Raw genomic sequence first — 142,403 nt, forward strand, 5'->3', positions numbered from 1 at the left:
GGTCAGCATATAAAATTTCAAAGCATAAGTATGTTACACAAAAAACAACATTTTGTGATCGCAAAATTTCTGCAAACAAGCAGCTGTTGAGAAGAAACATCTAAACAGGGGTGAGATTTGAAATTCCATCACCAGGTCTAGCAACTTCTCTATATGTGCTGGGATTAGTGAGGTGTAACTCAGATTATAATTTGATTGGATCAGATGGATCTTATTTACGTTGGTGTAGGTTTGGGCTGGATGTCAAACAGCTGGAACACAGACTCAATTGAACTTTCAACTGATTTGCACAAGACTTACACTTGATTTTCACAAAAGATCAACTGAAATTCAGACAGGTTTGACCAAAACAGGTCCAAAGTTATGCATGACTTACAACCACCATGTCCCGGGGCTCAAACAAAATGTGTTGTCAAGTTACCAGAAAGCACTTGCATGCAAGTGCCATGGAAACATCCCTGGTGATGGCTGACGTAGGAATTCCAAAGATTATCATTAGTGACAGAGATCCTAAATTCACTTCAGAATTTTGGAGGAACCTTCACGACATGCTAGGCACTAAACTGGCATTCTCTACAGCTTATCACCCCCAGACGGATGGATTAGCAGAGAGAATGATCCAGACTATAGAGGACATGTTGCGCAGATTCTGCTCCTTTGGTTTTGAATTTAAAAATCATGATGGATACACTCACGATTGGGTAAGCCTATTACCAGCCCTTGAAATTGCATACAATAGTAGCAAACAATCCTCTACTAAAGTATCTCCATATGTACTAGAAAGAGGATGGATCCCACGTATGCCCAAAGACAATCTTAATGACAAATTACCTCATCTGCACCCTACCGCTCTTGACTTCAAAAAGATGCTGGACTCAACTCACCAACATGCCAGGAAATGTGTAGATGATGCTGTTGAATATAACAAAGGAAGATGGGATAAAAGCCATAAAGAAACAGAGTTCAAAATTGGAGAAAAAGTTCTATTATCCACGGTGAATTTTAATAATTTAGGTGGTAGCAGAAAACTTAAGCCTCCATTCATAGGACCATTCACCATTAAGCAATTGCATGGTAAAAACGCAGTGGAAGTCATTCTTAGTGAAGAACTATCTGGGAAACATCCTGTCTTTCCTGTAAGCCTGATCAAACCTTACAAAGTCAGGCCGGAAGAAGAATTAGCCCCCCCGCAACCTGTCCCCATAGAAGAGACTCCACCCTCAGGACAGTTAAGAGTACATAAAATCTTGAGGGACAAGAAAGAAAGAATACAAGGTAAAGACACCAGACTCTACTTGGTCGGATATAAAAACTTATCCGCAGATAGAGATGAATGGCTACCAGAAAGTAATATACCAGATGGACCCATTCACCTAAGAAACTACAGAGCAAGTAAGAGATCAACCTGAGATGGCCAAAATTTTTTCTAGACCTTTCCTTTTTCTGAGCAGAGACTCATCTTAGGGGTAGGGAATGTTAGCTGGCTACTATGGCAGAGCCACCGTGACAAATAAAAATATAAAAAATAGTTTTACATATGAAAGAGATATTATTACTCTTACACATGTAAAACTACGCAAAAACATTAAATACTGTTGATATAAACTGAGACAGCAGACACGATATGTGAGGAGTGTTTGGAAAGGATGAAGTTTATTTCAATGAGGAAAAAGAAAACACAAAGAAAAAGACATACCTGAGACAGCAGACACGATATGTGAGGAGTGTTCGGAAAGGATGAAGAAAAGCCTTTCCGAGTGCTGCTGGCTCAGGTTATATAGAGTGAGGAATGATGAGCAAGAGATGTCACAACATGTGATATGTGAGAGAAATGAAGATTGAAGCGGGAAACAAAAGAGTGAACATGACTACGGTATAGTTAACTCAACACCCCCCCTCGCTGAGATCTGACTAGAGACATAGTAGAGAGCAGTGAAATAAAATTGGGGAAAAAAAATTAACAAGAGAAACTACACGATGCCAAACATGGTCCTATGTTTTTCCAGGAGAACTCGAGGTAAAGGCTTCGTCAGCATGTCGGCCAGCATGTCATGCGTTGACACGTGAAAGATTTTTACTTTGGAGTCCTTAACCGCCTCCCGTACAAAGTGGTAGCGAGCGTCAATATGTTTCGTCCGGGAATGGTGCTCAGGATTGTTTGCAAGAGCTTCGGCTCCCTCATTGTCGACATGGAGGGGAATAGCCTGTTGAGGTCGGAGCCGGAGTTCAATGAGGAGATTTCGCAGCCAGAGACCTTCTTTGCATGAATCGGAAAGAGATTTGTACTCAGCCTCAGTACTCGATAGAGATACGGTGGGCTGTTTTCGACACTTCCAGGAGATTGCACCATCCCCCACGCGGTAGGTGTAGCCGGATGTTGAGCGCCGGTCCTCACGATCTTCAGCCCAATCAGAATCCGAATAACCACTGAGGGAAAGAGATCCACCCAGCCGAAGGCGGAGATGCTTCGTAGAGATAAGGTAGTGTAGAACCCGGACGGCGGCCGACCAGTGAGAGACAGATGGATCCTTTAGGTATTGCGAAAGCTTGTTGATGGCGAAGGACACATCAGGACGAGTGCATTGTGATACCCAGAGCAGCGCACCGATGAGCTGATTGTACGGACCCGGTGAAGCAGGTTCATCAGGTCTGCGCTTGCGTAGGTCCTTGAAGCCAGAGTCTGTGGGAGTGGATACCGAGACCGGGGGTGATGAGAGAAAACGAGGGATAAAGTGAGTCTGGGACATATACAGGAGACGGTTTTCGATATCGCGAGTGATTTTTATTGATAAGAAATGATGAAGTTCATCATTAGCACCAATTTTGAAGCGAGAGCCTAACGATGTGATGAGGCTGTCCACGCATGAGGGTTCACCAACCACCGTCAAATCATCAACATGAACCGTTACCGCACACGAGAGTTTACCATTAGTTAACTGGAAGTACAGTGTCGGGTCGTATTGCGACTGTTGGAGACCCAGATCAAGGAAAGCAGCATGCAACTCCTGATTCCATTGCCGCGGGGATTGCTTTAAACCGTAAAGCGAGCGGGTGACTTCACACACGTAGTCGGGGTGAACTGGATCTTCAAAACCAACGGGCTGCTCCATGTAGATTGGTTCATCGAGATGGCCGTTGAGGAAAGCCGTGGTGAAATTGACCTGGCGCCCCTTCCATTTCTGCGCTGCCAGCAGTGTACAGATCAGACGAAGGGTCTCCATACGCAGAGTCGGGGAGAAAACTTTGTGGTAGTCTTGGCCGTGAACCTGAGAATAACCAAGGGCGACAAGACGTGCCTTGAGCTTTTGAATGGAGCGGTCAGGTCGACGCTTGACCTTAAAAACCCATTTCGAACGGATGATTTTCCATTTGGCAGGTCGGGGAACCAGTCGCCAGGTTTCCATCCCTAAAAGCGAGGAGAACTCTTCATTTGCTGCGCGGAGCCATTTTTGTTTGTTCGGTGATTTCTGCAGTTGGCGCCAGGTCTTGGGCGTGTGGAGGTCATCTGCGGAAGCCGTCTTGGACCAGTGCCCCAGTCGATCGGGAGCTTTGTGGGCACGGTTGGAGCGACGAACGGGCGGAGGCGAGTTGGGAGGAGGGGGAGAAGGCGGTAGTGGAACCGATGCGGGAATTGGAGAGTTTGGCCTGTTTGCCGGAGATGGTAAGCGACTGCCCGAGACATCAGGGGAGGGACATGGAGCAGGTGGAAGAGTAGGAGAAGGAAATGGAGATGGGAGGAGAGAAGGAGTCGCCGGGCGTATAAAAGTCGAAGGAAGAGATCCTGGTGACACAGGAGACTTACTGCCGGAGCTTTACAAATCGTTCGGGGATGACGGCCCAGACGAGACGGGGTTAGCACCTCGGTGACGGTTCAGAGGTGCGTGAATGGATGCTGTAAGACGCCTATCGAAACGGGGTGAGAGAGGGATATTGAGGTGAGGCAAGTCCAGAATGGAGGGGCGAAGATCGGGGGAAGGGACCGGTGGGGATGGCTGAGTGGTTGGAATTGAGGGAGAGTGAGAAGGCCAGGGTACTTCGACCATAACTTCAGGGGTAGGTTTAACCAAGGGGCAGGTATATGGAAAGACGGAATGATCAAACATGACATCACAAGACTTTACCACCTGACGATTTTGGAGATCCCATACACGAAAGCCATTTCCGTCCTTGAGGTAGGAGAGAAACAGTGCCGAACGGCCCTTCGGATCCAGTTTTCTTCGGTTGGCTTCTGGTACCTTGTACCAGACGAGACAACCAAATGGGTGAAGGTTGTCAAGAGGCACCGATGCTTCGCCTAGAAGGGAGTTAGGGGAATGAAAACCAGAAGGAGTGCGGAGCGGAATGGAGTTAAAGGAGTAGAGGATGTGGCAGAGCGCATCCACCCAGAACGACTTTGGGAGAGTGGAACCCAGGAGAAGACATCGGATAAGATTGCCCAGCGTCCGGTTTGCTCGCTCGGCGACACCATTGAGCTCGGGGGAGTGTGGAGGACCTGGTTTGTGTTTGATACCCGACTCGAGAAGATATGAGTCAAATGCTTTGGACACATACTCGCCTCCGTTGTCGGAGCGGAGGGACATGATTTTTCGGGAACCGGTTTTCTCAAACAACGCTTTGAATATTTTGAAACAGCGAAAAACTTCGCTTTTGCATTTCATGGGCATAACAGAAATAAATTTAGAGAAATCATCTATAAAAGTAACGAAGTATTTATACCCTTCGCAAGATAAGACTTCGAAAGAACCGACGTCCGAGTGGATGAGATCACCGGATACAGAGGAGCAATAAGGATTTCTAGAGGTGAAAGAGGAGCGATGCATTTTCGACTGGATGCACGTTTCGCATTGTTGAACATCCATTTCGTTCATGTGAGACGGTTTGATGTTGTTAAGCCTGAGGAGTCGTTTGAGAGACTTTAGACCTATATGTGAGAGGCGAATGTGGAAACCCAAAGGAGAGTTATCAGTCTGGTGTGCCGGGACCAGAGAAGCAGATCGGGAAGTCACCTCGGCGGAGGGGAGATAGAAAAGGTTTCCTTTTCGGTAACCACGACCGACAATGGAACCGTTTGCCTCGAAATCTTTAGCTTTGTAGATGTCACACGAGGAAGGAGTGAAAACCACACGAAGGGAAGCATCACATAAACCCGCGACGGAGAGGAGAGGTTCGTGGAGATCCGGTACGACCAAGGTTTTGATGGACTTGGTGATGGAGAGTGGGAGGGAGGAGAGACCCTTGTGAGTAGCGAGTACCACGGAGTGGTCGGCAAGACGGACCGGAGTGGAAATGGTTTTGATGTGAGTAACCAGGTCAGCGTCGGGAGTCATGCTGATAGAGCACCCTGAGTCAATGTTGGCGTCGACGTGAACGGCGGACGCTTGGTGATGACAGTCGATGACAGATGCGTTTCCGGCATATTCGGAACTCGATTCACCTGAGGAAGAGTTAGTGTCACTCCCGAGCTCGACGACTGTGGTGAGACCCGCTTTGGCGGCAGGTCGGGGGGATTGGCGGCTGTGAGTGGAGGATGAACGGCTTGTTCCCTCTCGACGGTTTGAATCCTTGTCCGAGCCAGAACAACGTTTTTGATCGTTGTTGCTTCGCCTGGACTGATGACCCTTCAGAATACAAGCGGCAGATGTACAGTCGGACAGCTCATGACCTTTAATTCAACAGAAAGAGCAATACAAAGAGTCGTTGAAAGGAGGACGGATCTTTCCGCCGGAGGAAGTTCTTGCTTTGGACACCGAAACCGAGACATCGCCTTCCACTCGAGATTTTCGACGAAGAGACTCCGCTTTAAGCGCTGCCACTATGCGAGCCGAAGTAACGTTTTCCTCGTTCATCATGGCGGACACACAATGAAGCCAGTCCGCAGGGAGAGATCCTAGAAGAGATGCCGCGTGGATATTGTCGATAGTGAGTGGTTTCTGCGCGGTGATAAGGGAGTTGAGCCGTTCAGCGCATACTGCCATCTCCTTGATGTGAGATTCAATATCGTCCCCAGTGAGACGAAGTAGTACTAGTTTGCGGAGCCAGTAGATTCGGCCCCCGGCAGTAGAGTCCAGATGAGCTGCCTTGAGTGCATCCCACATTGCTTTGGCATCCTCTGGGAAAGCCTGGATAAGACGGAGATTGTCTTGATGGATGGTTCGGACGATAAAAGAACACACGTCGGCGTTATCTTTGGTCCATTTGATGTTGCGGTCTTCGGGTTTGACCTCCTTGAGGAGGTAGCCGAGGTTGATTGAATTCAGGTGGACAGTGACGACGAAACTCCACTTGAGATAGTTGGAGTCGGCCTCCGGAGCCTGAAGTTGGGGGATTCCGGTGACTCTGAGAGACGAGGTGTCTGAAGAGTCGGAAATAATGGGTTGAGGGTGTTCTGCCATGGTGACAGAGTTCGTTTCAGTTGATGGAACGAGTGATCCTGGTTGATTTGAACACGTTGATTTTGCTGATCGTTTATTAGTTTTTCGAGAAGTTGCGCTGGTTAAGTGCAGCTGGGACTCATAACCTGTTGATATAAACTGAGACAGCAGACACGATATGTGAGGAGTGTTCGGAAAGGATGAAGTTTATTTCAATGAGGAAAAAGAAAACACAAAGAAAAAGACATACCTGAGACAGCAGACACGATATGTGAGGAGTGTTCGGAAAGGATGAAGAAAAGCCTTTCCGAGTGCTGCTGGCTCAGGTTATATAGAGTGAGGAATGATGAGCGAGAGATGTCACAACATGTGATATGTGAGAGAAATGAAGATTGAAGCGGGAAACAAAAGAGTGAACATGACTACGGTATAGTTAACTCAACAAATACATATATAATTAATTAATTACTCAGCTTTATGTAATTAATATGTGAAATATTATAGAAGATTCTTATTCTACGGTTAAAATAACCTAGGGTACCTCACTTACAAGTACCCTTAATTATTATCCCTTCCTTGTGTAAACTGACTTCAAAGTTTGCGCAAGTGCATCACGCCCCGTGTAGATGCACTTGTATGCACATATATATATAAGTACATATATTTACACCCATTTTTAGTGACGTAACTGAGGTGTTGTGTATAGTTTAAAAGATGGCTTTATTTGTTGCGTGGCGCACCCAAGCCCGCGTGCTCTGTTGCCTAGAGCTCAAGCCCGCGCTCCAAGTGTACATATATGCATAATGCATAAACTAGCCTGCAACCAAAGCGCTCAGATTACCAGTAAGTAAGAATGGGCCAGAATACGCCCCAATAGCAATATTACATGTGTTATATGTCTTGTACACATGTAATTAATCACCAAACAAGATGTAATTACCACGTCATCCAATATCAAAACATTCTAGATGGAAAAAGGCTCTTGCAACGTGCACAGGAGACACTAGAAAGCGCCCCAGCTTCTCCCAAGCCTCACTACGTGTAAATTACAACTGTAGTAAATATGTAGAAAGGACCAAATGAACTGGAGCACTTAATAAGCGCCTCCAGAACATGTATGTAGCACTGCTTGCACGTGTACAATTGCACAGAAGCCAGTTCTAGTACCTTCTGTGGCACATTTCCACGGAAATGAGCGTCACAGAACCCCCAAACCAGCCCCCATGACGTGTAAGGCATGTGTAAAAACACGCAGAACCTCTGTAAAAGGCTCTTGGCAACCCTTGTATCCAAGCCCCAAGGTTCCACGACCCACAGCGCCTTCTAGCGCAACCAAATTGCCTCAGAATGCGCCCACAAGTGTCCCCATGTCCCCTGGGCGCCCCTGGAGGCCTGCCTAGGCTATATAAAGGGCCCTTTCTCCGCCCAAAAGGAGATTCCCCAGCTTTACATTACCTATTAGAATTTTACCCGCCTTCAACAGCCTCATTAGCCTGTGATTTGCCAGGTAAAATACCTACTTTCGTGATTTTTAGCCCCAATTTCCGCCCTGAAGCTGTCCAGTAACCACCCTGCCCTCAAGATTACCACTTCTGAGCGCCTCCAACTGCCCAACTTCACGCCTGAAGAACCTCAAGTGCCCCTAGGGTCTTATACTAGTAAGTTTAAGCCCCTTCTCTTGAGATTCTCCGCTATTTCTTTCTGGGATTTGAAACACCCCTGTTTACAGGCCCCAGTTCTTCATTCTAGAGGGATTAAACACCCCTGATTTATCAGGCCCCTCTTTAAAATTAATTATATTACGTCAAATTGGCCCAAATTGGCCCAAATTGCCTTATTCTTACGCCATAATTCCCAACAATTACGTTGGAATTAACCCTTATAACCTTGTCTTAGAGTTTTATAACTCTAATCTTTTGCTTTGCACCACGCGTAGCTAGAAGGATAATATCCTTGGCATCACGTAGGCTGACAAGTTGAGATATAGTTGTAGAAACACAACAAAACCAACCAATTAGGCAATATTTCACACTGATCAGACTGTAACTGCAACATTTTGGGACTTTCATAGACCAAAAATTTCTCAAATTATTGTTCAGATATTGCTGATCCTCATGGTACCAATATCATGAAATAAATCTTAGCCCTGGTTGAGACACAATGGCAGAAGCACAAAAAACACTGCCTGATAATTTTAGGGGATAGTTTCAAGCCAACCAGACTCAATCAATCTCTTTACATTCAAAAAATGTTGAACCTCAGATTCTGAGATAACATCAGTTGACCCATTTAGTATATTAGGGGGGTTCACAATAGGATAAAAATAAAACTTGAGAGTCAATTTTAAGGCCTTTATCAATAACTTTTCAAAAATATGGAAGGATGTACAGGATTAGGTTTCCCCTGGCAATCAGAGGAACTTCTTCATTTTTTAAAAAATTGTCTGTAAAGGCCTTAACATTGGCTCTAAAGTTTTCTTTTTATCCTATTGTGAACCCCCCTATTGGGGAAACACCCCCCATTTGTCTTTGATTGAACAAAAGACGCAAAAGACACCTTACTCAAATCTTGTACAAATGTTAAATCAATCTCAGGCTTAGTAGAAATTTAGGATATTGGATATGATGAGTGATATATACAAGCCATTAAATTTGAATAAAGTTGATGCAGCATGATAAATTGAGACTGATTGTTTTTTTTTTTTTTTTTTTTTTTTTTTTTGGAAAGTAGATCTCAACACTTGGATCTGCAAGTTCCAAGAGACAATAATTCATGCCTCCCCATTCCTCCTCACCCCTCCCCCTCCCTGCCTGACTTAACAGACTATTTTTTCTCAGGAATAATTCATATGAGTTTGTAAAAATGACCTATTCGATCTGGCAACAAAATGAAGCTTTTACTATGGTCAAAAACTAAGACAGGGGGAAATCAAGAGGAATAGGGATGATATAAGGGTTATGAATTGCAGGAAGGAAAAAATTAAAGAGAAATTTCAAAAAAAAAAAAAAAGATCAATATATGCCATATTGATCAATATATGCCTTCCCAAATTCATCCATGTTTGTAGTGGAAACGCCACGGCTGGTAGGGCACAACCGGTTGGGGTGGGGTCTTTGTCCATGCTTTCATTGTCTGTACAAGACGGTAGGCAAGGGTTTCAGTTTTGGCTGTTGCTTGTCTTCAGAACCGGTTCAGGCATTGGTCTGGTTGGGTTGGGAAATATGTAGGAACTTACTGGTCATGGTGTGGCTGGTGGTTGCTTCAGGATTGTCGGTCATGGCTGGAATGGTCAGAGGGGTTGTCACCGGGTCAAGGCTTTTGTTTGGGGAACCTGATCCCGAACTCTGACACAATGGAATATAACATGTCTTGATTTTCTGTTGGCCACCTCCCACACGCGCACCAGGTCATTGTAACTCGTGCTCAGGATCTTGTCCCCCGTCGGACTGCAGTACGCCAAGAAACAAGCCACTCCAGGCGCGTGACTCGCTAGACAGCTCTCCTGCTCTACATCGCCGATCTCGCTGCTCGGCAGGAGACCCAATAGGGCCCGTAGGAACGACAAACTATCAGTAATAACAAAAACCGTACTGGAAGTTTTACAATCTGCGAGCACATCTCGGGGTTTAGGTAGAAGAGAGCAAGCATAAAAAGAACCTACTGTATCTCTTGGTTCAGTCCGGCAGTCACTGCCAGTCTGTCTCCAGAGTTGGGACAGATACTGAGGCAGCCGATCTTCTTCTTAGAGGCCGTCCAAAGACGGGCGGAAGACTTGGGTTGGCGGAGGTCGCGATGGACAAGCCTGCCGGCGGTGTCGGAGGCCCAAAGATCGCGGCCGTGGTTTGCGAAGTCAAAGGCGGAGAAGAGGATGGCGTTGGCGGGAGAGAGGGCCTGGCAATTGACGATCTCCATGCTCTGTTAATGCTTGAAATTCAACTCCTGGATCGTGCAGTCGTACGATCTTGTGATGAGCAGATGCGGGTTGCTTAGATGGGCTTGGATGGGCAAGACGGGCAAGTTGGGGGCATGGGTCTGGATGAAGTAGGACAACAGAGGACACCCCTTCCACATACTCCGGCCAATCTTCCTTGTCTTCTTCTTCCAATTCATTCACTTCTTTTTTGACCCGCCTGGCTGGCAAAAAAACGGATGCACCTTGGCCGTGTTTGTCGACAACGTCCAGCGATTTACATTGGTCTGGATGGAAGGACACCGAGTAGACGCGGTTGGGACAGCCTTTACAGAGTGCTCGCAGCTGCAGGCCGTTCAATTCTTTGGCCAAGCAGTCGTAGTCCTTGTTGTTCCTGGGCAAGTAGTCAAAATTGACCTCTTCCTGCTTCATAGCTTGGGGGAGGGTGTCAGCAAGGGGCCGGTTCTGTAGAGCAAGAGTGACGGGGTGTGTGCGCTGGATGTGGTTGTGTAAATTAGCAAGCAGGGTGTCGTGACAGCAACATGTGCAATCGGGTGGCTGGTACAAGTCATGCAGTGGGTGAGGAGAGCAGAAAGTCAATGGTCTTTGACAGTTGAAGGGGAATATGCATGTCTAACCGCCTCACTAAAAAATCAACGGTGTGGTAACCCTGTTTCTGTTCATACTATCACCCTCATATCACCTAAACCCTTCATAAATACCTCATTATTACTTCATATTCAGATTCTACACCCGATTTTACCCCTAGTCACCCACTCATTACACCTAGGATTTCCAAATGGATCAGCAGTTATTGGCATGTATAGTTTTGGCAGGTATTTTCTTCTTACATATCCTTAGCATTATTACATACATCATTCATTAGTATCATAGCTACATAGGACTGCAAATCTTACATAACTTCATTACTCATTTTACCCTTCATATGATATCAGCAGTACATTCCTTCATAGCTCTTGTAGTTATTATCAAATGCTCATCATCATTTCATCTTCTACATAGTTACCTTTCATGTACACTCCTTGGTCATTGCACCTTCATCATTACTGCTCATATTCAGATATTGTTACTATGTGCTCATCATGTATCACCCCCCTGTAGTACTTCTCACATATATAAACACCCCTCTAGATGTTGTATCCCCATCATGCACTTTCTACTACATCCCCTCTGTAGCACCTTTTACACCACCCTTACATGCACTTTCTACTACATCCCCTCTGTAGCACCCTTTTAACATCACCCTTGTATGCACTTTCTACTACATCCCCTCTGTAGCACCTTTTCATCACACTTAGATACACTTTCTTCACCAAAGAAATATATCCCCCAGCATATATCTCATTACCCATCTCAGAGTGACTCCCCAAGAGCTTCTGCTTTTCTCCCCTTCTCACTTCTCCTCTCTCACTCAGTAGGATTGATACACCTCAAACTCATAAAGTGTTAAATTCATCTAAGTCAAAGAGAATCATCAGCCACACCCTTTTCTTTTTCTTAGTGTAACCCTCTCTCCATCAGCATTAGTCAAGAGGGCAGCCTCACCAGCACCTGTAGCCTCTTCTACATTATTAGTAGTGTAGTTGAATATTTCCCCTCACAGCTCTTTCCTGATCTTTTAGGAGTTCCACAACGGCCAGGGTGTTTGTTGTGTTGAATTGCAAGCGTTGGAGAGCTTGCGGTGACCGTAGTGGTTTTGCCTGGTAAGTTGTAGGCGTGCATGGTGAGGTACACCCGGGGAGTCCTTTGACGAGGATATCTCAAGGAATCCTCGTGGATTCCCCGTAGTGCCCCTGCGCAAGCTTGGACCAGCGGCTGCTGGTCCACACGTTCACGTGTTCTCCACCAAATGGATCATGGGGGCTCCTCGTGATGATCATCCGAGGATACCGACTCCGCCCGCCGTGAAATCCACGTGGAACACGGTACCGAGCTGGTGAAAAAAGACTTGCACCAACAAAATGATGCTGGTGGGGTTCGAACCCAGCTGCGTACCAGGGCGAACCCAGCAGTGTTGCTTAGCAGCTACCACTACAGGCATGTAGCTCTCGCTGCGGGATCCAGCGTCACCCTGTCGTTGCAAGCCCGCGTGAATGCGCAAGTAGGCGCAGTCACTGCGGATGCAACCCCAAATGCAACGTCAGGTGACGCTGCGGGCCGCAACGACACCTATTTGCCCGTAGTGTACGCTATTCCAGATAGTGAGATACCCTGCCGTTCAAAAGTATTATACCCACTCAGGAAGCCGTTTGCGAGTCAATTTTCCATCAAAGTTTTTTTTCAACTTTTTTTTTTCTTCCTTTAAATTACTTATTTTCTTGAACTTTCAACACTTCAGGACCAGCCTGAGCTAGTCCTGGTTGAAGTGAAAAAAAAAGTTGTGGTGGTGGAACCGACGTGAGCAACAAGCCAACGTAGTCTCCACAAGTTACAGGAGTGTGCTTCGTGGAACCGATGGGGAAAAGTGACAAACCCGTTGGTTCCACGGGGAAAATGATGATCTGTGGAACCAACAAGCTTACCAAGCACTTACCGAGCTGATCCTTGTTGGTTCCACTGATCAACAGCTCCTTGTCGGATCCACGAACCTGCTTGCCAGGAAGTACCCCCGGCGTGTAGACTGGCCTAGCGTGGCAAGGATTACAATTGATGGTCAGGGGGAAAGCCGGTAGTGGTGGCGGACAAGTGTTTGCTTATTTAAAGAGGGTATCACCCATGAGGTTGTCCCCCCAGGGGCTCAGGTTTTGTCCTACCCCCTCCCTGGGAGCCCACTAATCACTTGATTAGGGCCTTCCTGGACTACTCTAACAACCGGCCCACTTTTTCTCGTTGCTGCGGCACAGCTGGAGGGTGATCCATAGGGTCTTTGGGCCTTTGGGGATTTCAACTTGTGCCTGTCTTTATTTGTTGTGTGAGCTATTTTTTGTTGTAAATTTGTATATAAAACACCCCAAAACTTGGATCCAGAAGTCTAGAACTCTGTGGATTTAAGAAAGTGGGATAAGAGATTCTTAAGAGAAAAAAAGTTTGACAGAAAAAAAATGAAAAAGTTGTATTAGTTTTTTTAAAAGTCAGTAATTGAGGTTGAACAGTTTAGTCTCATGCCCAGGAGATCATGCTCAATCAGAAGCATCCAAATCCTCTTTATCAGAAGAATTTAGACTTTCTTCATCTTGAGTGTTGAGCTCAGGATCTTGTTCATCATTAATAACCTGATCCAAAGGCTGTCCACAAGGGTAAAATTGTTTGATATGAGATGCCACATAATTTTGGTGGAGCTCTGTTCCATCTAACTCTTCCAGTAAGTAAGATCCTTGAGGTAGTTGTTTCTTGATTCTAAAGGGACCATTCCAGCGGTTCAAAAATAGTTTTCCTCACTGATATTCAAAAATTTTATTGTAGATGAGAATCAGTTTTCCAGAATCCAAAGGTTGTTGTAATTGTGCCGCCATTTTCCCATCCCAGTACCGGACAGAAGTCTCTCTGGCTTTCATCATTTTGCTGTGAGCTTCTTCCAGAATTTCTTCTCTCCGTTCGAGTTGCATTGCCCAAGCTTCCAAAAGTTGTTTTGTAGTTTTGATTGCTAACCAATCTATTCCTAAATAGGTGTCCATTTCCAAGTCCACTGGCAGAACCAGCAGTTTTCCAAATACAAGTTTGTAGGGAGTTTGTCTGGTGGTCTGTTTTGTTGAGATTCTGTCCAAAAATAAAACTAGTGGAAGGTACCCTTGCCATTTTCCGCCAGATTTGCCACACATTTTGACAAGAGCATCCTTGATGGGTCAATTTCAACGCTCAATCATTCCATTCGCTTCCGGATAGTAAGGTGTCGTAGGTTTTCAAGTTGCTCCAATACTTTTCACAGCTTCAATGAAGTCCTCTTTGAATTCCGCGCCGTTATCCACAGTGACTGTCTTGATTGAGCCATATCTGTAGACCCAGTTTTCCAAAAGAAACTTGGCCAAATTACTTGCAGTGAGTTTGACCAATGGGGCAGCCTCAACCCATCCAGATAAGTTGTCCTGTGCCACAATAAGATAGTTGTATTGACCAGCTTTGATGTGACATGTGTCTAGAGCTACTTGTCCAAAGATGTAGCTATCCCCAGTTGGATTTCAAATTTTCCTACACCATCTCTTGATTCTCAACTTTGAGTTGCGTTGGCGCGCCCGCGGGGTAAAGGGAATGTCATGTTTGACCTGCCTGCGGCAAATTTTACTGCGGAGGCAGGTCAACGCCGGGGATGGGTCAGACCCACATTGGTTTGACCCATCCGGCCCAGCTGTTATGCCAACGCGACCAGCCCATTCTGTTGGCATGACAGCAGGGTTAGAATAGTGCCATGGCATAACCCAGCCAACCATGTTCGGCCCTGCTGAGCAGGCCAACGGTACGGCTGGTTTGGGTCAACTTGTTGGCCCCGTTGGCTTGAATGTACGTCAAACAAGGGTCCAACACGGCAGAAAGCCAACGAAGGCTTGCCAGCAGCAACAAGCCAACGCCGTTGGCTGGTTGGGCCTGCGTCAAGCATTGCTCATGATTGGCTCGCCGTCCAGGTCGGCAAGCAATCATTGGATTGGTTTTTTTTTTTTTTTGGGGGGCAAGGGTCCTATATACACTTTTGCTTTAGGAGAAAGGTAATGAGAGTTCCATTTTTCAAAAAAAAAAAAAAGAGAACATGTCAAAAAAAGGCTGTCAGAAGGAATACTGAAAAAAAAACGTGGGGTTTAGTTTAGCACACTGGGTGATAGGCTAAAAGGTCTTTAGTCTAGCAGTGGAAGTGGGACCCTGGTTGCCAGAGCATATAGTGTCTGATAGCTCTGGGTTCAAGCCTGGGGTTGAGGCAATTTTTGCACCAGCCAAGCAAATGGAAATACTACACTGGCATTGCATACTGCAATTTGTGTTGCGCAGGCCCGGCACAATGCATTTTGTGTTGCGCTGGACTTGCGTCAAGGATGTGCCAATGCACTTTCATCACGCAGGCCTTGCATCAAGGATATGCCAATGGCGGACTTGGACGCAAGGCCTGCATCTGAAGAAATGCCGACTGCGGCGCCAACGGCCTCCTGCGTAGAGACATCAGGTTGGCCACCAAAGCAATTTGGTGGCGTCGGGGGGGGGGGGGGGGGGGGGGGGGGGGTTGCGCCAATGCAGTTCTTTTTGTTGTTGCTGTGTCGACTGCAAACCCTGGTGTAGGTACTGTTGGGTCACATTTTTGACAAGCTTCACAGCTTTGAACCCAGTTCTTGACCTTCTTCTTGAGGCTGGGCCACCAAAACCAAGTCACTAGTTGCTGATAAGTTTCTTCTATTCCACGGTGTCCTAGTTCCTTGTGAACCTGCTGGAGTAATTTTTCTTGATAGGTGTCCTTGTGTCCTTGGAGATTACTATCTGTGGAGAGGGTGAGTGTTTTTGCATGAGTTTTCCATCGCTACTGAAGAATTTAGCTGAGTTCTGCCATAATTTAGTAAAGTCCACTTTGTCCATTCCATCAGGTGGTTCCAAGGTTTCCAGGTAGTGTCAAAGGTTCCACCAATATCCTGGAGTCTCCCATTCCTTGAGCTCTAGAACTCTTGAATGAGTAAAAATCCTAAAGGTGTAGCAAGGTTTGATTAGGGGCTTATCCTCGTCAAATTCGTCCTGGTCCACATAGAATTCCTTGTTGTCGCTAGAAATGGGACGTCTTGAAAGCCCATCTGGTAATGTGAAGGTTTTCCTAGGTTTAGGAACTATGTTGTAAGAAAATAGCTGAATAAATGATACCCATTGAGTCATAGGTGTGTTGGGTAATGATGGAGAGTTTATCATTTGAATTAAAGACTTGGCATCCAATTGGAGTTCAAGGTGTTGGTCCCAAAGGTAGATCTATAACTGCTTTAAAACCCTAGCTACTCCACACAATTCTAACTCAGGCTAAGAGTATTGTGATTCCACTGGTGAAAATACTATTGATTCGTAAAGTATAGTTTGATTCAATCCAGTTTTGAGTTCTTGTTGCATCAATACCACACCTGCCACTATGAAACTCGAGTCAACCGCTGTCAGGGTGGGTCTATGAGGTGGCCGCACCCTGAATGAGTGGATACTGAGTATTGTCTAGACTAGCGCTGGCAAAGCGCGAAATAACAAACTGTAGACTAATGTCTATCTCTACTCAACCATCAACGCGGGAGGAGGAGCCACACCTCTTGGGTAAGAGGGGCCTAGCGGAGCAAAGGTCTTGCTGGGATCTAGAAGATCTGTGCGCCAGAAAAAGGAAAAAGAGGAAAGGAGGTGAGCCTCTCCAGCTTACCAAGTCGGAGACTTACTAGTGTCTGGGAGGTGAGGTCAAGGGCCAAGGAGAGTGGAGCGTAGAGGTTGGTGGAGAGTAGGGTTTCAATCCAAAGCCTTGGGCTCAGATCAAGGGTGTCCCAAGACCAAACCCGAGGATACTCGGATTGAGTCAGTTCAGGCCGGGTAATTGAGGTGAGAAAATTTGAAATAGAGTGCCAACTGAGTATTTCAAATTTTCATCACTGTTGAGGCCAGCCAACTCAACGAGTCAACCAGTTGAGGGCACTTTTTTTAACTATACTCTGTGTTCCATCATAGATTATGAGTCCAGCTATTCGCATTCCTGATTCCGATTCTGAAAGCTCTGTTGAGGTTCAGGAAGAAGGCTCAAACACAACTGCCGCAAAGGATTCAAACAAAAAATGTTGGGTTTGGCAATACTTCAAGTCGGAAACCCAGAAGGATGCGGTTTACAACATATGCCAGGCCAAGAAAATCCGAGGAGGGACAACAATCTGCCTTGCAAAGCTCAAAGCTTGCAGAACCGGTTCGACAAAAAGTATGGCAAATCACCTTTTGCGAGTACATGCAATAAGGAATACTTCCTCTTCTACCAATTTGAAGGGAATGATGGATAACTACATAATATTCAACAAGTTGCCGGGTACATATTTCTTTCTGCTCATCTAGAAAGAATTTACTTCATTGATTCATTTGTTCTGTTTTTTTAGATACTATAGTGGAGCTTGACCGCGACAGTTTAAAGGCCACTGTTGCTTGTTTGGTTGTCCGCTGCCATATCCCATATACTACGGTTGAACACAAAGATTTTGTGGCACTTCTACGCCTATGCAATCCAGCGACCAGCGACCTGTTGACAGGAGCCAATAATCTTGCCTTGTATATTCGGAATGTCTTTGAAGATGGTCGTATGGTCCTCCAAAAACATCTTAAGCAGCTTCAGTCAAAAATCAGCCTAACTTGCGATGTCTGGACTTTGACTGGCAATGTCTTGGTACTAGGAATTACAGCACACTGGATTGAAGAGAGCTTTGAGCTCAAAAACACGATTCTAGCGGCTAAAGTCCTCGAGGGCTCTCATTCCGGTCAAGTGATAGCGATGCACATGACAGATGAGTTGGAGAGATTGGAAATCAAAGACAATATTTTTGCGATTACTGCCAATAATGCATCCAACAATCGAACCATGGCTAGAAACCTCAGTAGCATGTCTTCCTTGAACCCTGAAAATCAAATGCTTGGTTGTATGGCACATACCATCAATCTTGCAGCACAATCTGCAATTAAATTGTTTGGCTTGGAGCCTAAGAATCAGATTGATCCTGCATTACCTCACAATAAAGTCTCCTGTCTGATTGGTCGCATAAGTGGCTTTACTTCATACCTCAAACGATCCCCTCAAAAGATGGCCTCATTCCTCTCAACAGTCAAAGGAATTTGCGGGAAAGAGCTTCAACTCATTTCCGATGTCAGCACACGTTGGAACTCTACCTATGCCATGCTAGAACAAGCGATAGAACTTCGTGATCCAATCAAATACTTCTGCAAGAAGAATGGCCTTGCTGAACAATACAGCCTGTCTGAGTACGAATGGTTCAAAGTCAAGCAGCTCTGCCAGTTTTTGAAATCGCTCGATACGGCAACAAATGCTGTAACTGGTGAGAAGCAAGCAACACTTATGCTTGCCGCACCAACTTACATATGGCTTATTGAGAGGATTCAACAGGTACATACATATGTTCTGTGAATCCCATGAAAATGTCCATGAATGCAAGCAAATTCTGATTCTGGTTTTGTTCCGCAGGTTGAGGAAGATTATCGTGCCTCTGAATTGATCCCAGCAGCTCAGGCAATGACCGAAAAACTCCAGGAGTATCTCAATATTGCTATTGAAAAGCCAATCTATATTTGTGCCATGTTACTCAACCCCAGAATCAAAACTAGTCATCTCACTGGATCCTTCCTTTGCTGAGTTCAAAAGACTAAGGAAGAAATTCTTCAGATGTTCAGAAGCGAAGCAGAAACGTTTACGGTCAATCACAACAAGAACTCAAATTATGAAGAAGAGAGCGACTTGCGAGCTGACCCAAACAACCTCCGATCATCACTGCAAACTTAAAGTACTTTGCTAGGGGGCATAGCGGTTTTGTGACATGGCATAGCGGTTCCGTGACATAGCAGTTTTTTTTTTTTCCAGTTTGAACTTTTTTTTCTGCATTCAGGAAAGTGTCCTTGTGTGATGTTCCAGCAAAATTAATGGGGAAACTAGCAAAAGTCCAGCACTTTGGGGTTTAATAGTCACTGTTATGTTTTATTGCAAATAAAATTTGAAGAATGGAATGTATCCTCATCCCTTGCTTACTGGTTAACTGATTTATTCAATTGCTTATTTTTTATGATTCAAATTCAATCATGATGGTCAAGCTATTATGGAAAGGAATTAATCCAACTACAAAACTTTGGAGATTAGACTAATATCAATCTATTCAAAACTTGATCAATAGGAATCCTTTCTTCTTCTGCAGTACACATATTCATTATTAACAAGAGATCAGCTGGTGATTGAGTGCTCAAAATATTACCAGCACCCAACACAAATTCACAAAACCCGCTATTGTTTCCGGTGGCTTCCGACCAAAATTTGTTTGCGTGGATGAGGTTGATGAGGAGTACCCCCAAAGACCAGACGTTGTTTGCAAATGTGTCGTAGTGTGCAACTGATCTTGTGAAACCTCCAAGACATTCTGCAAGTGGTTGAGTTACAGTCAGCAAAAACCACCTCGGGAAGACAAGAGATTGAAAACCTAATTACCAGGGGACATGTATGCCCAAGTGCCGCATCCAAATTGATCAGATTGTTGTGTAGTGGTTGGAAGACCAAAGTCGGCGAGATAAACATCATCATGGCTGCAAAGAATGTTGGCCGGTTTGATGTCGCGATGTGCAATGCCATGGTTATGGCAGTAAGAGACAGCAGAAACAATTTTGAAGAAGATCGGCGCAATTTGTGCCGGATATCTGATGAAGTACCGATGAAGATAAATTTGATCGGAAAGCGTGCCGTTGGGTATATAAGGTAGGACAAGAAATCCGCAGGTTGCCGTTTCGGTACTGTTGTTGAGAGTAAGAACGTCCGGATGGGGCGAAGCCGCGGAGTGGTGAAGTATTTCACGATGGACGGCCAAAGTTGTTGCCAAACAGGTTTTGGGAATAACCTTCACCGCACAAATTGTTCCCGTCGATGATGTAACTTCAATCGAAGGAAGCTTGGTTAATAAACAGGGAACAAGGGTTCATTTCTGATTGGTACTTACCAGATTCGCCTCGATACACAACCCCAAAAGCTCCTGAGGCAATGGGCAGATCGAGTCTTATCGTGTAACCTGGGATGTGGTAATGATTGGGGTTAGATGGTTCCATACCAAATGCAAACGGAGGGGGATTGCTTGATGGTTCCGTGACGGCTAATGTGGTGCCAGTAACAAAAATCGGATTAGAGTTGAGTTTTTTTGGGGGGGCTGTTGGTTTCAAAGTTTGATGGAGTTGGAAACAAGAAAAAAAGGGGGGGGCAAGATCTTTGTGATAGCAAATGTTGCGCGAGTTAGGGAATCAAGATCAGCTGTTTTTGTTGGGTGTTGACGTTGCGCGAGTTAGGGAATCGAGATCAGCTGTTTTTGTTGGGTGTTGATCAATGTTGCGAGGTGTGATGGAGGCAAGAATGGAGAAGGTTTGGGGGGGAGATCTTTAAAGTGAACGAGTCTTCCAATTTGTTCAATGCCTCTGTGACAGCGAACGCTCCGGAAGTCCGTAAAAGTAGGTTGGACTTAAGAATCTTTGAAAGGCTGGGACAGGAGATATTGGTCGTGAAAGAGTTGTCAAATGTTGATGAGACGACTAGGCTGAAACTACCGATCCAACAATACAAGAGCGATACAGTCCTTGTCCAATGAAGTGGAAATCTCCTCAGCACGGTAGATAATCCAAGCACAGTGGCTAATGACCTCACTTAAGTGGATAACTTGGGGTTCCTTGTTGGGCGCAAACAGACAGAGTGAAATCTGAGCTTCAAATTGGCTAAGCCTGGAAAATGGGTGATGGATGTTTGGCGGGATGGGTGGTAAGTGGTTGAGAACAAGCCAGGTATCGTGACGTGTACATTGGTTAGTTGTAACTCTGGAATGTTTGAAAACCTGTTCAATTCGACCAAATCGGGTTTCTCCTGACTCGAGCCAATAGCTGATAATAGAATTTTTTGGGGATGTCTGGTAGGTGGAATACGTGACATGGCCATTGGCTTGAAAAGAGTTAAGGGGTTCAAATTGTGCGGTAATAGGTGCAATACGTTGCAGTTTGTGCCTGCGCCTCCATTTGTGGGAAGGGACGTAGGTACAGCCGTCGTCCGAGCAGAACGAGTTGATTTTTTCAACGAGTTGAGAGAAAATTTTTGTTGGGAGAATTTGGCTCGTCCGATGAGGATCAAAAGAGCTTGATGAAACATTTTGAGGTTTATAGGAAGCTTGTAGTTCCGTCATAAATGGTTTGAGCTCGTTGGGTAATTGATCTGATGCCAGTAGGATCCGGAGATTGCCCAGTCGGCAAAACGATTTCAGAAAGGTGATCTCCAATTCACCTAGAAATAACCAATAAACCAACCATGAGTTATTGCAAGCACGTGTAGGGTATGATATGAGACTCGCCTAGGTGATTATTATGACAAGCTTGAAGAATTTTTCCCATGAGTCATTCAAAAGGAAACGTCCACCAGGATCTGACCGGACCTGTCAGCCTTAGAGATACATCAAGTATCCAAAAGACTGCAATAACTCAGTAAATAATAATAATTATTAAATTATTATTGTAGAATCAGATTCCTCATCATAAATTAAGGGGGGTTACCCACTTGAAGTACCCCCTTATTCCTATTCCTTCATGTACTAAATGTATAAATAAGAATTGGCCACAGAAAGCGCCCAAAAATAGTATTACATACAAAAAATTAGTAAAACAATTAAAGTACATAAAATTAAACTGTTGTACAATAATGAGTAATATTACTCGTGTAAAAATACCCCGTGAAAGTATTATGTAGACTTCTACTGAAGCTCTTTCATATGACAATTGGTTATAAACATGTCATGTGACAGAGTCAGGGAAATTAGTCTATTTTAATCCAAGTATATTAAAGTCTCATAATTGTACAAAAAAAATTCAAGGGTTCTCCCTACAAAATGAACAAATATCAAAAAAAAATCAAGGGTTTCCCCTCCAACAAAACAGACAGACTAAATCAGAGACCACCATCTTTCATCAAAATCATAATAAAAAAACAAGGCCACTAAACAAAACAATATGAAAAGCCCGCACCCTGCCACCAAACATCAGCAAGCTGACATACCGTGGCCCACCGCCCATCCCTGTCTAGCAGGGTCAAAAAGCGGTGAGAGGAAGACCCCCAGCCCGTAAGCACAGGGGGGTCCACGAGTAGCGCCCCGCCAAACTGCGCAAATGCAACAGCGGACGGGGGTGAGACGACCCCCGGCTGGAAGCCAGCCCGGGGAGTCGCCTGAGGAAATTGGAATGCCAGCGGTCATCTATTTATACCCGCATTTTCGTCTTTCACTCCGCCCACCCCCTCACTGACACTTTTCCATCCTTGCAACTTGTCCCATGGTAACCCCCGCCCCACTCAACGAAGCTCCTCAAACTAACGCCTGTCGTCTCCGCCTGGACGGCTCCCGGGCCCGCAAACCTTTTGGCACTTGCCTCACGGGCGCCACAGCCGTTGCAACCCCCAATCCGTCCCAGACCCCTACGGTACGCTCCATTATCTCCTAGGCAGCTTTGTACACACCAAGTTACAAACCTTTCCTGTCACTTGGCCCACGGCCGCCGCAGCTGTTGCCACCACAAGGCCCAAGCTGTCTCTCAATTTGATCCAGATCTCTAGGGTACGCTCTATTCTCCCGTAGGCGCTTTTGCACAGAACAATTTTGAAACCCAGACGTGGCCAACACCACCGTCATTCGCTGTTGTTCAATGTCGTGCACATTTTTTCTGAGCGTGGGTTGAGTGCTATCCCCATTGTTGATTCCAATGATGTGATGAAGTGCCCCCAAGATTAGGGTTTTGAGTTCTTTTTGTGACATAATCCTTGGCCAAGAAGCAATTGGCTGTCTTATTATTTTGGGCCGGGATAGAAGACTGTATATCCCTCGACTGGCGAAGCAATTGTTACTGCCAATACCCAAGCGTGCGGCAGTGCTCCAAAGCAATCTTCAGATCAGCACACTGGGGCCGAGCTCATGATCTCCGGCCATCAATTGCTGGATTGCAAATCCCAAGAGGAAACATAAATCCCACCTCGTCCTTGATCATGGTCTTGCTGTGCCCCTGCTTCCTCAAGCAAACAATAAAGATGTTTTGTTCATCCAGTCTTGTGTCCTGTTTTTATGCTGCCTCGCTCCTCACCACTCAGCTAGCCGCCAACCCGGTCGGCTCAGCTGCCTTAAGCTTCCAAGCCGAGCCCCTCAGCCAAGTCGCCTCCTTCAAGGGCTGGCCATCTGATGCAGATGAGCCATCCCCTGACACTTTCTTTGCCATCAGTTCATCCCTCCAGCCCAACGATGTGCAAAATAGTATCTTGCCCATCCCTTCCTTCTTCGTCGGCCTCTTCGAATGCTTCCTCAACTGGCTCTCCCTCTTCAGTCCTGTTGCTCATCCTGACCGCTATGAGCACCACTTTGGTAAACCAATTGAATGTACCAAATGCACCATAGGACATGTGTAAGTTGATCCACAAACGCCATGTGTAAGTTGAACCACAAACGTGCTTTCAAGATTTTGAAACGTCAAAGGAACAACCCCCAAAAAATTCACCTGAGCTTCAAATATGCTTTGAAAGATATTGAAAATTTCCATGACAGCCAGGGTCAGCGACGTCGAGCTGGAGTAACTTGGAATAACCTTCCAAGTGTTGCGTCGGGGCTGAACCTTTGCAATCTGATGCCTTTCTCATAATCATCGCTTGCTTCTTCTCCCCAGGCTCGACTAGGTGCTCCACCACCCTTCCAAGCCCGTCTGCCGCTCCACCATCTCAAGACAAGTGTGGGAGTGATGCCCATCCGACTCCCCTCCACCGCCTCGCATGGCTCATCAATGTCTCAAGCCCAGTCCAAGAGGCGGTCAACAATCCAGACGCGGATTTCACCCTCTTTGCGCCGGACAATGATGCGCTCATGCCTCCGTCCAAGAAGCGCCGCGACTTGATGGTAAACCCCTTCGATCCTGCATCTGTCAATCAAGCGACCCACAGCAACCATTCTATTCATTGTTTTGGCATGCAATTGAGGCCCTCAAATCAATGTCAGACTGCCCTAACATGAACTTATGGGCTGAGGGAGAAGATAACAAGAAGGAACCCAAGAAGAATTTCTTCCTTCATGCCGTTGAGATGGTCCTCAAGTACCATGTCTCACCTGGTAGCAAGAGAATCCACGAGATTCTTGACAACAGCACTCTCCCAACTGAAATCCTGATCTTGTGAGTAAACTCTCTCATCTAAATAAATGTGAGTAGCTGGCAATAACATTTCCTTCCTTGCCGCTTTTTTGAGTATAGGCCCACCCTGGATGCACCATGCCCAAGGAAATCATCCTACACCTTTTCACCAAATTAGAAGTGCTCATATACATACCGGGTGATTCTGATGAAAAACGTTGTGATCTACATCATACAGAAGGTCCAGTAGGAATACAGACCAAAAAAGACCTAGACCACCTAGACCTGTAGCAAAAGCTTGTGCAGTTAAATTCAGACCATCCAGACCCCCGGCAAAAGCCTGCGCGGTCAAATCCAGCTGTGATGAAAGCAGAAGCTTGCGTGGTTAAATCCAGACCACCCAGACCTGCGGCAAAAGCCTGCGCGGTTAAATCCAGCTGTGACAAAAGGTAAGCCCTTTCCACAGTCCAGACCCCCAGACCCAGACCTAAACCAAAGACCCCAGCTGACAAGTATAAAACTTGCTCAGTCCATGGCAAAAGCTTGCATAGTTAAATCCAGACCAGCTAGACCCACGGCAACAGCTTGCGCGGTTAAATCTAGCTGTGATGAAAGAAGCAAGAACCAATAAGGTCAACACGCTAGGTCTAGGAAGAACAAGAAACAAAAGACTAGGAGAAACCTTGCTGCACAATTCTGTCCCAAGATATTGTTGGAATTGCTCCAAGGCAGAATTAAAGGGAGCAAAACCAGCAGGTTTCTCTCCAGCCATACTGCCAGGTCAAAAATAAGCTGATACACTAATGCTTGTCTGGCATCAATATTCTAAAATATTGATCATCCTCTATCTCTCATTCTTTCTCACACTTCACATGATCTATAAGCTCAGAACCAGAATCTTTACTCCCAGTTATAGCACTTTCTCGGACTGCTCTCAGGTAAAGATTTGGATAGCGTTACAATTGTTGTTTGTTATCAATTGTAGTTACAAGAATCTAACTGGAATATAACTCTCAGTTGTTCCATTTCTTTTGATTCCCACTGCTGCACTGGTTTAGATGATCTGGTTATCCAACATCATGAAACAGATCATTGATATCAAACAGAAATCCTTCCAAGGAAAAAACATTGGCAGTCAAGGCGTCAACAAGAGCGAATCAACTACTGGATTGGCCAAGATTCTTTCTGGCAAACCTGAGTTTATCAAAGAAGTTGAAGGAGGAAGATCAGTGGGTTTTCATCAAGAATGAAGAGGGATTCCATGACAAGGATTGCCCTACTTAGAAAAATTGATATCACAATTCCCAATGAGGAAAACAAACCTGATATTTTATTATTATCATGATATTTAGTTTTGGAGGTTTTGTTGTCTTTTCTTCTTGAATGCACTTGATGTTTACTTGAAGCATGATTTTGTTTCTATTTGCAAGTCATACTTCCTGCTCATTATTCATATTTACTGATGTCCATGTAAGTGTGTACCTGTGTGTATAATATTATTACTTCTATGCAATGGTGTTTCACCAGAGAATGAAATTTAAGGGGTGTGCAAAGGGCTTAGTAGGAAAATGGCCGCAAACTGTATCACTTTTTGCATAAGAAACCAAACAAGATGGGGAATTTTTTTTGATCAATTTTGGAGATTCCAGGAGTAATTCTTGGTTTTCCGGAGTAAGACTCAAAAGTGGTTGTGAAACCCTTTTGCTGAATGGAGAAGGGGATGATGGAGGTGCAAAACTCTGCCCTTCTATACTATCAGATAACAAGACCCACCAAGCTAAGCTTGGCAAGTTTTAATCAAGTGATAGGTCTGGTCTAGTTCCAGATGAAGTTGTTCAATGACAGGTATGTGAGATTTGAGAGTGAGTTCAGTAGTTATTTGCAAATATAAGGGTTGTAGTGATGTGTGAAGGTGATGGTAAGTGTGAAGGGTGGTATGTAAATAACTGGGGAATACTGAGCTGCGGGAAAAACAACTGGGGGAGAGAGCTCCTTATATAGACAAATGTGAGGGATTTTAGCTACAAGGGGGACCCTGGATGAGGGATTTTAGCTGGTGGGCTGCATACAAGTGGTGTCAGAAGATATTAAATACAGGCAGAAAGTGGGGTGAGAAATGAAAGATGATGTCATACTAATGCAAGGAGCGCATAAACGAAGCGGAGAATGTCAAATACAGAGGTACTTCATGCAAGGGGTGCATGAGTGGTGTCAGACTAATGCAAGGAGTGCAGAAATGGGGTCAGAAGACTGCATGCAGATGTAAGGGGGTGCATAAATGAAGTGGGGACATGTCAAATACAGAAGAAATGGGCACTGCCAGCATAATTGGCTGGGTTGAGGTTATCCCAGTTAAACTGGGATGAACTCAACCAATTTAAACTTGGTTGATCTCAGCTGATGAAATATAAATCCAAGGTACCCCCCTTGGGTTTATATTTCATTGGATGAGATCAAACCATTTTAAATTGGTTGAGTGCATCCCAGTTAAACTGGGATGACTTCATCCCAGCCAAATATGTTGGCAGTGGGGGTTGGTCCCCTGCATATGCAGTGGAGATAAGAGGGATAGAAAAGAGTATGTGTTTGGCTGGGGCTGAGTATGCGTATACCTGGGAAAGGTGACTTGAGGGGTGTGACAGGTTGATGACTGGGGCTGGCCGTGTCCATGAGGGTCCAAGAGGGTGTAACTTCCAATCCAACGGGGTTCCAGTGACACTTCCAGTGGTGACTAGGGGTAAAATTGGCCGTAGAATCCATTTCTGAGGTCCATTTGGTGGTATCTTAAGGCCTAGGGTGCGTAAATACATAGTATAGAAAAAACTTTTGATTTTTCACTTTTCCGTCTACCACACCGGTGGTTTTTCCAATTGTATACCAGTGCAGCAAGACAACCATTTCTCTTGAGACCCTGCAGCGGCGCAGCCGCCTTGGCCTCTAGTACAATTAAAATACCCACAGCCAAGCCCTTTTCACGGCTACAGCCCTGGATACTCCCATAGGGAGAAAAGGACTCAGTGTTTACGCCCACTGAAGTCCCCTCCATAAATAGAGGCCTATTTGGCCCTCAGGAAAAGATCCCCCAGACCATTCACCGCCCATAAACTGTAAGTTTGCCGTGAATATTCTCCCCTGCTACTATGGTAGCCTCTTTTCCCTTTTAAACCATCCCCTGCACGTAAAATCCACTGGATTAAACCTTTAAAATATCAAAAATCCCTTATTAGCATATTTACAAGATTTATCCTTAAAAGTAGTTGCCGTAAGACCTCCGCCTCTGACAAGCAGCCAATCAGTTTAAGCGCTTACCACCTACTTTTCTACGCCAAATTTATTCCCTGTAATTAATAATTATATATTATTAATTACATAATAAATCTTCCTCTTTTTAAAGAGTGTTTAAAACCCTTGTAGTGGCCAAATTACCACGTAACAAGTTTAGTAATTTATATTACTAGTGTTTAAATCAGCACAGTTATAGTGCTAGGGCCCAAAACCCTTATTTTGACGGGTTTTTTGCCCTAAGCTTCATAAACAGAGCTGTCATTTGGGGGCCTCATCGTGTTTTTTTACCCAGAGTACCTGTCAAGGATAAAACTGACTTTTTGCTGAGTTTTTTCCTTATTTTTAACAATTATCCCCATCATTTTGCCGTCAGAACTCCAGTTTTTACATAAAAACCAATTAAATCCACTAAACAAGTACGATTTTTTCCTTGTTTTTTGACTTATTGCGCATTAGAGATAAAACCAGTAAAATATACATGAAAAGTACATAAACTAAACTACCAAAAAACATATTTCTGCCGTTTTATCCCTATATTTTGACTTTAGTGTCTGCTCCCGTGCCAGCCACTAAACTCGTCGATAACTACCCGGATACTACCAAATCCGCCGATCCGAAAACCGCGGCCGAGAAGAAACAAGCCAAGCGCACCGAGTCTCTCCCGCCCGGCTTCTTCCTTAGCCCATACCAGGAGCGACAACGACCTCACCCGGCAATGTTACCCGCTAGGATCATCAAAAACCAATTCGACCCGAAAACCGCGGCGCTCAAATTACTCAAAGGCAAAAACCTTTCACTTACCAAACCGAGACATAAAACTAAAACCAAACTAACTAAGTCCCCTCCCGATATGGTCAATACCAGATCAGGAAAGGACCACGCAGCAAACCCTCCCCCCACCAAAAGAGGTCAAGGAGGACGAGCTCGAGGTAGTCACCAAGGAACCCCCTCGAGGTCAGTCTACACACCTTCAAAAGATATAGATAGAGAGATAGACGATTCCATACTGACGTCGCTAGGCCCCAGTCCTAAACAAAGCTCAACAAGACGCTATAGCGATCTTCAAAGCGACAAAGGCCGCTTATCTGAACGCGAAGAACTACGACGAAATGGACCTACTCAAGTCGTACCTTGAGCAGGTGATCTCCTCGTTTCGAGTAGTTCAGAAATTCCTCCCGTGGAAGGAAATCTTGACGAAGCACTCGGACGGCTGGAATCCGTACACGGAGCGCAAGCACATAAAGGTGCTCGAGAACGGCAAGAAACCGGCAAAGGAAAGCAACGAGCGCGATCCGAAGAAACCGTACAAGATCCCGAAGATCGACCGATCCAAACCGGAAGCATCGGGATCAAAACCAAAACCGTACGAGAGAAAGCAGAAGAAAGGCGAAAACAAGTGGAAGGAAACGTTCCGCATGGCTCGCGTTCTGATGGAAGTGAAAGACACCATCGAGGAATAGACCGGAACGCTGACCCTATTGCATCGTCCGCTAAGTTGTTTCACATTACCGAGCCTGCCGCCTCTTCCGACCATGTCCTATTGCCTGAACCTGTTGTACCATCTGACCAAGCCCTGCCATGCAAGCCTGCAGTACCGACCGCTAAAGATCCTATTATTCCATCTGCTAAAGAACGTGTCATCTCCTATGCTAAAGAGCCTGTTATTTCATCGGCTACACATCCTGTTATCAAGTCCTATCCACACGAGATTGAACAACACAAGCATGATACCATTGTTAATAGTCAACCAAGTGTTAAAGACCGAGAAATCAACATTATTCCTAAACAAAAGACTAAAACAGTGCGCCAAGAAGTCCAACGCTTAAACAAGCAAGAGCAGCCTAACAAACAACCCAAAGAGGCGAAAGAAATCTATAAAAAAGATAAGACAGAAAAGATAGAAGAGCTTATTGATCCCAATGAGCCCCTAGCACGTGTGGAAGATTTTTTCAATCAAATTTTGATTAAAAACATCGAACACATTGATAGTAAAATCAATGCTATCCAACTCAATGTACATGATAGCGCTTTTAAAATCAAAAACTTAGCGGAAAATGCGGTAGAAAGCGCTAAAGATATTAAAAATATTGTACCAGAGGTCAAGAAAACTACAGGAATAATACAACAAATTAGCAATATTAAATTGGGACCTGTAGATTATAATAATAAACTACAAAAAGTTACCACAGAAATTCAGACAAATGCTAAAGAAACTACAGTAATTGCCAAATTAAATGCAATACATACTGATATTAACAGATTGGATATTACCAGTAAATTGGACCAATTGAAAATAGATAGTGAGCATGAGTCGGAAAACCGTGAAACTCAAGATGAAAATATACTTGAGATGATGGACAAAGTTGATAAACTAGAACAACTTATTATACACAACAGTGACAGTATGGCAGATGAAATCATCAAAATTAATAATAAGTTTGATGAAATGCAGAGTAAACTCATGGCCAGCATGGATAACATAGCACAAAAAATTGGCCACAATACACAACTACAAGCTCAAACTCAAACACCATACAAACAAGGAATGAAAGATGTACCACCACATCAATCTAGTAATCCTTTTAGAAGAATGGCAGAGGAAGAAACACCCTTGAGAAAGGAGTACACAGTCCCACCAACACCATTCTTCAAAGAACAATCATATAATCCTAGTATCCAAACTATGAGAGACAACTCTAAAGATGTACCTAGAATTAAAGATTGGCCATCATTTAGAGGTGAAGGAGAATATGATCACTTGGACTTTATCAAAACAATTGATTTGTATCAAGAAGATTTTGAATTAAGTGATTCCTCAATTACTGGAAGACTTAACAGCCTCTTCAAAGGTTGTGCCAAGCGCTGGTTTACAGACCTACGCTCAGCAAATGGCAAACAATCTTGGGAATGGTGGAAAGAACAGATCAATAGCAAATGGGGAAGCCCAGCATGGCGCTTCAAAATTGAAAATAAATTTGATGAGAGCACATTTGGTATTGAAAAAGACAATCCACTTAAATGGGTAATATCTCAGAAAGATAGGTTGAAAGCCATTTGGCCTAATTTAACAGACAATGAAGTCCACCTGAGAATCCTCAAAAAATGTGGAGGAGATCTAGAGCATGCCATTAAAAGTAGACTACCCTACAATGCAAGTACTGAAGATATTGTTAATACCTTAGAGGACATAACTACACGTACACGCATTGGCAGAAGATATAAGCCTAAATATCAAGGAGACAAAATTGAGAAAACAGAAGAGAAAAAACCATCCTCGTCAAGAGACCAGAGTTATCAGAAGGATAAGAAGTGCTACAACTGTGGTAAAATGGGCCACACTTCACCAAACTGCCCTCAACCAAAGAAAAACATTAATAATGTTGAAATAGAGGCAGAAGAGACAGCTGAAGAAAAGACCCAATCAGACACAGAGGAAACACATGATGATGGGTCATCAGTATCAGCAGGGTCCTGTAATATGATCAACATAGACATAGAAGTGGCAGAAGCGGAAACAGAGCACAATTTACCACAAGCATGGCATCCTGGACAACCTATAGGAAATATCCAGGAAGCCAGACTGATGAAAACCAAACCTACAAGAGGGAAAGGCTACACAGCTGGTAAAACCAACATTACACATATACTGTTTAATGGTAGAGAAGCAGAAATGTTACTAGACAGTGGTGCATATTGCTCAGTAGTACCTGAGACATACTTGAGAAAATTATGCCCAGACTACAAGGATATTCTTCTACCACTAGGAAAAGTAAGAATAAACAGTGCCAGTAGTACCATGAAGCCAATAGGAGTATTTGAATGCCCCATAATAATTCCTCACCCAACAGGATCAGTAAGAATGACGGTAGAATTCATTGTAATAGAGGATGCAGTAAGTAAACACTTCATCCTAGGAAATGACTACTTAAATATCTATGGCTTTGACATAACCAATAGCAGAGAAAGATACTTCACTATTGGGAATGACAATAAAAAGAAGAAATTCCTATTTAAATCCAAAGAGCCTTTACCTGTGGAACAAGTAGAAATACAGGATGAAGAAAAAGAAAGATTTGGAAGGGAACAACTAGGAGAAGCTAATTTTAATGATAAACTGAGTGTAGATCAACTATTACAGTTATGCAACATGCTGTATAGGAACAAGACAGCATTTGCATCAGATAAAGAACCACTAGGGGCAGTTATAGGCCACAAAGTGGACATTACATTAAACATTGAGCGCCCATACCCACCTTTGCTAAGGAGACCAGCCTACCCAGCAAGCCCCAGAGCAAGAGAAGAGCTTGCAAAACACTTGGATGAGCTGGTAAGGCTTAATGTCCTTAGAAAAGTAGGGCATAATGAAGAGGTGGAAATAACCACACCAGTAATTATAACCTACCACAATGGTAAATCACGTATGGTAGGAGATTTCCGTGCACTGAACACCTACACAGTCCCAGACAGATATCCTATACCAAGGATACAGGAGACTCTGACTAACCTAGCTAAAGCAAAATACATTGCAAGTATGGATGCTTTGAAAGGATTTCATCAGAATGTAGTAACAGAACGTGCAAGAAAGTACCTGAGAATCATAACACATAAAGGAGTATATGAGTACCTTAGAATGCCTTTTGGAATTAAAAATGCCCCATCACATTTCCAAAGAATGATGAATACCATCTTCTGTGAAGAACCTGGACTGGGATGGCTAATTATATACATAGATGACATAATTATATGCTCTGAGACTTGGGGAGACCACATGAGCAGAATAGAACTGGTTCTTACAAAGATAATTAATGTCAATATGAAAATCTCCCTGAAGAAATGTGCATTTGGATTTGCAGAAATTAAAGCACTAGGACACGTAGTTTCAGGACTAGCATTATGCATAGACCAGAATAAAGTAGCAGCAGTGTTACAAAAACCAGCACCTACAAACAAAAAAGAAATGCAAAGCTTTCTTGGGTTTGCCAGCTACTATAGACAACACCTAGAAGGCTATGCAGCCATGGCCAAAAGCTTGTATGAGATAGATTCTAATGATACTGCCTTTTAAATGACCACAGAAAGACATATGGCATTTAATAAAATAAGAGAACATCTGACTAGAGCACCTCTATTATTAATGCCAGATTTCAAGAAACCTTTTGTATTATATGTTGATGCCTCAATGGAAGGACTAGGAGCAGCACTCCATCAATTACAAATCATCAATGATAAACCAGTGGAAGGTCCCATTTGTTTCATATCCAGACAACTCAAGAAAACTGAAGCAAGATATGGAGCAAGCCAACTAGAATGCTTATGTGTTAAGATGATGTTATAATTTCTATGTGATAAATATGTAATTCTGTAAGACTGTTGAGCGAGGCTACCAGTCTTTGCTATATGATGATTTGTATATACAGTGATGATAATGTGATGATAAGATATTGTGTGATGAAAGAGATGATGAAATTACAACTGGGCCGAATGGGCCTATTTATACTAATGCCCACCACTGGTGGGTGTGAATTAACCCGGTGGGTCCTCCCCTCCTATCAAAGCATTTGAGCACGCTTGCTTTCTCAGTGCGTTTCACTTGCTTCACTCTGTACTTACCAAGAGTCACTCGCCTTCTCTTGACGATTGTGCGCTCAGCAATCAGTGCTTTTCTTTTCCTTGCATTCATTCTGAATGCTACTTTGACATTCTCGGCTAACACTTGCGCATTCGCATCTATGAGCGCAGCGAGCTCCTGACTTGACCATTTAGCCTGCTTGGCTGCTTTTTGTCTGCTGTGTTGCTCTCGACGGTACCTTAGTGCCATCCGCACATGCTGAGCATGTTCGGTGGCCTGTAGTTTGGGTAGACGGGGATCGTCTATCTCTAGTTCGGTAGATCGAATGCGTGACGGTTCCTGTGACATGTCGTGTGTGACACTTGCTGATGATTGGGTCGAAAGCACACACAAACTGGCTGAGGCCCGTTGTTCAACACACCCCCTTGCTTTCGGCGCAATCATCGACAACGGTAACAACCCCATCATCGATGAGAACTTGGTGTGTTTTTCGCGATCCAATGCTTTGGTAAAGATGTCGGCGACCATTTCGTCTGTTGGTACGTATTCTATTTGAATTTCCTTATTTATTACCAGATCTTTGGTGAAATTGTAGTGTACTCCAATATGTTTGGTCCTTGCGTGGTATACTGGGTTTTTGGCTAACTGAATTGCACCTTGGTTGTCCGACCAGATTTTTGTCTTTTCAGATACAGCACGATGTATGTCAAACGTCAGTTTCCGGAGCCATTGTGCCTCTTGCAATGCTGAAAGGTACGCTCTATATTCTGCTTCCGTTGATGAGGAACTTGGTCCTCCTAGCTTTTTGCTCCGCCACGACACGAGTCCTCGTCCACATTGGAAGTTGTATCCGCTTGTTGATAAACTATGGTCGTCTTCTGCCCAACTCGAATCAACATACCCTTCTATTTCATGACCGCTTCCGGCTTGATACAGTATTCCCCAGTCCTGCAATCCTTTCAAATATTGAACAACTCGTTTAAAAGCTGTCCAGTGAGTGTCATTTGGGTTTTCAAGAAACTGTGATAGCTTTCCGACCGCGTATGTTATGTCTGGCCTTGTACATTGGGATAGATAATTTAATGATCCTATGGCTGACCGGTAATCCAATCCTCTTTCTCTGAACTGTTCAGATTCTTCGGGTGTTGACTTAACGAGCTTGATATTTGATTGCATTGGGGTACCGGTGTGGAACTCCGTCCGTGCGTGGGCCGGCGGCAGTTCTGGGAGGGATTTGAGTGATGTAGTGATGAGTGCCCTCCTGTGAATAAGGTCGGATGAGCTGAAGATCAGGAAGCGAGGAAGTTGGATGATTGTTTTACAACGGCGTTGAGCGCGCGTCGGCGGTTTGAGTTATTCGAAAAAGAGGTGGGGGCTAATGGTGCCTAAGTCGCTTTGAGAGATCACGAAGCAAACGCCAAGAGTTGGGGAAACGAGGGGATCGACAGAAGAATTGAGAAGTTAGAGTTCTAACTCTGTCTTCGAGGGATCAAGAAGGTTTGAGATCGACGGATATTGCGAGAAAGGCCGCCGTACAGGCAACAGAAAAGGAAGCAGAGACTCGAATGAATATTCTAGGATCGATATAAGCTCAGCGAAAGCACTACGAAGCCACTCTCAGATCGGGATCAAAAAAGCTGATAGAATTCCTCCTTGGATCAGAAAGGGTTCTATGCCTCCCCTTCGGCTAAGCTCAGATGAACTTAGACTCCAGGGAAGCGCCGCGCACTGCGGACCCATCATCATGCCCCGCGCGCCCAAAACAAAAAAAGAAAAGCATAATAAAGGAAAAGGAACCAACCCGCCACCTTCAAAACCTCCAACGCGCGCACAGAGAGAAAAGGGAATAAGAATAATAAAAAAAAGAAAACAAGATAACCAGCACCAGGACATAAGGAAACAAAGAACAGAGGAGCAACAAAAAGGAAACTAGAGACGCCTCGCCGTACCCGCTGCGCGCCGAGCCGAACTGAGTTTTGACCGTGATTCCCTGACTGTACCGTGTTGCGCACCACATCTCCTCCACGCTTGCAGTCTGTCCCTAGACTGCTCGCGTCCGCCTCCGTTGATTGAGTGTTTGAATGGAAAAGACTGGAGAGACCGTTGTGGTGTTCCATATGCGTGACAATGCCAAAAGCCCATTGCAGAGGTATTATAGTAGAGGGAGTGTGTAATACAGTGCGGGGGAAGTAGGGAAGAAGGAGCAAGATGGGAGGAGAGGCCTTGACCCTCAACATTGGGAATGGAACAGGTTGGACAGTGGATGCAGAGTGTGTGGAAGAGGATGGAAGATGGCTTGGTTGCACAGCAACACATGACATCATGCAGCGCAGTACATGCATGAAAGTGCTGTGTAGCTCAAGCGCCTCATGCAGCATATATCCCTCATTGTTTGTACGCATAGTGAAGCATATGCAGGTAGATAAGCTGTACAGGAAGTGCCTCCCGCAGCATAAATCCCTCATTATTTGTACATGAAGCACATCATATGCAGGTAGATAAGATGTATAGGAGGTGTCTCCTGCAGCATAAATCCCTCATTGTTTGTAAGGCAGTGCAGCACACGCATGCAGATGCTGTGTAGTTGAGTGTCTCCTGCAGCATAAACCCCTTGTTGTTTGCACATGCAGCGCAGTACATGCATGAGAGGCTGTGTAGTTGAGATCCCCTGCAGCAATAATCCCTCATGAGGAGCTTCCCTGGAGCAAAAATCCCTCACCCTTCAATATATAAGGAGGCCCTTTCCCCCCTCACCAGACTTTTCCCCATCAGCCTACAGAGGTTTGGTCACAGTGGTTAGTTAGTTACGGTAGTTAGTTAGTGTTGCAATCAGCCTAGGAAGGTTTGGTCACATACGGTAGTTTAGTCAGCAGTGCGGTTATTAGCGGTATTAGTGGTTAGTAAAAGTAGCGTAGAAGTTTAGTAGTAGTATTAGTGTTTTTTTTTGGCAGTAGTAGAACCCAGCATAACACAACAACAAGTGCGAGTTAAACAGCATATTAGTAACGTGTAGTACGAGTATCACAAAGTAAGTATATTGCCTGCGAGCAAAGAAGTTATAGCAGATTTGCTAGCCTGTTGAATCAAGTGATCTAGGTCTGATAGAGATTACTATATGAAAGTAAGATCTATCTTGGAATCAGCCATATCTTTATAAATATTGATTACAAGACTCTTAGATATTTGCATAGTATTATTAGAGGGGCAGGTCTTTCAAACCACCCGTAAGTTGTAATAGCCTTTCAACCTATTAAGCAATTTATTTCCCCCTCAGCGGATATTTCACCAAATTATATTTAGTGTCCCACACGAGTCCTACACCGTTGAAAATGACCTGAGAGAAGAAAGAAACAACCAGGGCCACGGCGATGCTCACGAATGTGGCTGAAGCAGAGTTTTTACACGAAAGCGGTAGAATTACCCTGGAGGTGCACAATTGGGAGGACTTACTTTTGGTCTCCTGTGCCTCCGCGGGAATAATACCGTTTTACCTGATCCGCCGAGAACCTCCGCCCCAACTGAGTGCCGTCGAGTTCTTCAAGAATGTAGGAACCTCCATGCACCTGGCGCACAACCCGGAAGGGCCCATTCCAGCGGCCGGCAAATAACTTGCCCCACTGCGTTTCGAGAGCGCGGTTGTAGGCCAATACCATATCACCAGGCTGGAGAGGGGATCGCAGGCGACTCGCGTTCTTCTCTTCCCAGTACTTGACGGACCCTTCTCGTGACTTCATCAGCTTCTTGTGCGCTAACTCGCGCACCTCCTCGCTGCGCTCCAACTGTCGAGAACGCGCCACTAAAAGATCCGCAGTGTTGTGAACCTCGTCCCAGTCAATCCCTAAATACGACTCCATTTCCAAATCGATCGGCAACACCGCTCGCTGACCGAAAACCAGTTCGTAGGGTGAGTAACCCGTCGTGCGTTTTGTGGAGATCCGATCCGCAAACAGGACCAAAGGAAGGTACTTCCGGCAATTCTTAGCACTCTCACCAGCAAGCTTGACAAGGGCGGCCTTGAGGGGACCGTGACCGCGTTCTACCATACCCTGCCCCTCAGGATAATAAGGAGTAGAAACCCGATGCTGGCCCGGGAGCTCCCTCAGCATCTCTGCCAGTTTACCACCGAATTCCGAACCACCATCAGTCGAATATGAGCGCGCCAAGCCGTAGCGCATGGTCCACTGCTCGTAAAGGAAGGTGGCCACCGCTTCTGAACTGAGAGTGTTAAGAAACTTGGCCTCTACCCACCCAGAAAAATCGTCGCGGGCCACAATTAAGTACTGCGCGCCGGGTGCTTTAATGTGAACGACATCCATAGCCACACGCCCAAAGACCGAGGTTTCGCCTGTCGGGCCACGAATCTCCAAAGGCCGCCGTAAATCACGCTTTTGGCACGCGTCGCAGCTCTTGCACCACCGCGCAGCACTCTTCTTCAAAGAGGGCCACCAAAACCTTTCTGACACGCGCCGGTAAGTTTCAGTCTCCCCACGGTGCCCTAGCCCCTCGTGCAGTTGCGCCAGTATCTCTTCTTGCTTTGATGGAATCGTGACGACAATTCTCGGGCACGGGGAGCCTCTCTTCATGAGGCGGCCCGAATGAACAAAAAAACCAACAGACTTTCGTTTGAGCGCTCTAAAGTCTTCGACCGACATTCCATCAGGCGCCTGGAGATCAAGGAGATAGCGCTCCAACTGGCGCCAAAAGCCCTGTTGGAACCCAGTATATTCGCCATTGCCTGCTGTCAGGCAAAAACCCAAAGGCTTAATGATCGGCTCCTCCTCGTCGAACTCAGAATCCGGGGCCAGCTCGTTCTCTTCTGCTGGTCTTCGCGACAGCCCATCCGGCATCAAAAAGGTTTTTCCCGGACGGTGTCGGATGTCAAATGAGAACAACTGTATGAATGAAACCCATCGCGTCATGGGAGCGTTGGGTAGGCTCGGAGCGTTTATCATTTCGATGAGTGAATGCGCGTCGACCTGGAGTTCGAAGTGTTGTCCCCACAAAATCGTCTGAAGCTTCTTAAGGATTCGCGCGACGCCACAAAGCTCGAGTTTGGGCTGCGAGTACCGCGATTCGACATCAGAAAAGAGGAGAGATTTGTACAGGGCGGGGCGATCACAACCATTCGTGTCCTCCTGCATGAGCACCGCGCCAGTTGCATGAAAGCTTGAGTCTACAGCGAGCTTGATCTTCCCAGCGTCCGGCCCATACGTGATCTTGGCCAGAACGATGTCTCTCCCTACAATGACCTTGAGTCTCTGAAACGCGGCCTCACACTCCGCCGTCCAAATCCAATCAGCGTCCTTGCGAGTCAAGCGGCGTAGCGGCAAACAGATCTCAGACAGGTTTGGAATGAAGATCCGAACGTAAACGACTACGCCTAAAAAACCTCGAATCTTGGTGGGGTTGAGGGGCGTGGGCCAAGACAATATCTTATTCACTTTTGTTTTCGCCATACGCCTCCCCTCCTTGCACACTACATGTCCCACGATCTCAAGTGCCGGCACGCACGCTGCTAGTTTTGACGCGGAGACCGTGAGACCCGCCTCTTCAATTCGAAAAAGAATGCGCTCCAGGGTCGTCGCGTATTCCCAAACGAACCTTCGGATGCCCGGATGCCACGACAGAGCCTCGTTGTTGTAATCTGAAACGGGGCCCTTGATGCCTCCATCATCTATGAAGATGCCCGCATGCTCCGGTATTTCGTCTTGCAAAATCCAGACCATCTGGGCCTGGTAGACAGCTACCGAGTTCGTCGCCCCTTGCGGAAGGCGAGTGAGCTGAAACCTTCCCAGTGGCGTGTCAAAAGTAGTGAGCGGTTGGGAAATAGGGTCCAGGGCGCGTTCGTCGTATCCGCCCATAATATCACCCAAACCGTAACAGGCTCGACCAGCGAAAGACTCCACAAACTCGTCAGTAGCGGGTGGAACTCCAGCGTCTTTAATTGTAACCTTGTTCAAAGGCTGAAGGTCATGCACTACCCGTAATTTCCCGTTGCTTTTGAGGACACAGAAGACCGGTGAAGAATAACTCGAAGTGGACTGTTCGTACAGCCCATTCTTGGCGCGCTCGCGGACTAGTCGAATAAATTCATCGAGCTTGGCTGCAGGGATCGGAATCTTTTTCTTCTGCCAAGGATCGTGCTCCACCACCGGTATAATGTAAGGCAAACCGTAAGAGTCTTTGAGAAGGCCTCTCTCCTCTTCGGTGAACGCAATGGACTGATTACGCTCCGACAACACATTCTTGATGAGGTTCAACTCGTCCGGGTAGAGCCAGCCCTCGGGTCCGAAATTCACGATCGCCAACCGCTCCTCCGTGACTCGTCCTCGCGGAACGAACGGACCCGCCAAACTTCTAGACAGACCCTGATAGGGGTCTCGCGACAGAGGTGGCCGTTTCAAAGGAGGGTTGAGATGCTGAGGCATGGGACAATTGACTGGCTTAACCTTTCGCGCAACTGGTTTATATTTGGCGGCCAGGGAAAGGTAACCATTCGCCTGCCAAGCGTCAACCAGCGCCTGCTGAGCCTGATGGGCTAACCCGTGCTCCAGAAGCCGCCACGTTCGATGCTCTTGTCTGTCCTCAAAAGCCGCCTTTTCTGAAAAAGAAACACCAGAAAATCTTGTGCGGCTCACGAGTGTGGCGGTCGTAGGGTTTTGACGAAGTGCGGGGAAACCCTCGGAGGTGCAACTTTGGGCGGAACTTACTTTCAGTCCCAAAGACCTCCACGGCACACCAAACTTCACCCATCCTCCCTCGCACTCGAATAGTCGCGCATGTAGTTTATCCTCATTGCGGAGAAACTCCTCCGCTGCCGCTTCCAACGTCGAATCTGAAGAGGAATCATCGCAAATTTGTCCTAGGCTCACATGTGTGGCGACGTATTGCTTTCGATGGTGCAGCGGAGAGCCCTCGGAGGTGCATAACTGGGGAGGACTTACTTCTGCTTCCCAGTGCCTCCGCAATGCGCCAGTGTCCTCCACTGCAAACAACCCCTTCTTCAAACCCTGAGACGCTAGTTTACCCTCCTTGCGGAGAAACTCAAAGATGACCGATGGAGCTAGTTTTTCCTCATTGCGGAGGCGAAGTTGAATTGCTAGAAAGTTCTCATTGCCAAGACGCGTCCGACGGGGCGGAAAACCGGCTGGAATAGAAAGGTGGAGAAAATTCCCGGTGGGGCTCACATACGTGGCATGTAATGTTTTCGACAACGTAGCAGAGCCCTCAGAGGTGCATAACTGGAGAGGACTTACTTCTGTTCTCCAGTGCCTCTGCGGAAACCCATTATCCTCCTCATACGCTTTCCTCTGATCCTGAAACGCTGGATCTTGAGAAGATAGAGTAGCCGCCCGTACCGAAAGAGTCAAGCCGGAAGAAATTGAGACTGAAGAAACGATTGGGAGTGAAATATTTTTGGATTCTTTTGACTTTTCTTGATGTTTTTGATGTTTTGAATTCGGCTTGGAATGAAAAAATAACGATGAGCGCGCCAAATGAACCTCTTTGAGATAAGCTAACCCTTCAGCACGAGAGCGAGGCTCTACATTAGCTCGGCCGATAGTAGAGTTAGCTGAAGTCATAAAAAATGATGTTCCTCTTCAGGATCATCGCGAATGCTGGCCATCCGCGACAAAACCGCTTTCCTTCCCTTCCCAGGAAAGTCGCGTTCCCAGCGCCCCTGGTCCGTGGCACACAGCGATATCTCGATTTGCCGGCCCTCTGAATCCGGCAACAGAATCTTCTCGCCGCCCTGGCCTGAATAAAGGAGGGTTGCTTCGAAATCAATGAGAAAGGGACGACCCAAAATCAAGGGTCCCTCGGCGCGGGTGATCCAAAAGTGGCAAGACCCAATGATCGTGCGCCCCACGCGGATCTGGACATCCTCAGCGACTCCCATCAACTCGCAGGATTGATTGGCAATACCGTAAACCGCCGAGCTAAAATTTACGAGTGGGCTAATGTTAAATTTGTTAGCCATCGCATTTGAGATCAAGTTCAGTTGGGAGCCGGAATCGATCATGGGAGAAGCTGCACTCTCCTCATCCCCAATCAAACAAGGCAGGAATCCAAGGGGGCACGAATAGAGCCGCGAGTCCGCTCCGGGGCCTTCCGGGTCGGGTCCCTCTGCCAACAACGTTCCGGAAGCCGTCCTGAGTTCCTCGGTGCCCGCTTCCACCCGACGCTTAGTCACCCACTTTTTCCATCCCTCTGCCATAGCCGGAGAAATTGCTAAGAGCTCCCTGACTGTTACTCCTGGAACTGGAAGGTCAGAGACCTTCTTGATCATGTCGTCGATTGCGTGAGGCTGATCCTTGGAAATGGCCCTCTCAAATCGAACCTTCGAGAACTGGCGGCTTTGGTTTGCTAGACGGCTCTGGTGCTTCCGTGCTTTGCGGAATGGGATCCGCCGACGGCGCAGCTGGGCTCCTCTCAAAAAGCTCGGGCTCTTCGTCCTTGTCCTCCGCATCAGAATCCGCCGGAGGCGTCGCGGTCTTCCTGACTGGCTTTCTCACCACCGAAGGAGGGACCATTGGCGCCTTGTAGGGCTTCGGAGGTTCGTGCTTCTTACGGGCCGGATCCGCCTCATAGGTTCCCGCAAAAGATTGAGACGAGATGGCCGGGGGATACCAAGGCTCAAGGGACCCACAAGTAGCTCGAAACTCAGTCGAAGAAGCAGCTGCAGACTTAGGCTGAAAAGATGCAACCACGTGTCGAATCGGCCGCGAAGAATCAAAAGGGATTAAAGCTCTGTTGGGCAGAAAAAAATTACTACCCTTTTGCTCGACCAGGTTCGCCTCTTTATCTTTAACCAGCTCCATGCAACGGCCCGTACCGTGACCCTCTCGGTGACAGTAATAGCATACCATTGGCCCACGAGCTTCGCGCGGCGTTCCAGGTGTAGAAGGGACACCCTTCATCACAAACTTCCGCTCCAAGCGCTGCTCGAAAGACTGCAGCATCTTAGAGATTTCGTCCACGGTCGCGGGAGGTTTATCTGAGACCGGAACATCCTTCGGGCGGCGGTCGTCCTCCATTTTTTTCATGATCTCATTAGCGGCCTTGAATTCAGATGCGGGAACTGCGCCCACCTCGGGCTTGATCTGCTCAGAGGTAAAAGCCACCTCCTCTTCCATCTCAGATTTGACAGCTGCTCTGAGTTCACTAAGGACTGGAAGGCGGTACCGTCCGTCCAACGTCTTGACCATCTTTTTCTCCTTGACTAAATAAGACTTGATGCGCTGCTGAAAACCGGATGAGAATGAAAAGAAAAAATGATCGACGGCTAGATCTTCGGAAGATAGGTGCTGATAGCGAATTAAATAGGATAAAATGACATCGAAGACGGATTTAAATGATCTGTACGCGTCCAATGATGAGATGCCGCCTTCGGCGGTCCACGAGTCTTTGAGGGCTTGAAGATCCGCGACAGTGTAGCGGACTGTATCGACCTGACCCCAACGCTCGATCATCTGCTCGCGAAGCGTAGTCCACGACTTCGTCGCGTAGCCGCTCATGTCCCATACCGCATCTTGTATGTCCTCACTCCCGAGGAAAGAGGGAATCTGAAGGACCTTGTCCTCGTCGGACGCGCCGTCCAAGTTGGCCGCGAGCTCATACTGACGCAGAAAGGCTTCAACCCGAGTTCCAACGAACTTGAGAGACCGGTCTTGAGGCTTGATTTTTACCATCTTGCGCGAAGATCCCGAGTCCTGAGACGAATCCATGACAATCTAACTAGAAAGGAAAGGCGTTCGAGGGCGGCTCACAGCAGTGGCAGATGTAATGCTTCGAAACTTGTAGTAGATACCCGCGGAGGTGCACAATTGGGAGGACTTACTTTTAGTCTCCTGTGCCTCCGCCACTGAACACACGAAAGAAATAAAGGAAAAAAAAGATTTCCCGGTCGGTAAGAAATCGGATCCGTCCGGAAGAATAAACCTAAAAAAAAAAGACTCGACCGCCAAGCGTCTCAAAACCGTGAAAATCGGCGAGACTGTAAATCTTGAGGTCGCTGGTTCGATCCCGGCTCGGGGGACCAAATGTGGAACTCCGTCCGTGCGTGGGCCGGCGGCAGTTCTGGGAGGGATTTGAGTGATGTAGTGATGAGTGCCCTCCTGTGAATAAGGTCGGATGAGCTGAAGATCAGGAAGCGAGGAAGTTGGATGATTGTTTTACAACGGCGTTGAGCGCGCGTCGGCGGTTTGAGTTATTCGAAAAAGAGGTGGGGGCTAATGGTGCCTAAGTCGCTTTGAGAGATCACGAAGCAAACGCCAAGAGTTGGGGAAACGAGGGGATCGACAGAAGAATTGAGAAGTTAGAGTTCTAACTCTGTCTTCGAGGGATCAAGAAGGTTTGAGATCGACGGATATTGCGAGAAAGGCCGCCGTACAGGCAACAGAAAAGGAAGCAGAGACTCGAATGAATATTCTAGGATCGATATAAGCTCAGCGAAAGCACTACGAAGCCACTCTCAGATCGGGATCGAAAAAGCTGATAGAATTCCTCCTTGGATCAGAAAGGGTTCTATGCCTCCCCTTCGGCTAAGCTCAGATGAACTTAGACTCCAGGGAAGCGCCGCGCACTGCGGACCCATCATCATGCCCCGCGCGCCCAAAACAAAAAAAGAAAAGCATAATAAAGGAAAAGGAACCAACCCGCCACCTTCAAAACCTCCAACGCGCGCACAGAGAGAAAAGGGAATAAGAATAATAAAAAAAAGAAAACAAGATAACCAGCACCAGGACATAAGGAAACAAAGAACAGAGGAGCAACAAAAAGGAAACTAGAGACGCCTTGCCGTACCCGCTGCGCGCCGAGCCAAACTGAGTTTTGACCGTGATTCCCTGACTGTACCGTGTTGCGCACCACACCGGTTGTCTTGCCGTCCTCTAAGCCGTACTCCTCTACTAACCCTTTGATATAATGTTCTTGATTTACAAACATCCTCCCGTCATCAAGATATTCTATCTTCATCCCTAGAATATGTTGTGCTAATCCTAAGTCTTTGATTTTAAAGGTTTTTCCTAGTTCGCTGATGAGATTATCTGTGTTTTCTCCCACCAGTATCAAGTCGTCTACCCAAGCAAAAGCTAAGTCTCCTGCGTTCGAAATTAATAAGCAAGGATCAGCATCGCTTATCCTGTATCCTTTACTGATGAACCAGTCCGTCATGGTGGTGTACCACCCTCTTGCTGCTTGTTTTAAACCGTACAGGGTTTTCTTAAGCTTTATGACAAAACCTTCGGGCTGATCGATCAGCGAACGGGCTAGCTCCCTTGTGTAAGCTTCTTGCTTAGTTTCTTTTAACCAATCTACAAACCCTTTGGGTATACTGATGTATACGGCTTCTTCGTCTTCTAGTTTTGAGTTTAAATAGGCTGTCACAAAGTCCGCCTGTCTGGGTTTGATTCCTAGTTGTGTTGCGTGGTTTAAGATGTATTGCATAGTGCTTAAGCGTCCGGTAGGTGAGAAAGTCTCTTCGTAATTGATTCCTTCTTTTTGTTTGAAACCTCTTGCCACGCATCTGGCCTTGTATCTTTTTAGGGCTCCCTCGGTGTCGAATTTCTTGTTTAGGACCCATCTCGTATTAATTAATGTTTTATTTTTGTCTCTTGTTTCTTTAGGTACGATCTCGAAGACACCGTTTTCTACGATTGAGTCTAATTCAGCAAAGATAGCTTTTCTCCAAGCTGGCCATTCAGTTGATTTGTTGGCTGTTTGGAAACTGTCAGGTACTATGGCGTTTTCTTTTACAAAGGTCTGGAGTGCCATCGCTTCACCATGGGATTCATCTTTTTCAAATTCTTGTTTAGCTGCTATGTAGGTTGTCCAGTTCCCGTATCTATCTACTGGTTTTCTTTCTCTGTTGCTTGATCTGACCTTCTGTTGTGTTTGATTTACCGAAGGCTGACTATTAATGACTTCTTTCTCACTCTCACCCCCTTCATTCATAGTCGGCGGTGGTAAGTCAGCTGTTTCTTCGATTTTTGGTTCTGCCGTTTCCGGCTGGGGTTCTTCTGCTTCAAATTCGTCAACAAATATATCCCCCATGTCATCGTTCCTGACATGGAAAGTTACATCTCTGGATCTAATTACTTTGCCTGTCTCTGGGTCCCAGATTCGATAGGACCTCATATCCTCGTCAAAGCCTATCAGGATCCCTTTTCGACATCTCGGATCCAATTTTCCAATGTTCTGGTAATGATGTATGCTGTAGAGTACCTCTGATCCTACAGGTTTGATGTTGGTTAGTCTTGGTTCTATTCCCCACATTTTTAAGAAGGGATTAGTCTTCTGATTTTGGTTATACAAAAAAACAGCTGTTGACACCAATTCTGCCCATAGGTGTTTTGGTACTTCAGCATCAATCCTGATCGTCCGGGCTTTTTCCATAATGGTGCGGTTCATTCGCTCCGCCGTCCCATTGTTTTGCGGTGTATTTCTAGTGGTTATTAGATGAGAAATCCCCTTATCCCCGAGCCATTGGGCCATGCTTTGATTGACGAACTCGCCTCCCCCGTCAGTGATTATTCTTTTAACTTTTCTTTCTAGTTTATTTTCTACTTGGTTGACAACTTTCTTTAGTTCATCCTCGGCTTGACTTTTTACCTTGAGTATTCTTATCCATGCATATCAGCTAGCGGTGTCTACGACGGTTAGGAAATAACGGGATCCTCCGAGAGACGCCGGCGAGATTGGTCCTACAACATCAGCCGAGAGTTCCTCCCCTACTGTATCCGTTCGTTTGCGCTTCTTTGAAAATGGTTGTCTGGTCTGTTTCCCCAGTCGACACGCCTCACATTCTTTGTGTCCGCCTGGATGTCCCATGCTTCTGTGTTCTTCTAGACTGATTTGGCACGTGTTTCTTTTGCGTTCTAGATTAGGAAATCGTAGTCGGTTGCTTATTTTTCCATCAAACAGCCTTTTTCCGTCGACTGTGACTTCGAAATTGTTTCCGCTGATTTTTCTAATCTGCGCACCTCCATTCCACAGAGAAGTCTGTGAAATTAAACAATACGGCAACGAGGGGACATAGTATGCATTGCGTAAAGTGATAGTGTTATTGTTAGCTGTAAGTACAACATCCCCTTTCCCTAGTATCTCAACGCTTCTTCCGACTTCACCTATATCGACCTTTCCCTTATGTTCGGTATAGTTTACAAAATCTTCCTTATTGTTAAACATGTGGTCTGATGCTCCAGAGTCCAGTATGATCGAGTCCGCGGAAGCCATCACGTTATTTGCTACAATGATACCGGTCAGAGCTTGACGAGCGTTAATTTCTTCTTTGCTATAGAAACCGTTGTTTCTGAGGTTCCCAAATAATTCTAGTTCAGTTCCAATGGGATCATAGAAGCTGATCTCATCTTCGTCGGTTTCTTCTTCCTTTATAGCTATGAAAGAAACGTTCATTCCTTCGGTCTCTCCTATATTCGCCTTGGGAGGTGCAAATTTATAGTTGGTCCATGGCTTTCGGCATTCCTTTGCCGAGTGTCCAGGTATGTCACAGTTGTAACATTTCCCCATTCTGCGTGTTCCTTGCTGTTGCTGACCGACCATTGCAATCTTGTCGGTCTTCTTTAATTTAAATTGTAAATAATCTTTCTCTATTTTGCTGATGACATCCTCGGTTTTCAATGTTCCGCTATCTTGGATGATGATTCGGACCAGCGATTCGAACTCTTTGGGTAGCTTCTTCAAGATTAGTAAGGCTAAGACTTGCTCCTTTACATCGAGTCCTGATGTGCGAATCTTGCTGATGCCGTTGCGAACCTCTTTAACAAATTCCTTTGTTTCCTTGAACTCTAAGTCAATAAACTCGCCTAGCGCGAGCATCTGGTGGTGAGCTTCGCTTCCTGCATATTTCTTTTTAAAAAGCTCCCATAATTCAAGGCCTTCGCCTTCTTTGTCGGTCCCGAGTTCGCTATTGACTATGGCGATGTGTTCCTCATCAAGGTGTTTCATGATGAGTATGTATAGTTTCATTTTCTTCTCGGCAACGCCTTCGACCGGTTATCGTTTGACTAAGGGTAAGCATCCCAAGCCGTACATTTCGGCGCGCATCATGGTTGCCCATGTGGCGTAGTTTTTGTTGTTGAGCCTGTAACGTTTGGTTTCAGTGGCGGATTCCATTTCGCGGTGTCAAAGTTTTGTAGTCGATAGGGGTAAGGTGACCGTACTGATAATGTGTTAAGATGATGTTATAATTTCTATGTGATAAATATGTAATTCTGTAAGACTGTTGAGCGAGGCTACCAGTCTTTGCTATATGATGATTTGTATATACAGTGATGATAATGTGATGATAAGATATTGTGTGATGAAAGAGATGATGAAATTACAACTGGGCCGAATGGGCCTATTTATACTAATGCCCACCACTGGTGGGTGTGAATTAACCCGGTGGGTCCTCCCCTCCTATCAAAGCATTTGAGCACGCTTGCTTTCTCAGTGCGTTTCACTTGCTTCACTCTGTACTTACCAAGAGTCACTCGCCTTCTCTTGACGATTGTGCGCTCAGCAATCAGTGATTTTCTTTTCCTTGCATTCATTCTGAATGCTACTTTGACATTCTCGGCTAACACTTGCGCATTCGCATCTATGAGCGCAGCGAGCTCCTGACTTGACCATTTAGCCTGCTTGGCTGCTTTTCGTCTGCTGTGTTGCTCTCGACGGTACCTTAGTGCCATCCGCACATGCTGAGCATGTTCGGTGGCCTGTAGTTTGGGTAGACGGGGATCGTCTATCTCTAGTTCGGTAGATCGAATGCGTGACGGTTCCTGTGACATGTCGTGTGTGACACTTGCTGATGATTGGGTCGAAAGCACACACAAACTGGCTGAGGCCCGTTGTTCAACAATGTTTAGTCTGGGCCCTAGAGAAACTCCACTACTATCTAGATGGAAGTGTATTTGATGTCATCACAGACTGTATTGCACTAAAATCACTCATCAATATGAAAACCTCTGACAGACATATGCTTAGATGGCAGATATCCATTCAAGTGTACAGAGGTAACATGACAATAATTCATAAAGAAGGGAGATTGCACAAAAATGCAGATGGACTCTCTAGATGGTCCCTACCAAACACACCAGATAATCCAGCCTGGGCGCCTGAAGACCCAGAGGAACTGCCAATTATGGGAATTAGCATTACTGAACTAGAAGATGAATTCTTTGACGAAATCAGAAATAGTTACAAACAAGACAAGAACTGTACATTACTAGTACAAATATTGTCCAAAACAGATTCAAAGGATGATGAACTGATTGCAGCACTAGATACAGCATGGAAGAAATCATACCAAGAAGGAAGATTTCACCTATTTGATGGTATCATCTACCATAGATCCAAACACACATGTGTACTAACAGTAATGGACAGAGTATTGATCAATACACTACTACATGAATGCCATGACAGTACATCATCTGGCCATCTATCTTCAGACAGAACAGAAGACAGAGTAAGAAACCTAGCATGGTGGCCAACATGGCAACAAGATGTAGAAACATACTGCACTACATGTGAAAGATGCCAGAGAGCAAATAAAGCAACAGGCAAAAGGTTTGGACAGATGATGAAAATAGAAGAACCCACTAGACCATGGGAAACAGTTAACATGGACTGGGTTACAGGATTACCACCTGGAGGAAAGAAAAACTATAATGCATGTCTAGTTATTGTAGACAGATTTAGTAAAACACCTATATTCTTACCATGTCACAAAGATGATACAGCTATGGACACAGCTATAATGATTTGGCAACAAGTGATTGTAGGAATACAGACCAAAGCCCGCAGCAACCGTCCAGTAAGCTCGCGCGGCCAGACAAAGGCGCAAGCCCAAGCCCAGCCGCAAAGAAAGGTTAGCCCTCCTTTGCGGTCCAGACATAAGCCCTAACCATGGCCAAAAGCTAACGCAAAGTATCGCCTTGCCGATTACAGAAGCGCAGACAGCAAGAACCTTGAAGGTCGAAGCACAAAGACAAGAACAGACAAGCTCAAGAACCTTGTACGTCCCAAGACTAAACAAGAAGTAGACTTAGCAATAAGACTGACCTGATCGTGTTCTTTCCACAGAACTCTCGCGGAACGACTCGGTCTCAAGAACCAAACAGACCTCCTAGCCAGACTATCGGAAGCTCCCGCTACCCGTAAGTAAAGATCAGCTCTTATAGAGTCCAAACCAAGACAAGCTAACTGGGATGAACTTTGTTCAATCAGTGCAAGACACGTCAGAACTCTTCAGACAAGAGAACACAAAGTTGATACGTTGACACGGTTCATACTTGTGAGTAGAAAGACAAAACTAAAGACAAGAAACAGAGAGCACAGCCACTGAAGCCAAGACTACGGTCGACTGGCCAAATGAAGCTCGTACCGTAGATCGCACGACTAGCAAAGCCGTCGTAAGAGCCTTACATCCCCGCAATACTCACACTCACTCAGAACAGACCCAGGGCATTTCCAGCCCTGCTTTCAGGTTCATCTCACTGCTATTGCTTGAACCCTTAAAACTTGTAATTAGGACTATAATCTGATCTTAGCAATAAACTTTCAGTTGTCCAAATTCTTTTAGTGATTTCATGGACAGGACTATTCAAAAATATCATCAGTGACAGAGATCCCAAGTTTACATCAGATCTATGGAGAGGACTGTACCGCCTATTTGGCACTAAACTCTCTTTCTCAACAGCCTACCATCCACAAACAGATGGACTAGCAGAGAGAATGATTCAAACCTTGGAAGACATGCTAAGGAGATTCTGTGCCTATGGATTAGAATTTAAAGACTCTGATGGATTTACTCATGACTGGGTCACATTATTACCAGCCCTAGAACTAGCATACAGAACATCAACCCATGCATCAACAGGGAAAACACCAGCTATTTTAGAGAAAGGTTGGAACCCCAGACTACCACAAGACAGCCTGAAGAAGGACTTGGTAGAAGTACATCCCACAGCAGCAAGCTTTAAAAACATGCTGGACAAAGCCAGAAAACACGCCCAACAAAGCATGGATAATGCATTTGAATACAGCAGAGAAAAATGGGACAAAAAGCATAAAGTACCAGCTTCAAAATAGGAGATTTAGTATTAATATCAACTACAAACTTTACTAATATTAAAGGACCTAAGAAGCTTAGGAATGCATTTGTTGGCCCATTTGTAGTCAAGGCATTACATGGACCAAATGCAGTAGAAGTGGAACTATATGGAGAATTAGAAAAGAAACATCCTACATTCCCAGTAAGCTTACTAAAACACTATAATGAATCAGATGCTGAATTATTCCCTTTACGCAAGGAAATACCTGAAGCAGAAGTACCTCCACTTGAAGAGTCAGAGGAGAATAAAATTCATAAGATCTTGAAAGACAAGAAGATCAGAGGAGAGAAAGATAAATTATATCTTGTAAGATACAGGAACCCAATTCATGAAGATGAATGGCTACCAGAAAAAGACATTAAAGATGCGGATAAATATCTAAGAAGATTCAAGAACTCTAAACACAAAGATTGAATTATTTCAGAATTTAACCTTTTTAGAGGGGGCAAGTGTCAGCCTTAGAGATACATCAAGTATCCAAAAGACTGCAATAACTCAGTAAATAATAATAATTATTAAATTATTATTGCAGAATCAGATTCCTCATCATAAATTAAGGGGGGTTACCCACTTGAAGTACCCCCTTATTCCTATTCCTTCATGTACTAAATGTATAAATAAGAATTGGCCACAGAAAGCGCCCAAAAATAGTATTACATACAAAAAATTAGTAAAACAATTAAAGTACATAAAATTAAACTGTTGTACAATAATGAGTAATATTACTCGTGTAAAAATACCCCGTGAAAGTATTATGTAGACTTCTACTGAAGCTCTTTCATATGACAATTGGTTATAAACATGTCATGTGACAGAGTCAGGGAAATTAGTCTATTTTAATACAATTAAAATACCCACAGCCAAGCCCTTTTCACGGCTACAGCCCTGGATACTCCCATAGGGAGAAAAGGACTCAGTGTTTACGCCCACTGAAGTCCCCTCTATAAATAGAGGCCTATTTGGCCCTCAGGAAAAGATCCCCCAGACCATTCACCGCCCATAAACTGTAAGTTTGCCGTGAATATTCTCCCCTGCTACTATGGTAGCCTCTTTTCCCTTTTAAACCATCCCCTGCACGTAAAATCCACTGGATTAAACCTTTAAAATATCAAAAATCCCTTATTAGCATATTTACAAGATTTATCCTTAAAAGTAGTTGCCGTAAGACCTCCGCCTCTGACAAGCAGCCAATCAGTTTAAGCGCTTACCACCTACTTTTCTACGCCAAATTTATTCCCTGTAATTAATAATTATATATTATTAATTACATAATAAATCTTCCTCTTTTTGAAAGAGTGTTTAAAACCCTTGTAGTGGCCAAATTACCACGTAACAAGTTTAGTAATTTATATTACTAGTGTTTAAATCAGCACAGTTATAGTGCTAGGGTCCAAAACCCTTATTTTGACGGGTTTTTTGCCCTAAGCTTCATAAACAGAGCTGTCAACAATGATAGGCACATTGGCCAAAAGCCTTGACTTGCTGCAGACTGGCTTGCTCTTTATTCCACCCCCCACTGCCCTGGGGAGCGGGCCAACGTGGTCCTCCTGTGGGAGTGATTTCTTGAGGGGAAGCAGGCGTGGCTTGGCGACAGCCGTGACTCAGGCTCCGTTGATTCGCCGGTGCTGACGGTGCAGGAGGTAATGAAAGAAGCAAGGGTAGTGGACTGGAAGTCATTGGCGCAAGCACGTCCGCCGCGAAATGCCACGTACAAGAATTGTCAGAAACAACAGCTGTTGTCTCGTGCGGAGTCGGATAGAAGGCCTCATTGATATGAAGATTTTGTGCACAGTCTGGAGCTGGGCTTCATGGAGTGCCTTCGCCTTTCCGGCTCGCTCAACGCACCAACAACAGCGCCGGTTATGTCCAGGAGCCCCACCTGATCCACCACCTCCCCCAGGCCACGCGTCATGGCCCCAACCGCGAGGGATCCCTCCAACAGGACAGGTTCTTGTGGGCCCCATCCGCGACATCGTCGGCCGAGAGCAACTGGGATTGAGCAACGGCTAGTGAAGATACGTGGGGATCTGATAACTGGTCATGGCCTCCGAGCCCTTTTTTGTTGATCTTGAGGTGGGAGTCCTGCTCATCATCCAGTTCAAGTTGTTGGCTGCATTGACGGTATCAAAGTCAAGCGCCTGGCCCTCCTCACAACAGCAGCGCAGAAATTGTCAGCCTTAGAGTCATCACAGCTGACCTAAAAGCTGCCTGTTCTACCATTGTTACATATAAATTACTTTATATCTTTTTCATCTTAAGAGATAACCTTGTTTTGACTTCATATTCTGTTTCCTCATGCAATTTTAACCCTAGTTACAACTTATCAATTCATTGTAACTATACTCCTTCCCTGAGTTATTGAGTTGTGGCGCGCTTGCGCAGTTGTGACGTGTCAGCGCTACCAGGCGCGCCAAACCACATGTACATATGTAAATTACATAAGCAAACTGTGAAAATTTTTGTAGTCAGGATCCCCCTTGCCTGAGGCGGATATACAGACTCCAGCACCCCAGAACCATCACCCAGATAACTCCAGGATCACCACCAAAGAGCCTACTATACTCCCAGTATACCTACCGTCACAGGCGCCTAGGATATTGACAGTAAGTAACCTGTTTTACTGAACCTTGTTTATCTCAGAGGTACAACTCTGTGTCTTGCTTGATCTGCTCTTTCTTCTGGTTTTGCCTCCTTCTTGATCACAGGGCTGTCCCTCCAAATCCACAGGCCTTTGCCTCTATCTTGATCACAGGGCTGTCCCTTATTATCACTTGGCCTTTGCCTCAAATCTAGGTTACAGGGCTTTCCCTCAGGTTTCCCTTTAAGAACCTTGACTATCCAGAAGGAAGCTAAAAAATTGTGGCTGGATTAAACTTATCTAATCCAGATACCCTCCTGAGAGGAAGCTGTAGCACTTCTAGCACAGATTAGCAGCACTCTTCTGAAGAGTAGCATTGCCAGTTGACGTGCATTCCCACTAGAATAACCTAGTACTTCTCTTTTTCCTTATCCTGCTTGGTTTCTCTCTCTCTTTCTCTTTTTCTCTTATAGTTGTAGTTTCTTTATCCCAAGAAATCCAACTATTGCCCCCCCATTTCTTGTGTCCTGTTGTCACTATAGAGACTCAGGCTCACAGAAATTGTGTAAGAGAACAGATTGGCCAGGACCCCTTCGCATGTGGCTTGCTGGCCAAGGAAACCAGGCAGATCTTCGAGGGTGGGCGAGCTGATTGTAACACACTTGCAGGAGTTGGTCTGGTTGGCTTCCTTGCTGCAGAAATAATAAATTGTGTACAAGGTGTAGTTGTTGAGGTGGAGATTGGCTGGGGCTGGTTGATAGCAATAAGAACAATCAGGATAAGAGTAGTTCCAATTGGTTGAGAGGTGACTGTTGGCAGTATTACGGTGGCATGGCGGATGATAAGTGTCATCCAATGGAGAATTCAGGCTGAAGTGTGAACAGGGGTGGCAGAGTGGCGAGTCTTAGGTATTTAAAGAGGAGCTCTGGCCACTTTGTTTATCCCCCCAGGCATGTCCGTTTTTGCTGTACTTCCAGCTGGCGGCATGTTCACACCCCCTCACTTTTGCACTTGCGCAGTCTGGGGGGCTAAAGAGTGGGCCCCACATTGTGCAGATTGCCATTGGCTTTGCTGGGGGCCTTCAACCTAGAGAATGTCAAAACGGACCCGGGTATAATTTACACCGCCGGTACCCGCGTGTTTTTTTCCAAAAACAGGCACCCGGCACCGCATCCGGCACCGCCTGGCGGGTACCAGCGGTACCCGCCAGCTTTTTCTCATCAAAAAGGTCACCAAGAGGTGTCCTTGATGACCGGAATGAACGCGTCATCAAGAGGTCCTCCCCTTGATGACCGCAACAGGTCGGTCATTGAGGGGAGGACCTCTCAATGACCAGAAAAGCAATGACTGACCTGTTCCGGTCATCAAACAGGTCGGTCATGGTCATTGAGGGTACTCCCCCAACGACCAGCACGCACTTGTAATCGAGGGGAGTGACAACTCCCCTCGATGATTGCACCAGGGACCGTCCTTGATGACCGGTGCTGGCCAATGACCGGTCTATTGTCAGTCATTGAGGGCAGCTCAAAGCGGGCCAAGGGCCGGGGGTCCGGGAGTTACCCAATTAACCCGGCGGTACCGCACCGCTTTTTCCAAAAAAACGGGCACCGCATCCGGCACTGCCTGGCGGGTGCGCGGCGGGTGCGGGCGGTACCCGCCCGCGGGTGCCGGGTACTGGTTGACATTCTCTAATTCAACCCCATACTTTTTGATCCATCAAATTGAGATGGGCTGGAGTGTGAGCCTGGGTGCAGCAGCTATGCTGGTGTTAGGGGGCTAGGTTTCTGGTTGAGATTTTAATTTTGATTTTCAATGTACTTTAATAGAGGTTGCATGAGTTGTTTGTATCTACGTAGTGGGGAAACCCTTTCAATTTTTTTGTACTTTGCTGTCTTATGTGGCAAACTCTGTCATTTTTTGGTGAATTTTGTCTATTTTAGGGGGAACCCTTGAACTTTTTTTTCCAGAAAACTGTGGTTTTCATAAACTTGGATGTGGCTTGCCTGAATTTGACTTGTGTCCGGCATTTAGCGGGAAAACACATCAATGTGTGTGCTGTCAAGGAAGTCCTCAGTGATTGCAAGGAGACGGTGGGCCCAAAAACCCCAACAAACACTGAAATTCCATGGGTTCTCAATGTGGTCTATGTGGCTGAAGGAGTGTATGCTGATGGTTTGTATCTGCAACCTGAGACTCAGAAGTGGTTTGTGCAATGGGAATTGGCTTCTGTATCATCAATGAAATTCTGTGAAGTTATAAGTGGCCCAAAGTCAGGATTCAAGGTCCTGGTTCCAGGTATCCACCTTATTCACAAGCCAGATCAGGTCTGCACCACAAAATTCTCTCAGTGTCAGTTTCCTGTAATTCTTGTGTTTGCAAGGATGATTAACAATGCTCAGGGCCAAACTCTTGGTTGTGTTGTGGTGTATCTTCTGCAACCAGTGTTTTCCTGCAGACAGCTATACATAGCCTTTTCATGGGCCACAAGTCAGGCTGTGTAGCTGGTTGGATTGGTTAGTACAGATACCAGTGTAAGATCAACTTTTGAATGCAGTTGATTTATCTGTTGTTAAAGCTTCAGTGTAATCAAATGGAGGGAAATTGCCCAATGTGGGCCAATTTCTGGCCACTTGGGGAGTTGTGCTTGATTAAACCTTGTAATTAGTCAATGTATTGGTCAGCTGTATTTCTTGTTGCACTGATCATGTTCTATTGTAAAATTATGTTGTAATTATCAAGAAAAGAGTTTTGTGGCTAGCAGCCCTGTTGGCTGTGGCTGTGCACTGGTTACTGTACTCAAAAATTATATTTCATGATTTCAAGTGCAGAAAGATTTGAGCTGGGTTTGGCACTAATCTTTATTGCTTGCTCTTCATCTTTAGTTCACGCAGCGCCGCCACGAATTCACTAGTTATTGAAATGCAACAACAAAATTGAACAAAAAAATAGCATGCTGATTGTCTTGCTAAGCTGATAATGTAATCTGCAAAAGTTAAGAAACAATGAGACCATTAGTGTTTTGGTAATATTATAAAGCTATAAACAAATCAATGTACTATACCTTTATCTTCATGTTTTCAAAGGTTTATCCTAGAATTTATATTTGATGATGAGCTGAAGAATGATTCCATCCTAGAAAGGTATTTTTTGCGCTGAGGTGAATATGAATAATTGAAGACATTGTTGAAGAATGCTTTGACACTCTTTGGAACATTACTCGAGCGCGGGTGTTGGAAAACATTATCTCTAAAAGAAGCCATCCAAAAATGCAAGTAACTCCAGAGGATTGGATGAATTGCAGTATCTCCACGAGTACATATCTGTTTCCTGAGCTTTTCGGCGATAGATTTCATCAATGGTAGATCATTGTCCAAGATCCGGTGATTGAAGAGGGCAGCTGTCAACTTGTTAAAGGAGGTTCGGGCCTGGTCAAGCTCTTTAGCTAGGTTGATCAGCTTCGATTTTTTGCCGCCTCTCGGGACAATCGAATATATCATCTCAGCATAGAATAGATAGAGGGGGAAGAGGAACCCGACGGCATCGAAACCAATAAAGTGATCTTGAAGGAGATTTTTTTCGAAGTCTATCCCAGTTTCATCGAACCAATGCTGATACCAATCCTCATAATCAGACAAGAATTCGGGTAATTTTTTCGCCAGTCTTTGCTTTCTTATGTCGGTAGGCCTTTTACCGTTGATGCGAGCGCGTGAATCTACAGCGCCGATGTAAGAGTGATGGATTGCCATGAAATTCTTCTCGGGGATGACGAGTTGGTGGCTCAGGGTCTCTTCGAGCGTTGTCACGATCTTTTCTACGTCCCTCGTTTGTGTGGGATCGAATGGGTTATCAGGTGCAAAGAGAGTCCAATCAAACACTAGTCCTCCCTGCGGAGGTAACTTGCGGGAGAGCTTTGGTCGTTGGCTGTGAGGAAGTGGGATGAACAAGCTGTCTCGGCGTGGGGGGAGCAGTGGCCTCATCGCAAGGGGAGTCTCCAGTTGGAGGATGTTCTTCTTAGACTTGACTTTAGGTTTGAGACTTTTCTTCGCAGGCTTGACTCTAGGTTTAAGGCTTTTCTCTCCAACCTTGACTCTAGGTTTGAGGCTTTTCTTCCCAGGCTTGACTCTTTGATTGGGTCCGGAGGTAGTGTCGGAGACAGGCGGGAAGGCATCCTTCGAGACGGCGGGCACGCATGACGGACCAGGGCCTGCGACGGTATGACTCGGACTGTCGAATACATGGAGCACACCATAATCTGCCTGCGAAGTCTCTGCGGCCGCGAGACCGTCCGGGCCTTGTGTTCCGTCTGTGAGATGTCCGAGAGGGTAATCGATACCGCGTGTGTCCCCGAACTCGGTCCCAAATATTTCGTGGAATTCCAACGGCATGTCTCGCCAGTGAGCCAGGGATTCAGCGGGGTGTGCTTCAGCTGCAGGTTGGGCGAGATAATAGTCGGGCAGTGAGATGAGGGTGTGGTGGCTAGCTGATGGCCCGGCTGGAAGGCCGACGGGGTATGACTGATCGGCCCAGGATAGTTGAGGGTGATCAGCTTGTCCAGCCGCCGTGGCCGCCGATGAACGAGAGGGGACGAAGATATCATTAAGCTCGGGAGCGCGTTCGTCCCATCTAAAGAACTCCGCCCATCCGTCCGAGGCTGCAAGCTCGCCGACGAGCACGATTAATAGGAGGAGACTGAGCGACAGAATGCCTCTGCCGGAGTTACTCAGAGCCATCGTCGATGTGCTGGACTACACTTTTCCACCCCGTCGTGCTCGGACAAGCAAATCGAGAGCTGTGTTTGCATATAAATACATCAGCTTATCGGCTAAAGTTTCTCCACCTACAGCTAGCCTAACACAAACCTCTTGTTTCAGAGTGAGGCGGGTGGAACACCGCTAGCCTAACAGCCACTCAAAACGAGGGGGGGAGCACATCCCGAAGGGACTCTCCATAGGAGAGACTCATGTCATACTTTTTGCCTGAGAGTGATGCACGCATGGGGGAAGGGGGAAGTGCATCATGTTTTGTTCTGGGATGTAGGCAAAGAAGCCCTGAAACACAAGGTGGGTGGGTGTATCTTGAGAAGATTTGTATATTATTGAATCTGCTCCAGAGAAACTTGGGCTGACGAGCCCATGCCTTCGTCAATCCCCGAGGACCACAATAAAGTTGAAGAGGGTAGTAAGGCGCATCGACAATGATTCTGGAGTACAAATTTCGCAGCAGCATTCGGTTGGTCAGTCTTCTCGCAGTAATATTCCTCGTCAGCGGGTGCAAGCCGATGGCTCTTCCAACCTCGCAATCTGGCGCGGAGTGGTTTGCTTGGGACGAAGACTTGTTCGACCTCGACCATATCTTCCCTTCCGGTGGTTCGTCGGCGGACGGGGATCAACCATTCTCGTGCGGTCATTTACCTATCGGGCTTCCAGCCGGGTCATTAGCTAGCCACGTCTACCCCCCACAAGACTATTATCACCCTATTCAAGCTGCTACTGAACAACGTCCTGCTGGCACTCTGGCTCATGGGAAGGGCAACTTGCACAGCTTATTTGGATCAGGGTTCGAGGCCGCACAAAGCTCCGAACTAGAGCTCCTCGCAGACGGGACACCAGCCTCGAATGGCTTCGCGGCGGCAGGGGCTTCACGGGCCCTCAACCATATCTTCCCTCCCGCGCTTTCATCGGAGGCTAGGGCGGCTGGACAAGCTGATCACCACCAACCATCCTCGGCCTACCATTCAAGCCCCGTCGGTCTTCCAGCTGGGCCGCCATCAGCTAGCCACCACTCCCTTCTCCCAGAATTTCATTATCCTGCCCAAATGGCCGCAAAAGAACGCACTGTTAGCTCCCAGCCCTATCATGATCTGGACGTGTCGTTTGACTCCGGCGAACTATTTGAACCCGGGTTCTTACCCCACGACTTCGACACCCTTGCAGAGTTCCTCGGACACGGAACACCAGACCCGGATGGCCTCACGCGGGTAGGGGCTGCGCAGTCACATCATGGTGTAGCGCATGTATCGGATAGTCATAGTCAAACATTCACAGGTCCTGGTCCGTCAAATCTGCCCTCCTTCTTGGATTATACCTTCATGCCCTCCTCCGGCACAACCTCCGGACCCCACAAAAAAAGGCGTTCTCGTAAGCGGAAGCAAACCGTTGGGCCTGGCACAACCTCCGGACCCCACAAAAAAAGGTGTTATCGTAAGCCGAAGCAAACTGTCGGGCCTGTGGCCAAAAGCATCAAACCTCAGGATCTGCGTTTCAATCCCCAGAGGAATCCATGGGGCGACATGCCCATATTGGACATCCCATTTCCTACAAGCCGACGGCCTGCGCTTTCTAAAAAGCTACCTCCACAGGGGCCACTAGGGTTTTATTTGAATGACTTTGCACTCAATAATCCATCGGTGCCCATGGAACAGATGGAAATGGGTCAGTTTCTGACAGGGCTCAGAGCCTTCGAAACCCCGAACCCTCAACTTGTCATCTCCAAGTGGGAATTCCACTCGACTCATCGCACTTATCTCGGGCTTGGCATTGCACACAAGGATAACACACGGGATTTCAAGGCACGCGGGAATCAGAAGCCCCACATCGACAAGCAAGTTCGAGAGAGTCACTATAAAAGAAGGCGTAGATTAGCGAAGAAACTAGCCGACTTTGTGTCACATTATAAGGATTGGTATCAGCATTGGTTCGATGAAACTGGGATAGACTTTGAAAAGAATCTGCTCCAACCTCACTTTATTGGCTTCGAGGACGCTCCGGTGCTCTTCCCTCTCTATCTATTTTATGTTGAGATGATATGTTCGATCGTCCCAAAAGAGGATGAAGCCACCCTGCAAATGACACTAGTCCGCGCCCAAGCTTTATTCAACTCCTGGACTAAGAACTGCAATGGTTCGATATCTCAGAGTGATGAAAATCTACAACTGATTGTCGAAGCGCTCGGAATACAGAGAAATCGTCGAGGAGGTGTGAACTTGCATCCACACCTCTGGAGTTACTTAGAGATTTGGATGATCACTTCATGGGAGGATGGAATTTTCCGACGGAAGAAGGGTTCTTTGCCCTGTACAGTCAAAGAATTCTTTAATAATGTCTTCCATTATTCCTATTCAGCTCATCATCGCCGATACATCTCTAGGATAACAGCTCACCAACATGAAAAATAGGTATGTTGTATTGATTTGTGCTGCAGTGATGATGGTATCAGCATACTTACACTACAAACATTTATTATTTTGCCCAAAAAAAAAAAAAAAAAGTCAACATGAAAAAAATAAAACCAAAATTTCACTCAGGGGAACAAACTGAGCATGCTGAGCCAAAAAAATAAAATGTCCCAAACTGAGCAAAAACCATTGAACAATGTTTTGGGATGGTTTTTTTTCACGGGCCTGGCGGGCCTGGAGCGGGCTTGAGCGGGCCTTGAGCGGGCCTGAGACGGGCCTTGAGCGGGCCTGAGACAGGCCTGCCCCAAAAGCACATTGGGTCAGTATTAAAGGAGTTTTGCATTACCCTGGGAGCTTCTTGGGCTTTTGATGGGCCCAAAATCTCAACATGGGCTTTTGGTGGTCTAGAAGTATCAACCCGGGGCACTGAATAGCCCATGGGCCTTTGAATTCCCAGAAAGCCCCCCCACATAGCTAATGGGCTCTTAGTAGCCCATGAAGATCTTCATGGGCCAACAGATATCCTCATGGGCTTTTGGTGGTACAAAAAGCTCCCCATGGGCTTTTGGTGGTCCAAAAAGCTCCCCATGGGCTTTTTGTGGCCCAGAAAGGAGGCAAAAAGCCCATGGGATCCCATGATGGAAGTATCTGTTGGCCCATAGGGATCTTCATGGGCCACCAAGAGCCCATTAGCTATGTGGGGGCTCATGGTGGGCTTTTTGGGAATTCAAAGGCCCATGGGCTATTCAGTGGCCCGGGTTGATACTTCTAGACCACCAAAAGCCCTTGTTGAGATTTTGGGCCTATCAAAAGCCCAAGAAGCTCCCAGGGCAAGGCAAAACTCCTTTAATACTGACCCAATGTGCTTTTGGGGCAGGCCCGTCTCAGGCCCGCCCAGGGCCCGCTCAAGCCTGCTCCAGGCCCGCCAGGCCTGTGAAAAAAAACCATCCCAAAACATTGTCCAATGATTTTTGCTCAGTTTGGGACATTTTATTTTTTTGGCTCAGCATGCTCAGTTTGTTCCCCTGAGTGAAATTTTGGTTTTATTTTTTTCATGTTGACTTTTATTTTATTTTTTTGGCAAAATAATAAATGTTTGTAGTGTTATTCTTTTTTTTTTTATTAATGTAATCAACAGAGCACATAAACAGCTTGGCAAAACAATCAGCCTTTTCTCACCTAATTTAATCAATTTTACTGTGTATTTCAATCATCCATTGGGTACTCATTGTCACTTGATAGACTAGGGTAGTTGCAAACTATTCTCCATTTTTATTTGCCATTAAATATTGAGTAAGGGTACTTTTAATCTTGACATGTTTAGGAGTTTGTAACTTCCATTGCAAGAGAATCACGATTGAATCACAGTTTTTTTATTTATTTTGTTCAATCAATTTCCACATCTGGAACACTTCTTCTAGCCTGCATGTAAGTAAACTCAACCTGATAAATTGCATGTTGATTTTTTTTTCTACTTGACAATATGCCCTACTCCGCTAGAGATGGCAAGTTGGTACCTGTTCGGTGGTACCAGGCACCCGTTTGGTGGTAACAGGCACCTGTCACTGCCCCACAGGTACCTGTCTGCAGGTTCTGTGTACAGGTCCAGGTATGCAATTTGTGCTAAAAGAACACCGGGTACCCTAGTCCCAGACAGGTACACACCATTTTCAGCCCCTTGATGGCTTGTCTCTGCCGGGCTCAGGGCTTATTGGGTGTACATACTCTCTACCCCCTCAATGACTGGCATTGACCAGTCATCAAGAGCGTTGAGGTCTGGCGCAGACTGCTTGCTGAGAGGGTACACACCCCTCTGGATGACTGGCGCAGACTGGTTGCTGAGAGGGTACAAATTCCTGTCAATGAACGGAGCAGATCATTCACTGAGAGGGCACAAATCCTTTGACACAACCCTCTCAATGACTGGCGCAGACTGTTTGCTTAGGGGGCACACAACCCTTTAAATGACCAGCAATTGAGCAAGCATGTATGTATGTACACTAACCTTCAAGCCGGCAAGTGGCTATGTATCAAGGGAACTTGGGGGTTACACGCCAGTGGGTACTGTTTCCGGGTCTGGGTGTCCAAAATTCCAAACAAATTATGGGGAGTACCCCCACCCGTTGCAGGTATCCGGGTCCAGATGGCCATCTCTATGCTTTACTTTCTAATTATTTATATTCATCTAAGTTTATTGAAACCACAGTTTTGTGTTTCCCCTACAAAAAAAAAAGCCAAACAACAAGAAACAGCCACCCTAGAGTGCATTTAGGAAAAAAATATCCCCCAGAACCAAACAAAATACATTGGAATTGTGAGCCAGTCTCCCTCCAGCTGGCTTTCATTTATTTAATATTTTCAATATATATATTCTTTTTCTTATCTATTTTTCCATCTCTGAAAAAGGGCTGCCTTTGTTCATTTTGGCTGTGATCCTTCCTCAAAGAAGCAGAGCTTAGAGACAGCCTAGAGAATGTCAAAACGGACCGGGGTATAATTTACACCGCCGGTACCCGCGTGCTTTTTTCCAAAAACAGGCACCCAGCACCGCCTGGCGGGTACCAGCGGTCTTTGAGGCGGGTACCAGCGGTACCCGCCAGCTTTTTTTCATCAAAAAGGTCACCAAGAGGTGTCCTTGATGACCGGAATGGACGCGTCATCAAGAGGTCCTCCCCTCGATGACCGCAACAGGTCGGTCATCGAGGGGAGGACCTCTCAATGAGAAAAGCAATGACCGACCTGTTCCGGTCATCAAACAGGTTGGTCATGGTCATTGAGGGTGCTCCCCCAACGACCAGCACGCACTTGTCATTGAGGGGAGTGACAACTCCCCTCGATGATTGCACCAGGGACCATCCTCGATGACCGCTCCTGGCCAATGACCGGTCTATTGTCAGCGGGGCTCTTCAGGTGGCAGAGGCTCAGCGGAATGGACACGCGCTCAGATGAGGAAAACTAGCTATGTCTAGAATTCCGACTAAAAAAGGAACTGGGGAAAAACCCCTACAACTGAAGAGAGGCCACTTTATATAGTGGCCTCAAGAATGAAACAACAACACGTGACTACCCTGAGTACAGGGGTACAAACAAGCGTCTACAGCCGTACAGGACAAACCCCTGCGGCTGTAGCAAGAAGAAAGGAAAGGAGGCGCTTTAGCCTAACTCCGGCACTAGTCCAAACTAGGCGAGGAAGGCGGGTGCCTCCTGTATCTCGCCTCCAGAACAGGGGGTACCCGTCTGGTATCTGTAGCCCGGCTACAACATCCCCCTCCCTAAACGGGGGCCGTCCCGGACCCTGGTGGCGGCGGTCCGAGCCGGAGCCGGAGCCTTCTTCCCGGCGTTTTAGCCGGGGGAGCCTCTGGGCTCGCACTGGGTGCCCCTGTCTCTACTGGGGGCTTATTCTTGGTCTTAGCTAAAGACCGCGTCTTCTTGAGTAGGTCCCTTGCCACTTTGGCGTCGGCCCTCATCTCGCGCTGCGCAATAGCAGGCGGTGCGGCCCACATATCATTGACGATGAGTGAGCGCAATGCTACGGGTTTCAAACTGTTCCCGTTAACTGGTCTAGGGTATTCGACACCCTGATGATCCTCAACAATGTAGACATTGTTTTTGAGGACTGCTTTGACCATGAATGGTCCAAACCACCTTGGCTGACCCTTGGTGTGCTTTTCATTGCGAAGCTTCACAGCTTGCCCGACTACGAGGCTTTCTAAGTCTTGTGCAAAAGCCGTCTTTCCGTCGAAAGCCTCTTTATTCTTTAATGCACGCGTAGCAGTATTGCCCGCGGCAGTTATTCTAGTCTTATTTAGCGCCTCAATGCGCGCTTTTAGTTCTTCATGCCCAGGAAGGGCAGCTTCTGCGGCGATCATTCGCCGACGGTCCTGTGGCAACCTTGGTTTAACCCCATAGAGGAGCTCGAAAGGAGAGAATCCACTGCTATCGCTAGCGTGGATCCTTGCGGAGAACAACGCAGCCGGGAGAAAGTCCTCCCATTTAGCTGGATCTCCAGTCTTGTTCATGCGGAACAGAGCCGCTTCTAAGATTCCGTTGAATCTCTCCAACTTTCCATTAGTCTGGGGATGATACCCAGACGTCCGGACTGGCTTGCTCCCGGCCGCAGCCAGGAACTTCTGGAAACCAGCGGACAGGTAGTTGGAACCGCGGTCCGTTAGTAATTCTTTTGGGGCTCCGAAAGGTGTAATCACCTCGTCGAAAATGGCCTGTGCCAATTCTGCCACTGAGGCGTCTTTCAGCGGAACTGCGACCGGCCACGACGTACAGTGGTCAATGGCGGTCAGGATCCACTTGAAGTGGCTCTTGTGACTCTCCGGCATGGAGATCAGGTCCGAGGACCATTGCTCGAACGGGAGGACTGCCGGCAACGGTTTTTGGAGGCCGGTTTCTTGGGATGTATGCGGTCTTTCATGCACTTGGCATGACGCGCATGTACGTATGTAGCTGTTTACATCGTCATATCTCTTCGGCCACCACCCTCGACCCCGGAGGATCTGCAGGGTACAGTCTCTGCCGCGATGGCCTAGTTCATCATGAACCGACCTGAGCAAGTCGAACCGGTACGCGAATGCCACGAACGGGGACCTCTCCTTCAATCCACGACGGCCGAGATAGATCAAGGTTTCGTCTTCTGGATTGTACTCGAACAGCTCGATATTTTCCTTCGCCCGTATTACCAGGCGCTCCGGGATTCCTTCCGGTAAGTCTCTTCCGTCAACCAAATAAGGTATAATCAACGGCCAGTCTGTCTCATGAAGCTCATTGGTGACTTCTTCTAGCAACGCGAGGTCGCTTCTACGCGAGAGTGCGTCGGGCACGACGTTGTCGGCCCCCTTCTTGTACCTGATGTCGATATCCATCTCGGCGAATTCTTCAATCCAGCGTAGGAGACGCTTCGTAGGCAGCAGCTGGGTCTGCAGATAAGCCAGGGAAGCATGGTCAGTATAAACCACCGTAGTCTCCACGGCGCCATCCAAATAGATGTGCCATTTTCTCCATGCATGTATGATGGCTAACAATTCCCTTTCTTGAGCAGGGTAATTGGTCTGAGCTTTATTTAGCTTACTTGATTCAAATGCCACGGGATGTAGCGTTAAATCCTCTCTGTCCTGTAGTAGGACGGCTCCGATGGCGAAGTCTGATGCATCGGTCTCCATCACGAACCGTTTAAGGACGTCTGGTAGTAGGAGGATCGGCGCGCTGACCAACGCTTCTTTAAGCTGTTGGAACGCCGTCTCCTGCTTCGGCAGCCATAAGACGGACTGCCGCTTAGTTACTCCACCGGCCGTCAAATCATGGAGCGGACCGGCGATCTTGGCGAAGTTCTTCACGTACCGCCGATAGAAACCACACAGCCCTAGGAACGAACGTACGTCATAGACCGTCTGAGGTCTCGGCCAATCGCGCACACAACTTAGCTTCTCTTCCATTGGACGGATCGAGTTGAAACCGATAATGTGGCCCACGTATTGGATTTCTCGTAAGCCAAATGCGCACTTTGCGCCACTGCATTTCAGATCCTTGCGACGAAGCACTTCGAGGACCGACTTAACATGTTGTACATGTTCTTCTTCTGTAGCCGAGTAGATCAGGATATCGTCGAGGTAAACCTGGACGAATACATTGATAAACGGACGGAGGATCTGCGTCATCATACGCTGGAACGTGGACGGGGCGTTCACTAACCCAAACGGCATCACCAACCACTCGAAGTGGCCATATTTGGTGCCAAATGCTGTCTTAGGTACGTCCGTCTCTGCGATCTTCATCTGGTGAAATCCTTGTTGAAGATCAATCTTCGAGAAGAATTTTGCTCCCCGCAACGCATCAAAGCATTCTTGGATAATTGGCAACGGGTGCCTATCCTTCTTGGTAAGTGCGTTTACTTTTCTGTAATCTACGCACAGTCTAACTTTCCCTGAGTTGGGATTCTTCACCATTACTATAGGCGAGGACCACACCGACGTCGATGGACGAATGAACCCAGCTTCTTTCAGGCCAGCCAGCCGCTCTTTGAGGGTACCCAAAAGAGCCGGAGAAAGCTGCCGCACCGGTTGATGGACCGCGGCCGCATCCCCGGTATTCACTAAATGCTCAATGGTTCTCGGCTTATCCAAGACCTTGGTGATCGGCCCGGAGACCTCTCCAAAGCTAGCCACAAGGGACTGCAACGACTGACAAAGTGTAGCATCCGGCCCAAACACCGTAGGTAATCCCACCGGTTGTTCGTCTCTAGGGCCGGCGACACCTTCCGATTCCATCAAGCAGATGAACGACTCCCGGGCACCTTCGTAAAATTCGTGGCGCCGGATGGATCTAGGTAAGAAGACCTCTTCGTTGTCAGTCATCATGGCCAGCTCGTGAGACACCAAGCTGTAGACTGAGGACGCTGATAAACTGAAAGGGACGACGTTACTGAATCTATCCCTCAGGTGCCATGTATTTGAATCCCAGTCGGTTGAGACGACATTTGCGGAAATCCAGTCACAACCCAGGATAACGTCATAGCTCGACAGCGGCGCTACCCTGCAAACAACTTCGAAGTCAACCTCCGAGAGAATGAAGTGGACGGTAGCCAGCCTATCGTCGGACACCCGGTCGCCAAAAGCTCCGGTAACTCTGAACGACACGGCCGAACAAATGATTGGCAACTTCTGATCCACGACAAACGTACTAGACACGTACAACAAACCCGCACCGGTGTCAAGGAGAACCCTGGCCAAGCGGCCCTCCACTAGGTGATGGAACTCTGCCCGGACGCCCTGAGGCTTGTCTGGCGCAAACTCGATTGCATGGCATCCATCAATGCACAAGCAATCTCCAACAACATCGGCGGCGGTCTCTGGCGACTCAAAGCCGGTCTCAACAAGCGCGTCCGATGCGGCTGTCCCCATGCCTGGGTGACTAGCACTATCCTCAGCTGACTCTGACTCACGGTGGCACAACTCACGGTGAGGCTCTTGTAAGTCCTTCTCAACAGCAGATGGATTGCATAAGGTAGAAGAAATTACAACTAACGTCGGTGGGAGAGACTCTTCCTCACCGACTATTCTTTTTTTTTGGTTCTTGGCTTGGTTAGCCTTCTCCCACGCTTTTTGGGTGTCGGTCTTAGGTTCTGGGAAGTTCCTCGCGGAATGCCCCTTGACTTTGCAATTGTGGCAGGGCCACGAAGTCTTCTTCCGATTCTTGCCTCCGTTGCCGTTGGCTTGGCGCTTCCCGGATCCCAATCCTCCAGCAACTGGCGCTGCGACCGAGGTGCGGTAATGCTGGTCGTTGGCGATTGCTGCCATAACGACATCCTTCATTGCGCAGGGATTACCACGAATGGTTTCTCCGGTGACGAACTCCTGGACCCTTCAAGAGAGGCCCGGGGTGAGCCGAGTGATGAACGCGGTTTGTTCATTGTGGGCGAAGTGGATCGTCTTTGCCTTCTGCTTCCAAGCGCAGAACCGCTCATAGAAGAACTGGACGGCCTTGTTCGGCCCTTGTCGCAGCTAATCCAACTCCAACGCTAGTAACGCCGGCGTAGTGCCCAACGGATTCAACCCGACGAGCCACTCCTTGAACTGTGCCCAGATTTTTGGCTGGGTGTCTTCGGCGGAAGCATTGTTCCAGTCGCGAAATGCCTTCCCACTTAGGCGCTGGCTGGCTACTCGGTGCCAGATCCCTGGGTGGGCTCCGCGATCCTTGATGAGGACCGCGACTACTCTTAGCCAGGAGGTGGCGCTTTCGCCTAGCCCCCCCGAAAACTTCGGACTGTCTTTGTCCGGCCATCCCTTTAGAACCTTTGACGGATTGATCTCGGGCGGGATGACGAGCTCCGGCACATCGGCCGGTTCGGGGGCTTGATGGAACGCCCCCTGAGGATTTCCTGCGGCTGGAGCCGCGTTCTGGTACCCAGTCTGGTGGTACCCTCTGGCCTGCGCCGATTGTTGATACCCTTGGTGCTGGTATCCTTTGGCCGGGCCCGGTGCTGCGGCTGAAGCCAAATTCGGAGCGTGGTGGGCCGGCTGGTGTTGAGGGTGGTTCACCTTCATTTGATTGAAAGCGCTCGTCAGAGACGCTTCAATCTTTCCTACGGTCTCCTCAGAGGATGCGCCAGAAGAGGGACCTACTGTTTTGGGTTCCCAGTCAAGTAAGTCATCTGAACCAGCAATCAGATACTCGCGCTGTCTCAGCCACTGACATTGTGGGCCAGTCATGGCGCTGACTTCCTCCTGATTCGCCGGCCCTGGCGGGACTTCGCCGAGATCGGCCAAAGAGCCTTCGCGGAACTTTCCCTTTGGGCTGTGGGCAACTTTTCCCATGTTTGACATCTAGACGACGCGTGGAGGGTGGTAAAGACAAAAAATAGTAAGCTATCACGAGCCCTTCTCTCTTCTTCAAGCACTATGCTCGCTATTCTTTTGCTGAACCTCACCCAGAGGCGTCACCCTCTTAACAGGGCGACAACAACTGTCACAAACTATGGACTTCGGGACCAACCCGCACGGAACTCGGAAGTAGGAAGAAAAAACTGAGACCTCGACTGACCGCAGGGTTCTAGCGGCGAGGAGGATAAGAAGATCTTTGAACGGAGGACGGTGGCGGATGCGTTGGGTGATGTGATAAAGAATCCGAAGTAAGTAGGTAAAAATTTTTTTTTATAGTAATTATGACAAGTTGTTATGATTGAATGGTTGACTTTAGCTCTCGCTACCACTGAAGCGGGGCTCTTCAGGTGGCAGAGGCTCAGCAGAATGGACACGCGCTCAGATGAGGAAAACTAGCCAGGTCTAGAATTCCGACTAAAAAAGGAACTGGGGAAAAACCCCTACAACTGAAGAGAGGCCACTTTGTATAGTGGCCTCGAGAATGAAACAACAACACGTGACTACCCTGAGTACAGGGGTACAAACAAGCGTCTACAGCCGTACAGGACAAACCCCTGCGGCTGTAGCAAGAAGAAAGGAAAGGAGGCGCTTTAGCCTAACTCCGGCACTAGTCCAAACTAGGCAAGGAAGGCAGGTGCCTCCTGTATCTCGCCTCCAGAACGGGGGGTACCCGTCTGGTATCTGTAGCCCGGCTACACAGCTCAGAGCGGGCCAAGGGCCGGGGGTCCGGGGGCTACCCGATTAACCCAGCGGGGGAAAGCGGTACTTGCAGGGGGCGCGGCACCGCATCCGGCACCGCCTGCACCAGGAAAAAAAAATAGTCACTTGATGGCAAGTGACATGATGCAGCTTTGGTTTCTGCTCCAGAGCTACTCCAGTGCTGCTCCAAGTCTGCTCCTCCAGCACTTGTAGAGCTTGCAGGACTGCACCAGAGCACTCAATGTGGCACAGTCAGCTGATCCTAATTTTTTCCCAGGAACAGCTGATGCTCATCATAAGCTGAGCAGTAGGCATTGACTGAGCCTGGGCCAAAGCTGAGCATTGGCTGAGCCTGGGCCACAGCTGAGCATTGGATATTCCAAGCCTGAAACAAATCCAAGTGTCAGCTGGACCAAGAATATTCCAAATCTGAGCATCAGCTTAGCCAACAATGGTCCAAAGCTGAGCATCATCTTGGAAAAGGCTTGTGCAGAGCTTAGGATCAGCTGGGACAATACTGTTCCAAAGATTAACACCAGCTGGGCCAAAAATTTTCAAAAGCTGAGCATTGGCTGAGCCAATGCTGGTACAAAGCTGATCATTGGCTGAGCCAAGGCTGTTCCAAAGCTGAGTATCAGATTTTTTGAGACTATTCAAAAGATTAATATCACCTGAGCCAAGGCTGTTCCACAGCTGAGCATCAGCTGAGCCAAGGCTGGTCCACAGCTGAGCATCAGCTAAGCCAAGGCTGGTCCACAGATGAGCATAAGCTGTTACAGGAGTGGTCAGACTCAGAATCTGAGCATTGGCTTGGCCAAGATTTATCCAAAGCTGAAAATCAGCTGAGCCAATACTGGTCCAAATCTGAGCATAGGCTGGGCCAATGATAGTCCTAATCTGAGTCTAAGCTGAGCCATGACTGGAATAAAGCTGAAAATAATCTGGGCCAGGATTGGTTCTGATCTGGGCAACAAAGCTGAGCATGAGCTGGGCACCAAAGCTGAGCATAAGCTGGGAGCTAAAGCTGAGTATCAGCTGACCAGAAATGGGGATCAGTGGTGCCCAGAAAAAACTGAGGATCTCCTGTGGAAATTCTTAAAGTGGTTAGATGGTGGGTAGATGGTGGGTAGATGATGGGTAGATGGTGGGTAGATGGTGGGTAGCCTGCTGGAGCTGGCATGATTTCACTTGTCATCAAGTGACTATTTCTTTTTCCTGGTGCTGGCGGGTGCGGGCGGTACCCGCCCGCGGGTGCCAGGCACTGCCAAACGGTTACCGGTTGACATTCTCTAAGACAGACCATTATAAAGCTTGGTGATGTTGAAGATTTTCTTTTCAATCAGGAAAAAGTTGTTTCAGGTTTGCTCTAGCCTCCTGCTTGAAGAATTTTTGTGATTCCTCTAGCTCCTTTCATTAAGATCCTGAGCAATTTGCATTAAATTGGATGATTTTCACACTTTTCCTTTCTTATTTATTTATTTATTTATTTATTTATTTATTTTTTCTTTTTGTTTCACAATCATGAATGCTTCAGAAATTATGTTGCACTGCTGTACTAGCCAATCCCATGACTTGAGGTCTGAATGAGAAATGTGGTTCCAGTAAGACTTTATCGCACTCACTGGTCACATGATTCTGAATTTAGCTATATTTGATAACCCCTATATTTAGGGGGTACCAAATGTACCAAATCCAAGATTAGAAACCATTCAATTGACCAGAAATTTTACTCTGAAAGGGGTTACTCCACCAAAGCTCAATGCGCAGCCACTGTACACATGGTGCATAGCCATTACTTAGTCAGATGGAGATACAATGGAAGCTTGGTTGGATCATTCTGTGTGCAGTTGGCCCAGTTTTCCTTTTTTGCTGTGTTGGCCTCTGCAAACGTGTGTTTTTCTGAGTGCAGCTTCCGTTCTGACTCTGGAGTGGTTTGTCTTGCCAGGCTCGTCCCCCGGGGGCTCTGTCGGGGCTCCCCCCCCCCCCCCCCCCACAGGTATCTCCGGCCTGTGCTGGGCTGTGTCTGGGCTGTCCAAGCACCACACGATGAGCCTCCCAGTGATCCCAGACGAACTGCTGGCCGCACTCGCACACGAACCACCACCCCCACCGCCAGCGACCAACAGAAACAGGATGAAGGAAAACAAGGAGACGATCTGGAACCGATTCGGATTCAGCTCAGCAGCAGCATCCCCCACCCAGCGCAAGCAGAAGCCAGCAGCATACCACCCCCAGACCACCCCAGCAGCACGCGCACGCGCAAGCTTCTCCTTCGACCACTACATCAAAACAAACGAACGCACTCGCTCGCGCTTCATCGGCTCAGAGATCATCAACGGCATCTTCAGCAACAGCACCAGCCACCACCAGACCATCGACCAGCCAGCAGCACGCTCATCATCCATCAACGCATCCAAGCACTTCAACATCAGCAGAGCATCAGTCGACCAGCTGCCCGTCCCAGGGCCATCCATCACCAAACCCAGGCCAGCCCGCAAACCCTCGCTCGACCACCCCCCACCACCATCAACCGACGACGACGAGCGCTGGTCCTCCACCGCCATCAGCCTCACCCTCGAGGACGAGCTGGCCGAGGACGAGCTCAACATCGGCCACCCCCACCCGCCCGAGACCTTCGTCCACGACCTCAGCCCCTCCCGCCCCCAGGACAGCCTGCTCGTCGCCGAACCCCCGCCCAAGCCAGACTCACGCATCCCCCTGCCCTCCCACCCCGCCACACGGCCCATCCACCAGCCCGCCCAGAAAACACCGCATCCGCCCATCTCCGCCCGCCACGCCCGCGCCCGCTCCCGCTCCCAGTCCGTCTTCAGCCTCTCCACCCCCGCCGCCACCCGCTCGCCGAACCGCGCCAGCGCCCTGCGCCACCAGCTCGACCCCCACCACACCCTCCAGATCGCCACCCCGTCCCCAGGCCCCGTCCTCTCCACCTCGCCCCTCGCCCTCTCCCCCGCCTCCCCCGCCGCACACCCTCCTCCCCAGCAGAAGACCGTCTCCGCCGCATACACCGTCCCCTTGAACACCGACCTCCTGCTCCTCCAGTCCACCCGCAAACCGGGCTCGAGGGGCCGCAGTCTCAGCGACACCTTCGTCCGCAAGACCCGCAGCTTCATCGGCCTCCTCCCGCCCCCCACCACCCCGCCTAGGTACTCGCTCCACGGCCCGCTCCAGAGCTTCACCATCACCAAGCCCGTGCCCTCCGCCCTCGCCAAACAGGCCATCCTCAAAGACCTCCTCGCCTCCTCTTCCCACCTCCCCCAGGAGCAGCAGCAGCACCATCGCCCCCCGTCCGATGGCGACAACGAGCTGCGCAAGCTGTTCCGGAACCACAACGCCACCGACCAGGCTTCCGCCTGCATCGCCTCCGACACCTTCCAAGCCTCCGCCGAAGATGACGACGACGAAGAGGACGCGTTCCCGCTCATCGACTCTCCCCAAGTCGTACGTCCCTCCCCAAAACAACCACACACACACACACAGTAAGTAGACTGACGATGAGGGCGTGTCCCACAGACGGAAATGCTGGGCGTCAAGGCCGACTTCGTCATCGCCGTCGCCGGCCCGAAAGGCGTTGGGAAATCGACGATCATCAGTCGGGCCTTGCGCAAGTCCATGGACGCTGGGGACGCGGTGGAGCTCTACCGCGACGCCTGCGCCAACCGCAGTCCGTCCCTCCTCCCCCTCTCCTTCCCAAAAAACCCCCGTGGGCTCACGTTATGTATGTGTGTGTGTGTGGTAGTCTCGGCGGTGGTGGCGAACATCGGCAGCGCATCTCCCGGCCCCGGCCCGCTCGAGGACCCCAGATCGAAGCTTTCGCAGGCCCCCAAAGTCTTGCAGGTCCTCGAGATCGACCAGCCCATCCTGGCCGATAAATGCATCTCGACGAGGCGGGCCAAGGAGGGCCTGTTGTGGCCCGCCGGGCTGCCCCATCTCGACGGCGTCCTGCTCTGGTCCGTCCCTCTCTCTCTCTCTCTCGCGAGGCAAAATACGTGGATGTTGATTTGGCGGATCCGACGGACAGCTACGACGCGACCGATCCTCATGCCCTCGACCATCTGAGGCCCTTGCTCCGTCCGTCTCCCGCCCCCTCCTCTTTCTCCAGTCTTTCTGACACCAAGAATGTGTGTGTGTGTAGATTCGTTCTGGACCCGCGGCGGGATCGCGTTGATCGTCCTGGCCTGCAAGTCGGACAAGGAGGAGCACCGGAACGCGACCAGCCCCTTGAAGGCCGCCGAGCTCGTCAACGTCTACGGCACCGGTACCTTTCTCCTTCTTTTTAACTGCTGGAGGCTGTTTTGGCTGACACATGGGTTGGTGTAGGCATGATTCAGCTGGATGGCGGGACGGACGACCCGGGCAAGAAGATGCGCAACTCGTTCAACTGGATCGTCAAGGCGATCAAAGAAGCCCGCGGTACGTCGCCCTCCCCCTTGACCCACCGAAGGAAGAGACGTCGGGGGCTGACGCGCGCGCCGAGACGGCTGACCGTTTGAGGACAGGCGAGCATCGGTCGTACAGCCGCGCCTCGTCGACCAACATCCTGGGCTCGATGTACGGCGACGACGAAGGCCGCTGCTCGCGCTCGTCGTCGGTTGTTGCGTCGATGACGACGACGCTGGGCGGCGACGGCCCGTCTTCTGGCCCTGGCGCAGGCACCTCCGAGGACGACGAGGAGGAGGAGCTCGCCGCGGGGTCCGCGGACGATGGACACGACCAGCCGGTCCCCGGGAACACCGCCCTGCCCAGCCCCGCAAGAACCCCGCGCAAGAACACCCCCGCCTCTCTCGCTCAGCTCGACACCCCCGGCCCCTCGTCGGCGGCGGCGTCCCGGGTCCTCATCTCCGCCTCCTCCTCCTCGCCCACCCTCGCCTCCGACCCGCTCCTGCACATCGACGACGCCGACGTACGTGCCCCCCGTCCCCAGCCGAGGGTTTTTTGTTGTTGTTGATGAGCTCGTGCATGATCGGGTTGTACAGGGCGACAGCTTCTCGAACAACGCCTTGGTCGCCATGTCCTACGAGACCTCGAGTACGTCCACCGCCCCACCCGCTATCCTCCGCCCTACTTATCGAGCGGGTCTTTTGTGTAGCTCGGCCGGACGGGAGCTTCATGCATGGCGGAAGCACGCCTGGCTCGCCGCGCGAAGCGAGTCATTCGGGGCCCGTTGTGGCGGACACTCCGGGCCGATCGGGTGCGTCTGTGGCCGGGGAAGCCTCCCCGCTCCTCCCGACCTCGCCGGCGGCGTCGGGGTCGGGCCCGCCCCCGAAAGACGCGCCCTCGCCGGACGCCGCCGGCCCCGGTAATCGCGCCCTCGACCCCTCCAAGGGCCTCTCCGGCTCGGGCAAACATGCCGTCCAGAAAGCTATCGCCATGAGCCAGTCCGTCCCCCCCCCCCCCCCCCCCCCCCTTGCTTCGTCCGGGTCGCTCGCTGATCCAATGTGGGCCTTGTTTTTCCAGGAGAGGCGCGGATATGGACCTGCATTTCGAGAAGTCGGTCGTCATTGATAAGTTCGTCTTCGCTACCGTCAGCGGCAACGGTACGTCCCCGAAACCCGCCTTTTCTATTGTGATCGGGGCGTTGATTGTTTCGCGGGCTCCAGAGCCGAGCTTTGTCGACCAATTCTTGATCATCTTCCGCCGCTTCGCGACCCCCTTCGAGGTTCTTTCGGCGCTCATCTTTCGCTTCGATTTCGTGTCTACTCATATCGACCGGGACCCGATTCTCGGGCGGTATGCCCATCTGAAGTAAGCTCCTCCCACTTGTATTGGTTTGGGAGGCATCGTGGAGTTGATTTGGGGGGGTTGTGGGACAGGATCTGTCATGTGTTGACGAGTTGGCTGGAGATCTATCCCGGCGATTTCGCCCAGCCGGCGACGTTGACGGTGTTGAAGGCGTTCAACGGGCTGATGATCTCGGTGACCTGGCTGCTCCATTACGCGATCGAGACGATGCCTCTGATCAAGATGATAGGGCGGATGACGGACGAGGATGTGGGCTGGGCGTTACCGGACAGCACGGAGGAGGGGGCGGTGCAGGGGGTGCTGGAGTGTGTGAAGAGGCTGCAGCTGGCTCTGGCCGTCCCGGCCTCGGCCTCCTCCGTCACCTCCCGAGGCTCGCTCGTCGCCGACTCCCACCACGACGAGCCCTCCCTGCCCATGACGCCGCTGACGACGGGCAAATCGGTGGACTATCCGCGCTCCGAAGCCAGCCCTCGGCTCGAGAAGTTCCCGAGCACGTTCATGAGCACCGACCAGCTCGCATCCACCGCCGCCTCGTCCCCCGTCCACGCCTTCTCCCCGCACGACCGCCACCATCTGCCCCCCAGTAGCCACACCAAGCCCTCCTCCTCCTCCGAAGAATACAACAACGTCAAGCACGACGCCCTCCACCATCCCCTCTCCGCGATCGACTCCACCGAGAACTTCATCGCCGCTACTCTGCCCCTCCGGTCCACCCTCACCGCCTCCTCCTTCCAGTCCGACCATAAGGCCGAGCTCAAGGCCCTCCACGACGCCTCCATCCTCCTCCTCTCCATCCCCGAAGAATCTATTGCCCTCCAAATCACCAGGCTCGAGTGGAACATCTTCTCCCAGATGAAGGTATTATCTCCTCCCCGCTCTCCCAATCCCCTGCTGGATGGAAGGCTGATGGCTCTTTTCTCCTCAGCCCCGCCATCTCATCCGCTACGTCTTGGCCCCCCGCGACCCTAATAACCCCCGCAAAGCCCTCCGCGATCCTAACAGTCCGATCGCCAAATCCACCGATTATCTTAACTACTTGGCCGTCTGGTTCGTCATCTCTTTTTCAAACAAAGCACAATGGAAATCATTCCCAATCTGAAACTTAATCTATGTTGGGGAGAATAGGGCGAGTTCGATGATTCTGATCCAGGAGAAGCTGAAGAGTCGAGCGCGGGTGTTGCTGAAGTTGATGAAAGTAGCATACGAGTTACGCGACATGGACGACTTCCATTCACTGGTAACCACAAAACGCCACATCCATCTTTTTTGTGAGAATAGCAGTTGATGCGTGGGTTGTTCTTAGATGGGAGTCCTGGCAGGGATCGAGGCCCAGCCGGTTTACCGGCTCGACGCGACCTTCGAGGTCGTCCAACACATGGACCTCCAGGCGTACCGGCGCTATCTGAGTCTGAAAAAACTGATGAGCTCGCAGCGCTCGTTTTCTGCCTACCGTCTGGCGCGCCAGACGGCCAGTTCGCAATGTGTGCCCTACCTGTACGTCCCCCCACTCCCCCTCTTTTCTCTCCGACACAGTCGGTATTGATGTGGCTTTTTTTTTTTTTTTTTTGTATGGGGGTTGTTGAAGGGGGACGTATCTGCAAGATATAACGGCGGTGAACGAGGTCAAGGACGACATGAAGGACGGCAAGGTCAACCTGACCAAGATGATCCAGATCGCCAAGTCGGCCTCCGCCGTCCTCAACTGCAACCTCCTCGCGCCCAAGATCGTCTTCGACCCCAAGATCTCCAACCTCATCATCAAGATCCCCGTCCTGTCTGAAGACGTTCGCCATTCCTCTCTTCTCTCAAACCCAACTTCTTATTGACTTGGGGGTTTTTGTGTAAAACAGGCACAGTACGAGCTGTCGTATAAGTACAAGCCGCGGCTGCAGTCGTCGAGCCATAACTCTATGCTTCCGGGAGGCAACAACAGCAGTGCTGGGACGGGCGGGAGTGGCGGCGGGATCATGAGTGTGTTAGCGGCCGCGGCGGCGGCGACGAGCGCGCCGGGGCCGAGCACGGCTCCTCCGAGTAGTGGGGCCTTGCCGATGTCTGCCGGTCCCACAGCGGATCCGACGGGGCATGTGGGGCCGCTCACCTCGTCGGCCTCCTCGGGCTCACTAGCGCCGGGCCCGGCCTCGTCCGCCGCCCTCTTCTCCGCCTCCACCGCCTCCGAACCCGCCCCCTTCGCGCCCACACCCAGCGCCAGCTCGTCCGCCATCCAGAGCGTCGCACACGTCGGCGCCGCCACCTCCCTCGTCGCCAAGAAAGGCACCCGCAAACTCAAACAACTCCTCTCCACCGCGATCACCCACTCCTCTTCCTCCGCCCACCCCGCCCCGCAGCACGCCTCCTCGGCCCACTAAAACCTTGCTCTCTTCGGACGCTTTTCCTTCTTTCCGGACGCTTTCTTTTTGTTGATCGGGTCTGTGTGTTGTGTGTGTGACTGTGGACTAGTTGTTCTCCGACGGCCCGGCCCGTCCGCTGTATTCGCCTCGTCTCTCCCCCTCCGCGCCCTGTACTGTGTAGTGTCTCCCCCCCTCCGATACGTCTGCGCCCACTCGTGCCCCTTCCTGATCCTCTGCCCTGTCCATAGAGCGGCTGATGCGCCTCGTGGGCCTTCCGCGGTGGCGCGAGGCCGGCGCGCGCGTCTGTTGTACCTGAGGCTGCCCTCTCCACGCCCGTCTGTTCCGGGGGGCGCACCAAGGGGCCTCTGGGCTGGCCTCGTGTCATCCTCCGATCCCTCCTCGGGCACGACACCAACAAGCAGGGAGGGGGGTGCAGCCTCTGCGGCCTGTGTTGCCCCCACACAGGACGGCCATCACCCGCAAGGTTTACGCGTCTCAAGTGCCATCCAGTGTCCCAATTCTTGAACCTGTAGTGGAAATGGGGCTGGTCTCCTGATCATTCACACATTCTCTTCATCGGTATGGGAACTAAGAGCACACTCCACAGATAGAACATGTAACAAACGAGGAAGGTCAAGGCTCGAGGTCTTCCCTCAGAGCATGATTGCTATATTCAAGTGATAACTGGGGACAAGGACAAGAGAGATAGAAACAGAAGTGATGTCAGTCACAGTACCTTACATTTACCAATTACCCGCAATTATCTACATTACACAGTGCACTCCTTTCCTTCTTCATTACCTATGTACATAATTAAATACAATTTTGAGAATGCACTCTTTTCACACATTACATTATGTGAAACCATTCCTCTTTCAACCTTCAAGGTCAAACTCCTGCAAGAAACAAAAAAAGTGAATGCAAGACCACTGTGTGGGCAGCCTTGGCCCCCGCTGGATCTGCAATGGGGGAAACATCCGCACTCCAAACATCCTCCTTCTTATACCCTTCCGGCAATTCCCCTTGAATTCACCCCCGCTCCCAGTCCTCAGCTACATCCTTTTCATTGAACATGTTTAGCTTTTTGCATGCACTGGGTGCTTTTGATCTCTTCCTACTGAATGCTATAGGTGGTATCAGACAACAGGACTTTTCCTTGTCCATTTTCTTGGTCTTGCCTTTTTTCCAAATGGTCACCAGACAGCTTATTCCAATCTAAGCTGGCACGGGGCAAATTATGCTGAATCAGAATATTAGTATTGGCAATATATTGTGTTTCTCAAAAAAAAAAAGACCAAACGTTAGGGCCTAGGTACCTCTAGAAGTGTGAAATTAGGAGATAGAAGCTGCTTGTTTCTGTTTTTACTGGCAGAAGGGGCAAACTATTTGCTTTTTTTTTGCGCTAAGGGGCTATTTCCACTTGCCTCTCAGTGCATTTGGTTAGAATACACAAGCCCTCATTTGTAGCTGCGGATGTGAAGGCTAAAAAAAATTTCTCCATGTGTTGTCAAAAGGGCAAAGTCAAGCTCCCCTGCGCATTCAACTTGGCTCCATCCTATCCGCTGTTCCTGAAGAAATTGTTGGCCAGAAATGCCGCAGGTGCAGTAAACATTTGTAATTTGAGCTGAAGCTTTAGCTCAAATGATTCTCCTATATGCCTGTAGATGATAAAGAGTCCCATAAATTTATTAGGACCCATAAAAACTTGGTTTCATTTAAGTTACTGGGTTTTACTCCTTGCAACTTTTGCTCATATTTTTGTTGTGAGAGACAAAGTTCTGGAGGAAGTGGAGCATTGTAGAGAATGTGCTTTGGGAGTCTGTGCTAATGAAGCCACAAGGGATCATGTGGATGCTAAAACCATCTTAAAACTGCAATCTTTCATTTATGCTCACAACCCTTACACAAAATTGTACAGGATGGTTGGCAATATTGTCAAGAGTGGAAAGACAATCTCAATGGTTATGACAACTGTTCAGAATAGCAATCTTGATCCAAGAAGGTATAATGCACAAACAGTTGTGGAAGTCAGGCTTGTAATTGAAGGAGAAGGAGTCCCAAAAGCACCGCGTCAAATTGTGCTACATCAATTTGGGGGCAGGTTGCAGTATACCTTGGACCTGCATTCAGCCTACTTTCTATTCTGGTATCCGCTATTTTTCCCTTATGAATTGCAACAGTGGGAACCCACTCATGCAATATGTTTTCCTAATGGTTAGTTCATATCATTAGACTCACAGGATTGTATTGCTTACTCACAAAAGCTATAGGTCAAACGTGAAGTGTCAGTCAACTCAAGTGGATGGTGCACCTTTTATTTTCAAGACCAGGTGTTTTCTCCACAATCCTCTGCGGCAAGACTCTTTTTCAAGAGTTGATTGTTGATATGTATGCCTGCGTCAAGATCTCAAGGCTGAAGTTGAACTGGTTCATACAAAATCAGGTGGTAATCAAAGCTCAAATGCATTCTGGCCTGGGAGAAGCTATAGGGCAGAATGCTGAGCCATTGGGCAGAAGGATTGTGCTACCATGGCCAATTGTATGTTGGCTTATCTTTTGTACGTGTTGTAGGGAATTTGTGAGTAGTACAAGTTTCAGAGGACCAAAATTAAGGGGTATGTTGCCAAAATATCTGTATGTTGGTAAAAAGTTTGTATTTTGTGATCTGAAATAGAATACTTTAGAGGTGGGGAAAATTATGGTGGGGTAAGGTGAATATGTAGGCGGCAAAGCTGCCCCTGAACTCTATTACTTCAATATACACGGCAGGGGTACTAAAACTTTACCACGCGGCTGTGTGGACCCAAAGGGTTGCACCATATTAGTGAACCAACATGAAATTCACCGTGCCCCAGTAATTTTGGGCACCCTGTTGGAAACAGAGATGTAAATTCCTCATCCTTCCCATGGGAAAACTGGAGTGGATTCAATGGTAGGACATGGACTCCTGGTGTAGTCCATGGGTACACCTTTGTGTGTTTGTGGAAACCACACATTTCAATTTTTGCAATGTGGATTCCACAGATTCCTTGTTTCTGGTCACAGAGCTGTTTCAAGATGTTTGTTCCCCATTGGCAATTGTGACCCTCACCCCGCAGAATAAATCACCCCTCACTACAAGAAAAAATCTAGAAACTGCAAGCAGTTGACATGCAGCATACTCCTGTGTAACTGAAATTGTAACTCCCCATAATTAGATCATGTGCAGTCACTGTGCAATGTGCACAGTGACTGTGCATTAAGGACACAGAGTTTCTGGCAGAGGTGCTGTGGCTGCAGCAGACCTTCAGCAACTAGGCTGAAGCCAACTATCAGAATATGTAGCTCCCGGGTCTTCCCAAGCAAACCACACAGTTTGTGTAAAGAGAATTGGCAGGGAATTTCCCACAAGAAACCAAGGCCACACACCCACCCTACCGGTACTTTTGGGCCCCAGCTCATGGGAAATAAATCCTAGGCATTTCATCAGGTGCTCTTCATGTTGATTAACTTTGTTTTAATCAGATGATCACAGACAGAGGTGCTACAACAGACAAAAAAAATCCAAAATTTCTTATTCCCAGGCAGGAAAAGAATACAGAGGTCCCTCATTTGGAGAGTCCCTGTGGGAGGGTGTCCCTCCTCCTGCTACAAAGGTACTTACCCAATTTATGTATATGGTAATTGAGGCAAAATCACTAAAACAGGGGAGAGGATCTAATCAAAATACAGTGAAGATATTAAGGCCTTGTTTGCTGTGTGAGAATTGGGTGTATGAAATGTGAGAAGGTTTACTGAAAAACATTTTATTTTTGCCTAGATTTTATGGCACTTCATGATGACACCAACAAACAGGGCCTCAATTGAAAGATAGTACAAACTAGTTGAAAACTTGTAATTTGAAAAACAAAGAAATAAAAATGAAAATTACAGTGAGGAGGGCGAGTTACAAGATCATAGTGCTACAACATGATGATTTATCAATTAGGTTGGTTATGGAAAATCCTAAAAGAAAAAAGGAAAGAAAAAGGCTCAAGCTTCCTGATTTAAGGGCAATGAAAATTTTGAGAATCATATAAAATGCATCAATACTATTTTCGCTTGCAAGTAATGGTACCTGGAAACAAAAAAGATCAGAACCTCATGCTAATTGGCAGAATGCTGAAAGGCTTCTCACCGCAGGCAATTTTTTCAAGTGAATTTGGAGCATGAACAACAACACTTCTTCCCGGAAGGTCTGAAGTATCTAGGACTGGGTCACGATAGCTTATTGAAGCAGCCCCAGTTCTCCTATCACTCAAGGGTTTTGATTTCCCTGCCAAATCCTACAATTTCAATTAGATTTCCAAATCAGCAACCAATTACAAAATTTCAACTTTGTCTCTTGAGGACTTTGACTTACTCCAAGTTGGCAATCCTTTGGATTTTTTCCGGCACAGAGCTGTCTAGGTGGTTTACTTGTATCGTAATGCCCCAGAGTTGTAGAGCAATCATTGTTATTCCCAGCGGGACCTTCATGAACTTATTGGAAAATAAGACAAAATTGGTAAGTGATTTTGAAAATCACAATCATCATCAGTGAAGTGCTCACTGTGAAATGTGAATTCTTGTTTTGCTGCTAAGCCGTTGACGCTAATGGTGACGTGAACACTCTTTGCTTCCTTGAGGAACCTTCCATCCCCGGAAATCCCGCCTTTTCCAATAATTCTTACTATGGCCTCCGAGCAGGTCTTCTTGCCAGGATCAACCTTTTTTGTCCCACTGGGCGGAGCTGACTTGGTGGTCGCTGTACGGACGACGACGGTAGCGCAGGTGAACACTAAAAACAATAGAATCGGAATACCTCCCGGCCTCAAAATAGGAAGATGCATGTCCTATGCAATTATCGAAAATTTGCGTAAGAGTCATGTCAGCAAAGCTGGGGAGTATGCATTGACTTGGAAGTTAGCTCGATATTACCTTCAGGATTTTAATATCAATGAGTTGGGGTAGGTTGAAGGAACCGTGGTTGGTTTTTGAGTACGGAAGTCTTATAGATCCGATCCAAATGAAAGTTGGTAAGAGTTTATGTTTACGCAAAGCTGGACTGGTGATTGGAACGTCTTCTAGTGCGCAAAGTTTTTATGCATTGAAAAATCGACGAGAGCAAATGAATGAGAATGGAATGACAACACTTGCGCTCATTCCGCCGATTTGGGGCCTCCGGAGATGGTTGATTCATGCATGTTCTCCTATAGGGTTTTCATTGGCTTAATTCTTAGGCGGTGCAAGCAGTTGCTATTGGACCCAGCGTGCGGTTACCGCTTACTTCAATCATTGAGCAACGGAAGCCGAGCCGGATCCGGTTGCTTTATTCCACCTAAAACTCCGGGGGAGGTCATTGTCATTGGGCCAAGTTGAACATCATAATGGGCAACCGGTGCCAACTGCTCTGCCTTCATGTACCACCAGATCATAACACCACCGAGCCTCTTCACAGGCATGGGCCTTGTGCTACATACATCATTGGATTTGAAAGACTTCCCTTTGGCTCTGTAGGGGGCTAGAGGGTCAGATCTACAGCCTCTAGGATTAGATTTCCCCGCAAAAATATGCATCACAGGCTGCAGTTCTGGCTCTGCAGGGGGTTACAGAAGGCTACCGAGCCATTAGATATGTAAATACATAAATAGTTGCCCCATGTGTGACTTGAATCAGCTGATTGCTGCTGATTGGCTGACTCACGCTTTCCTACTTCCTGTAAAAACCCCAGGGAAGGAAGAAAAGGTACCACCCGACTACACAATCGTAGCGGGCATCAACTCTCCCCCGGAGAGGTATACACCAGGCCATAACACTTCCGAGGTGTCAGATCTATGTATGCAGCAACCGGACTACTTGGATTGAGCCGGTCTGAGCCGGTGCAGGGTGTAAAGGCAACACAGAAAGATGTCAAAATTGGCAAGTTGTGTTGTACGTATGGGTTTGGAATACCGCCGACAGGATCGTCAAGGTCAGGCCTCTTTTCTGACAATCGAGAAATTACGCTTGATGCTGGCCCCATCGCGAACCAGAGTCGATCCACGGGGCAATGATGACGTGGGCATGACCCGCAATGCCAAGGTGCTGAGTTGTTGTAAGTAAATATCGTTACCCCAATCTCCTTATACCTTTGTGCATCTCATGTGCTGTTCTGCCCAGGGGCATCTAAGCGAGAGGAGGCTTGAAAAAAAAAATCATCATCCTCAGTCTCATAAACATCCTCGGAACCCGCCCCTACATGGTTGTCGCCAGTTTATTTGGAAGTGATCTCACATATTTGCTTGGTGGTGAAAGAAATTGTTTGCCAGTCCGGAATAAGTCCACAACCCCCCTAAGCCTATATCAACTCCGTCGAAGGTAGCGAAAAACTGCACATCTTTTCAAAATTGGAAACGAAAATGTATCATAGAACCTGCTCTTCATCCAGAGGTCTCACCATATCATCAGCCCAGCTGGTTTCTGGGGCAAGGCCGAAATCGTTTTACCCGACCCCACGGCCAGCGATGATCAAGAAATCCAGTGGAATCCTCCTCTCGCGACCTTTTTTTAGTCTGCCTTCCTTTCCTCCCTCCAAACCAACCGAGAGCGAATTGCCCAACGTGGAGGACTTTTGCGCCAAGGACAGATTGTTCTCTAAGAAAGGAGACTTACTGGTTTATAAGGAAACCAAGCGACTTCCGTAAGTGACCTGCTCTCCCCTGAAAGTGCTATTTTGATCAAACGCAGATCGAGTTGAAACTAATGATTGTTTTCTGATTGATTTAGCTACACCAAAGAGCAGCTCTACCGCGTGATCGCAGATGTGGAGGCCTATCCCCAGTTTGTACCTTTCTGTACGGGATCTAACGTATATTCGGTCGAAACAATTGGCGAGTCTTCATCTCCAGAGCGTCCAAAAGACAATCGAGCGAAACCCTGGCTAGACGGCGGCTATTCTGGCGAAACACATTTGCTCCAAAAAGAACTTTCAGTTGGCTTCAAAGGATTTGACGAGAAATATATTAGTCATGTTGAGTGCCGAAAATGGGACACGGTTAAGGTACGGATTTTTCTGGATGTTTGTATGATGACGTGGACCCAAAACAAGAAGCCACGAGAGTTAACCAATGCGGTGTTTGCTCTCCAAATTACTGCTACAGGCAACCGCAAGTAATTCCAAACTTTTCAAGCATTTGACTTCGACTTGGACATTCAAAAGGTATGTGAAGTTACCCTAACCCAAATATCAATATCATTACTCAACCTATGATCAGCCCGGCAGAGATCTCGTTCCCACAGTCAGTCTTGCAGACCAACGACACTTCTTCAAGCAACTCGACCTACATCTCTCTTCACCTTGCTTTTGCATTCTCTAGCCCCGTTCATGCTACCATCAGTGAGCTGTTCTGGAAAGCCGTCAGCGAACGCATGGTGTCTTCATTTGAAGCCAGAGTCCGAGAAGTCCATGGTAGGCCAACTCAAAAAAGTTGAAAGAAATAGTCTATTTTACCCTTCATGTATTTCTGAAATGTAATCTTTAGGTGTTCAAGTCACACGCTGTGTCCAATTTAGTCCATTTATCACAAAAAGATTTGAAACTGTTTCCTTCGCAGTTTTTTCATCTTTTGTTTCTTCCTCAACATTGCCCCCCATGCTCTCACCAAATAAGTGTTCTTCTTTGGCCTTAAATTCAGCTTATTGTCAATGAGGGTGAATATGAACAATCGTGGCGTATGTTTTGGTCCATTGACTTACAGTGGTAAGAACCATTTGAAAAGTAGAATGTTGTATAACAGCTTGGTTCTCTTTTCTCAAGTCAGAGGCTTCTTTTGATATCAAGGTGGCTTCGTTGCTAGCTTAACTAAGCCTCTCGAACGGAGGGTCCGGGGGACCCCGCCCGGAGGGCTCTCCGTAGGAGAGGCTTATGAATAATGTCTGCAGGCTGGCAGACAAAGGAAGGATTTTCAATCCTAAAAACACAAAAACACAATTTAAAATTCACCAAAATATGTACAAGAAAAACTGAATAGACAGTTTTCTTGGCAGTACTGATGGGCACCCTCCCCCAAGTTTTTGAGGCATGAACTCCAAAACTGATTGAAGGAATCCGTTTTGGAGGTCAAAGGAATCCTGGAGGATATTCCATTGCACTGAAGATCCAATTTTGGATTTTCTGATAATCTGCAGATATCTGCAGGCTTGTGAATCCAATATCCACAAGGCATGATGGTTGTAATTCCTTGGTTTACATTCCTTTGTGTTTTTTTATTTTTAAAACATTAGTACAGCAAAAATGATAAGGATTGGGGAGATGAGACCAGTGCCATTTGAAAGCTGAGATTGAGAAGTGTAATTTGGCTCTGGGGCAGGTCCACAGGAGCTGAGGGGGAGGCTGGGTGATGCTAAGTATTTTTCCTCCAGCCATTGTTGATTTCTTTCTCAGCCAAAATTTTGACTTTGTGCACAAGTCCCTCCCTGAGGGAGGGGCCGCTTCGCGGCCAGCCACAGCGAGCCTCCCACCAGGGGAGGCTTGTGTCAAGTTAGCCTTTGTTGCATCTTTCGATGCAAGGCATTGTATGACTTCCTGTCACATCTGGGACCCTTGCAGTTGTGGATAAAGACCCAAAAAGTCTAGATTCCCGCAGGGAAATCTAGCTTGTGGGGCTCCAGATCACTTCTGGGAGGCTCTCAGATCTCGAGGCCAAGTCACTCATTATGAATTGCAGTCTTAAAAATATGATTTTGTGAACAGTTAAAAGCTAAAGCTGACCAATCAGTTCATTGAGAGAGCGAACTCTTTCATTTCCCTGGAATTCATAATTTTCAATCTTGTTTTCGATGGGTTTTGAAATTTTTCGATCATTATCCTTTCTATCTAACCATATCGAACATATACCAGCGGATTTGGCACCTAGGAAATCCCTGGATAGACAGATACGAAGAAGTGACCGTAGAAAGGCGTAATAAGTTAGGATAATATAAAGCCAGCAAAACAAGAGAAAAAGAAAGAATCAACTGACTCGTGAAAGTCATCGCCCACGTGTAATAAACGATCATTAGATTTGCTTAAATTCAATTGACGAATTGCAGAGTCCCAGATTCTTGTATCAGGTTTTGCAAACCCGATATCCCAGCTTGTGAACGCGTTTGACTCCGATGTTTTTCGATCTTTCGATGACAGTAAATCTTTCAATCTCGGTGGAAGAGCATCCAGAATCTTAGGATCTGAGTTGGTAAGGATGCTAAAACCAATCTTCTCTCTTAACAAATAGTTTATAAAATCCAAAGTATCATCGTAGGTTTTGTATATCTTTTCGTTCTCATTCGTCAGGAAATCTTCATAAATGAGTTCCGAAATTTTGTCGATTTCCCTAAGTTCTGCTTTGTTTGATTTTGGAAATACGAATGCAGTGTGAAGTGATGTTCTCTCTCCTCTCTATCATACACCTGGTTATCAGAAATGAGGAGCAAAGAGAAAGCAAATAACGGAAAAAGACAGTCAGACTTACTTGTGAGAGATTTTTTCTCTTGAGAGTTCAAGGAGTCTTCAAAGGTACCTTTTACCACTTTCAACCACCAATCCTTTGGCGACATCCTCACACTTCCTTCCGGATTATTGGACAATGGGACCCAACAGTTTTTGCCATAATTTGGGAATTCTTGGTTGGTTTTTTTGAAAGCTGTTTTTCCACAATTAGTTGCGCTTGATTTTAAGACTGTACAGGAAAGCTAAACCCAACAAATTCATTTACCTGTTTTGAAGTTCTTCGCACTCACGTCAAAGCCACTGAAGCCGTTAGATCGAGCAATATGATTCTGTGAGGATGGACTCAATCAGAGGGAGGAATCGAGTTTAAGACATTTGACAAGAGCAAATCAAAAGGGTATGAGAACAGTGCCTCGACTGCCGATCTTACATAGCGAATATGAATGGGTGAAGCAGGAAAAATCAGCGTGCCGAAAAGATCGAGGAAGACATGCGAAGTCTGGGTTGCCTCAATCCTGTTGAAGCTCGAGCTCAGATGGTGCAGGCCAGACATCACCATTCATCCGACGATAGAGTCGAGTTATTTAATCCCCCGTTGCACACGAGAGCCAGAGAGCCTGAAACATCGGGGCTCCTCGGAATCGGTGCGGGGTGGAAATGAGCCTGGTCGGGGAAACACCGGGATCCGACTTTATCGACCAGCGGGTTTCTGATCCGGGAAGATATTTTTGGAATGCTTTTGAGCCAGGATGACATTTATGGCATCTGATAAGGTCTGATAATTATGGTGTTCAAAATTGCATTAAATTTTTCACATAAAATCATAAACTGAAATTTTGGCTGAGATGTCACTTTATAGTTTTATGCACACTGACATCAATTCTAAACACCATATATATATGGATGACTGGAGGACTTCCCGTTGAGTCTGGGAGCCTCCCAGATCTCAATTTACACACCCAAATTCTTCATTTTTGACAAAAAGGGAAATGTTTTCCTAGCCCTACAGTTCATTGCTTTCATGTGCACTGGTTGAGTTTTTGATGGGTGTCTTAATTTAGGATTTAGAGAGGCATCTAGAGCTCTCTAAATGATGACGGGAAGTCATCCACTTCTGGCTGAGGTCTGTGGGCCTTCCAGAAGTGATCTAGAACCCAGAAAGCTAGATTTCCCTGCAAAAATGGAGGACTTCCCATCACAATCTGGCAGCAATCTGGTAGGCTCCCAGAGTCCCAAAGCCTTATAGATTTCCCTGCAAGATTTGGCTCAGATCTAGGCCTGGAAGGGGTTACCAGATTGACAGGAAGTCCTCCAATCTAGACTTTTTGGTTCTAAACCAACATCTGCAGGGGTCCCAGATTCAACAGTGTATCCGCTGCGCTGCATATAGCGCAGCGAAGCGGTTAGCACAGCAATTTTTTGGGTTGCTGCGCTACGCGCTTTTTGATTTTCCCAAAAAAAAAATCAAAAAATAGCGCGCTAAAGAAGCAATCACGTAGCAGTCAGCGCCGCTTTTCTCTATGCCATGTGGGATCCAAAAAAAAAGGAAAAAGGGTTTAATGTATGTAAAAACATGTTTAGAACATAAAACTGTTCCGCTATCCGCTAATTTAGCGGGTAGCGTAGCAAATTTTTGCTTTTGCTGTGCTTTTGCTAATGGCCCTGGGAGGGTAGCGGACAATCGCTGCGCGTAGCGAGTAGCGCAGCGGTGTTCTTGCTGTGCTATTGCTTTTTGGTCTGGTCACGTAGCGGTCAACCGCTGCGCTACACTAAAAGGCCGCTTTTTTTAGCGTAGCGCAGCGGTGTTCTCGCTGTGCTATTGCTTTTTGGTCTGGTCACGTAGCGGTCAACCGCTGCGCTACACTAAAAGGCCGCTTTTTTTAGCGTAGCGCAGCGGATACACCGTTGCCAGATTGCACCGGAAGTGGATGACTTCCTGTGGTCATTTAGAGAGCTCTAGATGCCCCTCTAAATCCTAAATTAAGACACCTATCAAAAACTCAACCAGTGCACATGGAATTAATGAACTGTAGGGTTAGGAAAACATTGTTAAAAATTAAGAATTTGAGTGCATAAATTGAGATCTGGGAGGCTCCCAGACTTGACAGGAAGTCATCCAGTCCTCCAATAGGATGGTTCACATTTGAAGTTGAGTGCTGCTGGTTTGCTTTCACAGCTCTGCTTGCTGCTTTCCAAAATTACTTAACTCACAGCCAAATTGGCTGGAACTTGTAAGTGAAAAGCTGATTTAATTTTTTTTGTGGCTGAAAAAGTTCAAATGTGAACCCTTCTAAAGCACCTCGATTTCTTGAGTGCAGTGACTTGATTTTCCTGAGTGTCACATGATCAACAGATTTCCAAAACTTGATTTGCCTGGCCTATTGGGTGAATGGATATTGCTGAGTACAAATGGTTGGTAGTTTTCCACCTTCACAGCTCTCAATCCTTTGGGATTTCAGACCCAGAACTTGATTTGCCCAAATATCACATGGTTTTCTCCAAAATTGGTAATCTGCAACAGCCATATTAGGAGGGTTCACGTTAGCCTGATTTCAAAATCAGTCTAAAAACCTTACTAAAAATTGATGTCTGCTCATGCAGGTCTATGCAAGGATATTCTAAAAAATAAATAGAGTTCTCAGCAAGACCTCCCCTGTAAAGGCCTTGCTGAAGGGAATGCTTATGCAGTATTTTTTTTAAGTTTATGCAGGAAGTGTGCATGAGATTTGAAACCATCCGTGACCAGCAGCCAAAATCAGGCTAATGTGAACCCCCCTATTTCATCCGTCTTCAACAACCAACCATCCTTTCAAATGAACATCAACACTCACAGAATATCAATTTTCAATTATTCAAGAAGGCATGCTCAGACTATGTTTGAGCCTAGTTGACAATGGTAGCCATTTGGATAAGTGGTGCAGATGATGTTATGTATGTGCTGCAAATCTACAATCACATGATCAAACTCAAGGCGTGTGATCATTGAAACTTGAAGACCCACCATTCCATACAGGCCAGGTTGCAATTGGCTTTGCCTTTTGCCACTGCGTGACGGCTGGGTTAGCAGAGATCCCAGGCTGTAATTCATGATGACAAAGGTAAAATTATAATTATATACACCCCGGTGTTTGGAAGGATGACCAACAGTTTGAGGATGCGTTGATCAACAAATACAGATAGCGATTGGAGAAGCTCTCCGTTCGATGCGAATAACGCCCTTGCCAACCAAGAAATAAACAACGGTCCGGTTCAAGCTGGCATCCACTCCAAAGCTTTCGCAGGCTTTTACCAGGTGGGCCTTGACCGCTTCCAAGGCCACACACCAGTCCTCTTCGTGTGACACGACTTCCAAGCTCTGCTGCGTCGGTCCTGGAGGCGAGGATAAGCTTTCTAATAGCTCTTTGTATAGCACTGCTTCAATCAATTGGGCGGGTGTTAATGTGGAAGTAGGGTCATTTGCAAGCAAACGTTTAAGGGCGGAACTAAGAAATAAGCGAATGATGGTTAGATATATAACAAAAACCATGGCATGTGATGAACAATCGAGGAAAGTCCTCAACTTACATCGTATCTTGATAGGTCACTTCATAACCTTCCTGTTGCCGCTGCTCCTTCAGATTTTGGCAGAGCTCGAGAAGAGGCTCGGCCATGGTGGCCGATTTCCAGAAGGCGGTGTTCAATCGATAGATCGTATTTAACCTGGATTCAGGGAGCTTCCAAGTTTCTACAGCCTGGTGCGGTGATGAGTTGGGTTGTTTGACCGGCGTAGACAAAAGCAAGGGGGGCTCTGTTGCAGGTGGATCAATCTGTCCGACAGGGGAAGCACTTGGCTGGTGTTTGGCCGGTTGTAGATTGGCACGAGATCGTAACTGAGTAAGATTCCTTTCTAGTAGTTTGTGTGAAACGGATTTTGGAGTGGGCGTGTTGGGCATATTATTGTCGTCCCCTTGGTCCATTATGATCGGCCTCAAGCCACTCGACTATTCAAGATAGTGCGCAAATCATTCTCAGGGCGACTCTAAGGTACTCATAACTTATGAAGAAACTCACTGGAAGCTCATTACGGATGTGGGGGCTTTGGATCCGTCGGATCGAGCGCCGAAGGGATTCAGTTCGACTCAGGACAAAAGGATCATTGGCGTCGGACATGATAGACTTTGTCTTGGAAGGCGTCTTCCTCGCTTTCAGTTTCCTAGGCGATAGCACTGCATTTGCCTTAGATTCGGCTTGCATGATCTTCTCGGACATCTTTCGAAGCTGTATTTCAAGAAAAATGAAAATTATGAGCGTGTTGTAAGACTTTCACAATCCTTGAAAGCAAGATTGAATTGTTTCGTTTACCTCTACACGTTTCTCGTCGCGTAGGTCGGTAAGTGCTAGAATTTCAAGCTGCTCGTGCTGGATCAAGTCTTCAATTTCTTCCAAGGCCAGTTGAGTGGCAGACGTTTTCTTCATTTTGGTGATTTGTTTTTGTTTTTTCTTCGTTGTTGAAGCCTTCCTGCTTTGTGATTGGTTGTTCATCGACTAAAAGCACACATCAGGTTGAGATCATCCTATTGATACAAACAAGCCGTCCAGGCTGACGTTTAAAGTACTCTGCATTTCTGAAATGGAACCTTGAAGGGTGTCCAACTGTCTGGATAGGGCTTGGACGTGCTCTGCCAGACGCGGTTGAGGGCTTGGTTTTAGTTTGGATGGTGTGGAGAAGCAGAGGTTTCTATCAGTAGGAGCCCATCCGATGATCATAATTCCTAGACTTTAATCGATACGAGAAAGAACTCACTAGACGTCCAAAAGTTTTTTTATCGCCATCAGATAGCTTCTTGTGACTGCAGTGTCACCGGGGTTGGAATGAGTTTTGGAAAGATTCTTGAGATCTGGAATACTATCGATGATGGGCTGTGCTCTGACAACAGCTGGACCCGATGCCCAACCGACTTCTTCCCCGTCTCGGTGGGTGTTTTCGGACGCCGGCTGGAAGAGCGATAGTTCGGCTTCATCAGCATCCCTGATACAATGCGCTTCGAATTCGTCGTTGGATGCTAATACGACATTGCTGATCGCGTCCCGAACACGAAACTCGAGTTTGCCGATCTGGCCCAAGGTCGCGGAGAGATTGAGGACAGACGACTTGACATTGTTCGCCATTTCCCGGATACTTCTGCGTGGCTGATACGTATATGCAGAAGAGATCGAGGTTGTCTGCGATCGGAGCCGGAGAGAAATCTGGGAATGTGTGCCGTTCGTCGACCTTGCACGGTGATGAGTTAAGGGTCGGGCCCGACGGGCCCGCCCCCCAAGGGAGGGACTTGCACCCAAAGTCGGCTTGGGGGATCTCACCCCCCTATATTCCCTAGTAGCTCTTGGATAAGGCCTCCCCTTGGCACCATTAGAAGCGCAAGGCTTCGAGCATAGTTCATACCGCTTGAAAATTCTGAATGGCTCCATCCCCTCGCAAGAATCATCCTGTAAAGACAATGCCATTGCAAACAATTTGACCTTTTCAGGACCGGATATCCCTTCAGATATGCCTGGTGCTAAAAGTACAAATACCTCGCACTTGAGTAACAATTGAGAAACCCAATACTGGAGGACTTCCCGTTGGCATTAAGAGAGCTCTAGATGCCCCTCTAACTCCAAAATTAAGACCTCTACCAAATCAACAATCAGTGCACATGAAAGTCATGAGCTGTAGGGTTAGGAAAACATTTTCCCTTCTACCAAAAATTAAGAGTCTGGGTGTGTAAATTGAGATCTGGGAGGCTCCCAGACTCAACGGGAAGTCCTCCACTATCATTTTAACAATGACATCTGTCCCTGTGTAAGTCACCAAACCGTGAGAGCGTGAACCAATGATCCAAATGGTTTGCCAGCTGTCAATCTCTACCGGGCAAAATGCTGGGACAAGGCTGACTAGAAATCACAAGCAACTGCTTATTTCAAGCCAAATCACCCCCAAAAAATATGAAAAAATGCCTGAGAAGCATTAAGGCTACAAGTCAATCTCCTCAGAATGTCATGAAAGGTGGCTGTTTTTGTTTCAAGAGCTGTTCATTCCAAAAAAGAAGAAATATTTGACAATTTCTCAAAGTGCTCAGGCCATGCGGGCAGCTTACAACATAAGCCTCTCCTACAGAGAGTCCCTTTGGGGGCCCCTTTGAGAGGCTTTGTTAAGCTTGATGTGCACAGGGGTGCTGGAGTGCAACCCCAGCAGCTGTGACATCACCAGGGGGGGGGGGAGCTTTGCACTCTCCAGAGTGCCATATGTGACCTCGAACTTAGCACAAGTCCCTCGCCTGCCGGGGGGCAGGGGCGCGAAGCGCCTTGCACGAAGTGCGACCTCCCATCAGGGAGGGACTTGCGTGCAATCCACGATTCCTGGCATGAGAGCCCCGCGTGCAGTTGGTGTTTTTTGCAGGTGGCCAACTTTGTGCCCACAAATCCCCCACTTCCCAGAGGGCATGTTGCCCGCCTCTTGAACCGGTGAAAGACCTGCATCTCCTCTTCAAATTGGTGGTAGGCCTGCCACCATTGCCCTCCCATGAGCTGGAGATTGGCTCAAAGGAGCTCACTTTCCAAGAATCCTTTGAGATGACTAATAGAGTTGTACAGTTCTGTACAGTAAATCTCACTCCCTACACGGCCACTTTTCCTCCATGATTGGAAATTTCAACTGGGAGGATCAGGCCTTATATTGGGAGCTACAAGGCTCAAATTGAATCAAAAGAAGCGCAATGCCAAGCACTCCTTAAGTCCCGAGGGGCGACTTCAACATATGAACGGTTGATTTTTAAAAAAGGAAAATGTGAAAAAAGCCTAATACAGGCGGATATTCCTGGGGCTCTCAGGCCAGGTACAGATTTTTCCAGGTAAGCCTCTCTGTGAGACAGAGACCCTGCGGGGCTGCCTCTTTGGGGCTCTCACAGTGAGGCTTTGTTAAGCTCGATGTGACCTTTGGTGAAAATAGTGTAAGAAATAATGAACCATGCTGGAACTCATCCACAAATGATCTGGAACTGATCCTGAATTCATCCATAAATCATCCAGAACTGATGCAGAAGTCATCTGGAACTCAACTGGAACTCACTTGAAACCAGAGAATGTCAAAATGGAACTGGGTACCAGTTGCACCGCAAGAAGATACAAGAGAAAATAGTAGTATTTTTATCAGTTCAAATGATATCCAACATGGGTAAAAATAGAAAGAACTATGAAAACTGAGTTGGTGAGCACAGACCCATTCAGTGCAGAATCCAACGTTTCAGTGTTATTGAGGATTTTTTCTGGAGTCAAATTATGTAGGTTGGATAGGCTTAAGGCATATGCTAGCCTTTGACCTCAGCAATTTTATTCCAAAAAATGTTGCTGTGGCAAGGAATTATAGAGGTTTGAATATTCCTCCCAGCCAACCTTGGATTCTTGGCAAGCCCCTCCTGCCAAGGGCTGTCAGAGGCTTGCTTAGCAAGAAACATGTTGGCAGAAGAGGGACTTTGTTAAGGTTGTGTCTCCATTGTGGGCTTTTTGCACTTTTCCAATGTCACCCTCATGTACACGAGTACATCAGGGGGGTTCACAATTGACTTTCACCAGAAAGATTTTATCACCTCACCAGGAGAGATGCGCAAGCTGCGCAATTAAATTTTAACCTCACCCCAGGAAGGTTTTATGCTGGCAGAGCAACAGAAACGTGCTGGCACCCATCCTTGCCCATCACACCATGAACCCGAGCGGGTTGAGACATCAAGACTGGCCATTGATCTCGTATGCCTGTATTTACCATACACCTCAACCAATGACCAATCAATATCATCGGGTCAAGCAGGACACACCCATGCACCTCACTCAATGACCAACCCAGTCATTGGGTGGATACATACTCCACTTGATGACTTTGGTTCATTGTGTCAATCACCACTACCCGGTCATTGAGTGGGTACGACTCCACTCAATGACTTTGGGTCATCAAGTAAATCACCACTACCCGGTAATTGAGTGGGTATGCACTCCCCCACTCAATGGCCAACCCAGTCATTGAGTTGATACATACTCACTCAATGACCAATGACCCAAAGGTCATCGAGTGAGTGGGTAACCAATACCTGGTCATTGAGTGGGTACAACTCCACTCAATGATCCAGTTGGGTCATCCAGATCCACTCAATGGCCGGACCTGGTCATTGAGTGGATACACACTCCACTATGGCTGGACCGGGTCATCAAGTGGATACCTGCTCCACTCCATGGCCGGACCGGTTCATCAAGTGGATACACACTCCACTTGATGACTGTTGATATAAACTGAGACAGCAGACACAATGTGTGAGGAGTTTTTGGAAAGGATGAAGTTTATTTCAATGAATGAAGAAAGACGCAAGAGAAAAAGACATACCTGAGACAGCAGACACAATGTGTTAGGAGTGTTTGGAAAGGATGAAGAAAAGCCTTTCCAAGTGCTGCTGGCTCAGGTTATATAGAGTGAACAATGATGAGCAGGAGATGTCACAACATGTGATATGTGAAATAAATGAAGATTGAAGCAGGAAACACAGAGTAGACTTGACAACAGTATAGTTAGCTCAACAATGACCAGACCGAGTCATTGAGTGGAGTAGTTATCCACTCAATGACCGGGTTGGTCATCAAGTGGAGAAGGTATCCACTTGATATCCACTCAATGACCGGGTTGGTCATTGAGTGGAGTGTGTATCCACTTGATGACTGGGTCCAGCCATTGAGTGCTGGGTCCAGCCATTGAGTGGAGCGGGTATCCACACAATGACCCAACCAAGTCATTGAGTGGAATGTGTATCCACCCAATGACAAAGTGGGGTGTATGAGTGTGTCTGATTGCCAGTGTGGTGATTTTTATAGGCAAGCGTGGTAGAATGTCCACTTGGGGATAACGCAGGCGGGAATGCACAGAGCGGCTCAGGCAGAGTGCATTCCGGTGACATAAGCACTGAGGATGAAGACAGGGCTGGACTGCAGCGGATTACACACGTGGACTGGTAGCAGCGGCGCGTCAGCGGGTGAGCCACGACAGCCAAAGAGGGTTCCACCAGCAGGTGGAACCAGGGTGGAGGCGGTGACAAGAGACCGACTGGCGGGGGCTAGACAGAGGACGGTGAGAGATAAAGCGTCGGAGAGGAGCATAGTCTGGGAAAGTGACATGCGGAATAGCGGGCGGAGCTGGGGGACTAGTGCAGGAAAGTGTCAGACGTGCGGGATTGGGTGGGAACGGTGATGTGCAAGGAGGGAAGGACGGGAAAAGGGGGCTCAGGGATTTCTCTTCTTACCTTATCCTATTATCCTATCATCTTACGGATGACTCATTATTGTACTTACAATTACAGACGTACTAGCGTTATTAGGAGATTATTTGTGACCTTATCTTTACTTTTCAAGAGTACTTGCGGATTCTGTGCTTACGGAGTGCAAAGCTTTATTCACTTGCGGATTATTATGCTATAGATCAGGCTCAGAGAGGAGCGCTGAAGGCTAGCGGATAGTAGGAGTGCGGAGCCGAGTTGCTGATAATCACACAGCCTGGACATTAATATTCTTGAAGGAGGCGGTCAGCGGACATTTCCACTGACTGACCAGCTTTCATTCTCACACCGGTGTTGGGGACTGTCAGTTGAGGGTGTACTTGACCCAATGACCCGTGTTGACTGGCCATTGGATGGAGGTATGTATTCCAGGGGATGACCGGTCATCGGAAGGGGTGCCGGTGTGTACACTTAAGTCTAAATTTTTATGGTCCCTTTTGGATGACCAGAAATGGTTTATGGCAACAGTGGGTAGTTATGGTACAGTTATTGGTAACTTACTGATATCGTAACGGTTTTTCTCTTGTTACCGTTACCGTTAACCGTAACAGAAGTGTGTTACGATATTGCACACCCAGGATGTATGGCATTTAACATCCGTTACGATATCTGCCTGCACGGAGGGGCAGATATCGGACTGCATATGATCCAGAGGGGGCCATTTGCCCCTCTTTATCTTGTTAACCAGTGGTTAACGCGTTACGCTACTAGTAACGCAAGTAATGCACCAGAAAAATCAGGCCCGTCACAATACGGGCCCGGGGTTACAACTAGTTGTTACTAGTAGCGCTAACGCCTGAGGGCAGTAACGGCAAGCATTACGCTACGCAGATAACGGCGGTTATCGTAGCATATCGTAACTACCCACCGCTGTTTACGGTAATTTTATGCCACAAATGTACACCAGAAAGAAAGATTTTATGGGGTCACCAGGAGCCAAAAAGTCAATTGTGAACCCCCCTATTGGGGTGACGGATACCAGTATAGGCTTTTCACAGCTCTATGAAAAGTACACACTGGTCAGAAAGCCATTAAAGCCTCAGCTAACCACACTGATGCTGTGTGAAAGCCCTTGCACATAGGGAAATGATACATATAAATTCAACGTAAGTGATTAATAATTGGGCATTGAGTAACTGACATTTTAGTATAGTTTGGAATTAATTTCTCCTTGGAGATTGAAATGGTTCCATCCAACATTGCATGAGGTCCTGAGACACTTCCCCATCATGTTTGACCCACTTTTCATTCACTGCTGAAGAATTTATCAATCATTGCCTCATCCCTAACTGTAGTGGATGACTTTCTGTTGACGTCTGTGGGCCTCCCCAGAGTGATCTAGAACCCAAAAAAACTAGATTTTGCTGTGTGAATCTAGACTTTTTGGGGCTAAACCAACATCTGCAGGGGTCCCAGATTGCACGGGAAGCCGCCTGTATTGGATGACTTCCCATCGTCATTTAGAGAGCTCTAGATGCCCCTCTAAATCCTAAATTAAGACACCTATCAAAAAATCAACCAGTGCACATGAAATCAATAAACTGTAGGGTTGGGAAAACACTTATCTTTTTGTCAAAAATTAAGAATTTGGGTGTGTGAATTGAGATCTGGGAGGCTCCCAGACTCGACGGGAAGTCCTCCATTTACTTAGCTGGAAGATGTTGTTGTTTCCCCCTCAAGGACTGCCAACCCATCCCAAAGCAGTTCTCACCGCGCTTCTTATGTCCAGAGGGGCAGTTAACTTGTTGATCTTGAAAATGCAAAGAGCAAAAAAAAGCATGGTCATACAGGCTGATATTCCTAAGCCTCTCTATGAGACAGAGACCCTGCAGGGCCCTCTGCTCCAGAGAGGCTTTGTTAAGCTCGATCCGAGCCAGATATTCAACTGGCGCCCAAAAAGCGCCAAAAGGAGTGAGGACTCGCGGGCCCCCTCCCCTCACCCGAAATCCTTCGGTATCTAGCCCGACGGCAGAGCCCAAATAATTTAAATATTTCCTTGCTCTGATCCCCCAAGACACTTGCATAAACAATAACAACAATAATAAGGGCAGGTGCTAGAACGATCGAAGAGAAGAAACACAGATGGTGGTGGAGGGGGTGGAGCAACAAAAATGTACAACAGCGAGACAAACACTTCCGTAAACCCCAACAAACAATGCATGAAAACATGAAATTACATATACAAAACTGCAGGAATAGGAAGCATGCATGCAGTATGCACAAAACACACTCACATATACATATTAAGGAATGATCTGTGGAAACTGTGTGTGTGTGGAGGAATGTAGTAATGGGGGTTGATACAACAACAACAAGGAATAAAGGGAGGAACAAACACACAACAAACAATTATAAAGAACGATAAGTGAAATTAATGAAGAGCGCATTGACTCGCAGAATAAATATATAATGTAACATAAGGCGTGCAAGGTATAAATAACAAGGCTGGGTTTTTGATGAGAAACGGGTCCTGGATATGGGTCGATCGTGAGGGTGTGCGTACATCTATTTATACAAGGGGACGGGGGGTTAGGGCAGTTTTTTGGGATTCGGAGGATGTGGGGGGGCAGGAGGAAGGGTATGGGTCGAAGAAGGAGCGGGGGAGGAGGCGGGAGGAGGGAGGAAGGGAAGGGCGGCGGGGCGGCGGGGCTGGGTGAGATGATTCGGCGGATGGATGGAGGCCGGGGGCGGGGGAGACGCAGGGCTTGTGGCGGAGGAGGGCGAGAGGAGGGCGAGGAAGAGGGCGGAGAGGAGGGCGCAGAGGCTGGTGAGGAGCAGCGAGAAGTTGACACAGACGAGCAGGACGCGCGCGGCGTTGCAGAGCGAGCGGAGCGCGGCGAGGTACGGGCCAAGGGTGGCGGGGGGCGTGGGGAGCCGGGCCCAGAGCGCGAGCAGCCGGCCGTCCTCCGTCGTCCATTGCCGCCACACAACTGTGTATATCCAGCGCACCCCCAGCGCACAGATCAGCCCCCGCAGAGGCGCCCGACGCGCCGCCGAGTGCAGCGCAAACAGCTTCAGACCCAGCCCGATCAGCTTGGTCAGGATCGAGACTAGCAGACTGATCAGCGGGCGCGAGATCCCGTTGGTCAGGGCTTGCTTGAAATGGTCCACCATCCGGCCCTCTTGCCCAAACACTTTCACCGTCCGTTTCATTTGGTTCACCTGTGTTGACACAAATCCCCCGTCCGTTCAATCGACCATTCTTTGTTTTCGCGCATGTTTTTCGGACGGTTTGGGGAGAGAGAAAGGAGACGCACCAGGTCACGGTCTTTCCGCATCAGCTCCTGGCGCTGAGAACACGAAGCCAGGAAGACCTCGTGTTTCTGGATGGCGGTGGTGCGGGCGAGGATCTGAGAACGGAGGGCCAGTCTGAAGGCCTGTTTATGGTTGTCGAGGTCGGCAAGGGTGAGTTCGATGCGGGCGAGGGAGTGGGCGAGGCGGTCTGCGGAGAGCTGGACGAGCGCGCCCGGGGACGTGTCGTCGGGGTCGTCGTGGAGGACCGACTGAGAAAGCACGGAGCCTTCGGTCGTCGTCGACGAGGACGAGCTCGATGACCCCGGCTGCCCCGCCCGTTTGTCTTTCCCACTCTCTTCCTTCCCTCCCTCCCCCTCCGATCGATCCCCTCCGGCAACCGCCATCCTGATCGGCATCGCTTCCAGTCCGATCTCCTGCCGGATATCCGGTAGCAGCCCCGCATGCTTCCGGTACTCCTCCCGATTCTGCTTGTTCGCGAGTGCAGAATGCTCGACTTGACTGGCCAACATGACGACCAACCTACGAAAGAAAAAAAAAACATTTGTAAGAATCTGAGAGAGATATACTTGTTTGAGATGCAAGACGGACATTTCGATTTCCTGGGCCTCTTCGTCAGTGAGGTCGGTCATAAGAATAGGCAGGTTGACGGTCTGTTGGCTCGCAGCGAAGGAGTGGAGGCCTGTTCGAGGGAGATGGTTAGGGGTCCGGAGGGGCTGGTGGAAGGGGCTGACGAAGAGGATGTCGTTAACGGGGGGGAAGAGGTCGGCAGGGGAGGCTTGTTTCTTGTCGTTCGAGGTGCGGAAGAGGAGGTGAGATTTGTCGAATTTCCAGCCGCGCCAATCGCGCGGCGGTTTGTGGAAGAAGGCCAACTTGGAGGGGCGGGCAGTGGGAGCGAGGACGGAGGGGCCGAGGGATGGGCCGGGGGCGGAGGGGAGGTCAGGGATGATGGAGCGCTTGGCGAAGTGGAGCAGACCCTTGGCCGACGCGGCCCGCGAAAGGTTCGGCTTCTCGGGCGACGAGCCTGGATGATGGTGGGCCGCAGTGGGGTGGCTTGTGGTTGTCAGGCCGTGGCCGAGACTGGTGAGGCGCTGTTTGGAGTGGCGGGCGAGGCCTGATGGGTCCACGACGTGTGGCTGGGAGTTGGATCTTAGAGGGGACGAGCCGGCGGGTGGATGGGCATTGTCGTCCGTGGCGCTCCATGCGCTGTGGTATTTCTTGACTTTCGATTTGACTAGGGCCGGCTTGGATGGACGGGGGCCGTAGTCACTGCTGTGCCGGGCGGGCGGGGGGGCGGTGGAGGGCGACTTGGCTTGGGAGTGGGGTGGGGTATGGTAGTCGTCGGGGAGCACTGCTGCTGCTGCTGCTGCTGATGATGATGAGAGGAGGTTGGCCGAGCCTCGTGGGTGGAGTTTCTCCAGGGGCGAGAGGGGTATGGCCGAGGAGACGTGGGGCGAGGAGACGGGGGTCTTGCCAGACCAGCTCAGATTGTGGACATCCAGCGACAGGTCTTCTGGGTTGGGCTGGCTCGAGCCGGCGTGCGGCTCACGCTCTTCGAGGTCTGAGCTGGTCTGGTGGAGACGGGGGTACTTGTCCTGGGAGGACATGTCGGAGGAGTAGCGGTAGTTGGTCAAGTTGGATACCCTGGGAAGGCTCGAGGATGTTTCTGCATAGGAGGTTGATCCGTCGGCTCGGATGGCGCGGGATGAGGAGGTTCCTGAGGATGGCTTGCGCAGGTGGTGGTGGTGGTGGGTCTGGCTGTGGAAGGAGCCTTGGCCGCTGTGCGGGGAGCGGGTTGAGTCGTGGTCGGAGAGTTGGCCGGTCGAGACGTGGGCATCACTGAACCACCGGCTGGCCGACTTATTGCTGCTGTTGACTCGTTGGCGACTAGATTTGTGGTGGCGGACGGGATGTTCGTCGAATTGGCCAAAGAGGCGCTCGGCCTCGCGTAGTTCTTCTTCGTCCTCTATCATCCCCTGTGTGGCCATGTAAGCCTGTATATCCTCTGGACAGATCTCCCACATCGTCCGTCGTTTGCGCGAGCTGAGACAGATCCACTTGTTCTGCTGGGGGGAAAGGGTCGACAGCAGGCTGGGCGGGTCGATGGTGGTCATCCTGAGCTTGAGTCTCAGCTCCTCTGCGCTCGAGGGCTCGTCGTGGGCTCTCCGGAGCTGCTCGGCGGAGGCTTGGCTGGTGGACCGGAAGGATTCTTCGCGCTTCTGGCGCAGGATCGAGACCAGCTGCAGCTTTCTTCTCCATTCTACGACCTTGACCAGGCTTGGGGGCGGTTTTCCTTCGGCGAGGGTGGTAAAGATGGGCTCGTATCGCAGGGAGAAGAACCGTTTGCATTCTTCTACTCTTCGAATCTGGTTGGGATTGGCTTGATGCCTTTCTGCGGCGGCGGCTGGTTGGAAGGAGGATGTTGGTTTTTTTGTGGGGCTTGTTGGAGTAGAGAGGGAGAGTATACTTACTTACAGACCGGACATCGACAATGAAGAAGGGCCGTTTGGCGGGGGTGAGCTCGTTGGGGTGATGGTGATGGTCGCTGAGGATGGATTGCAGGGCGGGGGGCAGGGAGTGGATGGCTGGCTGGTCGGAGGGGATGGCGGGGTGTGGGCCGGCGGAGAAGTCGCGTTTGCGGGCGACGGAGCGCAGGATGGAGATGGATATCGTCTTGAGGCGCTGGTTCCTGGCGGGGCTGGTCGTCGTGCTGCTGGGCTCTGGCTGTGGGCTGCTGGGCTCGGCGGTGTTCCGGGGCGGCTGCTGGGTGGGGGTCGTCTTGGTGTCTGGGCTGGTGGCGTGGGCTTGGGCTTGGTGGTCAACCAGACGGGGCTGTTGTCTGTGCTGGTTGTTGTTGATGAATTCGAGTGCCTTTGCGAGGTCGACGCTGGCCAGGAGTTCGTTTGCCGCCGCTTCCTGCTCGGATCGTTCCGCCTGGCTGGGAGGCGTGCGTGGTTCCATCGGGTGTGGTTCTGGGCAGAGAAACAGCCACCGACAACCTTAAACCGCCGATCTTCAGCACCTGTACAGCACAAATCAACCGAAACCCCGGACAGCCCCGAACTCAACCGCCACGATATCTGCAATGCACACCGTTGCTCATCATACAACTAAGAGCAACTCCACCGCGGGCCCTAAATTGGGTCTCTAGTTGGAATTTACCGACTCAACCCAACCCACCGCGGGCGCTATTAGTGTCAAAATTTTACAGGTGTCCCCAAATTTCATGCCCGAGTCCGTACATGTAGGGACTCCTAGAGACTCTCTCCAACGACCCAAAAGACACTGTCACATAACAACAACATTGTGAAACTCCATTGGTCACCTCCTCGATGAACGGAACCAATCTTACAATATGTACTCATCTCAATGAACGGAACCAACCGGCCATCGAGGAGATGTATTGCTCCTCTCGGTGACCGGAAAGAACGGGCCATCAAGGAGAATTATTACTCATCTTGATGACCGGAACAAACCGGCCATCGAGGAGATTTATTGCTCCTATCGATGACCGGAACAAACCAGCCGTCGAGGAGAGTTATTATCCTCTCAATGACTGCTCCGTTCCGGCCATCGAGGGGAGTTATTACTCCTCTCGATGTCCGGAACGAACCGGCCATCGCAGCAGCGACCAACCGGTTGTCAGCCACACACACACCAATCAATCCTCAATGACCGGTTCTTACCGGTCATTGAGGTGAGTCCACTTCATGATTTCTCGATGACCGCCATGGAAGGCCATCAAACGAGGTGGTCATCAAAAAACATGCAAATGTTCTGGATGACCGGTTAGTGACGGCCATCAAGGAGTGTTATTTATGTATCCACCTCGGATGGTCATCGCACAAAGTGCATTCGTTCTGGATGACCGGTTTGTGCCCGTCATGGAATACATGTACATCGGTGGAGTGTCAGTGATTTTTAGAGACTCCCTTTGGAGGCTCGCGGTGTATGCCGCAGCAGTTTGGGGCGGTAAAACCTGCTGCGCAGTCCCAAAGATTGAATTTTAGCGACCCCAAACTAGGGCCCGCGGTGGAGATGCTCTAAGGCCCCGTTTGGAGCCGATAAAATTGCGTGATATAATCTGGAAACTTGTGACATCTGATCAAGTTTTGGTGGACCTGATCAGATGTCACATAGGATGTCATGCAAAAAAACTCATATATCGCCTGGATTATATCGGCTCCAAACGGGGCCTAAATATGTGAATTCTTTTTTTCTGGGGCCCAATAAAGATGGTTGATTGTACAGATTGAGATTTGCTCAGGGTTTTGTTGCCCCCAGTCGAAGCTGGTTAGTGCAGACTCAAAAGTTCAAAATTGTTCATGATGGGCTGCTCCATGAAAAATAAAATTAACAGTTTAACATTAAGCGGACCGCCGCGCCCACCAACAAAAAAAATGGCAGCATTTCTCCCTTCCCCCACCCAAAAAAAAAATACAGGTCCCAATGCACCTGGATCGCTTGGCTCTTTAAGCAATTGGCGCCGAGCAAGAGCCAAGCAATGACCAGCAATCATCAACTCGCTGCCTCCTTTTATACTTTTCCCCTATACTTCAATTCAAGCCGGACTCTGTTATTTAATTTCCTTTTCCCCTCCCACCTTCGCCCACATCCCCCTCCCCTTTTTCTTCCATTTTCATCTTTCCAAATGCAATCAATCACTCGAAAACGGTTACCTAAGGTTCTTTTCAGAACTCTTAAAATCACCCCGAGTCATTTCCCTAGCCCTTCTCCAGGCTGACACCTTTTCCGGTGTGCCTCCGAGTCTTCCCGGACGCAATTGATCCCACAAAAATTGGGAAATTGAGTTTCTTTTCAGAAGTTTCATCAACGCCCTCCGCGCACCTATCCGACCCGCTCTATGAAATCCAACTCCGGCGATCCGCGTATTCTGGTTGGAGGAGGATGCCACCTTGGCATACCATAAAGGCAATGTTTTAGGTGTTGAAACTCGCCTTGACTTGTGACATCTATCCTCAATCTGCGCACTCTGTGCGCGCTATTCCTCACACTCACAATCCTGCGCCGCAACATGCGCAGTGATTCGCAAAATCAATCTCATCATTTTAAACCTACTCAGCGAACACGTATTGCGTCTCGAGATCTCTCTCACCTTCCTCATCGACTTCTCAACCTTAATCATCTGACTCAAGATTCAACTCAACTCGTCAGTTCGTCAATCATCTCTGCGCTCTCTTAAGATCAAGACTCAAGACCTCAACTCACAAGTACCACGTCGACAAGTCTCCGCAAAAATTTAGCTAGGACCGCCTGTATAGCTTTGCAACTTGGTGAGAAATGCGCCTTGCATTTCCAAAATCCTTCTTTTATTTGTTTTCTTCTCAATCAACTAACACACTTGATCTTCCATTAGTCATTGTCTTCAGATCTTCGCGCACTCCTTTTCTTAGCTTTATATTGTTGTCCTCTTTCATTTATTAGGGTTTGTTCCTTTTTATTCTTTGTTCATCTTCCCCTCGGTCCTCACAACTAATCCTTGATTTCAACATATCAGCTCAAAAACAACATCTAGTTACCACTTCAATTCTCAGTTGTTCTTTTACAGATAGCCATCTGTCTCAGGGTTTGTTTTCTCATCATCTTGTTATACTTATTTCTGTCATCTTTTCTCATTCATGTTCTTCTTAGTTTTTGGTCTTTTTGCTCTGAAATTCAGTCCCAGGTTCTTTATTAGGAAGTGTCTTAAATTAATGGTGAATGAATTTACACCAGCAATCACAGGGCGGCGTAGCCGCCCTTAAACGCTAGTAAAAAAAATAAGGAGAGATCACCCAAAAAGACAATAGGAAAAGGGAAGAGGGAGAATGGCTACAGCTTGCAGTCTGGAGAATGAGCTCTGCACAAATGCCAACTACATACCAGACACTAGCCTAGTCAACCTTGTCCTCATCTCCAATCCAATCCCTTGGACAACCAACCTGCAAACTTGCTTGGATAACAAGAGCTTGAATTGTATGAAAAAAGTAGCACTCATGTGACCTGACAGCCTGCCAGGGACCAAAGATGAATTTGACCCTGTCTTTATGGCAAGGAATTGGAGGAAGCACACAGGGATGTTCTGAGAATTAGACTAGAGATCTTGGGATGGATTTGAAAGGCAATATATTAAGGGCTTGTTGCAGAGAGGTAAGAATGATTACATGGTTGCATTGAAACCATCAACACCAGGGAAGCTTTGGGGGCACTCCCCCAGGAGTGCTCACCTTGAATTTTTCATAACTCAGATCAGCACAATGTCTACTACAACATATGTATAATCAAACATGAAATGATATACAGCTATACATAGAGTATCCATAATTCAGCTGGAAATCATCTGCAACTCAATTGAAAATAAAATGAAACAAAGCAATAAAACATATCTGCAACCAATGTAAAACTCAAGTGGAACAATTTATCCATTGAGCCAACGGTGGGCCAGCTACGCTAACATTAGTGCTAGCACCAGGATGACAAGTGACATTAAACCAGCTCCAGCCAGCTACCCACCATCTATCCAATATCTATCCACTATCTACCCCCGTCTCCCAACCATCTCCTCAACTTCCAAAATTTACCAAGGAGGTCCTGTTCAGTTTTTGATGAGCCCAACTGATCCTCAGTTCCGTCCAGCTGATACTCAGCTTTGGTACCCAGCTCATACTCAGCTTTTCTGCCCAGCTCATACTCAGCTTTTTCACACAGCTCACTCTCAGAATTGGAATAAAGCCTTTTGATCAGTCCTTGCCCAGGTGATGCTCAGCTTTGTACTAGTCCTGGCACAGCTGATGCTCAGCTTTATACCAGTCCTTGCTCAACCTTCTCCTAGTCCTGTCCCAGCTGATGCTCAGCTTTGGCCCAGTCCTGGGCCAGCTAGCCAGCTGATTCTCAGCTTGCTGAGTATCAGCTGAGCCAGGCCAGGGAAAAAGATGGGAATCAGCTTGGACAGGATCAGAGCTGAAAATCAGCTAGGCTAGGGCCAAAGATGAGCATCAGCTGAGCCACAGCCAAGGCTGAGCATCAGATCTGCCAGGGCCAAAGATGATCATCAGGTGGCCAGTTCCAAAGCTGAGCATCAGCTGGGCCAGGTGAAAAACTGAGCATCAGCTGAGCCAGGGTAAAAGCTGAGCATCAGCTGGGCCAGGGCCAAAGCTGAGCATCATCTGGGTTTTCACATTGAGTGCTTTGATCCTGACACCTATCATGTGAGCTGCAGATGTGCTGGTGGAGAGGAGCAGCATTGGAGTAGTTTTGGAGCTGAAAACAAAGCTGTGTCATGTCACTTGCCATCAGGTGACTACTTTTCTTTCCTGGTGTAGCTTAGCCTAGTTTTAGCTTTTTTAAGCTACACTCACCCCGGGCAAATTGGGGTCATGAGAAGCATACAGGTTACGTGGTCCTGTACGCCTGTCAGGTCATGGAAGTCCTGTCAGGTGTACATGACAAGCTGTCCGGATACTGACGTGCAGTTCACACTTTCAACATGTCACATGCACAGTGACTGTGCAGAGGGTTTCACAGACCTGTCCACCTCACCTTACATACATGACAGCCAGTCATGTAAATGATGTGTGACAAAGGGCGCGGGATTTTTTCATGTAACATGCAGGACCATGCAACCTGTATGGCTGTCATGATCCCAATTTGCTGGGGGTGACTACGGCGGCGCTAGTGTTAGCAGCTGGATTTTCCTGCTAACACTACTAAGATAGAAAAAAGCGCTTGTGTAGTGTTAGCGTTTGTTTTTTTACGGCCACTAACACTACAGTTCTGTCTGGATAGCGGCGTTAGCTTAGAGAAAACATTTAGCATAGATTTGGTGTACACCACCGCTTGATTCTCAACTTTGAGTTGCGTTGGCGCGCCCGCGGGGTCAAGGGAATGTCAGGTTTGACCTGCCTGCCGCAAATTTGACTGCGGAGGCAGGTCAACGCTGGGGACGGGTCAGAACCGCGTTGGTTTGACCCATCCGACCCAGCTGTCATGCCAACACAACCAGCCCATTCTGTTGGCATGACAGCGGGGTCAGAATAGTGCCATGGCATAACCCAGCCAGCCATGTTTGGCCCTGCTGAGCAGGCCAATGGTACGGCTGGGTTGGGCCAACTTGTTGGCCCCGTTGGCTTGACTGTATGCCAAACAAGGGTCCAACACGGTAGACAGCCGACAAAGGCTTGCCAGTAGCAACAAGCCAACGCCGTCGGCTGGTTGAAAACAATTTGGTGGCGTCGGGGGGGGGTCGCGCCAACACAGTTCTTTTTGTTGTCGCTGTGTTGACTGCGAACCCTGGTGTAAGCTAGCACCGCCTGAGGAAAAAACTGGGCAGAAACAGCCAAATTTTGTCCCCGGTCAACTACAGAGATGAAACTGGGCAGAAATAACACTCCATTTTTTCCCTGCAGTCACGCAAATACAGGAAAAAACCAGCATGATGTTTCTGCCCAGTTTCTGTAAGCCCCCTCCTTTGGGGTCTTACAATGCCTTTCACAAGTCCTGTCACAACCATCAGTACTTAGTCTGAGTTCCCCCTTGCCCCTTCCTAGCCAGTAGAGATCCCGGACCCCTTTCATCTCTCTACTGTGCTAGGTAAGTCTTCTCCTTCTCATCTCTCTTCCTCTTCATGTTTCCCTTCTAGTTGTACTTACTCAAGAGAGATCCCGGACCCCTTTCATCTCTCTACTGTGCTAGCTCCCTGAAATACAGTACCGTTGGAACTAGAACTGTCCAAGCCTCGAGCTCCGCCCCCCTTCGAGCCTCCGCCCGACGGTCCAGTGAAGAGCTCCAAGCGAGCTCTTACAGTTTCTGCCGCCCCAGCGCAGCGTAAATTTATCCCACTACACTACCGAGGGAGCAGAAATACGTTAGCGCCTATCACGCTACGCTAACAGGTAGCGTAGCGGATTTTTTTCTGTGCTAACGCTAAAAGTCAAGTGTTAGTGCAGAAAAAAAATTATGCTACAGCTTGGTGTTAGTGGCATGAAATCCCGCTAACACTACAGGAAAACAGGGCTCCTGTTAGCGCCGCTATGCTAACACTAAGTGGCCTTGTAGCGTAGTGTAGCCTAGCGGCCCAGTGTTGATTGATCTTATCTTTCTGGTTCACATTTGCATTTTATTTGTTACAAAAGGGCTTATTATATGTCACAGGTTACCAACAGAAATGAATGTGTGAAATTATCATATTAAAACTTGTTAGGCCCCATTTGGCACCAAACCCCCCTGGTCAAAAGAGGTATGTTGCCCTCTTCAACCAGAATAATTGCTCTGTTCAAGGAGCATTACACACCTTGAAAGAGGGGAACATACCTAAATCCTCTCCAGCCATCAAGAGCAGTATGTACTCCTCTAGAACTTAGAAGGCCAGAAAAAACCAGACATCCAGGGAAGTGATTACTCCTCTCAATGACTGCAGGAGAAATCACTTCCCTCAATGACTGGAACTTCTGGTCATCAGGAGGAGTGCATACTCCCTTGATGAACAGAACAAACCAGTCAGAAAGAGGGGTATGTACTCCCCAAGATGACTGGAAAAAACCGGTCAAGAGGAGTACATACTCCTCAAGATGACCAGAACAGGCCGGCCATCTTCCTCTTGATGACAGGTTTGTTCCGGTCAGCTAGAGGAGAGATGGCCAGTACCTTCAGGTCATGTTGAGGAGTAAATACTCCTCTCGCTGACTGGTTTGTTCCAGTCATCAAGGGAGTATGCACTCCTCCCAATGACCAGAAGTTCCAGTCATTGAGGGAAGTGATTACTCCTGTGGTAATTGAGAGGAATACACTGCAAGAAAAAGTCATTCAAGTGACAGCAGTTGACATGATTCATTCTCCTCAGTCCTGTGTAACTTCCATTCTAGCTTCACTCAAGCAGACATTGGACTTTTTAGCACAGTCACTGTGCATTGAAGCTTGTTCAACGGCAAACTATGAAAAAGCCTGAAGTTCCATCACCAGATTCCTTAGAGCTCTCACATGTCCACTGGTGGAACTTGCTTGACTTTTTCTTGTATACGTAATCACTTCTCTGGATGTCTGGTTCTTTCCAGCCATCTAGAGGAGTACATACTCCTCTCAATGAAGGGAGAGGAGTACATACTCCTCTGAATGACCGGTTTTTTCTGGTCATCAAGAGGAGTGAGGTATGTTCCCCTCTTTGGCTGGAGAAGGATGTGTACTGCTCCTTGACCAGAGCAATTCCTCCGGTCAAAGAGGGGAACATGCCTATTTTGGCCGGGCAGTTTCTCCATTTGCAGAGGTGTACACACCTCTTTGGCCAGGGGATCCCTCTGATTGAAGAGGTGTGAATACCTCCTCAACCGGAGGGATCCCCCCATTCAAGAAGGTGTATAGAGCTGTGATAAGATGTGTGTAGACCTATTTGGCCGGTGTGGTAGACGGAAAAGTGGAAAAATAATAGTTTTTTCTATGCCACATAATTAATCATACCAGGCCTCAAGATACCACCAAATGGACCCCAGAAATGGATTCTACGGCCGATTTCACTCCTAGTCCCCACTGGAAAGGTCATTACAACCACGCTGGATAAGAAGTTACACCTCTGTGGACCCCACCAAACACCTATCACACGGCCACCCCCAGTAACCCAGCTGTCACCTGCCTCAACTCAAGTTTCACAGTAGTACACATATACACATCATAGGATACAAACATACATCTCCCCATCAGGCTACACTCATTACATATTAGCTAAATACACTCCTTTATATACATAGTATGACATCATCTACACTGTTTCTGCAGCCTCAGAACCTGTGTATACACTAAATACACCTGTATGACAGCTCATGCAGTCTACTGTCACATTATGCATGTGTTAGAATGTTTTGTTGTATATCCTGACATCATGTATGCACCCCTGGCATGTTTAGAATGTTCTGTTGTATATTCTGACACCATTCATGCGCCCCTGAGGGGTTATGACATCATTTGTATCTACTACCACCAGCTAAAATCCCTCACCCTGTTGTCTAGATTAGCTGAAACCCCAACCCACAAGCCCCTTTGGGGCTCCACTTTTGTCTATAAAAGGAGCTCTCTCCACCCCCAGTGGCCTGCTCCCCAGTTCCTCACCCAGAACTCACAAGTCACCCAACACTCATCCACACTCAAATCCTAAAACCCTTATAACAATAAATCAACCCTTATAACAACAATTCAACCCTTGTAACAAAGCAATTAAAACACTTACACGTTGCCAGTCAAACAGATTTCATCTGGAACAGACCAGACCTATCACTTAATAAAAATTGCCAAGCTGAGCTTGGTGGGTCTTGTTGACTGATAACAGAAGGGCAGATCTTGCAACTCCACCATACCCTTTGAAATTCAGCAAAAGGGTTTCATTACCACTTTTGAGTCTTACACCGGAGGTATCCCTCCAAACAAAGAGATGTCAATATCTCTTCAACATGGGAGTTCCTCCTTGACCAAAGGAATCCCTCTGATCAAGGAGGTGTACACACATCTGATGGGGATATCTTTGGTCAGAGTGTACACCTCCTTGACCGGAGAACTCCCTCCGGCCAAGGAGGCACCTCTGACCACAAAGAGATGTGAGAGCTGCACATCAATATTTGGGTGCAGGGGCTCACTAATAATTTGGTGTGCAGCCAAAAAAGGCTGGCGTGTTTGGCTGCATGCACTTGGTTGAAAAGGGCTGGTCAACATGTGCACCTATTTATGCCCTTGTCAACCAGAAGGGATTCCTCTTAGCAGCGGTGGGCAGATACATTATCCAAAATTCCGCATTTTTCTTTTGTAAATTCAAATTTTGCACCAACATTTCAACTTTTCAGCAAGATTTAAACATCAGGGCTCTGTATTCCCAGTTTCTTTAATTTTCTCAAAAAAATACCATGTTTGTTGAGAAATTTTCTTTTAATCATCAATTACACAACAAATTTTCAGTTATCCAAGTTTATTAAAATCACAGAAACACAGAAGGCAAGATCAAAGTTTTTGCCTCTGCTCCTTAGCAAAAATCCCATAAAAGTTTAAATTAATCCCCAAACACCCCGGAGGGCACCTCAGATTGACCCTCCAGCCCGTGCCGGAGCAACAGGCAAAAAAAGGTCGGTCAAACATTTAATGAAGGAGGCCCCAATCAAGTGATTAGTGGGCTCCAGGGAGGGGGTGGGACGAAACCAGATCCCCTGGGGGGACAAACAGCTTCATTCACACCCTTTAAGTATCCAACCCAGCTGCACAAGACCTGGGTCCTCATGCTTTGCACCCTGAGCACCTCAACTTTGGTTGCCAGGGCCCTGCGCCTGGGCAGACACAATGCTGGCCTGTACACACTCGTTGAGTGGTTACAGGTCAGCTCAAGGGTAAAGAGGGGACTCAGTTGTCAGTACATATGCAGTACAGTTATGTCTATGACCAATCTGGACCGGTCATTGAGGGGACTCACATCTGCGCTCAATGACCGGTCTGTACCGGTCATTGGGACTCACATCTCCTCTCCATGACCGGCCTTTGCCGGTCATTGAGGTGACTCACATCTCTGGATGACCGGTCAGACCGGTCATCAAGGGGACTCGCATCTCTCCATGACCGGCCTTTGCTGGTCATTGAGGTGACTCACATCTCTGGATGACCGGTCAGACCGGTCATCAAGGGGACTCACATCTCTTGATGACCGGTCAGACCGGTCATCGAGGGGACACGCATCCCTCAATGGCCGGTCTGTGCCGGTCATTGAGGGGACTCACATCTCCTCTCAAGACCGGTCTTTGCCGGTCATCAAAGGGACTCACATCTCCTCTCAATGACCGGTCTGTGCCGGTCATCGAGGGGACTCACATCTCCTCTTGATGACCGGTCAGACCGGTCATCAAGGGGACTCGCATCTCTTGATGACCGGTCTTTGCCGGTCATTGTGGGGACTCACATCTCCTCTCAATGACCGGTCAGACCAGTCATTGAGGGGACCCACATCTCCTCTCAATGACCGGTCAGACCGGTCATTAAGGGGACTCACCACCTCTCAATGACCAGTCAGACCGGTCATCAAGGGGACTCACCACCTCTCAATGACCGGTCTCAACACCTCTCAATGACCGGTCTCACCACCTCTCAATGACCGGTCTCAACACCTCTCAATGACCGGTCTCACCACCTCTCGATGACCAGTCAGACCGGTCATCAAGAGTAGATGTGAGAATTCGACTCCCCCACCCTGCCATACCGCTCGCGAGTCGAAGGCCCCCTCCCAAACTTAGCTACAAAATTCCCTCCTGGGCGCTTCACGCCCGCCTCCGAAGGGGGGACTTCTCAATCAGTGGACATTTTTGGTGTGACGAGTTTTTCAGATTTTGCAGAGAAAATCCTAAGTCTGCAATAACGTTTTCAAAACAATAGCTATTGTGAAACTGTGAAGACCATGATGAAGGTCCACACTTGGCCTACAACCTCACAAAATTTTGGGGATGTACCACCCCTCCTTCAACAAAAAATCAGCATCAGAAGATGACCTGTGAGACACTCCGCCAGGTACCCCAATACAGTGAAGTACATACAGTTCCTTTGAGGCAAAAAAGTGACACATCTGTCTGTTTTTTTCCATAGCTCTGACAGGTGTATGTACAGAGGATGAAAAGCAATTTTGCTTTTTTTTGATGACACTGACATCAAATGGATTGCAATCTGTGAGACAATGCTCCTAGGGACCCCTGTCTGACCCATTATGGGGCTTTCTTTCTAGCTGATTTCTCAACAATTAGGGTGGGGTGCTATATAAAAAAACAAATACTGATAGATGTGCAGGCTTCTTGCCTGTTGATGTGCATGCATTGAGCAAACCTGTCATGCCAAAAAGAAAAGAAAACTCTTTTTTGTAAGTCCCTCCTTTGGAGGCAGAGGAGGGACTTAGTTAGGTTCAGCCCCCTCTGACAAAAACCCTTTCCCCTGCGCAGGTGGTACTTGCACAGTACAACTTGTAAGAATATACGCCTAGGGGACCGGAGCCGCACTCACCAGATGAGAAGGGAGCCGCGAACCACAAAAGCTGCAGAGTTTGGTAAGCAAAGCGAAACCCTCTCCGCAGCCCAATCTGCTTGTGAAGTCGGGAAAACTGAGTGCATCTTATTGATGAAAGCAGGTACCAACAAAAACAGCAAGATCGAAAATCAATCGTCGTTACTGGGAAGGATCTCGTCAAACACCTCAGGTGAGTGATTGAGTTCTGGAACAGTCAACTGACCAGGGCGCAGCTAATTGCTCGTCTCCACCCAAACAGGCGCATTGCCCGAAAGCCAGACTCGAGCCAAACCTGCTGCATACCGAAAAGGAACTGCTCAAGGTGAGAAGCCAAATCCCCTAAAAAGCCAAGACAAAAAGTGAAGAAGGGCTGACAGAACCAACTGTGTTCCACAGAAGAACGTAGTTGCGTCACCCTATCGGAACGTCAACGGCAAGGTCAATAAAAGGACAAAGTCCCGACCAAGTAAGCTGGTTTTACCAAATGAGAGGCAAGAGCAAAGTGGAAGGTGCTAATAAGAGGCTGTGACAAATGACAGACGGAACAGCCACGCCAACAAAACCACCTCTTTTCACCCTCATAAAATACTCCTAGTCAGCGGCCAGCAGCCTGCTTCTAGGTAACTTTCAATCTTTTCTTCACTGAATTGTAAATACATGACAATAGTCCTAATGGAATAAACTTCTAGTTCTTCCAAATTTTTCACAACTTGCAAGTGTCAATGGCAATCCCTGCCGCCCCCACTCCCAATGCTTCTCCCTGGGGCCCTCCTCCCGGCAACATTGATCAAACTCCAGGGAGACCGGGTCATACAAGAATGGTGGGGATCATGGACAGAGCTTGCTTGGATATGGAGGAGTATGAAGTGATTAGATGAATCATAACTAAAGTGTCCTTGGATTTTTTTTTAATTGTTTTTGCTATATGTTAAGCAGTCTCACAGAAACATCAGGGCTTGACTTATTCAGATTAATTAAAGACTTGTGCAATCCAATTTCTTTGCATGAAATTGATTTGAATGAGAAATATGTATTTGTTACATGCATGGGATGCAATGGAGTGTGTGTTCCTTAGCAGGGGATGGGAGATGCTTCACAACAGCCTACTTAGCCAAATTTAAAATCATTTTTGCCTGTCTAATATGGCTAGCCTTTCAAGGGGGGGGGGGGGGTTATTGAAAGAGGCAGGATGGCCATTGAATTTGCAGCGGCGAAGCCGCCTTGGCCTCTAGTCTCTTAACTAAGTTACAGATAACTGAAAAATTGTTGTGTAATTGATGATTAGAAGAAAATCACTCAGTAAACATGATTTTTTTTTTTGCACAAATGAAAGATGCTGGGAATACAAAGCCCTAATGTTTAAATCTTGCAGATAAGTCAAACAGTTGTGTGCAAAATTGGAATTTAGAACAAAAAAATGTGGAATTCTGGATGACGTATCTGCCTACAGTTTAAACTTCAGCTAAATGCTAAGGCAAAGTACTACTTTCTAAGAGCCAAATTTAGCAATGCAAAGGGCACTCCACACCAGTGTGAGAACTACTTTGGGATGGGTTGGCAGTCCTTTGAGATGGAAATAACAATATTATATTCCAGCTAAGTAATACCACTGTTATGGGTGTTTTGAAAGACCTTCCCCTCTATTATACTACATAGAATTCTGACAAAAAAATTATTTATTGTTGTGGCTTGACTTTATGATGGAGAAAACTTGTATTTAGTAGTCTCTATCAGACCTGGATCAGTTTTATCAAGTACAAGATACTTATACAACCTCTATTATATGGTGAGATGGGCAAAGAATATAATCAAGTGAGAATAGAGATGGCAAATGGGTACCCGCGCGGCGGTACCCAGCACCTGCCAGCGGGTACTCATCAGGGTGGCAGGTACCGCCGCCGGGGGTGCCAAGTACAGGTACGGGTGTCTGTTTTTGTGCAATTTTTAGGTGGGTACCCAGGTACCACCGCTTGACACCCGCCAAATGTATATGTCCCTGTCCCCCTTCTGGACTTGTCTCCAAACCTGCTCGCCAAGAGGGATCCCTCTTGTGCCTCGGCGAGCTGGTATCAGTATAACTGCCGCCAAGAGGGGATTCCTCTTGGTGAGAAAATATACATGTACCAGCTCGGCGAGAGGGATTCCTCTTGGCAAGCACTGGTATACACACACCAGATTGCCAAGAGGAATTCCTCTCAGGGAGCAGGTATACATATACCAGCTCGCCGGTGCCCAAGAGGGAGCCCTCTTGGCGAGCAGGTACATACACTAGCTTGGCAAGAGGGATTCCTCTTGAGGGCCGTGAGCTGGTATATGTATAGTCCAACAGTGGGTCAGCTACACTAACCATAGCTGTTAGCATAGCGTAGCGCAGCGCAAATGCGCTATTTTTTAGCGTAGTGTTAGCGCAATCGCGCGCATCTGCGCTAACGCTACGCGCACAGGGTGCAAAGCTATTTTAGCTTTTAGCGTAGCGTTAGCGCAGATTCGCGCAATGGCGCTGACGCTAAGCACTCAGGGCGCAAAAGAGCGTTCGCTACGCTGCGCTACAGCGCTTTTTGAGGCAAAAAGGCCTTTTTTCCGCTAAAAGCGCCTTAGCGCAACGTAGCGCAGCGTAGCGGATGTAGTGTAGCGCTAACACTAAACAAAAAATTGGCGTGCTGTTAGCGCCGCTGAAAATTATCGCAGCGTAGCGGCGCTAACATCGCACTAACGCTATTCAAAAAAGGCCAGCGCTTTTTGCCGCTACGCTAAACGTTAGGGCTGAAATAGTGTAGTTTAGCGTAGCGGCCCACTGTTTTGTATACCTTCTTGCCAAGATTAATCCCTCTCCCCGAGCTGGTGTGTGTATCCCTGCTCGCCAAGAGGAATCCCTCTTGCCGAGCTGGTGTGTGTATACCAGTGCTTGCCAAGAGGAATCCCTCTGGGCGAGCTGGTATATGTATACTTGCTGACCAAGAGGAATCCCCTCTTGGCGGCAGGTCTCGCCAAGGCCCAAGAGGGATCCCTCTGAGCGAGCAGTTACATACCTATTACAAAAACAACTTGGCAGGTACCGCCGGTACCCGCCAAAAAGACCCGGGTACCGCCGCCACGGGTGCCAAGTATGGGTACGGGTATCTGTTGGGCATTGATAAGCGCATGCCCCTCTCCTGGGGGCACGCCCACGCCCACACCCTTCAAAAAGGACGTGCGGGGGCACACACCCACCCCCACGCCCTATTTAAGCCCAGGGTGCGCACCCGCACGCCCATTTTTTATGTACATAATGTACATAGTACATTATGTACTTAAGCCAACCTGGATTACAGGTTGGCTTATGTAAGCCCCCCCACACAATCAACTTTGATTGGCTTGCTTGCCGATCAAAGGGAGGTAGAGGGAGGTGGGGATTTGGCAGTCCCCCGCCTCCCCGCTGGTCAAAGGGGAAATAGGGCCCAAGGGGCAGAGAGCTTGCCCCTCCTGGCCCTCTTTGGCCATTGGCTTGCTTGTAGATCAAAGGAGGTAGAGGGAGGTGGGGACTTGGGAGTCCTCCTCCCCTCCCCTCCCCCCCCCCCCCCCAAGCTCGCCCATCCCGTCCCTCTTTGGCTGGGAGGGGCTGTAATATTTACATTATGTACATAAAACATGGGCGTGGTGGTGCACACCCTTGCACGCCCATGCAGGGGCAAGCACACCCTTTGGGTCCCACCCCCTGGGCTAAAATAGGGTGTGGGGGCGGGTGTGTCCCCCCGCACACCCTTTTTCAAAGGGTGTGGGTGTGGGCGTGCCCCCGGGAGAGCGGTGCGCGTTTCTCAACACCTGTATCTTTTTTGGGCCAAAAAGCAGGTGGTACCCGGGTGCCAATTGCCATCTCTAGTAATGTTCTCCCAATTGTTCCTAGCTAGGTGTGTTGAGCTGTCTGTTAGTCTGCTACCATGATGTATCACCACAGTATGGAGGGCTGTCAGGATTGACCCATGAGCACTACCAACCAACTACCCAGCTGGCAGCAACAAATGTTGCTTTGCTCTCCTGAGCAGGAGGAAATTAGCTAAGTTAGAGCTGGATGAAGCTGAGCCAAGCTGGCCTGGGTAATAAATTCTCCCAAACAGCCCTTGGTAAAAAAAATTTCATAGCCTAGTGGCTTGCAGCTAAAAGCTGGGCAGGTTTTTAGGGGTTAGGGATTAGGGGGGATTTGAAAATAAAACTGGGCAAAACTTTTCAGAAGCGTTTGGTAACCTTTTTTTCTGTGGTTCTGACACAGCTCCATCCAGCATGCACTCCCATTGTTTCCAAACCAAAGATAATGGCAAATTTATCTTTGGTTTAGAACCAATGGATCAAAAGCCATGTCTTGTTCATAAAGGCCTTAAAGTTGGCTCTAAAGTTTTGTTTTTATCCTATTGTGAACCCCCCTGTTTTGTCACCTACATCACACTGCAGATTTTGTCACTGTGTGCAACGCAACAGCACACAGCCATATTGTACCATCCACATCTCATTCCACAACCACCACAACTATGTACACAGAACTTATTTATCCTGCAAGTACATGTTTGATTGGGTGAATTGGTACATATGAATTGGCAAAAGATTCCATCAAATGGGCAAGGTAAGTACAAATTCAACCCGGGTATTGGGTCTCTGTCTCATGTTGTGACAAACTGGAGCAGCAAAGACAAGCGGTGAGAGTGTGTTGGAAAGATTAATTTCAACATAGGAATGAAGAGAGATGACACAAAGAGGGAAGAGAAGAAACTGACCTGGAGCAGCAAAGGCAAGCGGAGAGAGTGTGTTGGAAGGATGGGGAAAGGATCTGACCAACACTGCTGCTCCAGGTTAAATAGAGCTCTGAGAGAAGAGAAAAAAGATGTCACAGTATGTGACATATACATGACATGAAGATTGAAGCACACTACAAGATGAGCCACCTCAACATCTCACACAGATGAAAGGAGGTGATCTTGAGGGCAGATTATTGTTGTTGGCCATGGAGCCCTGTTCTACAGTTGATTATGTGGTAGCGTACAGTGGGTTATCTAATGTTTTTGGCGCCACATTTTTCAATGCAGAAGCTCAGGCTACAGGGGTGGAAAAGAAGTTTCCAAGAATGATTATGAAATAAAAAGAGTAAAAATGGGAAAATGATTAAATTTCTTGCTAATTTCTCAGAATGTTCATTACTGTTCAAACAAAGGAGGGAAAAATGGAGAGCACAGTATGGCATGCAAAAGGAATGAGAAAAAAAAAATGAAACCATTGCCAATAAATTTTTGGGTAGATGGGTTACTCACCAATTTCAAAGTGAACTTGGGGACTGTAGCCCTAATCACCACCAATTTGACTCAATTTATTTGATCCAATAGAAATTATTGGCAATGGTTTCATTTTTTTCATTTTTTATCATTCCTGTTGCATGCCTTACTGTGCTCTCCATTTTGCCCTCCTTTGTTTGAACAGTAATGAACATTCTGAGAAATTAGCAAGAAATTTAATCATTTTCCCATTTTTACTTTTTTTATTTCATAATCATTCTTGGGAACTTCTTTTCCACCCCTGTAGCTAATCTCATGTGTTGAAGTCTGTGGCCTGAGTGTAAGGGTCGGGAGACCCTTCACTGTTCAGAGGCTGGTGGCTTGGAGGGACGAGGCACTAGGCCTGAGGATGTTCTAGTTCCAATGTCCTCGGGGGTCTGTATTGCAATGTCTAGCTCGGCAGGAAGATGTCGAAGGGTCCGGAGGTCTCTCCATTAGTCTATGTACACAGGTCTTGAGGATGGGAATGAAGGAGCCAGAGAGAAGAAAGAAGAACTCACCTAGCTCGGCAGAGAGATGTCGAAGGGTCCGGAGGTCTCTGCCGGGCTAGGAAGGAGGGGGAAAACCTGAGACTAAATCCCTGGCTGTGTGGGTCATGTGATAGGTGTCGTGACACCTAGTGAAACCCGCAAGGGGTGCGGGGCTTCACACTGAGCTTCTGCATTGAAAAATGTGATGCCAAAACAATAGATAACCCACTGTACAAGCAGGCCAGTTTGGCGCTCCTGCTATTGGCCATTTGCCGGGCAAGGAACCACATCTGTGAGCCTGAGTCTCTATAGTGACAGCAGGACACAATAAATGGGGGACAACAGTTTGATTTCTTGGGATAAAGAAAATACAACTGTAAGAGAAAAAGAGAAAGAGAGAGAAAGAAACCAAGCAGGATAAGATAGAAGAGAAGTACTAGGTTATTCTAGTGGGAATGCACGTCCACTGGCAATGCTACTCTTCAGAAGAGTGCTGCTAATCTGTGCTAGAAGTGCTACAGCTTCCTCTCAGGAGGGTATCTGGATTAGATAAGTTTAATCCAGCCACAGTTTTTTAGACTTCTCTCTGGACAGTCAAGGTTCTTAATGGGAAACCTGAGGGACAGCCCTGCAACCTAGATTTTGAGGCAAAGGCCAAGTGATTATAAGGGACAGCCCTGTGATCAAGATAGAGGCAAAGGCCTGTAGAATTGAAGGGACAGCCCTGTGATCAAGGAGGAGGCAAAGCAAGAAGAAAAGGCAGATCAAGCAAGACACAGAGTTGTACCTCTGAGATAATCAAGGTTCAGTGAAAGAGGTTACTTACTGTCAATATCCTAGGCGCCTGTGACGGTAGGTATACTGGGAGTAGAGTAGGCTCTTTGGTGGTGATCCTGGGGTTATCTGGGTGGTGGTTCTGGTGTGCTGAAGTCTGTAGATCCGCCTCAGGCAAGGGGGATCCTGACTACGAAAATTTTCACAGTTTGCTTATGTAATTTACATATGTACATGTGGTTTGGCGCGCCTGGTAGCGCTGACACGTCACAACTGCGCAAGGGCGCCATAACTCAGTAACTCAGGGAAGGAGTATAGTTACAAGGAATTTATAAGTTGTAACTAGGGTTAAAATTGCATGAGGAAACAGAATATGAAGTCAAAACAAGGTTATCTCTTAAGATGAAAAAGATATAAAGTAATTTATATGTAACAAAGGTAGAACAGGCAGCTTTTAGGTCAGCTGTGATGACTCTAAGGCTGACATTCCCTACCACCAAAAGGGTTGAATTTCTATAAGAAATTAAACCACAGGGTTAGACCTCTTCTCACTTCTGAATTTCCTGAGAAGTATAGCAGAGTCTCGAATGTCTTTCTCTAGGAGCCATTCATCATGATCAGCACTCATACCTTTGTATCTAGCTAAGTACATCATAACATCTCTGTTCTCCACTCTCAATCTCTTGTCTCTGAGAATCTTTGGTATGACTTTACTCTGAGGGGTCTTATCCATAGGGGGAATGACAACTTTGACTTTCTGTCTCAAGGGGAACTTATCTGGATTGGGGTCTCTGTATGGTTTCACCAAGCTGACAGGAAATGTTGGATGTTTCCTGCTGAACTCTTCAGTCAGTATCACTTCTACAGCATTCTTCCCATGTAAAGCTTTCACAAGGAATGGTCCAGTGAAGGATTCTCTCATCTTCTTAGGGCCAGACAGGTTGTTGAAGTTTGCTGTGGATATTAGGACTTTATCACCAATTTTAAAAGATGGTTCTTTGTGACTCTTGTCCCATCTCTCTTTGTTGTAAGATGTAGCTTCTGTTATGCATTGCTCAGCATGTTTTCTAGCTTTCTCAAAGATCTTTCCATAGGCAAGAGCAGTAGGATGAATGTCTACAGAGTCTTGCTTCAAGAAATTCCTGGGAAGGTTTGGGATCCAGCCTTTTTCCAGGATGGCAGGAGGTTTTCCAGTGGTTGAATGTATGCTGGTGCAATATGCTAGTTCAAGGATTGGTAGAAGTGAAACCCAATCATGAGTGTAACCATCATTGTCTTTGAATTCTAGACCATATGCACAAAACCTCCTGATCATATCTTCAAGTGTTTGAATCATCCTCTCAGCTAATCCATCAGTCTGAGGGTGGTAAGCTGTGGAGAAGGAGAGTTTTGTTCCCAGCATACTATGTAAACCAGTCCAGAATTCAGATGTGAACTTAGGGTCTCTATCAGAGATGATGATTCTGGGTATGCCAGTCCTAGGCATTACTCTGTTCCAAAACAGTATGGCAGTGTCCATGGCAGAGTCATCTTTGAAGCAGGGTACAAATATAGGGGTCTTGGAGTATCTGTCCACTATTACCAGACAAGCATTGAAACTAGCAGCTCCTCCAGGGGACAAGGAAGTTACCCAATCCATGTTAATAACATCCCATGGTTTTGAAGGTTCCTCAATTTTCATGAGCAGTCCAAATCTTTTGCCTGTGGCTTTATTTGCTTTCTGGCATCTATCACAGGAAGAGCAGTATTCACCAGTGTCTTGTTTCCAGTTAGCCCACCAAGCAGTATCAGCTACTTTTTCTAAAGTCCTGTCTTCAGAAAGATGACCTGAGTAGACACTGTCATGGCATTCATGCAAAATGGTGTTGATACTTTCTTTGTCAGCTAGGACTAGGACAGAGTTGTGTTTCTCTCTGAAGTAGATGAGGCCATCAAATATAGAGAATCTCCCTTCATCATATAGCTTTCTCCAAGGATCTTGTAAGGAATTTTTCAGCTGGGCATCTTTAGCATCTTTCAACAAAAGTTCAGACAATATAGTAGTGTTCTTGTCTTGCTTGTAGCCTTCTCTCACTGAGTCAAAGAACTCATTCTTGAAAGTAGAGACATGTATGCCCATGATGGGGAATCTATCATCATCCTTGTCTTCTGGGTCATAAGCAGGGTTACTAGGATCATTTGGCAAAGCCCATCTGCTCAGTCCATCAGCATTCTTGTGAATATTCCCATCTCTGTGGATTATGGTCATATTGCCTCTGTATTCCTGAATAGCAATCTGCCACCTGAGCATATGTCTATTGGGAGTCTTCATGTTCAGTAGTGATCTCAAAGCTGTGCAGTCTGTTACAACATGAAAGACACTGCCATCTAAGTAGTAATGGAGTTTTTCCAGGGCCCAGACCAGACATAAGCATTCAAGTTGACTAGCACCATATCTTGTTTCACTGTCTTTCAGTTGTCTGGATATGAAAACAATGGGTCCTTCTTTTCTCACTCCATCAATGACTTGGACTTGATGTAAAGCAGCACCTAGACCAGTCATGCTAGCATCTACATATAGTGTGAAGGGATGGGCCCAGTCAGGAAACAGTAGCAATGGAGCTGTGGTCAGTTTCTCTTTTAACAAGTTGTAGGCTACTATTCTATGATGAGTCATCTCATATATGACATCAATCCTTGTCAGTTCAGTCAGAGGTTTTGCTATCTCTGCAAACTTCTCAATGTGTTGTCTGTAGTAGCCAGCAAAACCAAGAAATGATTGCATTTCTTTCCTACTACTAGGTACAGGTTTTTGGAGAACAGCAGCTACTTTATTCTGGTCTATTCCTATGGTAATACCAGACACAAGATGACCTAGAGCTTTGATCTGATCAAATCCAAAGTTACACTTCTTCAAGGAGATTTTCATGTTCATGTTGATAACAACTTTCAAGATCCTGTCTATCCTATTGAGGTGTTCCTCCCAAGTGTTGGACATAATGATGATATCATCAATGTAGATAATGACCCACTTCTCATCAATTTCTTTTCTGAATTCAATGTCCATCATTCTCTGGAAATGGGAGGGGGCATTCTTGATCCCAAAGGGCATTCTCAGGTACTCATAGATTCCTTTGTGCATAATAATCCTGAGTAGATGTCTGGAATCTTCTGCAATGACATTCTGGTGAAAACCTTTGAGTACATCCATGCTAGTCAGGTACTTAGCTTTAGCCAGGTTGTTCAGAGTCTCACTGATCTTAGGAATGGGATACCTGTCTGAAGCAGTATAGGAATTCAAAGCTCTGAAGTCTCCTACCATTCTGGACTTCCCATTGTGCCAGGCAATGATCACAGGAGTAGTGATCTCAACTACCTCATTATGACCAACTTTTCTTAGAACATTCAGGTTTACTAGCTCTTCAATGTGTTGCTCAAGAGCTTCTCTGCTTTTGGGGCTGGCAGGATAAGGAGGTCTTCTGAGGAGAGGAGGGTAGGGTCTCTCAGTTGTCAACTTGATATGGACTTCATGACCCTTAATGGCACCAAGGGGCTGATTGGTGTTGGAGAAGGCAAGGTTGTTATTGTAGAGGACTTCAAATAGCTTCTCCTTTTGCTCAATAGTCAACTTATCACTGAATTTGGCTTCACAGAGTTCTTCTGTAATAAATTTCTGCAGTTGAGGATGGGACTTCTTTACAGCAGAGATTTCATTAGAAGGGCTCATTTTCTCCAGATGATGAGACTTAAAGCTGAATTTCTTCCTCTTGTTCTCATTTCCAATGGTAAAGAATCTCTCTTTGCTGTTTGTGATGTCAAAGCCATAAAGAGACATGTAATCATTTCCAAGGATAAGATAGTTAATTCTTGCATTTTTCATGACTACAAATTCTGCTAGAATTCTAATAGAACCTTTAGTGTGAGGAAAAATTAAGGCCATTTCTATTATGCCCATTGGCTGTAATTGGTCACTACAGCTGTGAAATTTAGCATGGTTAATTGGCATGAGCTTGTTTTCCCATTCTGGTAATATAGAGTCTAGCAATTTGTTGCTGATGATTGAGCAAGAAGCTCCACTATCAAGAAGACATGATTGTTCTCTGGATTCAATGAGGACAGTAGTAAGATTTGCTTTTCCAGTAAGATGAGCTTTTCCTCTATCAGGCTTACATTTCATCAGTCTAGCATCTTCTATGTGGGAAGACTGGCAGGATTTGTCCCAGGTCTGAGGTTGATGAGTTTCAGCTTGAATTTCAGCAATGGAGAAGTCTTGGTTTATCTCACACTCTACAGCATGTGTTCCAAAGTCAAAATCAACTAAGGGATCATAATGGGCACCATTTCCATTGTCCATGGCAAGAATCATGTGATTGGTTCTATGGTTCTCTTCTTCTTCATCTAGTTCTGATTCAGACTTGTGTGGTTCACCTTGGTCTTCTCCATTGTCACTCTTGGGATCATCATCATCATCCATTCCTACATTATTGATTCTGTTCTTCTTCTTAGGGCATTCCCTGGAGAAGTGACCAGTTTGTTTACAGAAATGGCATATAAGTTTTTCTTTCTCAGGGGCAGAGACAGGATTCTTTTTGGCAGAGGAGTCAGTTGGCTTATCAGTTTTCTCAGGGGCAGGATTGCTTCTCCATTGGGATCTGTTTGGAGTGTTATAATTATTTGTCACAGGCTTGTTCTTTTTCATGACTCTGTCTATGACCTCTTCAGCAATTATAACCATATCCTCAAAACTCATTTCAGTGGCATCTCTTTTGTATCTGCTTTTAATAGCATGCTCAAGGTTTGGAGGGCACTGCTTTAAGATCTTCTCACAAATAAGGTACTGACTGAGTTCAGGTTGATAAGCTTTCAGTCTTTCTCTCTGATTACCAAACCATTTATGGATTTTCCTCCCATCATAGGCAAAGTGATCATTCTCAAACTCTTGTTGCATTTTCCATTTCCAGTTCTCAGTGCCAAACTTATTTCTGATGGCATTCTTCCACCAAGCCCAAGATTTGTTTCCATACTCATCTCTGATGCCTAGGTACCAATTCCTTGCAGTGTCAGTTAACAAGATTGTTAATCTACTGATTATCATGTTATCCAGCATCAAGTAGTCTCTAACCAGGATATCAGTATTTTTAATCCAAAGTTCATGATTGTAAGGCAATTCTCCAGAGAATTTCTCCCAGTCTCCATTTTTGGGGATACCTTTCCACAGTTCTTTCCTCATTTCAAAGTCTATAGCTCCATGATCAATGTAGGGGAATTCCTCTTGGGTCTTAGTATCAGGAGTATTGCTAGCAGGCTTAGGAAAGTGATCTCTTGGTGGTCTCTGTGGTTCAGGAGTAGGAACAGGAGGAGTTGGTCTGTGTTCCTGTTGTTGCTCATGGTGGACATTCTGGAAGGGATTATTGTACAAGAGATGAGGGGGTTGGTCTCTGTCATCTGGTATTAACACGGAATCCAGCTTTGAGCTCACGGTGTTTACTACAGAAGATATGTCACTGAATCTTCTCTTAGATTGTTCAAACCTGTTGTGTTCATTGGCATGAAGGTCATTGATCTGATTATCAATGGAAGTAAGATTGTTGCTCACTTTCTCTTCAAAATCTTTCAGATTTTGGCCAATTGTATCCATGTTAGAATGACATTGTGATTCATTTACCAGAATCAAATCTTGAACTGTCTCAAACTTATCATCTATGTGTTTCTTCAGTTGTTCTAACACATTGTTATTCACTGTGGATTTCTCTCTGGCACTTTCTCCTATGTTGTTCAGGATTTGATCAAGCAAAAAGGGAATGAATTCATTTTTAAATAGATCAAGAATGGAATGATTCAGGACATCTTTAAAATTGCTGACACAAGATTCAAGAAGAGTACCAGGAATGGTTTCAACAGTACCAGATAATTCAGAGAGAAATTTAGAGAACAAGACTTGTAATTTTTCTTCTAGGAACAAGGGACCATTTCTAGACATTTCAGAGTTAAGGTTATTGAGAAAAAATTCTCTATTTGAAGGATCAGAGAGATTATCAATATCTAAACTGAGGCCTAGTGGTGAATCACTACTTAAGGAACTTTTGGGTAAAGATTCATCTAGTAAGGGCCTCTCCCTCTGGCTCTCCCGCGTCCATAGATTCTCCTCACTCCTCGTGTGGCTCTCATCAGGTATTCTCCTATCTCTAGTACTCTCTGAGTGTCGTCCTGGGGGCGTCTCCAGTTCCTCCCTGATCCTCTCCAATTGTCTTGAGGATGAGGGGGGTTGTGGTCTGCGTATCCTTGCTGCGTGTGAGGATAATGGGGTGGATTGACCCCGCCAGGTTGATAATGAGGGCTGGGGCGGAACAATTGAACCACCTCTCGCGGTATAGAAGCTGGTATTGGCCTCACTTGGAGCGCTTGCGGCGGCGGCGGCGGCGGTGGTTGCTGCGGCATTTGAGGGCCGTGGTAAATCTGACCTTCTGGACGCGGTTGTGGAAGTTCCTGACGGTTGGAAGGGGTAGGACCCTGGAACTCCTGCGTTGGTACTCGGTACTGTAAGCCCGTAGGCTCCGGAGTCGGCGTGGCTATCATTGGTTGATAGTTGGCGTGTGGCGCTACGGCTAGCTGCGAATGGTGGCGGATTGTTTGATCTGCCGGGTTCTGTTGCGCTAGAGATTGATTCAATTGATGGAGCTCCTCGTTGGGGATCCATTCTTGGCATAGACGGATGGCGTCTGCTCTCCCAACCAGCTCTATAATCATTTCTTGCGTCATCGAAGCTTGGGAGAGGAGTCTCTTCATCGAGGCCGTGTTCTGCGCCTCTCTCGCTCGGACAAACATGTCGAATTGATCGTTGAAGAGGTTGATGAGGCCTGTCAGCTCCATTTCTTCTGGGATCAGATCCATCGGGCCGGAAGACTCTTCCCGTCGTGGGTTCTGAATGGGCGGAAGGAGGGCTAAACTGGGGGAGGCATTCGGCCTCATACCCTCGGGGTTGGTAGGCTGGGAGGGCGGTTGATCCTTCTGAGGATAATTCGCCGTAGGGATCATTTGTTCCCTGTCTACTGGGCGCGGTACCGGCGTGGACCTGTTCGAGGCTAGAGCTATTGATGTCTCTCTCGCCTGGTATAGCGCCGGAGGGATCCCTGTGTCTGGGGGAAGCGGCTCCTCCTCCGGGAACTTGAGGAAATCCTCTTGGAGCGGCGGCAATGCTGACTCTAGCTCTTCGAAGCCTTTCCTCGGCGGCTGGACTGAGGCGGTAGCGGAGGCGCTGTTCTGCTGAGAGGTCTCTGCCATTTCTAAGGTGAGGAGGCATGGTGAGCACGTGTAGGAAAGTTGGTAGTCGAGTAGGAAAAGAAGAATAAGGATTTTTTAAAGGTTAAGTACCTGAGGATTTAGCTTTAGCAGAAATTCTCTTGCTTTTCCGCGTAGTAGAAGAGGTTTTTTTCTTATTTTCCTTTGCGCTTGACTTCGCTGAGGAATTAGAGTTCCACTCGGCTATATTGACGGGAGCAACAGTCTTCTTTCGACGAGTTTTTTGTGCTCTTGCAGTAGCAATAGGGGTCCACGACGAGCTACTGATAAGATTGCCGTTGCGCGGGTTTGTCACTATTCTATCGTCGTAGTTTTCGTCTTCTGCGCTAGTCTGCGCCGTCACGAATTTTTTTACGGTCAACTTCGGCAATTATAGATAAGAAGGCGGAGAATCTTTTGAGCGCACTCCGTTTTTCTCTATCTCCTCTTGATTCGAAGATATGGAGGGTTCTGGGGAGGATAAGTCCGACGAAGGGATGAATAGCGGCGCGGAGGAGTCGCAATTCTGCACTTTCACGAGTACACAGGACGTAAAAATTTTTTTTCAAGGGTTCAGTTAGGAATTTTATCAATATAAGAGCAATTTGGGATAATTTTAGAAGATTTTCAGCGTTAGTAGGATATGTAGAAAATTTTTTTTTAAGTGATTTTTTCGAATTTTTAAGAGTTTTTTGTTTGATTTAGTCAGGAGGATCAGTCCTTTGGCTTTATAGCAGTCTAGAATTATGAAAAGGTGAGTAATTTTCCCGATGAGGCCCCCAATTGTGAGCCTGAGTCTCTATAGTGACAGCAGGACACAAGAAATGGGGGACAACAGTTTGATTTCTTGGGATAAAGAAAATACAACTGTAAGAGAAAAAGAGAAAGAGAGAGAAAGAAACCAAGCAGGATAAGATAGAAGAGAAGTACTAGGTTATTCTAGTGGGAATGCACGTCCACTGGCAATGCTACTCTTCAGAAGAGTGCTGCTAATCTGTGCTAGAAGTGCTACAGCTTCCTCTCAGGAGGGTATCTGGATTAGATAAGTTTAATCCAGCCACAGTTTTTTAGACTTCTCTCTGGACAGTCAAGGTTCTTAATGGGAAACCTGAGGGACAGCCCTGCAACCTAGATTTTGAGGCAAAGGCCAAGTGATTATAAGGGACAGCCCTGTGATCAAGATAGAGGCAAAGGCCTGTAGAATTGAAGGGACAGCCCTGTGATCAAGGAGGAGGCAAAGCAAGAAGAAAAGGCAGATCAAGCAAGACACAGAGTTGTACCTCTGAGATAATCAAGGTTCAGTGAAAGAGGTTACTTACTGTCAATATCCTAGGCGCCTGTGACGGTAGGTATACTGGGAGTAGAGTAGGCTCTTTGGTGGTGATCCTGGGGTTATCTGGGTGGTGGTTCTGGTGTGCTGAAGTCTGTAGATCCGCCTCAGGCAAGGGGGATCCTGACTACGAAAATTTTCACAGTTTGCTTATGTAATTTACATATGTACATGTGGTTTGGCGCGCCTGGTAGCGCTGACACGTCACAACTGCGCAAGGGCGCCATAACTCAGTAACTCAGGGAAGGAGTATAGTTACAAGGAATTTATAAGTTGTAACTAGGGTTAAAATTGCATGAGGAAACAGAATATGAAGTCAAAACAAGGTTATCTCTTAAGATGAAAAAGATATAAAGTAATTTATATGTAACAAAGGTAGAACAGGCAGCTTTTAGGTCAGCTGTGATGACTCTAAGGCTGACAACATCCCCCACATTTGTTAGTTAATGGCCGCTGTTTTCCGTCACTGGATTTTTGCTGTCAAATCATCATGATGCGCATATGGCCAGCTTAACTCACCTGAATGCTTCAGTCGCCCGCTTTTGAAGATGATGGCCCAATTCACTTGTTGGACAAGTTAGTTTGACGCTTTCATGTCCAACTGGTACGACTCGTTGGACAAGCACGTTGGACAAGGCTGAATTTTTGGACATTGTAGGTCTGAGAAGTCTGATTTGTTGGATATTGTAGGTCCGACAAGTCAGCACTTTTGGTTTCTACAGTGCTTTTTGCTATATATGAGATTGGCTAATAATTTGCAGTTGCAATTACACCGGACTACAACATGCCCAATTGTTATTTCAGTCAACAACAAAAGACGATAAAAAATAAGTTTGTGGTCAGGGAACGAGAGAACATGAGACATGGGAGACAGAGGGAGAACAATAAGTCTATAGTATTGACGTGACAACAGCATCTCGAAGATCAAGAGCAAAACAAAGGCAGAAAGAGAATGCCATCAAGGGAAACAAGGAGCAAGTTCACTTGTGGAATTTAGAGAAAATAAAAGCAGGGGAGTGGGGTTCATAAGATGCCAGAAAAGGATGGGTCGGCCGCAGCTTCGTCGAGGCTCAACACATTCATAGCTTGAGAATTCAGAAAGCCTTCGTTCTGTGTGCGAAGGAAATGATTACAAAGCATCGGACGGGCAGTTAAACGGTTATTACTATTTGGAGAAGGGGGGGAGTGGAGACAAATGAGACGGTCCAAATCGTCGGAGAACCTGAACGACTGGGATGCTGGACGGGAAGAGGAGACGATGGACGGCGAGGCGACGGTGGCGGCTTGGCGGCGGCGGGGATGGCATAGAGCGGGGGGAGACGGCGAGCAAGTGGGCGAGGCGGAGCGGGTTCCGGGTGTCGGCGGCCCAGGACGGCGAGGTGCTGCTGGATGTGGAGGAAGGGACGAGGACGAAGAGTTCCAGCCCAGTCCATATCACCGACACGGATGTCCCTGGGACCGTGGGACGGCTGTCGATGACCATCCCGGACATCGGGACCAGCTCTTTGTGTCGCCAGTGCTACACATCCATCAGCACAGTCAGTCATCGGCTGCTGCTCGGCTGCTCGACACTTTTCAGAGAGAAGGAACACGGAATCGTTGGGGCTCCTAGCATCGACAGGAACCTCTCCGACTCGGTTCCTTCCTCGACCATCGTCTGTAAAAACAAGTTAACAGAGGGATTAAGCAACTCTGTGTAAAGAGAGGACAGAGGGGAGGAGGAGGTGGATGTACATTTGAGGCCCCGAACTCTTGGCACACTTGGCTGGCTAAGAGCTGGCATTCATCGACCTCAACGGGATCGGATGCGTGGCCTTTCCGCAGAAACAAGGCGCAGATCTTGATCAAGGAAGGGTAGCCGGTACACAGCACGCTGGAAGCTGCGGGATGGTTGAGAGAGAGTTCCGCAATGACGACGACCCAATGAGGAGAGTGTGGAGTGGGATGCGATGGAAGCGGGAAGTTTTTGCAGGCAAGGATGGTGTCGAAGCCGCGCTGGTAGACGGAGTCGACCCGGTTCAAGAGTCTGCCGCGCAAGGCCTGGACGAGCTTGGGGGGCTCCGTAGCCCTGCTGAACAATCACCAGCCGGGCATGGCCATTGATCCCGTGCTTCTTCAAGACTGGACGACTTTCTCCGCCTGACCCAGCGCCAAACTCTGCTGCTTTTTGGCATATGACACCCATGTCTTGGACGGCTCAATCTGGGATGGTGCTGTGTACATTGGGAAAAGGTGGTCTGCAATCAGATTGATTCCTGCTAAAGGGAGAGAGAGCAGACTGAACTTACGAGTGACCTGCTTGTCTTTGCCAGGGTTTGGAAGAGTGCATTCGGGTTTGAGCTGAGGGGTAGGTCCACGGCGGGGGTACTTCCTGCCACGCCCGTCCGTGGAACCAACGACAGGAGGGTAATCCGTGGGACCGACGAGGATCGGCTCGGTAACCCCTCGGTAAGCTCGTCGGTTCCACAAAACGCTTTTTTTCCACGTGGAACCAATGGGCTTCACACTTTTCCCCGTCAGTTCCACGATGTGCCTTCCTGGCACGCGTGGAGACCACGTCAGCTCGTTGCTCACGTCGGTTCCACGGCATTTCTTTTTTATTTTTACTTCCAGCCAGGACCACCACAGGCTGCTCCTGAGGTTTTGAAAGTCCAAGAAAGCTGGATATTGAAGAGAGGAAAAAAAAATTGAAAAAAAAAACTTAACAAAAAAACCGATCACAAACCATTGTTTGGGGGGTTGATTATGCGTGAAGCGCTGGTCTCAATAATGTGAAATGGTCGAGTTGCACCACCCGCAAACAGGTGTGGTTTTCTCCGCAGCGGCCCCCTGAAAACTCGTGCGGCCCCCGGACCCCCTAGCTGCATATCATTCGGGGTCCTTATGGGGCCGACCGGTCATCAGCATACATCTCAATGACCGGCAAGCTGGCTGGTCATTGAGGTTATAAAGTTACCTCAATGACCATCTGAACGGTCATTGAGGTATACATAAACCTTGATGACCGGCCAGCTGGCTGGTCATTGAGGTACATACAGTGACCCCGCCATGTAAGCATAAGGATGGTGGACATGGATCCTATGCTTACATGGCGGTATGCTTATTAACGAAGTAAGCATAAATCAGTGTAGGCCTATATAGGACTGTCCTATATAAGCATTGGAAATACTCAGGGCAATTTATGCTTACAATGGCAACCACTGGGAGTGGGTTGCCGTGGCCGATGGGATAGATTCAATGTTGCTCCACCTTCATCAACCCACACACCAACACACATCTTCGAAATGCACAATGCCCCCCACAGATTCCAACCTATTCAAAATCTACCTGGACTACAGGATTTGGGTGGACCCTGACTGCAACTGAATCCCCAGGGCTTCTTTTGATCACTCCGAGTACAACCTTGTCGGACCCCGCAGCACAATCCCTCCGTTGGAAGCTTGTCTCAAAACCATCTCTGCCTCTGAATTCCAAGAAGCCGCCAGAAACCACCTGATTGCTGCAGACCAGAATGCTGGGGTTTTAATTGCCAACACCATTGATACTGACATTGTCTGGTGGAATTACACGGCCGCGGAGCGTGGCAAAAACAACGAGAGCCAGACTTACACAACAATGGGTGGGGGATCCATGGCGTGCGAGAGATTTTTAGACGCCATGCAGATGTTCACAACAGATGCGATTGGGGGGCAGCTGAACTTCTGAAAAATTAGATCATTGCGCGTGGCTTGAGGTATTTGGCAGGTAGATGATTGGGAAATCACAAGGATTTTGGCGAAAAGAGATTTTACCTGCTCACTGGCCAACATTGTTGAGGTTGATGAGCTGTAGTTGGAAAGTTCTTATGGTATGAGCTGTAGTTGGCAAGTTCCTACGGTTGGACAGATGAAGAATAGCGTAGATATGTAGTACCTATGGCCCCTCGGCATCTTTTCCCAGTCCTATATAAGCATATTTTTCTTTTTTTCCCCAAATTTTTTATGCATTATGCATTATGCATAAAAAGCATCAAATTTGCAGTAACCAAAAATGGTGGACGGCAATCCTATGCTTACAGCAAATTATGCTTACAACGTGTATGCTTACATGGCGGGGTCACTGTAGTACCTTGATGACCGCAGCCGACTGATCATCAAGGCATAAACCTTGATGCGGCTGGTCATTTGTATACTTCAATGACCATCTCAATTGAGCGGTCATTGAGGTGTATGCCTTGATGACCAGTTGTCTCCGGTCATCAAGGACCTTGATGACCGGTCAGCTCCGGTCATCAAGGACCTTGATGACCGGTCAGCTCCGGTCATCAAGGACCTTGATGACCGGTCAGCTCCGGTCATCAAGGACCTCGATGACCGGTCGGCTCTGGTCATCAAGGACCTTGATGACCAGTTGGCTCCGACCTCAATGACCCGAGCCGGCCGGTCATCTGGATACCGCACCTCGATGACCGTCTCAATTGAATGGTCATTGAGGTGTATGCCTTGATGACCAGTCGGCTCCGGTCATGATCAAGGACCTCAATGACCGGAGCCGGCCGGTCAGCTGGATACCACACCTCGATGACTGTTCTCAATGACCGTTCTCGATGACCGTCTCAATTGAAAAATCATTGAGGTGTATGCGTTGAAGACCGGTTGGCTCCAGTCATCAAGGTACCTATGTACCTCAAGGGTCAGCCAGCTGGCCGGTCATTGCGGTGTATGTATACCTTGATGACCGGAGCTGACAGGTCATCAACGCATACACCTTGATGACCGGAGCTGACCGGTCATCAAGGTGTGGTATCTAGATGTCCGGCTGGCTCTGGTCATTGAGGTGTGGTATCCAGATGTCCGGCTGGCTCCGGTCATTGAGGTGTATGCCTTGATGATTGGTTGGCTCCAGTCATCAAGGACCTATGTACCTCAAAGACCAGCCAGCTTGCCGGTCATTGAGGTGTATGCATACCTCAATGACTGTTCAGATACAACTTGATGATTGGTTGGCTCCGGTCATCAAGGTACCTATACACCTCAATGAACAGCCGGCTCCGGTCATTGAGGTGTATGCCTTGATGACCGGTCAGCCCCACAAGCACCCCAAATGATATGCAGCTAGGGGGTCCGGGGGCCGCATGACTTTTTGGGGGGCCGCGCAAGTTCCGCGGGAAAACCACTGGGTGTGGCTGCGGAGAAAACTAAACCTGTTTGCAGGTGGTGTTTTGTAGCACTCCCTTGCATCCATCCTTGCCTGTTGGCTGTGAGTTCAAGTCCCGCTATTGACAGTTTTTGACGGCCTGATACCCCGCCGCATTTTTAGCGCCCGTCTCCATGGCCACGTGGATTCCACGGGTACATATCTGTTAATATCTGTGGAACCCTTGGGGCCATCACAAGGTGCCCCCGTGATCCACTTGGTGGAGAGCATGTGAACGTGTGGACCAGCAGCCGCTGGTCCAACCTCACGCAGGGGCACTACGGGGAATCCACAAGGATTCCTTGAGATATCCTTGTTGAAGGACTCCCCGGGTGTAGTGTTGAGGGACACAGGGACTGAAACAACGGGGGCTAGCGTTACTCACGCAGGGGCTTGACAGTGAATGATAGGATTGATATTCAGCGAGGAAAAGAACAGCTAGTGAGAAACCGGTAGACTGTAGTAGTGGGCTGCTTGGTAGAAGCATACACAGACTACATAGCGGGCTTCACCATCTCAACAGGTAGTGGCCAAGGTTTGGGACTGAGAAGAATGTCTGCTGTACAGGAGCGCAGCGGGAGTTGTGGGTTGTCCAAATAAGCGGGTAAACAGGCCAGGCCCGGACAGGTGTCACAGCGGAGCCGGTTTACAGGCCGTACCCAAACAAACCTGTCTGGCAGAAGGAGCTGAAAAGGGAATCAGAAACACAGCCGAGTTTCACCCTTAAGCCTGTTACAGGATTCAAGGTCCTGGATCAGGCACTGTTTCAGCCTACACCCTTTAAGGTGGCGGTCTTCTGCGTACGCCAATGCCAAAACGCCCAGGAAACCGCCCAAGTCACCGGTTATGGTCAGACTTGGCACACTCCTATTACGGAGTGTGCTTTGGCACATTCCTATTACAGAGTGGGCTTTGGCACACTCCTATAACGTAACGGTTGTATTGGTCCGAGAGGAAGGAGGGGAAGCCTCTTGGACCGATATGACATATATTGGTCCAAGAGGCTTCATGGCACTGGTGGATGACTGGGAGTGGAAGGGGGGTGAGCTTACCGGTAACAGCTATTGGGTTTCTTTTGGTTTGGGTGGGTGGTGACCAGCCAGTGTCCGACAGTTGCCTCACAGAGAAATGATGGTACTGGCTATTTATGTAATCTCACAGGGCAGCTTGGGCTGTTCACTGATTTCTTGGCACACTCTTATAACGGAGTGTGCTTTGCCACACTCCTATTGCGGAGTGTGCTTTGGCACACTCCTATTGCAGAGTGTGCTTTGCCACACTCCTATTGCGGAGTGTGCTTTGGCACACTCCTATAACGGAGTGTGCTTTGGCACACTCCTATTGCGGAGTGTGCTTTGGCACACTCCTATAACGGAGTGTGCTTTGGCAAAATCCTATAATGGAGTGTGCTTTGGCACACTCCTGTTACGGAGTGTGCTTTGGCACATTCCTGTTACGGAGTGTGCTTTGGCACACTCCTATAACGGCGTGTGCTTTGGCACACTCCTATAACGGAGTGTGCTTTGGCACACTCCTATAACGGAGTGTGCTTTGGCACACTCCTATAACGGAGTGTGCTTGGGCACACGCCTATAACGGAGTGTGCTTTGGCACACTCCTATAACGGAGTGTGCTTTGGCACACTCCTATAACGGAGTGTGCTTTGGCACACTCCTATAACGGAGTGTGCTTTGGCACACTCCTATAACGGAGTGTGCTTTGGCACACTCCTATAACGGAGTGTGCTTTGGCACACTCCTATAACGGAGTGTGCTTTGGCACACTCCTATAACGGAGTGTGCTTTGGCACACTCCTATAACGGAGTGTGCTTTGGCACACTCCTATAACGGAGTGTGCTTTGGCACACTCCTATAACGGAGTGTGCTTTGGCACACTCCTATAACGGAGTGTGCTTTGGCACACTCCTATAACGGAGTGTGCTTTGGCACACTCCTATAACGGAGTGTGCTTTGGCACACTCCTATAACGGAGTGTGCTTTGGCACACTCCTATAACGGAGTGTGCTTTGGCACACTCCTATAACGGAGTGTGCTTTGGCACACTCCTATAACGGAGTGTGCTTTGGCACACTCCTATAACGGAGTGTGCTTTGGCACACTCCTATAACGGAGTGTGCTTTGGCACACTCCTCTTACGGAGTGTGCTTTGGCACACTCCTCTTACGGAGTGTGCTTTGGCACACTCCTCTTACGGAGTGTGCTTTGGCACACTCCTCTTACGGAGTGTGCTTTGGCACACTCCTCTTACGGAGTGTGCTTTGGCACACTCCTCTTACGGAGTGTGCTTTGGCACACTCCTCTTACGGAGTGTGCTTTGGCACACTCCTCTTACGGAGTGTGCTTTGGCACACTCCTCTTACGGAGTGTGCTTTGGCACACTCCTCTTACGGAGTGTGCTTTGGCACACTCCTCTTACGGAGTGTGCTTTGGCACACTCCTCTTACGGAGTGTGCTTTGGCACACTCCTCTTACGGAGTTTGCTTTGGCACACTCCTCTCACGGAGTGTGCTTTGACACACTCCTCTTACGGAGTGCGCTTTGGCACACTGCTCTTACGGAGTGTGCTTTGGCACACTCCTCTTACGCAGTGTGCTTTGGCACACTCCTCTTATGGAGTGTGCTTTGGCACACTCCTCTTATGGAGTGTGTTTTGGCAAACTGCTCTTACGGAGTGCGGTTTTGGCAAACTCCTCTTACGGAGTGTGCTTTGGCACACTCCTATAACGGAGTGTGCTTTGGCACACTCCTATAACGGAGTGTGCTTTGGCACACTCCTATAACGGAGTGTGCTTTGGCACACTCCTATAACGGAGTGTGCTTTGGCACACTCCTCTTACGGAGTGTGCTTTGGCACACTCCTCTTACGGAGTGTGCTTTGGCACACTCCTCTTACGGAGTGTGCTTTGGCACACTCCTCTTACGGAGTGTGCTTTGGCACACTCCTCTTACGGAGTGTGCTTTGGCACACTCCTCTTACGGAGTGTGCTTTGGCACACTCCTCTTACGGAGTGTGCTTTGGCACACTCCTCTTACGGAGTGTGCTTTGGCACACTCCTCTTACGGAGTGTGCTTTGGCACACTCCTCTTACGGAGTGTGCTTTGGCACACTCCTCTTACGGAGTGTGCTTTGGCACACTCCTCTTACGGAGTTTGCTTTGGCACACTCCTCTCACGGAGTGTGCTTTGACACACTCCTCTTACGGAGTGCGCTTTGGCACACTGCTCTTACGGAGTGTGCTTTGGCACACTCCTCTTACGCAGTGTGCTTTGGCACACTCCTCTTATGGAGTGTGCTTTGGCACACTCCTCTTATGGAGTGTGTTTTGGCAAACTGCTCTTACGGAGTGCGGTTTTGGCAAACTCCTCTTACGGAGTGTGCTTTTGGCAAACTCCTCTTACAGAGTGTGCTTTTGGCAAACTCCTCTTACAGAGTGTGCTTTTGGCAAACTCCTCTTACGGAGTGTGCTTTTGGAAAACTCCTCTTACAGAGTGTGCTTTGGAAAACTCCTATTACAGAGTGTGATTTGGCAAACTCCTATCACAGAGTGTGCTTTGGCAAACTCCTATTACAGAGTGTGCTTTGGCACACTCCTGCAACGGAGTGTGCTTTGGTACGCTCCTACAACGGAATGTGCTTTGGCACACTCCTACAACGGAGTGTGCTTTGGCACACTCCTGCAACGGAGTGTGCTTTGGCACACTCCTGCAACGGAGTGTGCTTTGGCACACTCCTGCAACGGAGTGTGCTTTGGCACACTCCTGCAACGGAGTGTGCTTTGGCACACTCCTGCAACGGAGTGTGCTTTGGCACACTCCTGCAACGGAGTGTGCTTTGGCACACTCCTGCAACGGAGTGTGCTTTGGCACACTCCTGCAACGGAGTGTGCTTTGGCACACTCCTGCAACGGAGTGTGCTTTGGCACACTCCTGCAACGGAGTGTGCTTTGGCACACTCCTGCAACGGAGTGTGCTTTGGCACACTCCTGCAACGGAGTGTGCTTTGGCACACTCCTGCAACGGAGTGTGCTTTGGCACACTCCTGCAACGGAGTGTGCTTTGGCACACTCCTGCAACGGAGTGTGCTTTGGCACACTCCTGCAACGGAGTGTGCTTTGGCACACTCCTGCAACGGAGTGTGCTTTGGCACACTCCTGCAACGGAGTGTGCTTTGGCACACTCCTGCAACGGAGTGTGCTTTGGCACACTCCTGCAACGGAGTGTGCTTTGGCACACTCCTGCAACGGAGTGTGCTTTGGCACACTCCTGCAACGGAGTGTGCTTTGGCACACTCCTGCAACGGAGTGTGCTTTGGCACACTCCTGCAACGGAGTGTGCTTTGGCACACTCCTGCAACGGAGTGTGCTTTGGCACACTCCTGCAACGGAGTGTGCTTTGGCTCGGACATTCAAGTAGGTAGTCTGAAACTTTCTCACATTTAACATTCAGCTGCTGACTCTCAAAATTTCCATTGTTTTCCACATTATTTCTATCCCATTTCAGGAAGCACCAGTGATGGCTAACTCATCCAAGAATCAAGCCTCTAAACCAGTAACTACCCATGAACGTGAAGATATCCCATCAACTGACATCAAAACCCAAAAGCACTGGAGCCTACAGGGGGGGCTTGCGCTGGATATTGAGAATGCAGTCAAGGAGATATTCCTTTGAATTCCTCATCCAATCTTTGGCAACTTGGAAAGGTTTGTAGAGACTGTAAAATGAAGATGTGTCTGGTGAGAGTCGAACTCACGACCTCAGCTATGCTGAGACACATACTAGAGTGCTGCCTTTACCAACTAGGCTACAGACGCTTGTGGCTGCCAGCTGGGTGGTTGGTTGGTAGTGCTCATGGGTCGATCCAACAGCCCTCCATACCGTGGTGATACATCATGGTAGCAGACTAACAGACAACTCAACAAGGTTGATGATTCCCCAACTTGATTTCTGTAACTGCTATGAAGAAACAAGAGCCTTCAATCCTGTCCGGACATAGGCTGGCTTATCTGAGTGGTTTCCCGAGGAAGGCAATTGGGATTGTTTTTTTCTTATGCTTGATTTACTCAAATCAACCAATCTTTACTGCACCGGAGACAACATTCCAATCCGCTTTGCCGGATTTGAACTGGCAGATGCAATAACTCTTTTGCAACTTGATTTTAATCCACTTCGATCTTCACACTGCTCCTCAACCACTTGGGATATTCCCATGAAGAAACTCGCGCTACATCTTGTCACAAAAATGGACAAGATGAGGAAGGATCAAGGATACTCCACACTGATTTTTGAGGTGAAGTAAGCTAGTCAGGGTGACTTCTAGGTATGTACCATTTTCCCTGGCTGAAATATGTTGTTTGTGCCGTAATCATAGACCCCAGTCTGATCTTCTCTTAATCTGGCTGATTGACACCTTCAGGCCGAGCTGCAGCCAATCCATTCCTGGCAAAGCCCGCGCTGTGGTGGCCCTTTTTGTGGTCAGCTAGTCACACCAGGGGGGAATGTGTGGCACTCTCTGGAGAGTACCAAGCCGTAACTTTAGCTGTGGAATTGTCTTATATTAATCCAATGTCATCCTAGAAGTCATCCCCAACTTATTTCTATCATCATGCTCATGTCAGCGTGAAATCAAACATGATGTGGAGGGTGGAGTGATTTTTCCACCAGTCTGAACTCATGAGTAATTCAAACTGCTGTTGAACAAGTTTCTATACTGTCTAGCTTGGTTTTATCAATTTGGGGGTGTGGACTATGTCTTTACCGGTGGATCAGTCTGGTGCAATATGGCCTATTTATCTGTGCTTTATATCTACCATTTTTTATTCTTGAGATGATGGATTTAAATGAAGCAATCATGATTGTTCTGGTCTAGGTACATGATGAGGAAGTAAAGCCTACAATGGTTTCTGCTAAAATTTCTGGGAGGAGTGATGTTGGTGACAACTACATCCATGATCTGGATTTGTTGTCTGAAATGCATGGTTGATGTGCCAGAGGCATGTGCAAATAACAGTTAAAACCAGTTGAAAAGTGCTGTATGGGCAGAATTCAAGGCAAAGTTCCTTCCAGAAGGCAAATGCAGAATGCACACCTGTACAATTGACTTCCACGTAGTTCAAGCCCAAAAACAGAGCTAAAGCCCACATGATCACCTGACCAGGAAGTGCCTTGCCAAGGGATTTTGATTGCTTGCATCTGGACAATCAACTCACATGTGGCATGCAATGAATGTGCACTCATAAAAACGTGCCAACAGATGAATGTTTGGCTTATGAGCACTTAAGTGCTGGTTCAAGGAAGTGATATTTTTAAGGTTTGGTGACCAAGAATTGAAGGAAATAGGTGTTGTTGCCTGGCCTGCTTAGATTTCCCAGCAAACAGGAGGAGTGCGCCAACATACTGGACATTTTCATAAATTTTCTTGGGTTTGTTTATTATACCCTATTCCAGATACAGATTGCATCAGCAAAGGATGCTGTTGAGGCTAGCCGTAGTCTGGCATTTCTTGCTTGAGGCAGGAAAGCCATGTGAAAGGAGCAATGATTGTGAAGATTTGACCCACCAACAATCACATCCTTCCTCTACCTGTTATTTTTGGCATAGTTGAATGATGTCCCACCCATATGAGCTTGCCGTTAGCCTCAGACTTCAAGCTATGGTGTGTCATCTAATTTGTTTGTGCCACAAAGACAAGCTTTTCTACATCTGTAGACACAATCAATATTCTTGTTTAAACATCCAAACTCAAACTGCACCTCAGGGTCAAGGGCCTGGGGATGCCAATGCAAACCAACTTTGTTGGCCACATGTGAGCAATTACTATTGATTCCCAATAACACAATCAGCAAAAAACAGAATCATTTGTCCTTGAATGGCCAAACCAACTCTCCTCCTACCACAAACTAAGATCCAATCTCTTTTGGCAAATGGAGACCTCATACTGTCTGGGGAAATTCATCGTGCCCATATCGTCATCTCCGATCTCACCCGGCACCAAAGCCCCACAGGTGGGCTTCCTGCAACGCGGTTGCCAGCAAGTACATGTGTATGGCGCACGACAGACAAGAATAGGAGATATCAGCATTGCTGCAAGCAAGCACCTCAATCCGTTACTTGGGCCAATATTGGCATGTTTGAGTCCAGTCACTGGCAAAAATATACCACCTACCAATCCCAATATCATGAAGCTGCGGGCTTTTGTAGTGATCCGTTGTGCGGTCCAGCCCGAGCTGTGGGGTTGTGTATTCAGCAGTTTAGAACACATGGACCGTATCCGCAGGGCCTTCGTAGCTGCACAGACAGAGCTGACACCCATCTGGAACTAAAAACCGAGCCTCTTCTTTGACATTGCTCATGTGGCCGAAAGACCTGAAGCAAGTGCAATAGCAAGATCAGCTGGGCTTTCTACAGCTCTTTGCCAATGCCGTACCACGTTAAAGCCTCATCAGCTGACTGCCCTTGAGTTCCTGCAAAAGCATGAGTCATCAAACAATGAAGCAGTGCCACTCTGGCACCATCCCTCCAATGTGTGGATTCAAAGCTTCCTGGATCAAGCGGGTATCAAGACTCCGGACATTTCAAACCAACCCAAGTGCCGCGGATCTATCCTTGCAGAAGACATGGGGTTGGGGAAGACAATGACCACCCTAGCCTTAATATTGAGCAATGCTGATTCTGCTGTGGAATTCTAATGGGCAGATTGGGTCAACCAATCAGCAGCTACGTTGGTGATTTGCCCCCTTGCAACACTGTCTAACTGGGAGAATGAGATTCACATCCACTTTAAGAATCAAGCATTCCCTTATCATGTCTTCCACAGTCCGAATCACAAAGAGCTCAGTAGGCAGAGCTTGCAATTGACTTTGGTAGTGCTGACAACCTACAAGATGATTGGGGACAGTGGAAATCACACAAATTCTAACCAACTCACAATTGAATCCCTGAATCTATGCTGGTACAGGGTTGTTGTAGACAAAGCACAGTGAGTCACATGGTCTACGTAAACCCCCGAAGCTCCAACCACACACTAATGCTGGATGATGATGATACAAATCTTAATGAGAAATCCAAACGCAAACCGGACCCTCAATATTCAGCAACTCCGCTCCTTATTTTTGTTATGTTTAACGGGAACACCAGTCCAGAATTGCCTGACCGACCTCCAGAGCTTGATTACATCATTGAAGATTGCGCCGTGGGATGACAAAATGATCTGGAAACAATGCCTCATTCCAGGAATGAGTGTTGGGGCCCGAGAGGCTATCATAACTCTTAACCGGCTAATGCACTCCGTCTGTTTGAGAAGAAGAAAGCAAGTTCTCCTAAACCTTTTAGACAAGGTTGAAACAGCCGTTGTAGTGTGGTGTGCCCCGCCATGGGAGGAATTCTTGCGTGACTTGCACACACGGTTCATCCAGGCGTTTGTCAGACTACGGGAAGACGGGGCGCATTGGGAACCTGCCGAGTTTTTCCGGCAACTGACAAGGTTGCGTCAGTTTTGCAACCATCCAATCTTTGCATGCGACGAGGTGCCCGTCAAAACAAACTGGCAATGGGAGGCTTCCGGCAAGATTTTGCATCTGATTGGTAGTCTGCAGGCCTTCTTAAGTGGAGAGAGAGGGATAGCAGAGCCCAAAGCAGTTGCTTTTTCAAGTTTTGTCTCTTTTTTGGAAATGTGAGCATGTGTGTTTGGCTCAACCACTCCACATGGTACAGGCACTGATTTCTGCTCTTTGAAGTATTGGATGGGCTCTGGAGGATAATCAAATCACATTGGATTTACTTCACTCACGGGTGTCAGGCGCGCTGATGCCAAGAGTAAGGGAACTCTTCTAGCTACACCGGTGACTGCGCAGCAGTGCGGTGGTAAGCGCAATAGGAGCGCGGTAGGAAGGTAAAAAATAACTTAAAGTTATTTTTAAGAGAAAAACCCAAAAGGGTTGTAACAGAGGGGCCAGGAGCGCCTGGGGTATTTAAGTGCCCTCCGGTGATCTTACAGGGCCTGCGCAATAGATGCGC

At 47.6% G+C, this 142,403-nt stretch overlaps 14 protein-coding genes across 14 annotated transcripts; 6 read left to right on the forward strand and 8 right to left on the reverse strand.

Moving 5' to 3' along the window:
• Positions 1-10,028: 10,028 nt before the first annotated feature.
• PtA15_3A555 (uncharacterized protein) lies at positions 10,029-10,713 on the reverse strand (the record flags this gene model as incomplete). Its single annotated transcript, XM_053167534.1, has 2 exons — positions 10,029-10,286; positions 10,330-10,713. 2 exons carry the CDS (start codon positions 10,711-10,713, stop codon positions 10,029-10,031), a joined length of 642 nt encoding a protein of 213 aa, XP_053018741.1.
• Positions 10,714-18,004: 7,291 nt separating this feature from the next.
• PtA15_3A556 (uncharacterized protein) lies at positions 18,005-18,408 on the forward strand (the record flags this gene model as incomplete). The annotated part of the gene is made up of 2 exons (XM_053167535.1): positions 18,005-18,257; positions 18,404-18,408. The coding sequence occupies 2 exons, from the start codon at positions 18,005-18,007 to the stop codon at positions 18,406-18,408; spliced, it is 258 nt and encodes an 85-aa protein (XP_053018742.1).
• Positions 18,409-19,065: 657 nt separating this feature from the next.
• Positions 19,066-20,019, reverse strand: PtA15_3A557 (uncharacterized protein; the record flags this gene model as incomplete). Its single annotated transcript, XM_053167536.1, has 3 exons — positions 19,066-19,343; positions 19,412-19,849; positions 19,914-20,019. The coding sequence occupies 3 exons, from the start codon at positions 20,017-20,019 to the stop codon at positions 19,066-19,068; spliced, it is 822 nt and encodes a 273-aa protein (XP_053018743.1).
• A 2,247-nt stretch (positions 20,020-22,266) lies between these two features.
• PtA15_3A558 (uncharacterized protein) lies at positions 22,267-24,274 on the forward strand (the record flags this gene model as incomplete). The annotated part of the gene is made up of 6 exons (XM_053167537.1): positions 22,267-22,413; positions 23,075-23,382; positions 23,454-23,527; positions 23,641-23,867; positions 23,996-24,138; positions 24,217-24,274. 6 exons carry the CDS (start codon positions 22,267-22,269, stop codon positions 24,272-24,274), a joined length of 957 nt encoding a protein of 318 aa, XP_053018744.1.
• Positions 24,275-55,725: 31,451 nt separating this feature from the next.
• Positions 55,726-57,378, reverse strand: PtA15_3A559 (uncharacterized protein; the record flags this gene model as incomplete). The annotated part of the gene is made up of 1 exon (XM_053167538.1): positions 55,726-57,378. One exon carries the CDS (start codon positions 57,376-57,378, stop codon positions 55,726-55,728), a length of 1,653 nt encoding a protein of 550 aa, XP_053018745.1.
• Positions 57,379-57,842: 464 nt separating this feature from the next.
• PtA15_3A560 (uncharacterized protein) lies at positions 57,843-59,799 on the forward strand (the record flags this gene model as incomplete). Its single annotated transcript, XM_053167540.1, has 2 exons — positions 57,843-59,624; positions 59,770-59,799. 2 exons carry the CDS (start codon positions 57,843-57,845, stop codon positions 59,797-59,799), a joined length of 1,812 nt encoding a protein of 603 aa, XP_053018746.1.
• Positions 59,800-70,954: 11,155 nt separating this feature from the next.
• Positions 70,955-74,675, forward strand: PtA15_3A561 (uncharacterized protein; the record flags this gene model as incomplete). Its single annotated transcript, XM_053167541.1, has 12 exons — positions 70,955-71,246; positions 71,373-72,277; positions 72,440-72,590; positions 72,666-72,876; positions 72,948-72,997; positions 73,062-73,184; positions 73,247-73,339; positions 73,426-73,750; positions 73,851-73,954; positions 74,016-74,304; positions 74,384-74,463; positions 74,527-74,675. 12 exons carry the CDS (start codon positions 70,955-70,957, stop codon positions 74,673-74,675), a joined length of 2,772 nt encoding a protein of 923 aa, XP_053018747.1.
• A 200-nt stretch (positions 74,676-74,875) lies between these two features.
• PtA15_3A562 (uncharacterized protein) lies at positions 74,876-77,034 on the forward strand (the record flags this gene model as incomplete). The annotated part of the gene is made up of 7 exons (XM_053167542.1): positions 74,876-75,526; positions 75,594-75,715; positions 75,794-75,905; positions 75,972-76,162; positions 76,254-76,452; positions 76,519-76,639; positions 76,736-77,034. 7 exons carry the CDS (start codon positions 74,876-74,878, stop codon positions 77,032-77,034), a joined length of 1,695 nt encoding a protein of 564 aa, XP_053018748.1.
• A 4,052-nt stretch (positions 77,035-81,086) lies between these two features.
• PtA15_3A563 (uncharacterized protein) lies at positions 81,087-81,866 on the reverse strand (the record flags this gene model as incomplete). The annotated part of the gene is made up of 4 exons (XM_053167543.1): positions 81,087-81,112; positions 81,173-81,320; positions 81,398-81,516; positions 81,587-81,866. 4 exons carry the CDS (start codon positions 81,864-81,866, stop codon positions 81,087-81,089), a joined length of 573 nt encoding a protein of 190 aa, XP_053018749.1.
• A 1,548-nt stretch (positions 81,867-83,414) lies between these two features.
• PtA15_3A564 (uncharacterized protein) lies at positions 83,415-84,486 on the forward strand (the record flags this gene model as incomplete). Its single annotated transcript, XM_053167544.1, has 4 exons — positions 83,415-83,695; positions 83,782-84,055; positions 84,156-84,214; positions 84,372-84,486. 4 exons carry the CDS (start codon positions 83,415-83,417, stop codon positions 84,484-84,486), a joined length of 729 nt encoding a protein of 242 aa, XP_053018750.1.
• A 1,268-nt stretch (positions 84,487-85,754) lies between these two features.
• Positions 85,755-87,041, reverse strand: PtA15_3A565 (uncharacterized protein; the record flags this gene model as incomplete). Its single annotated transcript, XM_053167545.1, has 5 exons — positions 85,755-85,917; positions 86,016-86,376; positions 86,505-86,675; positions 86,748-86,811; positions 86,913-87,041. 5 exons carry the CDS (start codon positions 87,039-87,041, stop codon positions 85,755-85,757), a joined length of 888 nt encoding a protein of 295 aa, XP_053018751.1.
• A 2,604-nt stretch (positions 87,042-89,645) lies between these two features.
• On the reverse strand, positions 89,646-91,630 carry PtA15_3A566 (uncharacterized protein; the record flags this gene model as incomplete). Its single annotated transcript, XM_053167546.1, has 6 exons — positions 89,646-89,964; positions 90,047-90,462; positions 90,533-90,739; positions 90,824-91,006; positions 91,067-91,160; positions 91,266-91,630. 6 exons carry the CDS (start codon positions 91,628-91,630, stop codon positions 89,646-89,648), a joined length of 1,584 nt encoding a protein of 527 aa, XP_053018752.1.
• Positions 91,631-98,340: 6,710 nt separating this feature from the next.
• Positions 98,341-102,024, reverse strand: PtA15_3A567 (uncharacterized protein; the record flags this gene model as incomplete). The annotated part of the gene is made up of 4 exons (XM_053167547.1): positions 98,341-98,973; positions 99,069-99,585; positions 99,655-101,467; positions 101,535-102,024. The coding sequence occupies 4 exons, from the start codon at positions 102,022-102,024 to the stop codon at positions 98,341-98,343; spliced, it is 3,453 nt and encodes a 1,150-aa protein (XP_053018753.1).
• A 27,194-nt stretch (positions 102,025-129,218) lies between these two features.
• PtA15_3A568 (uncharacterized protein) lies at positions 129,219-130,524 on the reverse strand (the record flags this gene model as incomplete). Its single annotated transcript, XM_053167548.1, has 6 exons — positions 129,219-129,305; positions 129,389-129,433; positions 129,517-129,714; positions 129,766-129,852; positions 129,930-130,266; positions 130,484-130,524. The coding sequence occupies 6 exons, from the start codon at positions 130,522-130,524 to the stop codon at positions 129,219-129,221; spliced, it is 795 nt and encodes a 264-aa protein (XP_053018754.1).
• Positions 130,525-142,403: the final 11,879 nt, after the last annotated feature.

The sequence above is a fragment of the Puccinia triticina genome, chromosome 3A (assembly GCF_026914185.1).
Source record: "Puccinia triticina chromosome 3A, complete sequence".
NCBI classification, from domain to species: Eukaryota; Fungi; Basidiomycota; class Pucciniomycetes; order Pucciniales; family Pucciniaceae; genus Puccinia; species Puccinia triticina.